Source organism: Sapajus apella, unplaced genomic scaffold (genome assembly GCF_009761245.1).
Source record: "Sapajus apella isolate SASKATOON/1434 unplaced genomic scaffold, GSC_monkey_1.0 scaffold66, whole genome shotgun sequence".
In the NCBI taxonomy this organism is placed as follows: Eukaryota; Metazoa; Chordata; class Mammalia; order Primates; family Cebidae; genus Sapajus; species Sapajus apella.
The window spans coordinates 11,557,506-11,697,778 of NW_022437006.1; the positions used below are offsets into that span (position 1 = coordinate 11,557,506).

Here is a 140,273-nt window from a genome sequence, read left to right on the forward strand (position 1 = left end):
GGTGAGAGCCTCTCTGTTGTGCTCAAGGATGCTTGCCTTGGGTGGTCAGTGCCTTGTACATAGAAGGCCCTCAGGAAACGTTTCCTGCATTAATAATAAACAGGTTTCCCCCGCTCCTGCTATGGCTCTTTCCTACCTCCCTCTTAGCTTCCCCAGATCTGTCTTTCCCTCCTGGGGCCTGTCCACCCAGTTCTTGACCAATTCCCATTCCTCATGCTGTCTCAGTCCATCTCTTGTCCATTTCTTCCTCCTCCAGGAAGTGTCATGATATGTGGCCACTCCAGTCTCTCTAGGGTGCCATTCATGGACCCCCTGGTCTGGACTAAGCACAGGTGACAACCTTTATTTTATTTTATTTTATTTTTTTGAGACAGAGTCTTGCTATGTCACCAGACTGGAGTGCAGTGGCGAGATGTTAGCTCACGGCAACCTCTGCCTCCTGGGTTCAAGCAGTTCCCCTGCCTCAGCCTCCCAAGTAGCTGGGACTATAGGCATGTGCCACTATACCCAGCTAATTTTTTGTATTTTATAGAGATGGGATTTCACCGTGTTGGCCAGGATGGTCTCCATCTACTGACCTTGTGATCCGCCCACCTCAGCCTCCCAACATGCTGGGATTACAAGTGTGAACCACTGGGCCCGGCAGACAACCTTATTTCTAGTCTTTTACTTCACCCAGTGCCCATGCAGCTGGACTAGAGGGGGACCCACATGCACTGATGAAAGCTCCATGGTGACTTTCTCATTCATTAAAGCCAGTTCTCAAACTCAAATCTAAAGGGCAAATATTGATGAACGCCTCTGCCAGGCTTTTCCCTCGGGGAGGAGCTAATGCCCTCCCCTCCTGCCCTCAAGCCTTATTCTTCTCTCACTCCTCACAGTGCTGCAACCTGCCTTTCTCCAGCCTCTGGCAGCTTCCAAGAAGTCAAGGAAGTCAATCAGCCCCATTTGCCTCCATGCCCGAGTCTCTGTGGAGGTGAACTGCAGCCTTTCTCCACCCCACCCTCCCATCCAGCAACGGCTCCCTCGGAAAAAAGGGAAAGAGAACCAGAGCAGGTTCCTGTGATGGAGGTTGCTGGAGAACACCAGGAGACAGTGGCAGGCCTGGGCCCAGCTCCCTCACGCTGCTCTCCCCAGGCAGCTGTGACTGTGATCCCCCTCCCCTTCCCCGACCCCCCAGGCCACCTGCCTCTGATGCTTTTTTAGCTCCTGAGCTCAAAGACCTGCTGTTTCATCCTGTCCTCCGCACAGACCTCTAGGCTGTCAGTGGGCAGGCAGAGGAAGTGAGGTCTCAGCGAGAAGCCAGACTGAGCGGTTTCACTCTAGCCCTGAGAATTCAGGAGAACCCCTTCTAAAGGGGCAGAAGGTAGCCCTAGCCCTGGGGAGCAGCATTTGGGGGTCGAAGGTGACCCCTGAATTTGAGTCCTTCCTGCAACCTCAAAGCTAGAATGTATGGTGATGGGGCCAGCTCCTCCCTGGAGCCAGCCACCTGCTGCTGCTGTCTAGGACAGCCCTTTCTGCTCTGTGGTCTATAAGCCTGACCTCAGGAGGAAGGCAAAGCTGCAGGAGGTGGGCCTGGGTGGGTAGGATGGGGAGAGGAAAGGAATCTACCTCTGTGTCAGGCACAGCCTCCGGTTGCCACAGCCAGAGCCCTCAGCTGTGAACTCCACAAGGGCTGGGGGTGGGCAAGGGGACCACATAAGTCCTGGGGGGAATCTTGTGGAACTCACTGCCTATGTACACAAGCTACTAGCCCAACCTGCAAAGCTGTCTGAAGGCACAAGGTTGGGGAAGGCTGCCCCCTAGAGCCAGGTTCAAAGAATTCTTTATGGACATTCGGCCGTGCTTTTCTTTGTGTATTGAATGAATATTTATCGAGTTCCTACCTAGGCACCTGGTATTATACTAAGCACTGGGAATACAGAAGTGATCAAGGCAGGCATAAAGTGAGTAACTATTAGTTTGCCCTATGTTGAGGGGCTTTCTGGAATGTGGAACTTTTTGTGGTAAAACTGGAAAAGTTCCTGGTAAATCAGGACGAGTAAATCACCCTGAGATAAGCCCCTGCCTTCCTGGAGATTATATTCCAATAGAGACAGCAGGAGTAGGGGTGGAAAGGATAAATACAAGTTCTTGTCATGGTAAGTGCTGTGGAGGAAACAAAACAGAGCAAAGAGCCCTCTGAGGAGGTAATTTTTTTTTTTTAAGGGAGTCTTGCTTTGTCACCAAGGCTGGAGTGCAGTGGCGACAAAGCAAGACTCCTGCCCTCTGCACAGACCTCTAGGCTGTCAGTGGGCAGGCAGAGGAAGTGAGATCTCAGCAAGAAGCCAGACTCCTCTCTGAGATTGCAGTGAGCTATCTCAGCTCACTGCAGCCTCCGCCTCCCAGGTTCAAGCGATTCTCCTGCCTCAGCCTCTGGAGTAGCTGGGATTACAGACACACGCCACCACGCCCAGCTAATTTTTGTATTTTTAGTAGAGATGGGGTTTTACCATGTTGGCCCGGCTGGTCTTGAACTCCTGACCTCAGGTGATCCTCCCACCTTGGCCTCCCAAAGTGCTGGGATTATAGGGGTGAGCCACGGCACCCAGCCGAGGAGGTAACATTTGAGCTGAGATTTGAATGATGAGAGATCAATCTTATAAACACTCAGAGAAGAGTTTTCCGGGCACAAAGCATAAAAAACCTGGAACACGAACATGTGTGGCACGTTTGAGAAAAAGAAAGAAGGCCAATGTGTCTGAAGTGAAATGAGCAAGGGTGAGTAAGGCTGGTTGGAATTGACAAAACCCTTATCAAAGATTTGGAGGCTATTGGAGTGATTGAAGCAGGGGAGTACCGTATTCTGGTTGTTATTTTTATCTATTTATTTAAAAATTTTTTTTCTTCTTGAGACGGAGTCTCATTCTGTCACCCAGGCTAGAGTGCAGTGGTGTGATCTCGGCTCACTGCAACCTCCACTTCCCAGGTTCAAGTGATTCTCCTGTCTCAGCCTCCTGAGTAGCTGGGATTGCAGGCGTGTGCCACCACACCTGGCTAATTTTTGTATTTTTAGTAGAGATGGGTTTTCACCATGTTGGCTAGACTGGCCTCGAGCTCCTGACCTCAAGTGATTCACCCACCTTGGCCTACCAAAGTGCTGGGATTACAGCTGTGAGCCACTGCACCCAGCCATGGTTATTATTTTTAAAAGATTGCCCCAGCTTCTGGGTAGAGAGTAGATTAGAGGGGAAAGAATGAACAGAGGAGGACCAGTTAGGAGGCTGCTGCAGGTACGCAGGTGGAGATGATGGTGGCTGGACTAGGGTGGCAGAGGGAATGGAGAGAGGACAAGGCAAACCCAACTGTATTTTATAATGAATGCATTTGATGTAGGAGCGAAGAACAGGGGGGACTCAGAGATAACACCTAGGTTTGGGTCTGAGCCACAGTAAACAAGGACATGCCCCAGGGACATCAGAGGTCTCTCTGCATGGGGATTAAGAAGAGAGGAGGAAGCCCTGACATGTCCAATAAATTCATTCATCTGGAAGATGGCTCAGTAGGTGTATCCCTGATCTAGCATTGTGGGAGAAGATATGTTTGGAATGTGCCTTTTTCGGGGAGTGAGAAAGGAATGTCAGCAGGCAGGATGTCTGCAGATGGGGAGTTAGAAATCTGTCTTAGTATTGGTGGGACCCAGTTCAAAAGAGACTTCAGAGGGATTGATGCTTTAGACGGGTCATCTATATAGGACCTGTTTAGATGACCATCATGGAATGAGGGATGATGTAAGAGGGTAATATGGTTACCTGTAACAAACAACTGAGCTGTAACAAAGCCACTGAGATTTCTCACTCATCTTGTATAGTCCAGTGAGGGTCTAGGGACCAGGGGTAGCTCTGCTCCATTTGTTCATTCAAGGCTCTAGGTCCTTTCCATTATGTGGTATTGCTATATATGGCCTCTAAAATCATCACAGAATGGGAAGAGGGAATGCAGGGTGTATGGGAGATTTTTTAATAAGTCCAGCCTAGAAATGGCACACATTGCTTCTGCCTTCATTCCAGTGTTCAGAAATTGATCCCATGACATCCGCTTAACTACAAGAAGCTGGGAAGTGTAATTCTAATTCAGGAGGTCCTGTGCCCAGAAAGAGACATATAAATGTTGGCGTGTGTTGCCGATTCACTAGAAGTTTCTGCCACAGGCAGGGAGAATGGCTGTGCATCTTGTAGAGGTCGAAGTGGTGTCCATCCTGGACTGGGATGGGAGTGTGCTCTCTGAGAATGCCTTGAAGGAAGCTGATATGAGAAGGCGTGTGTGTGTGTGGTGCACACCCGTGTGCTTTGTGGCTCAACAATCATTCCATTCTTTCCCATCCTCAAGGTCTTTCACTGGATAAGATCTTAATTCCTTTGTACCTTATCACCGAAATAATCTTGTGAATGTTTTGTCCTCTACTGTTTTCCCCCATCAAATCTAACTGGATATTACGGTCTAATCTTCCTAAGACTTGGCTTATTTCATGTAATCCCTGTTCAATAATAACAATAACAATATCAACAACAGCAGCAGTAATTTGTTGAATTACTATACTGAGCACTTTGACTGTAGTATCTCATTATCTCAACCTTTGCAACGAGCCTGTGATGTATCAGCATCATTCCCTGTGTACAGGTGGAGCGGCAGGAGTCCTGAGAGGTTCTAGCTGTTTAACACAGTAGCCACTAGTCATGTGCAGCTATTTAAGTTAATTAAATTAAATTTAGATTAATTTAAATTAAATGCATTAACTTTAAACTAATTTAAATGAAATACAATAAAAAATTCAGTTCTGCCATCACACTAGTCACATATCAAGTATTCAATAGCCACCTGTGATTAGTGGCCACCATTGTGGAGGGTACAGATGTGGACTGTTTTCTTCCAGGCAGAAAGCCGATTGGATTGGGCAGCTGTGCGTTAGGGCAACTTGCCCAGGGTCACAGCAAATGGTGAAGCCGGGCCTCTCGCCCTACCTGAGTCTGCCACTCTGCAGTAGCTCTTTTTTGCTTCCACAATTTTAAAAACGCTGGAGCCTGGCCTTAGCCTTCTACAACCTGGGCCAGTACTACTATTACATAATTATTTCTCTTTCTTTTCTTGCACAATCTCACCTTCCAGCACAGCAAGCTTGCTCACTGCTCTCCCACACTCCTAATGTGTCCACTCATAATATTTGTGCTCTCCTCCTCTGTCTGCTCAGCTAATGAATTCTCCCCTGACCTTTAGGTTCAGATAGCCAAAATAGCTCTTGAAGCAGTTTTGTCTCTTCCATTCTCACTGCTTCCGCCTGAACCAACTCTGAAGCCTCTCATTGTCTCTTGCCATGGCAACCTTCTGCTGCTACTAATTCTACTTCCTGACATTTATTGAGAACCTACCGTGTGCTAGGCACTCTTCCAAGCAGTCCTCACAACACTTGGAAGTAGGTATTACTGCAGACTCCATTTTAAAGACATGGTAATTAAAGCACTGTGGAGTGAAATTTGTCCAACTCATCTCTCTGCTTCTAGTCTTTCACAGGCAGTTCGCCTTCACTCTATTACTCTTGCCATAGTTCTAAAACACAGAATTGTAACTTCTCTCCCCCCAGCCCCAGGGGCAGGGGAACAGCCTTCTTAACAGAGTATGCAAGGCCCTTTATGTCCAGAACCTTTCTAACCTCCAAATCCGCTACTCTACCTTCAAACTTGACATTCCAGGCACAAACGACTTACAGTCTCCCAAAGCCGCCACGTTATTTCTTCCCTCTGGGCCATCACACATGCAGTTCCCACTGCCTGGAACGCCCCGTCCATCCCGGCCAGCTCTGAAGCCATCCATGGCAATGCACTCCCGACCACCCGGCTTGCTCCCTCCTCCACAGGAAGAGCACTTACTCCCCACCAGCAGCTCCTAAAGGAGAGCCGGTGCTGAGCTCACAGCCTTAACATCACTTCTCATTAAAATACACACTCCAAGATTCAAATTTTAATAGGCAGGGGTGGGGTTGGTTTTTTTATTTTTTATTTTTAAAGAAGCTCCTAGGTTATTCTAGAGTGAGGTAAATGTACTTAACACTGCTTTACATCCCTTGTTTGGCAATTCAGCACACCCTGTCTAGATTCCTCGTGTATAATTGCTTTTGTTCTTATTTTATTCTTACCTTCATTCACTCACACTCATCTATTCAACAAACATTTATTTATTTATTTATTTAATTTATTTATTTATTTATTTTTTTGAGACAGAGTTTCGCTGTTGTTGCCCAGACTGGAGTGCAATGGCACGATCTCGGCTCACCGCAACCTCCGCCTCCTGGGTTCAAGCAATTCTCCTGCCTCAGCCTCCCAAGTAGTTGGGACTACAGGCACGCACCATCGTGCCCAGCTAATTTTTGTATTTTTAGTAGAGACGAGGTTTCACCTTGTTGACCAGGATGGTCTCGATCTCTTGACCTCGTGATCCACCCGCCTCAGCCTCCCAAAGTGCTGGGATTACAGGCTTGAGCCACCGCGCCCGGCCTCAACAAACATTTATTAAGTGGTTATTATATGCCAGACACCCTTTTAGGTGTTGGTGTGAACAAAACTGGCAATGTCCCTGCTCATGAAGTTTATGTTCCAGAGGGGGTGTGGTGGGTGGGATAACGGCCCCCAAAGATGTCCACAACCTCATCCCAGCACCTGTGAATATGTCATCTTCCATGGCAAAGGGATTTATTTTGTTGACGTGATGAAGTTCAGGATCTTGAGATGGGAGGTTATCCTGGACTATCCCTCAATCACAGGGGTCCTTACAAGGGAAAAGCAGGAAGAGGGAGTTAAGGGACGTGGGTAGCCTTTGCTCTAGAAGCTGGAAAAAGTGGCTGAGCACGGTGGGCTCATTGCCTGTAATCCCAGCACTTTGGGAGGCCGAGGTGGGCAGATCACCTGAGGTCAGAAGTTTGAGACCAGCCTGGCCAACATGGCAAAACCCTATCTTTACTAAAAATACAAAAATTAGCCGGACATGTGGTGGAAGCCTGTAATCCCAACTCCTCGGGAGGCTGAGGCAGAAGAACTGCCAGAACCCAGGAAGGCGGAGATTGCAGTGAGCTGAGATCACACTACTGCACTCCAGCCTGGGTGAGAGTGAGACTCCGACTCAAAACAAACAAACAAAACAAAACAAAGAAGCTGGAAAAGGCAACGAAACTGATTTTCCCCTGGAGCCTCCAGAAGCAAGGCAGCCCTGATGTCCCCTTGATTTTAGCCCAGTGAGACCATTATTTGGTCTCCTGACCTACAAAACTGTAAAATAATAAGTTTGTGTTGTTAAGTCAGTACATTTGTGGTAATTTGTTACAGCAGCAAAAACAAAAACAACAACAACGACAAACGTAATGCAAGGGGTATTGGTTGTGTTTTGTGGAGGTTTGTGATGGGCCTCCCCATGTGGATCTCAGTGCTTGTGGCAGAGCCTTGTTATTGTGCTGGGATTTTTCCTTCCAGCTCCCGGCTGGAAGCTGGGCTCCCATGGGAGCTCAGTGCACTCCTGCTACAAATCTGTCTCTACCTTAGAGTGGTATGATTCTGAGGGTCAGGATGATGTTCCAAAAGGGCTTGGGAGGATGAGGCTTGTGAGGATAAACGGAAAGGCGAGGTCAGTTGCAGTGGCTCAGGCCTGTAACTCCAGCACTTTGGGAGGCCAAGGTGGGAAGATAGCTTGAGGCCAGGAATTGGAGACCAGCCTGGGCAGCATAGTGAGACCCCATCTCTACAAAAAATAAATAACAAAAAATATTAGCCACACGTGGTGGCACACACCTGGTCGCTTGGAAGGCTGAAGAGAGAGCATTGCTTAAACCCAGGTGTTGGAGGACGCAGAGCTATGATGGCCCCACTACACTCCAACCTGGGCAACAGAGAGACTCTAGAAAAAAAGGCCAAACGCAGTGGTTCATGAGTGTAATCCCTGCACTTTGGGAGGCCAAGGCAGGCGGATTGCCTGAGGTCAGGAGTTCAAGACCAGTCTGGCCAACATGGTGAAACCCTGTCTCTACTAAAAATACAAAAAAAATTAGCCAGGCTTGGTGGTGGTGCCTGTAATCCCAGCTACTCCGGAGGCTGAGGCAGGGGAATTGTTTGAACCAGGAAAGTGGAGGTTGCAGTGAGCCAAGATAACAGCATTGCACACCACTGCACTCCAGCCTGGGCGAAAGAGCAAGGGTGTCTCAAAAATACAGATTTTAAAATGTAGGGATTTGTGGGGAGCTGTGCGGGATAGAGTGTTTGCAGTCTGGTGATGGTCACAGGGGTTCTCAGACTTTAGTGTGTGGAGGAATCTTCTGAGACATGATGGGAAGGAACCTGGTTGATAGAGGGATGAGTGGAAGGAATTCTATTCACTTATTTATTAAGTTTTACATATTGGCCGGGCGCGGTGGCTCATGTCTGTAATCACAGCACTTTGGGAGGCCGAGTCGGGTGGATTACCTGAGGTCAGGAGTTCTAGGCCAGTCTGACCAAAATGCTGAAAGCCCGCGTCTCTAAAAAATAAGAGATTAAAAAAATTTAAAAAGGAAAACAAAAAAAAGTTGTACATATTAATTTTTAACCAGAAAATTTAAATGTAAACGAGAATACGCGTTTTGTTCAGAGGTAAAGATCTTTCATCCCCGCGGCTGGCTTGTATAAAGGCATATTCCCAGGCCCTTCCAAGGCCCAACTATGCTGACACGGCGGGTCTGGGGAGGAGCCCAGGAATCCGCCTTTTTAACAGGCATCCCCCAAACGGCCCGACAGCTTCGCAAAGCGGCGGTGGCGTCTGCGGTTCCGGGCGCGGGCGGCCTCCGGCCGGGGAGGGCGCTGTGCCGGCGGCGCGGGGGGCGGGCCGGGGGCGGAGCGCGGGGCGCCGGCAGCTCCGGCGGCTCCGGCGGCTCCGGCTGGCGGCTCCGGGTCCTGCACCTGTGACTCTCGGCCGCGCTCCTCCCCTCGGCCCGCTCGGCGCTGCAGCCCCATGGCCCCGTCCCGGCTGCAGCTCGGCCTCCGCGCCGCCTACTCCGGCATCAGCTCCGTGGCCGGCTTCTCCATCTTCATCGTCTGGACGGTGGTCTACAGACAGCCGGGGACCGCGGCCATGGGAGGGCTCGCAGGTACCCCGGGCGCGGGGCGGCGTGGGGCGGGTGCGCGGCCGCGGGGCGGGCGTTGCCAGCTGCTCCAGGATGCTCCTCCCGAGCGGCGCTTCCCCGGGGAGCGGGTGGGGTGTTGACTCGAAAATGACGGTTGGCGGCCGAGGCCCCGCGCGGGCCCGGGCTCCTGGGCATTCCTGGGTGCCGACGGCCCGCCGCTGCCTGGGGCACAGACCCGCCGCGCGCGGGGGTTATCGGTCCCGGCACATTGCCTGTCGCCCTCCACCCAGTTGCCCCACGACAGTGTCCCCTCCGCGCACCCGCGACGCTGGCCCCCTCCTTCCCCCAAACGCACACACGCGCGCGCAGATCCCTGCCCCGCCGGGCAGAGAAGGAAGAAGTGGGAAAGGAAGAGGGCTAGGGGTGGCTGAGGAAGCGCATCTGCCTCCTTCCAGTGCGGACCCCATACCCCGGAGAGCCCTCTACTGAGACCCACCGGGAGGACCGCGCTGGGGATCTCGTAGAAACTGGACATTCTCTTTCCACCCACGTCGGTTCCTTTTTGCCACCCGTCTTCTGTGGCTCCTCAACGAAGATCTGCCAAACCCCGCAGCCCAGCCGCCCCTTCTGTGCCTCAGGGAGTGAGGGGCAGCATCGGCGCGGTAACAGAGGCTCTGGGCTGACCAGTGCTCCTTGCTGTGCACCTTTGGGCATGCAGTTTAACCTCTCTGTGCCATAGAATTGGTATGAAGATGAAAAATATTCTATTTTCTAACATTTTTAGATGCTTTATATGTGTCAGGTACTATCTTAAGCAACCTGCTTCCCTTATTTCATTTAATCCTTACATTAGTCTCACGAAGTAGGCATTATTATTGTGTCCATTTTACAGACAAGGAAACTGAGGTCTGAAGTTAAATAAATTGCTTCCCCAATATTACACAGCTAAATGAAATAATATGTGTGGGAAAGGACTTTGGGAAGAAAATACGTGTAAGGATAATACTTTTACACATGATGATCATATTCCATTACTAAAATCCTCTGCCAAGAGAACTCTAAATGGAATAACTAAAAATAACTAATTTACTCACTGCCCCCAGGCTTGCTGAGAGCCATCCCTGGGTAGAGTCACAGCATGAGGCGGGGTTTCTTCCTTAGAAGACGGGCATACATAGCCCCACCCTACACAACGACAGCAAAGCGCTGGGTCACCACGAAGGAGGGCAGGCACCCTGGCTGGGGTGTTCCCTGCCTGCCCAGCTGCCTCACCACCTGTGGGCTCCTGAGGACACCTGGCCCATCTCCCTGCCACTTTTTTGTTTCTTATTGGCCCTGTTGCTTTCCCCTCTGGAAGGTGGTGTCACAGCCCCACCCATTGCCTTGCTAAGACCCAAAGCAAGAGATAGGATGAGGAGGGAGGGCCAGCCCTGGGATCCCAGCTGGGTGTGTTGAGTCCGGCCTGGTGAAAGTGGAGGTGAGCCCTACCTGGCCGTTTGACCCCCACCTGGGCAAGTTTCCTCATCTATTAGGAGTGGGAGGAGATGTCCCTGGATGATGTGTGACTTCCATCCAGATCTGAATCTTGCAGTTTTGCCCACTCCCTGAATCTTCCATCTCCAACTGCCTACTAGAGGACTGTGGAAAAGGCCTTTCCTACACTCTAGGGAGTTGCCGGGGGTTTCCTTCTGACCCACCTCTACCCTCTCTCCCTCCCCACAGGCTTCCCTTGGCCTCTGAGGCAGGCCAGCTGTGGAGCTGCCTTCAGAGAGAGGCGCTAGGGCCACAGCCAGCTGAAGTAGGGTCCTGGCATCTCCCTGATGGTCTGATCTTTGACAGTGGCCGTGGAAGAGCCAAAACTGCTTGTTAGTGGTGGTGGATGATAGTGGCAGGCAGAGGGTTGCCAAGCCTGGGCCTCCCACCTTCCCCACCATGAGTGGGTTCCCAGAGGGTCTGTGACGAGTCAGCCTTCTTCCTCTTTTGGCAGTAAAGTGTCAGCAGATTTAGTAACTTGTGAGCACCCTACTTCTGACTCAGCATTTTATAGCTCAGAATCTGCTGAGTCACCCAAGGGCAGCCCCAGAGTGTTCCTTCTCCCCTGGGTTGGACCAGGCATAGACTGATTGGGCATGCCAGTTTCTGAAGCAGGGTCATGGAGCCCACTGGGTCTGGTGCACAGAGTGTTCATGAGTGGGGACACCCTCTCCCATCCTGATGAGTATCCTGGAAGAAGTGGCTTTGGAGAAGGGCAGTCGCAGAAGCAAGGCTGGTTTTCCTGGGGAGGTGGGCAGGTGTGGGTTGGATCTACCTGGTGTGACTTTGCTGTGGGAACCCTGGGGTAACACACAGACTCTTGCTCTAGGTTTAGTAGACTAAGGAAAGAGAAAAAGAAAAGTTGCTCCAGGAGTCTAAACAGCTCTATATTTTTCCCACGTGAGGTGTGAGCAAGAGCTCTGGGGCCCCAGGACTGTCTTCCTTCTAGGCAGGAGCAGAGGGCCTGACCTCAGCCCAGTGTTCCTCTTGTCTGCGTTTACCCTGTAGGATCTCCTGGGTATCTCCTGTCTCCTCACCTCCAGCGCAGCCGCTGGGGTTGCTTTCACCGCCCTACCCTGTGCCTTCCTTGCCCTTAGCTTACTTATCGGCTGTGAGCCCAGAGGCCGAGCAAGGGCTCTGCTCCTTGAAACAGGTGGGGTGGAACAATGGTGTGGTCTGGTGAGCTTGTGGCCAGGTGGAGCTGGGGACCTGTTCGTTCCACCCTGAGTTTTGCAAACCAGGATTCCTAGAATACCCAAGTATGCTAGGGAAGGATACTAGGGAGGGACATTGCCTCCTGCCTGATGTTTGGAAGGGGACCAGGGAGGAGGCTCTACCTCCTTCAGTGACCCCTTTGGGTAAGGCTAGTGGACAGCTCCCTTCCCAGGAGGGTGGTGGGAACCAGGGCGGGTGGGATCAGGTCTGCCTCCAAAGTTGGTGTGTGTTTTTCTGGAGGGGAGGCCTCTGTGCAGGGCCTGGAGCAGGGCTGAGGAAAGGTGAGAGGTGGGTAAAGTATGCCTGCTTATTAACAAACAACAGGGTCTGAAACACCCCAATGCCTGTCTTCCTCTCCCTCCTGCCCTTAGCCCTCTTTGGTATGTGCATGTATATGGGGGTGGGAGTTTTGGGGAACCACTCGATCGTGACCAGTGGACTAAGATGGCATCTTCATGGGCCCCTATTTCAGCATTTCCTAACCCAGAAACTGCTGAGTCACAGAGGATTTGTTCTGACCTTATTTTTCTCCTAAGCTGGCTTCTAGAATCTTTGAGTAGGAAAGGATCTTAGAGCTCAACTTCCCCAATCCCTCTGTGGCACGAGGAGACAGGCAAGCAGACCTGTTCCAGACAGGTGCCCATCAGACTATTCCTTGAGTGTGCTCAGTGACAGCAAGCCTTGTTCCCAGGGCCCTTTAAGAAACCAAACAGCTCCCTCAAATGAAAACATGGGATGCCTGTGAGGAGTGGGAGGGACTTCTGGGGAAGGTGGCTGGTATAAAATCCAGATCTTGTAGGCTGTAAGAGGAAGCGGTGGGATGATTGTCCTGTCCACCTCTGACCCGCTCCAGCATCCAGACTAGCACCACCCTGATCTCAGTGGGTGGGGGACCCAGGCCTCCAACCCCTGAAGAAGAGTGGAGGTGGGCAGGGGCACAGCTAGGAGAGTGTTTGGGGGATCAAACAGTGGCAGGGGCTGGGGGAAGCGGGGGGCTTGGTAGGCCTCCGCCCTCACTAGGGTGGAACCCTGGGCCCACCCATTTTTAGATGTAGAAACACCAAGGCTTTGGGACACAGCAGTGCCAGGCTCCCATTTTCTTTGCTTGGAGTCTCATGGATTTTTGTTCCTCACTGGACTGCCTGGGGACAGCCGAACTGGGACAGCCTCTGAGCTGGACTAGCTTCCCCTTGCCTTTTCCCCCTTTAAAAAAGTTATGAAATATTTTAGACATATAAAAAAGGATGGACGGTTTTACAAATACCCTTATACTCATCACCCAGCTTAAGAAAACAGCATAGATAAAATAGTATACCTTCCCCACCCAGCCTAAGAAACAAAATAGCATAGATTTCCTCAAAGCACTTCCCTGCCCCACCACCCCATCAACTTCCCTTCCTTGTCTCCATTGCCAGAGAGAACCACTTTCCCCAACCAGATGCTTATCCTTCCTATGCACATTTGGTAAGTACTCTGCGTGGTGTGTGTGCAGCCGCCTTTTGGAAAGGCCTCCCAACTCCTAGGATGCGGCAGCCTGAGTGGCCCATACCCTGTAGCTCAGCCGGCTGCGAGCCTGCAGCTGGCTCTGCCTCTTTCCTCATTCTTCCCATGCTGGGACCCGCCACCCTGCCCGGAACCTTGCCAATGGAGTTGATATTTGTTCCACTCTTTGGGCTGCACCAGCAGGCACTGCCTGGCACAGAGGGTTGTTTTGTTTTGTATTGTATTGTATCAGCCGGGTAGCAGCTGGCATCCTAGGGGAAGTGCCCACCCAGGCGCAGAGGCCAGGCCCAGGAAAAGCTGGGGCAGGCGGGGGGATGGGGGGCGTGGCGTGCTGTGCCGTTGCCACAAAATGGAGGGAATGGCATGAGGTCTGGCCAAGAACAAGAAGGCCACTCAGGGGCTGGGTGGCCCTGGGGTCTTCATGACTGGATCTCCCCATCCTGCAAGACCAACTCGGGCAGTTTGGAAAGAGCCCTGCCACTCAAGAGCTCGGCTGCAGGCCTTGTGACCGGGTGGAGGAGGAGCATGGGGCAGGAGCAATGGCTTCCCTGCTCTGTGGCTCTCAGGGTAGACTGGCAAGTCCCCAGAAAGCAGGCTGGGCTGTAAAGGCTCAGACTTTCTGGTTCTCAGGATCCCTTTATTCTTTTGAAAAGTAGTGAAACTCCACGCAAATTTTATATATGTGAGTTATAGCTATTGATATATACCATATTAGAAGTTAAAAGGGAACATTTTCAGCATTTTAAAGTAATACTAAAATAACATGAATTAACATTTTTGTGAGAGATACTCATGTTTTCCAAAACAAACAAAAAAATGAGAGAGAAGGGTAGAGTTTTGTATTTCTGCAGATTCCTCTAATGTTGGGCTTACTAGCAGGCAGCTCAGTCTCTTACCTGCTTCTGATACCACAGCCACCGAAAAGGAAAACTCCATTCTAGGAGGGAGTGAGTGACTAGACCATATTCTTGGAATACTTGGTCTTCTTATGAAAATAGGCCTGGCCTAGTGGACCTGCAGGGCCCTGGAGCACCTGGGGGATGGGCCCTGATGTGTCTCTCCTGCAGGGGTGCTGGCGCTGTGGGTCCTGGTGACGCACGTGATGTACATGCAGGATTACTGGAGGACCTGGCTCAAGGGGCTGCGCGGCTTCTTCTTCGTGGGCGTCCTCTTCTCAGCCGTCTCCATTGCTGCCTTCTGCACCTTCCTTGTGCTGGCCATCACCCGGCACCAGAGTGAGGGCGGGTCCCAGGGAAAGAGGGCATGGGATGGACAGCGGTGGTGGGGGGGGATTTAAGCACCAGACCCTGGGATTCCCATCCTGGTTCCACAGGTTACTTCCAAAGGGACTGGGTGGATCACTTAACCTCCCTGGGCTCAGGTTTTGTTATGGTTCAAGTAGGTAACACAAGTCCCTACCTCCCAAGTTGGGTGGATTCAATGAAACTGATGTGAAGTCTTGAGCTGTGCATAGCCCATGCGAGCACTTGTGATATTGGTACCCATTAGTCTCTGCCTTGCTCTGGGATGGGAGCGCCCTCTGGTGGCTATGGCAGGAAGTAAGCAGAGGCCGTTCTTCCTGGAGTCTGATGCTAAAGCAGGTTGGAAGTGTCCTAGGGTACTTGTCACAAAAGCAGAGTGGATGATACAGACCTGTGATTGGCCAGCCCTGCCCTTCCCTAATCCCCATGGCCTCCTGCCTGAAAATCCTAGAGTGCTCTAAAACGGTCCCCAACCCCCAGGCCATGGAACAGTAGTGGTCCGTGGCCTGTTAGGAACCAGGCCGCACAGCAGGCGAGGGGTGAGCAACCCTTCGCACCCGAGCTCTGCCTCTTGTCAGGTCAGCGGCGCGTATTAGATTCTCATAGAAGCGCGGACCCTGTGGTGAACTTCGCATGCAAGGGATCTAGATTGTGTGCTCCTGATGATCTAATGTCTGATCTAAGGTGAAACAGTTTCATCCTAAAACCATCCCCTCCAATTTTTCATGGAAAAATTGTGTTCTATGAAACCAGTCCCTGTTGCCAAAAAGATTGGGGACTGCGGCTCTAAACCTTTATTACACCGTCTTTCTGTAGGGTCAGTTCAGCTGCCGGGAGGTTGCAGGGATGTTGAGTGGGGAGGGTGGCCCTGGACTTGTGACTGGTGCAGGGGCCGAGGGCAGGGCCTGCTCAAGTCACTGTCGGTGCTTCTTCCCTGCAGGCCTCACAGACCCCACCAGCTACTACCTCTCCAGCGTCTGGAGCTTCATTTCCTTCAAGTGGGCCTTCCTGCTCAGCCTCTACGCCCACCGCTACCGGGCTGACTTTGCTGACATCAGCATCCTCAGTGATTTCTGACCCAGGGGGTGAGGTCTCTGCACCCTGAGGGGCTTAGGACCTGGACTCAGCCTCTGAGACGTTGGGAGGGGCTACTCCCACCCTCTGGGGGCCCCAGAACTGTGGCAGAGAATACACAGCAGGACCAGCGTGGTCTCCTAGGAAGCTGTCCCACCCATCCCCTTTGGGGGAGACCTGGGTGTGGTAGAGAGGGGATCCTGCCATGTTGCTCCTCATCGGCCTGGACAGAGGGCAGCTTTAGACCTTTTCAAATGGATCTGTTTTCTTTTTTCTTTTTTTTTTTTTTTTTTGAGATGGAGTCTCACTCTGTCAACAGGCTGGAGCGCAGCAGCGCAATCTCAGCATCTCGGCTCACTGCAACCTCCACCTTCTGGGTTCAAGCAGTTCTCTCAGCCTCCCGAGTAGCTGGGATTACAGGCGCCCACCACTATGCCCGGCTACTTTTTGTATTTTTAGTAGAGATGGGGTTTTACCATGTTGGCCAGGCTGGTCTTAAACTCCTGACTTCAGGTGATCCACCTGCCTCAGCCCCCCTAAAGTGCTGGGAGTATAGGCATGAGCCACCGTGCCCAGCCTGGATCTATTTTCTTAGCATGCAGTGAAGAATCTTTGTATGTAAGGCCAGGACAACAAAGTCAAGAGGTCAAGGGGTAGAGCCATGAGGCCTGGACCTATGCTGCAGGCAGGGGCTTTTGTCCCTGCTGCCCTAGGCACTCTCTCCCCAAGGCCAGGGTGGGGACCTGGGGAGGTCAGGTCAGGAATCCCTAGCAGAGACCGCTGAAGCCCCCATCCCATCACTGCTGCGAGCTGGTCTCCCATGAGTGTGCTAGAGCCAGATAGCCATGGCCCCCCACCCATCTCTCACTCACATACACAGGCATCCACACACCCCAGAGAATGACTTCTCAAATCAGGCCAGACTCAGGGTCACAGGGAATGTGCTCCTACCCCTGGAAGTGCTTTGGGGAAGGGGGCAACATGGTAGAGGCTGGAAGGAGCCCCCAAACCTGTGCCCATGCCCCTCCAGCCCTGCGTTTCCACTCTGCCTTCTCAGAGTACCCTCACTGCACGCAGACCATTGGCCAGGAGAGACCTCTCCCACTCCAGCCCCTCCACTGCCCTTCAACTAGAGCTTTCACCTTTTTACATCTCTCTTCTGAAGGACACACATCTGCTTTTCTGCCCATACACTGGCCCAAGGGCTGACCTCACTCAGGAGGGAAGGGGCAGTTGTCACAAGGATGATTTGATGTTAGGCTGCCATTTTACATGGTCTCCCCCTTCCCACCTGATGTGTCCTGCCCCTCAGCTCTTTGCCTTATCTGTGTCACTGTCACTTTAGCAAAAATACAGCGGCCATTTGTATCAGACAGCCTCTGGTGGTTACTTGGGAGGTGGGAATCTTGCGGGGACAGGTGGACATCAGGAGGACTGGGCAGGGAAGGAGTGATAGTGGCAGTTCTCTGGCTACCTGATTAAGCCATTTCCCTAGTTAAATTGTGCCCTGGAGGGCAGGGGACAGGGTCAGTGTCTCTGGGGCCAGAGGCCCTCTCTCTCTGGGCCTTCTGGCATGGGGTAACCACCAGCTCTGCTCTCCTTCTCCAGCTCTTCTCTCTCCAGCACACCCCACCACGGCAAGAATGCCCACGGGCACAGCTACAACCACCCTTGCAGGATTTGGTGTCCACACTTGAGAGTCCAGGCCAGATGGGAAAGGGATTAGCATCTCTTCCCTCACGCCCTGCCTGGCTGCCGGGAGCTTGGGCCAGGTCTATCTAAGGTAATGAGGTGCTCCTCTTCCTGCTGGAAAAACCAGGCCGCCTCAGAACCACAAAGTCAGGTGCTGCCAGCCTGGCGCCTTCCTTTATGCTTAGGCTGGGCGAGCTTGTCCAGGCCTGTGCCTCGCCCCTTCTCTCTTCTAGGTTCAGTGTATGCTTAATCAGGCATGGTGCATCAGAGCAGGAAGGAACCGTCAACAGTGTATACTTCTGGAGGCTTCTACTGATAAATAGAAGCCCCAGAAGATGATTTGACTTACCTGAGCTCCCAGCTGGGACTTAAACCCAAATGTGTCTGAGTCACAGCTCTTTGGGGATGCTGTGGTGAGCTGGGGCTGAGCTCCTGTATTCCCCCCCCCCCACCCCACCCCCAGTCCCGCCACATCAGGCTGGGCTCTGTGGACTCAGCCCAGGGCTGCCTCCTCCTTGCCACCCCAAAGTGGAACAGCCAAGGTGTGTTCAGAATGGGTTCTTCCTACAGGGCAGGAAGGGCAAAGAATTAGAGGGGGTGCAGCCCAGACCACCCTGGGCCCTCCTCCGGCACTGAGGCACTGACTCAGACCCACACTGTGCTGTGCCCTGCACACCCACCCGACCGCGTGCTGCTCACTTCTGGGGGGGGCCCTTTCACAGGCACTTTTAAAGCAAATAAAACATTTATTGTTCAGATTTTTTTCCATTTTTTTCCTTTTTACAAAAACATGCATACATACACAGGGTATGGTGGGTCCTAGGAAAGACACTCACACACACGCCTCACTCGCACACGTTCACACACCCTCCTCACTCACGCACACGCTCACACACATTTTCCTTCTTGGTCCCAGGCCTGGACCCCCAAAAGCCTTGAAGACTTTGCCAGAGCAGGCTCCCCTCCTCCATGTCTGTAATCTTCTCTCCCACTGCTTCCCCCTCAGCCAGGCTAGTCCTGTATGGGGCAGGAGTCAGAGTGGTGCGGGGGATGCCCCAGAAACAGAGAAGGCTCCTGGAGGGGGAGTGGCTGAGGGGTCCTGGGGGTAAGCTGTGCTTCTGGGGGAGATGAAGGGTTTGGCACCATTGGATCAGGAAGCGCAAGACTCCCAGAGCACCCGTCCGCTACACCAGGGCATCAACAGGAGGTCCACGTAGGAGGCCTCTGGCAGGGGCAGGACAGATGGAGGGCTGCCGGTCTCGGCTATCAGGGAGCTTCACCTCAGTGCCCGGTGGCCAGGGGAAGCTTCCAGAGTCATCTGAGGAAGCAGGTGAGAGGGACTCCCACTGCACTCAGGTATATGGGACCTCTTGGCTCCCCACTCCCCTCCCAGCCCCTAGAGCCTAGGAAGGGCCACCCGGTCTGAGGCCAAGTTCACATTTCTGTGTGGAGCCTGGGGCTGTGTGCAAAGTCTGGGGTCTGCAGAGCCAGGAATAGTGGTTAAGGGTGAGTCCGACGGAGCCGGAGCCAGTTCTCCTCTGTGCAGTCCTGAGGAATGGGGGCCACAGCCAGGGCCCAGACCCCGGAGGGTAGAATCTGTTCTTGAGAGCACTTCGGGGGCTCACCGCCCAGCCTGCCTCCTCTCAGGGTCCTCTCCAGTCCCCATTCTAGACGCAGGGATTTTGCAGGCTCCCTGGATGACTGTCAAAGCAGGCAGGTTATTCTCTGGTCCCAACTACCTGCCCACAGGATCTCCAAAGACCCAGGAACTGCCACAGGTTAGAAGAGAACAAGGTCCCAAGGGCATGATGGGCAGGCAGATGGTTCCAGAGCCTTAGAGATTCATAGGTTCTTCCTCCTCCACCAGCTGCTCCGAGGGCCTGCGGGGAAGGACAAGGGTGGGATGCTGGAGCGCCAGGGCTGCAGGAAGGGCCTTAGCCCAGCTTCCTCAGCCCTGGTCAGGAAGCCTGGGAGGGTTGGGATGGCTGTATAGGGGATCTGGGGTCTTCAAGCAGGGAGGAATGACTCGGAGAGGCCGTGGGCCCGGGGCCAGGGTCTGGCATTACCTGTCTTCAGCCAGGATGCCCACAGAGAGGGATGCCAGTGCGGTCACTGCCTCTACTTCTTCTTTGTCAGCTCCTGGCACCCTAGGCACCCAGGAGTCTGGACAGGAAGCCAGGCGCTGCATGCATCCCCAGTATTTACCTGAGGTCAGACACCGGGTCAGAAAGGGTTGGAGAAAGCAGGCCCCTCCACACTGCATCCTAGACCAGATACTGAGGTTGGTGTCTCAGGCCCAGGGCCCTAGAGTAGCGGGCCTGTCCTCCACTTGGGGTTGGCTCTCCCACCTGCCCCTCTCCTCACTTTGCCTGACAGGGTGAGGAGAGTGAGTTCAGCATGGCTGTGACGGTGCTGAGGTGCCCAGCCTTTCTCTCATCCCCTGTGGCTGCAAGGCCACCTCTGACTCATTCCCACTTCTGACTCTCAGGTGTGGGGCTCCTGAGAGCTCCAGGAGTGCCTGCTTGCCTGCAGACAGGGTCTGTGTGACAGTGACCTCCTGGAACCCCATGCCCAGGCCTCCCACTCATGCAGCCCCCACCAGTGCCCAGCCCAGCACTCAGGAAAGGAGGTAGGAAGAACACCACGTGAGAGAGCTGACTGTCACCATGGCCGCTCTGCATGCATGCCCAGGCCAGAAGAATGCTGCTTTTGCCTGCTGCTGTGAGGAACCATGTCCTGGAACCTGGCTGAGTGTGAGGGCACCCCCCATAAGAGGAATCTGTGGTGCTTTTACCATTACGTAAAGACATAATGGCTCCCCTATCCAGCTCTAGATGTGGGAATCTATTTTATTCATTTTGTATCCCCAGTATAGATTATGGGTCTTTACATAAGATCCTCAATAGACGTTGAATTGAAGTTGAAAATTTAAACTACTCTACAAATGTAGGGGTTATCCCAAGACCCAGCCCCCCAAGCTGGCAGAGTTCCTGAGATCCTCATGGCCAGGACTGAGGGGAGGGATGGGAACCAGGCCTTTTGGCAAACAAGGCCATGAGCGTTGCTGTTGACCTGGCTCTGGTCTAGGGCTGTAGCTAGCGATGGAGGCCAGTCCCTTCCTTGAGGGGCCACGGTCTGGTGGGCCCTTCTGGCTCCATTGGGAGGGCTCAGAGGATACCCCCTCATTGAGGGGTGCCCACCTGGGTCACTCACAGGAATCTTACTCCAGGCCAACAGCAGGTCACCTGGCTGGCATGAAAAGCCCTAGGACTCTGGCCACTGGGGGGCAGGGTACCACCAAGATCCTTCAGTCTGAGCTTAGTGAATGTCCCATTGCCAGACTTACTGTGCACCCGGATCACGGCCTCCAGAGAGCGGATGGCATTGAGGTTGGGTTTCTGTTTCCAGCCTTCTTCTGAAACGGGATCCACCTACAGAAAACAGTACATCAGCCACGAGTCTCTCAGGGACCCACAGGCCCAGCTCATTCCCACCCCAGGGGCTCTGGCTTTCTGGGCACAAGCACGCTTGACCTAGGTCGGGAGATGCTCCCTGGACCCAACTTGGAACGGAAGCTTCTGCTTCACCTACCTTGTTTCAGGCCTGTCCACTCTGACCCTGTTCCATCCCCTGTCCCATCCCATCTGCCTGCTCTTTGGGTAGTCCTGGGAGAGCTGGGCTTACCTGCCTGACAGAAGCATGGAGTGGGGAGGGAGCCAGCTCACCTTGTTGCCCAGAAGAGCAGCCACACAGGCCTCAGAGGCATCACAGATGGCTGTGAGGTCATGGCCACCCTCCAAGGCCAGCACCACTGCACCTCCTGCCAGGCTCATCAGCTGCTGTGTCATGTACCCAAAACCTAGAGGTTGGGTGGGGGGAAACAGGAGGGGCGGGAGTGGAGAGGTGGCCCCATTCTCTACCCCTGTGGCTTCCCTGCTTGCTTCCTCCCTAATAATGACTCACGTGTATCAATCACTATTTCCAAAGTGCTTTCACATTGAATCTCATGCAAAACCTACTAGCATGCTTCACTCAAGGCTCAGGGAGGTTAAGGGCCTTGGGAAAGGTCCCACAGCTAGTAAGTGGCAGCAAGGCAGGACTTCAGCTTGAGCCATTGACTCTAGCCTCTGTCTTTTTCACTGAGCCACACCCTCTCCTCTTTCTGTCCTCTGGGTCCTGTGGCCCAGTGGGCTGAGTGGGCGCCTTCTATTCTGAGAGTGCTGCTCCTCCCTCCCCTTCCTCTGGAGGAGCTGCCAGCCCACCTAGAATCAACTCAGCTGGGGTGGGGAGTCCCATGGCTGAGCTTCCTGCCTATTGGACTTAAGTCTCCATAGGTAGGACCTGGTCAAGCCTTCCTTGGTGAACCGGCCTGGTCCTGAGAAAGGGCCTGGGCTGTGCTTGGCTGGGAGATCCCAGGGAATTTCAGGACCAGCTGCCATAATTCAGTCCTCAGGCTGAAAGTCCTGGGCTGGCCACTGCCACCTTCCCCTTTCGACTTGGGAATGCCTCCCCCCACCCCCCGACTGCCTGGCTCTCGGTTCCTATACCTCCCCCTCAGCTGAGCCTCCCTTACATTTGGCAGAAACATGGTAGCCACCCAGCGGGGCTGGGTGGCCCTCAGCAGCATCAAACCCAGCAGACACCAGGACCAGGTCTGGAGAGAACTCTCGGGCGATGGGCATCACAACTATCCTGTGAGGTCACAAGAAGTGGCAGTCATCGTACTGTGCAGGGTTGCCAGGGCCGGTCCTGCCAACTTTGCTGTGGGGGCATCCTGTTCTTAGGACTCCAAGGCTCCTAATGCCCAGCACAACTGGCAGACTTCTCTGACCTCCCTGACCTTGGCACACACAGCCTGAGGATTCAGCCCCCTAAGGGTCTTAACTGGCAAGAGGCAGAAAGGAGCCAAGGATGGGCACCAGAGGGAATGGAAGAGGAGTGTGTGTGTGCACGCAAGCATCTGTGGGGTGCAGTGGGCAGAGCCACAGGGAAAGAGTAATCTCAGCCTGTGGAGATGGGCCCTGGTCACTAAGCTTCGTGGACGGGAAATGCTCAGCCCTTTGGACTGAGTTGACCACACCCAGGTACTTGCTGCCTGAGAGCTGAGTGGAGGCGAGGCAACTAGGTCCTCTGAGGTCCTGGGCCGCCTGGCTACATTCTCTCATCCTGTCCCTCTTCCAGGTCCCCACAGCTGCCTCCACCTATCCCTAACCCAACTCTGGGGCCTGCCTGGATGCTCTTGAAAGCCCTGAGCTCTGAGAAGACTCCAGGAACTCCGACCCAGCGCTCTGGCAGAATTAGCTGTCATAGAGACAACTCCAGAAAAGCGTTTCAAGATCCATTTCCAGAGTTCTCTTTCCCCAAATGGAGTGCAGAGACCCCAGTATGCAATATATGAAGGCTCCTGAACAGATCCTGAAGCCCCTCTTCCAGAATAGTTTTTCTTGAGTTACTCTCCCAATATGGACATTATACACTTTCTCTCCTTCTCCACAATTTAAGTTTCTGCTCTCCTGCTCAAAGCCCATCTCCTGTAGGCAGCCTTCTCTGACTAAATGTGCCAGCTCTGCTCACTCCACTGCCCATCTGCCAGCAATCAGTTTGACACTGGCTCTTGGTAATGTATGCCTTTGCAAAGCGCCCTTTGACTTTTGCGTTCTTCTCTGTGTGTCCTATTCCCACTGGTGTTCACCTACCATGTCTGGGAACTGGTAGGGACACGCTGACAATCCAACTGGCCACCTCCACCCCGGTGATCTTGGGATAAGGGACAGGAGAGGGTGGCCTTGCCCTTCTGGGCCCCCAGAGCACGTACCTGAAAGCAGCCAGGTACTCAGGATCCCCCATGGGGGGGTCCAGGCCTCCAGCCCAGGCCACATTGACATTGAAGCCCTCACCGCTGCCAGCCCCTACCTGGAAAACAGAAGGCAAGAGAGACATGAGGACAGTGGAGTCCCAGAAGGGGAATGCCAGCATGTCAGAGCTGCCAGCCCAGCTCATCCAGCCTCCTCATTTCCAGGTGGGGAAGCTGAGGATCAGAGAGCCTCGGCAATCTGCCCAGGATCACATAGCTCATCGTGACAGAGGCAGAGTAAGTGCCAGGAGGAGAGTCGATGAGGCTGGAAGATGTGGCCCTGATATGCAGTTACCTCATCCACAGCCCCGCTCCCCGGGAAGAAGTTGCCATTGTCATGGCGATGCAGGGAGATGTAGAGCACACTGGGGTCTTGGTAGAAGGTCTGCTGGGTGCCGTTGCCGTGGTGCACGTCCTGTGTAGGGAGATGGGCGGTGATTACGGAAGGTCTGAAGGTAGAGAGAGGGAGGCCAGGACAAATTAGAAGGGTTTCAAGGTCAGTGGCCATTCTGAGGTCAGGACCCTAGACTGGGGATCAGGAACCTGGGGTTCCTAGAGCCACATGGTTGAGTGGTCCCACATAATCCACTGCCTGGCTCTGGAACTCGGTCTCTCTGTGACGGACGAGGCTGGCTGTAATATGAGATCCTGAAGGAGAAGAAGTGTCCCAATCTGAGGCCAGCCCACCTGAGAGAGTAACTGTGTGGACATGGGGTTAGTGGCATGGAGAGGGGAGGGTCCAGGGTTACACACATCAGGAACCACTCTGTCTTGCATAAAGTCATGAAGTGATGAGGTGATCAGAAACCAAGCTCGGTTACAGAGGGGCTGGTACATGAGCTCTCCTAGGGAGAACTGGGCCCTACACTCAACTCACAGGACCATGTGGGGACTCAAGTGTGCAAAGGTCCTCCACCATTCTCAACTTCTGCTTAGAAACATCTCTTTTACAGCTGTCAGTGCAGAGGGGAAATAGTCTAGCAGTTAAACGCAAGCACTCCAGAGCTAACCAGCCTGGGTTCCAATCCATCTTACGACTTACGAACAACTGTGTGTGAGTTACTTAATCTCTCTGTGCTCACTTTCACCTGTAAAGTGGGTTATAGTCAGGATTAAATCCATCATGTGTAAAACCATCAGTGTCTGGATGTGATTAGTGGTGTACTGATGTTATCTGTTCTTATTCTTATCATCACTACCTGTACAGGAAATGCAGAAATTACTAGATCTGCCAAAAGAAGCCAACAGAATTCAAAAGACAACACTCAAATGAGAGCTCCTACCCATTGTGGGGGTTTGTGATGGCTGAATGCATTCCCACACACCATCCCTTGTGGACCTCCCAACTGTGATGAGGGTATTGTCTTCACCCAAACTTTACATAAGGGAAAACTGAGGCTCAGGGAGGCTAATGCAGAACTAAGACATGAAGCCACATCTCTAACATCAGGCTCAGAGCTTTTTCCCCGGGGCTCTCAGATCAGATCGGAGGGTGCCAGGAACAGGCACCTACCCAGTCTACAATGAGGATCTTGCTGGCCTTGTTCTGCTGTTGCAGCTGCCGGCAGGCGATGGCCACTGAGTTGAAGAAGCAGAAGCCCCTGGGAGGAGAGACAGGTCCTGCCAGCCCATTCTCTCCACATTCCCTCACCTCCCAGGCCCCTGGGTTGACCCACCCTGAGAAAGCTCGGGGAAGAGAGAGAATGTCCCTAAAGGAAGGCCCTGTGGGCGTGCCCCCCACCTCATCCCGTCCAGGTCTTCCCCTAGCCTTACATGGCTGTTGAATGATCTGCATGGTGTCCTGGGGGCCGCACCACGGCAAAACCATTCTGGAAAAAGAAAGTATGTGTGCCAACCAACAGACAGCCCTGACCCACAGCTGCATGAACGTGCCCCAAGAGTTCAAATCTCAACCTGGTCCCCAGAGCCCTCAATTTCCCCTCCAAATGCCTGTGGCAATCTCTAAGAGGAACACGATGCCTTGGGTCCTGGGCCTGGATTCCCCACTACCCCACCCTGCTGCCTCCTTTGTGGTGTGTCCACCTTCATCCCAAACCTCCTACCTTCAGCTCATGGGAAGCCACTTTGAAGGCGAGGTCGGTGACACTGCCAGCAGCCCAGCGGGCTGCATTGGAGGAATGCAGCTCATTCCAGATGGTGTCAGTGTCCACCTGCGGGAGCCAGAGTCAGGGCCCGTATCATCCAAGGCTTCACACAGGAGCCAGGGCCCAAGGGGGTCCCCACCCCACGGCCAGGACCCCAGGGGCAGGGAGCTGGACAGACAGCGCTGCCTCCCCAGTGCCCCACCGCCCAAAGGCAAGGCCTCCTGTGTCCCCCAATCCCAGCATGACTTCTTCCCAGCTTAAGTCCCAGCACCAGCCCATTATCTGGCCAGCACTCTGCTGGCAGCATCACGCCTGCCTCCCCGGTCAGGGGAGGGGGCATGGCGTTACCTGGGCGGGACTTGGGGTTTGGGCCGGGAGGGGGTTTTAAGCCCCAGCTGACTCTGCTCAGGCCCTGCGGGACGGTCGGAGCTGGAGGGGCCGTCTGCACCACTGTCTTCCACTCAGGGCCCCTAGCCCAGGCTGGGAGGCCCCCCAAACCCAGTCCCTGGGCCTCAAGGCTAGGGAGGGGCCGGGGGGCATGATGGGGAGATGGGGAGGGCGAGGCAGACCAAGAGAGGCGAGGAAGGCAGAGAGAGTCGCAAGAGGCTGGAGAAAGAGAGAGAGAGAGAAAGACAGAGAGGGAGAGGAGGGAGGAGAAAACAGAAGCAACAACAGTTGGAAAAACCAGAAAGTGGCAAGAAATGGGAAGTCGTGAATAGGGAACTGACTGCTCCCAAACGTCACCCACCAGCTACAGCTCCCACTCTCCCTCCGGAATCAGGCCTCCATCCCCTGCCTCTATACACCTTGCTTGAGAAACTACTGCAGGGACAGTGTCAGGCGAGGGGAGCTGAGCCAGGCGGGCGGGACGCCCCTTCACGAAGGGGGGAGGACTGAGGAAGCAAAGCTCGGGAGTCTGGGGCAATGTCCCAGAGTAGGGAAGTGCCGGATGGCCGAGGACGCTGGAAGCGCCACCGTGACCTCACGCCAGGCAGCCCAAAATCTGCGGACCAGGCTGCGGTTCCCTAACTTGACCCTTCACAGCAGACAGAGCCGCCTGGGGGCCAACACCCAACCATGGGGGGCTCTGAAGGGAGAGATGAACCTATCCCCCAGCCTTGGCCCTGCTCCTGGAGCCTCGCTCAACAGCTACCAAACACCTTCTAGGGGCAAGGCTTAGGCTAGGCTCCGCATTTGGGGGACACTGTGAGCTGAGACACGCCTGTCCAAAAGGAGGTTCCCACTGCAGAGAGCACCTCAGGAAGACCCTGGCCCACGCTGTCTGGCAGAACCACAACAAGCAGGGGTTCTGTAGGGGCTGGGCCTGGGAGAACCACGGGGAGGAGAGCTGAGAGCCCTGGCAACGCCCCTGAGACCCCTGGGCACACTTACCCCAACCCCACCACAGGGCAGCATCACAAACATCCGCTGTGCCAGGAGCCCTGCGGGGAGAGCCCAGCCCACATCAATGTGAACGCTCTCAGCCTTTGGCCCAACCGGGAGCAGGGAGCCTGGATAGCAGGGCCAGGTGGGTATTGCGGGAGGGATTATGGAAGGGAGTGGGGACGTCCAGGGCTGGGGAGGAGGCAAGCTGGGCAGAGCCAAGACAGGAGCCCATGGGAGCTGGGTGAGGTGAGCGGGCACAGGAGACCCAGGGCTCAGGGCCACTAGGCCCTTACCTGCCAGCTTCCCGTTGTCCAGTTTCAGGCGGCTGAGCGGGTTGGTGCCATAGAGGAGCACGTGCCGCTCAGAGTGGACCGACTGCAGCTCTTCCAGGGAGGCCTTCCGGCCTCGGAGACACTGAGAAGGGGCCCACAGAGCTCTGTGCCCATATTCACCCCTTCCCTCCTATCACCACCACCCCATCTGCCCCTCATCTCACATGGACCCCAGGACCCCCAACCCCAGCCCTCCCACAACTCCTCCCTGTACCCATTCCTGGGCCCCCACCCGCACCTCCTCACCTCACACTGGCTCCGGAGCCCGCGCTCCTGCAGCCGGGACCAGATGCTCTGGATGCGGCCGGCGTGCTCTGGGTGCCTGCTGTTGTCTCCACAGGAGCACTGGTGCTTCAGCATGACCGAGTCATAGACCAGCCCTGCGGGAGCAAGGGTCAGAGTGGGGACCTGGGGAGTCCCACGACCTTGGCTGCAGAGACAGCACCACCACAGCAGGCACCCACACAGAGCCAGGCGGGCACACACCCCTCACACCCACACAGGCGTGCATTTCATCCTGCCCCCAGCCCCAGTGCCAGCCCCAGCACCTCAAACCTGTCCACACGCGCCCAGACACTTCCCCAGGTGGCGGCAGCCAACACACCAACACAGCTCCAGCCAACACGGCTGCTGGAGCCACGGCCTTCCCACGTGCGAACGCAACTGCTCCATGGCCCAGCACCAAGCCCTCAAGTGCGCAGAGCTAAACATAAGGCCTAACGTACAGCGTCTCACACGGGTGTCATGAACCCAAAGAGGCTACCAAGGGGCAGCAGGAGGGGAAAGAATTCCTAGGAAACCCCCAAACCAGGAACTAAGAAGCCCATAATGACACTGGACCATGGGATAGACAAATCCAGCTTTGGAGAAGTGACTATTTCAGTCTGCCATGGGAAGTTTTCAGAGGAGGGCCCTGTGCATAGTGGGTGGGAGGGTCAATTTCTGTGCATCTACGATACCAAGCACCTTCAAACTGCTCACCGCATGTGACCCAGGAACCCTACTCTTTTTTAGTGAACCTTGGGAAATAATCCCAAGCATGAGGGAATATTGATGCATAAGGAAAATAATAAGCTATAATCTAAATGTCTAATGATAAGGAATCCCTCAGTAAAAATGAAATGCAATAATGAAATACTATGAGACGCTCAGTTTTAAAGATTAATTATGCCAAGAAGGGTTCATACTATGTTAACTACATAAAGCAGATATAAAATGTAGTTCATGTGTTTATGGCATCTGTACATATACCTATGGCCAGAACAAAGACTGAACTGAAATACAGAATTTCAGAGGGGTTACTTCTGGGTTGTGGGGCACTGGTTGGTGATTTTTCTATTCTTCTTATGTTTTTCTGTACTCTTCAAAATGTCTAAAATATTTCTGAGCTCTTTTTACAAGCAGAGCAACAGTAATAAACATCATTTTTTAAAAGGGCTGAGTGCATCGGCAGAAGCCTGGAATTCTTATCCTGGCTTGGCTACCGCTTGCTATTTCACCACAAGCTTGTCACCTTAGATTTCCTGAGCCTTGGTCCTCATCAGCCAAACGTAATAACCAGCTGTTCCAGGGCTCCATGGGCACTATGTGGGCCTGACAAGGCTAAGCGCTCTGTGGCCTCTAAAAACATGCTGAGTGACACCACCATACCCAGATGGACTCATGCCACCAGGCCCCTCCCTCCACCCACCAATCTCCTCCCGGTCTCACCTGTGGTGAAAGGCAGGGTCCTGGCAGGGGTCTCTGAGCTGGAGAGGACTCGGGCCTGGCTGGCGGGCTCCGAGGTTGACAGTGAGGCAGGTGCGGCTGGGGAAGACTGAGCCCGGGACAGGGGCCGGTGCCCGCTCTGGGCCAGGGGAAGCAGCACAGTGTCCCCGGTGCTGCCCCGGGGGAGCCGCCCAGCCAGTCGCTGCTGTTCCCAGAGCAACACCTGGGGGGAAGACAGGGCCTTGGTCTCCAGTGTCTCAGGGTCCTGATCTCTCTACATCTGCCAAAGGTTTTGGGGACCCCCAAATTGGCCCCTTTCCTAGAGAGATTCCAGAATAAACCTAGACCTGCCGGCCAGTGGGGCTCTGGCCTTTGACTATCCCTGTCCCCAGCAGCCCCCTCAAAGGCTTGCACCCCAGACTGACCACCCATTCCATCAGAGCTCCCCAGACCCTTGGGACTCCAAAGCCAGAAACCAGGGGAGGGGTGTTGGATCTTGCTCTGACCAGGATGTCCCCATCTCCTGGACTGTGTAACCATCCAAGAACATGTATGTGGCCTGTCACCATGTGTTACAGAGTGAATTATGTCCCCCACCATCAAATTTATATGTTAAGTCCCAACCCCCAGTACCTCTGAACATGACCTTATTCAGAGATAAGGTCTTTACAAACAGAAGTAATCAAATTAAAATGAGGTCGTTAGGGTGGGCCTTAACCCAGCATGACTGTGGTCCTTATAGGAAGAGGAAATCTGAACAGACACACACACAGAGGGAAACCATGTGAAGCCACAGGAAGAAGATGCCCATCCACAAGCCAAGGAGAGAGACCTGGAACAGCCCCTGCCCTCACACTCCCAGAAGGAACCGACTCCACCAACACCTTGATTTCAACTTCCAGACTCCAGACCTGTGAGCCGGTGAATGTCTGTTGCCTAAGGCACCCAGCCTATAACACGTATCCCAACAGCTCTCAAAAGCTAATGCACTGGGTCTTGACTCCCACAGTGAGTGCATTCTGCTGGACATGCTGGAGCCTGGCTCATCCCACCTCCTGCCCTAGCCACCTTTCTGGATAGAGGGGAGACATGCCAGGACAGGACCGTGTGTGGTTGCAGGAAAGGCCAGACTCCCTGCTGGAAAAGGGACATGGCCACACCTGAGACTGGCAAGCTGTTGTGTGTATGAGCATGTCTGGGTGTGTGAGTGTGCATGTGTGGTGTGCCTACACCTTGGTGTGGATCCAGCACCCAGGATCTTATAGGCAACCGTGGGTCCTAGAGCTGCCACCTGCCCTGATGTCATATCTCCCTCCCTACCCCATCTTATGCCAGGCCCCAGAGTCTTCTGAGGACATTTTCTGAGGGGCGGGTGGGCACTGCCATACCTGGGGGTGCTGCTGAAGAGGTGCGGGGCCTCTGGCCTCGGGCTGTCCGTGGCTCAACTCCCTGCGCTCCAGGCCATCATCCACCACCTGGCCTGGTCCCCCACCATCTGTCTCCAGGTCTTCAGCCGAGGGTATCTGCCGCAGCCGGGGCTTCTCACTCGGCTTGGCTGACCTCTGGGGAGGGGAGACACCTGGCTGAGAAGCCACGGTAAAGCGAGGGGCATGGGGTGGGAGGCAGTGGGCTGGACCAGGCAGCCAGTCATCTTGCTGGGACTCCAGCTGCCATGCAGCTCTGGGCCCCCAGAAGCCACATCCCCCCCACTCTTTTGCCCTCTAGATCCCTGCCCTTTCTAAGTACCCCTCTTCTTTTGGCCCCCAAGGCCCCAGTTAAGTACCCCTTCAATACCTCCACTACCCAATTCCTCTCACCTTGATCACCTGGATGTGAGTTTTGAGCTGCTCCAGGTGGGGCTGCATGGGGCCCGGCGGTGGGGGAGCAGTGGCACTGGGGGGCAGGGGCTCTGAGCGAGTCCGGCTCAGTGGCCAGTGGAGGCCTGACCCAGAGAGCCGCTCGGTGGTCATTAAGGACTGGGCAAAGTGGAAGGGCAGGGGCCCAAGCCCGGGCACTGCAAAAAATCAGGGGGTGGAATAAGGAGGGAACCACAGGGAGCAATGCAAGGAAGCAAGGGTATAGGGTGGGGGTCCAGGGGGCTGCAGGGTGATGCGCAGGATGGGGGACAGAGGTGGGGAGGAAGGATGGGCCCATCCCAAGCTTGGCACTTAGCAGGGTGCAGGGACCCAGGCCCTTCCCTGGAGAAGCAGCAGACTCACCAGTCAGCAGCGGGGCGTGAGAGCCTGAGGGGTCCAGAAGGAGAATAGGCTGCAGGCGAGAGTGCAAGGTGCCCCCAGCCTCGGGCTCCAGGCCATGGGGCAGGAAGAGGGGAGTGTGAGGGCTCCCCAGGATCGGCCCCCGAGGGCCCAGAGTTGGATGGGTCCTGCGGTCACTATCAGCCTAGGGGAGAGGCGGGAGAAGTCACGGGGAAGAAGATTCCAGCAGAGAACAAAAGGTGATGGGATGAGGCAGCAGGAAAAGGGAGTGAAAGAAGCTGGGGGGGCTTGGAGTGGGGGTGGGCACCCCAGCCACTCACCCTGGCAGGGGCGGGCAGCCCCAGCGTGATAGCGGGCAGCAAGGACACTGTCGGCAAGGCGAATGGGGCCAGAGAAGTCTCCTGCAGCCGCAGCCGCTGGCCCAAGAGCGCCTGCCATGGGAGCAGGGCGAGGGTCACCGGTCCCAGACCTCTACCCTGGTGCGCCTTCCCCAGAACACCCAGGAGGCTCTGGCAGGGGCTGCCCAGACCCTCTAGCCCCAGCCAGGGCAGGGCCACTAGCTAGAAGAAGACTGGGCCTCAGAACTGCCCCAGGAGAGCCCAGTCTCGGCAAGGCCTTACCTCCGAGCCCAGGATGGGGTTGGGGCCGTGCTCGCTGTCATTGGGGGAGCTGCACCCTGACGCGGGCGTGCTGCTACTACTTGGGGAAGAGTCTGAGGGTTGGGGAGAGAGGGAAGTGCAGTCAGAGGCCAGGGTGGGCAGGAGGGTACAGCCAGGCCGCCTGGTGCAGGAGACCCTGGGGCAGCCCCTTCCTTAACGGGCACCTCTGCTTCCTGCTTTTTTTCCTTTTGAGACGGAGTCTCGCTCTGTCACCCAGGCTGGAGTGCAATGCTGCCATCTTGGCTCACTGCAACCTCCGCCTCACAAGTTCAAGCGATTCTCCTGCCTCAGCCTCCAAAGTAGCTGGGACTGCAGGCATGTACCAACATGCCCGGCTAATTTTTGTATTTTTAGTAGAGACATGTTGGCCAGGTTGGTCTCAAACTCCTGACCTAGGTGATCTGCCCACCTTGGCCTCCCAAAGTGCTGGGATTACAAGCATGAGCTACCGTGCGTGGCCTCCTGCTTTCTTACCATAAGAGCAGGAAGAAGGCAGGCCACCTTTGGCCTACAGCACCTTTGCACAATTTTTTTTAAAGGTTGTCTCCTTTTCTGGGAGATGTCAGCTAATAGAGCAGGGGCTGGGTTTCAGCCCCAATTCCCTGCCTTCGGCAAGTATGTGAGACACCCCCATACAACCACACATGGCAGTCTTAGGGAGGGGAGACCCCTGTCTGGGTGGGCCTGACCCAAAGGGACAAGACCAGCCAGGTTTGAGGATGGCAACTACACCCGCTTGGCTGGCCCTCACCTCCGAGGGTCTCTGCAGGTCGTCGCCGGAGGCTGGGGGGCGCACTCTCCTTTCGAAGCAGTGGATTCTTCCTCCGCTCCAGGGACTTCTTGGGCTTATAGCGCAGCTTCAGGTTGGGCTCAGAGACTGTGGGGAGCACCAGCGTCACTCAGGCCCCCACCAACCTCTTTTTCCCACCCTTTAGTCCCTCAGTCCCAGTCATCTCTATGGGTCCAGGAAAGAGAAGGGAGAGCCAGAGAGAAGATCCTAGCCTACCGACGATCCCCTGGCCCAGCCCAGCCTGCCCACCCCTGCACACTCCTGCCCATGTCCAGGGCCCTTCCCTGTTCCTTTGTCTGGAAGGTCCCGCCTGTCTGTCCAGCTCACCTGTCTTGCGCAGGGGGAAGTGCTCTGGGGGGTCACTGGGCAGGCTGGGAACAGGAGGCAAAAAGCTGCTGAGCATGGAGCGGGCAGCTCCTTCCGTCTCCAGGGGCTCCAGGGTTCTGCAGAATGAGTGCCAAGGCTGCTTCAGAGGGATGGGGACACTGCACAGGCATCACCCTGAGCATGGGCCCTGGGACCTGTGGAGGAGGCTGCAGCAGGCAGGGCTGGGCAGTGTGGGGCAGGCAGGATGAGGACCATCTCCAGGTGGCAGCAGTGGGCCACCTGTCCTCTCCAGCAGCCACCGTGCAGAGCTCTGACCTAGGCATAGAAGCCAGGTGCTTGGGTGAGGGGACCACTAGAGGCTCTGTCACCTGCACTAGGAACCTGCTCGGGGAACCAGGACATTTTTGTGCTCAGGGAAAATATAACAAGAGAAGAGGCTCATATGTGCAAGAAACAAAGCCAGTAGGGTGTGTGTGTGTGTGCGTGCGTGCGTGCGTGCGTGCGTGTGTGTGTGTGTGTGTGTGTGAAGGGCCTTGGGCAGGATTGGGAGAAAATTTAAAGAGAGAAGAGGGCAGGTATCAGTTGAGAGAGGGGCTTGGGGGCATTATGCTTAGAGGAAGGGTAAGGACTGGGAGTGGCAGCTGGAGAGGAAGGGGGCAAGTGTGTGTGCTCATGGCTAACACGTGGGGGGCATGTGGGGACAGGAGGGAGCAGGTGAGGAGGGCGTTACCTGTAGGCAATGCTGGGGCTGTTGGGATGGACTGTTCTCTCTAGGGCTGCCTGCTGTTTTTTCAGAATCACCTCTGCCAGCTTCTGCTTGACCACGCTACTGGCTACAGCACCTGTTGGGGCACAGACATGAGGGGGCTGCAGGTGGGTGGACAAACAGCCTCGTGGCACTCCCTGGCATGGCTCTGTCCCCATCCTCAGTAGGAGGCATCCCAGGGACTCCCCAGACAAGAGCCAAGCCCAAGGCCCTACCCCTCCCTGGAGCCTCCAGACACTCCCCCACCCCCACACCCCACACGCATTCACAGGCAGAGCCAGGCAAGCAGAGGGAAAGGCTCAGCTCAGGCCCAGCTGGCTGCACCCCTCCCATCTCAGCGCTCACAGGCCACACAGGCAGCCACAGGCACCCGGCTGGTGGGGCTGGGCTGGGCTTGGCTGGGGCAGCCTCATCCTTACTTCGTTTGCTCTTGTCCTTGTGCAGAAGCTGCCGCAGCTCTTGTTCCTGGGGTCCCACCTGCAACTCGGGCATCGGCGTGTCCATGGAGAGCTGTGGGCAGGACCAGAGGCCCAGGAAGGGACAAGGACTTGAGGACTGAAACTGTAGGGAACTGGAGGCAGGGAGGCTGGGGACCAAGCTCAAGGTGGCCCCACATGTGGGGAGCTCCATCTTTACCCTCATGGGCTCCACCGAGCGCTGCTGCTGCAGGCCTGCTAGGAAGAGGTGGTGGTGCAGGCGCTGGGGACGCTGCAGGGCCAGCAATGTGGGCTCTGGTGGGGGCTCCACTGGGGGCCGCTGGCCCACCCGCAGGTCCATGGGCTGGGACTGAGGGCCTGATGTGTCTGCACAGGGCCTGGGGCAGCCTGGGGACAGAGAGAGGGGCAGGTGAAGTTGGAAACTTTGTCCTCAGAGGCATGACTACAGCCTGACCACCTCCCTCGGGCTCACTTGAGAATGGCAAAACCCTCTCGTGAGGTTTTCCCTCACTTAGTCCTTGTCATAGTCCTGCAAGGCAGGTATTATCAATTCTACTTTGCTAGTGAGAGAAAAGGTCACATGAACTGTCCGATTACACTGTCTCGCTGGTGGTGTTTGAATAGAGGCTTCCGACTCCATGCACAATGCTCTTCCACTAGACATGCTCCTCCTCGGGCAGGGGGCTGAGGGCTAAGGGGACCTATGATGAGCTCAGGCCCTATGGTGGGACATCTTGGCCCTGCCTTCTCCCTCCCTTCATCTCTCCCTGGAATCAAAGGATTTGCCCAGCTGCTCTCCATTGAGTTGGGCTCAAAGGAGGTGATCGAGCAGGCAAACAGGCCCACTTTGTTCCGCCTCCAGCTCCAAGCCTCACAGGCCCTCTGGATCGCCACCCTCCCATCGCAACCCCAGTCATGGGATACAGTGATGCTTCAAGCCTACAGCCAGCCCTGACCGCCACCCTGGGCCTGCAGAACCCTGTGCCCAGGGCAGGTTCCTTAGCTCACAGGCCCTGTGTGCCCTTGGGCCTGCTCCTGGGTGCCTCTGTGGCAGCTCTGGGCCTGGCATGGTCAGGATGGCAGGCACGGCTGCCTCTTCTCAATTGTCCTCTGCACCCACGCCAGGAGCACCCTGCCAAGGCTGTGGGTGCAGGGGCTATTTATAACTGGCCACCAGACTAGGGTCCATGCCAGCATAGCCAGCTGGGCCAGGCTGGGCTGAGCAGCCAGAGAGGCTGAGACACACAGAGATGGAGCTGTTGCAGTGGGCTCATCCTTGAGAAGGGGGAGTGGGTGGGGGTGGGAGCAGGCCGGCCCCATGGGAGGGCACACAAGTGGAGAAACCTTCCTGGAGAGGCCTCCTTCAGCAATTCCAATGCTGGGCATCTCCCAGTGGGACAGCCACAGACTATCCTCAGGGTTTGGGGCTGAGGACAGCTGGAAAGGCCTGTGGCAAAACACTAGTCTAGGAGTCAGAAATCTCGGCCTACAGGCCCAAGCCAGCCACTCCTAGCCACAATCTTTACATCCACAGCACTTTTGCATGAACATCTACAAAGCCCTCTCAGCTCATCAACCCATTGGCCTGGGGGGGTAGACATTACTATCTTGTTATTCTAAATAAGGAAACTGAGGCTCAGGGCGGAAGGGCCCTGTCCAAAGGAACCCAGCTAGGGGCAGAGTTAGCATGGGTTCTGGTCCTACCAAGGCAGGTACTCCAGTTTCCCACCAACTTTCAGGAATTCACCTCCCCTCGAGGGGCTCTCACTAGGCAAAGAAGACGGGTTTGCAGTAGGCTGTCACTAGTAGGCATTCACTCTAACATTCCCTGACTGTGACATGGAGGACATGAGAAAGGAGCCCAGCAAGGAGGTGCCCGCCATGCCCCCTGAATATCAAGTGCCCCAGAGGGACGGCTGATGCCTGTGCACCCAGATGCTGCCTGCAGTAGACAATGCACCACCCGGTGTTTACGCTGCCTCCCAAGAAATCTGGATTCTCATTCGGGCTGAGTCTGGGTCTCCAATACCAATACATTCCTGCCCCAGGAAAGGTCTCAGTCCTTCCATGTTCTGTGTCCTGGCTTCCTGGGGTGACTCCCCTGATGATGCAAGAGGGGCTTAGGGAAACCAAGGCCGGCCACCTAGACTCAAGACCAGTGGCTTCAGCCACACACAGACTGTAAGCAGTCCCCCCAGCAGGGGCCCCTCCCCTCACTCTCTGCATGACCACTGCCTCCACAGCAGAAGAGAGTATAGGATGGGCTCCACCTGGAGCCCTGGAAATACTTCTCAGGGTGCTTTAGCATTTGTGAGGCTCCACAGTCTGGTCCTAACTCGGTTTCTCTCAATTTGGTCTGCATCTGAACATGAACCCTCCACCTTGGCCATCACAAATCCAGGTCTCTTCTCTCTGAGCTTTTGCTCAGTGTCCCCCTGTCTGTGCTGTCCTCATCCCTACCTTCTGCTTTTCCAATTTTAGTATATGTGCTGCCGAAGCGAGCACCCTTCTGCTTTTCCAAATCCTACTCTTTGCTCAAAGCCCAGCTGGAGTCCTCCCTCATCCTTGGACCCAGCCAGTGCCTAGCATTCCTCCCTCTTTTGGACTTCAATCACGTGGCAGTTCCACGCCGGGATTAGCACCCTGTGGGCAGGTACCATGTCTGAGCCACAAACGTGGAATCAACGAATAAATCTGTGTCCCTCCTAAAATGTCCAGGAAAGTACCCTGGCACAGAGACAGGGCTCATTAATGATTCTTGAACAAATGGATAAACTCCTGAATCCATGTCCTTTCACAGGGCACTGGTCACATTATTGCATTCTACTATTTTTTTCTCCTTGTATTTGTGTGACCTTCCTCCCTAACCTGCCTGTTAGCTTTTAAACAGCCAGGACTGAAGCAACGAGGATGACTGGGCTCCATTTCTCCCTGCTATATGGAATTAGTACACGTCAGGCTATATATCTTGCACTCAGTAGACCCTCATTTGATATTGGCTGCGCTGAAGGAAGGGCAGACTGCATCTAGTGCAGACCTGGCCCCATGGGCATGTCCTAAACCAAAGCAGTGGCAGGAAGTCCAGTCCTTCCCCAGGGCAGCCCAGCAGCAGAGGAGGCCCAGGCAGGCAGTGGGAGGAGGCACGGATGCAAGAGAACCCTTCCTCTCCAGCAGAGCAGTCCTGCAGGGGCTGCCATGCCCACCTTGCAGGGCTGGTGTGAGGACCGAATGAGTCCACACACAAGAACACACCTTGCCTGGTGCCTGACGTGGGGCAGGGGTCTAAGTATAAATATTAGCTTATTACTTTCCTTCCTGTTTCACTGCACCCAGCAAGGACGAGAAGGGCATCCTGGCATCCTGTCTGTCCTTTTCCTGTTGTGTTTCCCAGCACTGCACCCAGCCGGTATGCAGAGCTGCCTCTCTCACCCCAGCTCCTCACCCTTCCCTGGAGCCCCTACCTCCTGGCTCTCTGTGGATCAGCCAGCGACCCTGCTTTTCTGACCCCTCAGCTTCTCTTCTTCTTACTGCCCTTCCACCCCTCATCTTCCACTCCCCACCATGGGCTCCCCCAGGCCTGACTCTTACCTGTGCCAGTGGGGCTGCGACAGTGGGCACCCGGGCTCACCTGGGTCCCATCTGTAGAGAGAAGAGAGACGGAGTGAAGGAGCTGCAGCAAGGGGTGAGGAGAAGGAGCAGGAAGGAGAGAGGGTCAAGCCAGGCCTGCTCCCTGCCACTCCAAGCTTGAGCATGCCAAAGCCTGGGACCTCCACCAGAAGCTAACCGAAATGAGAAAACTCCACCCCATCCAGCTCCTCCAGTCCCCCTGCTGGCGAAGAGGGCTCCCCAGCTCCCTCTTCCTCAGGCAACCTTCTGAGTGACTTGAGCTCAGGCCACAGCAAGAACCTAAGGAGGCCTCAGCTCACCCAGCAGTGCCCTCAGCCCTCCCTTCTGTGGTCAGATACGATCTTCCCTGGGCAGCCAAACCAAGCTCCTATTGCCCAAGGGAAAGAAGAGGGCCGGTGAGGCGGGGCCAGAGGTGGGAGAGCCCAGCTGGGGGGAGCAGACCTGGAGAGGGGGAGCCCGGCCTGCTCAGAGCCTCCCAGGTGGGAGTGAAAGGAGCAGGTGGGGACACAGAGGTTTCCACAGGGGGGAGGGACTGGGTCATGGCCCAGAGGTCAGGTCAGATCTGGTGGGAACTGTGAACTGTGAAGTGGTAAGGTCAGGAGTGCATGGCCCAAGGACCCTGCAGTGCAGACCCTTTTCCTCCTACTGCCCCATCCTATGTCCTGCTGCCTCTGTTTCCTCAGAGAAGGGACCGACTCAGCCTCTTTCCCAGATAATCTGAGACAGAAATCTTTTCTTTAGGAAATGGCTACCTCTCTCGAGGCTCCTAAGCCCAGCAAGCAAACCTATAGTAGGGCCCAAAGCTGGTCAGCAGCAGAAAGCCCCCAGGGGAGGTGGAGGCCGGCTGGGGTTGGAGAAGGCAGGGATGAGCCCTGAGGCCACCAGTCCACGGCAGACACCTTTCCCTCTTGCTGTCCAGCTCAGGGTCAAGGAGACAGGAGGCCAGGAGACCCAGAGGCTGCCTGGAGCGGGTACTGGGTGGACACAGAAGCCCTCTGCCAGTCAGACTTGGGGAAGAAGGGGTATTTTTGAGAAACTTTTGGGGTGATCCTTTGGCTCTGTGTCTCAGAGGCAGCCACCATTCCTCTTCAGAGCTGAGAAAGGAGAACTCCCTGCAGGCAGGCGCTGCTGGGGAGGGGCAGCCTAGGCACAGGGAGACTCCCGCTGACTGCCCTCCATGCTTTGGATGACAAAGCTTGGTCAGAAGATGCCGCTCTACCGATTAAAATTCTGCCCATCCTTTGAGGTCCAGACCAAGTCTATCTCCTTGGGAAGCTCCCCCTAATCTCCCCCCTCCTCTTTTTCCACAGCACTCACTATGGGTCTGCCACCTTGGCCCTTCATTTATCATGATCTCTGTGGTGACATGTGGAAGCCGTGCCTATCTGCACCACACCTTGCTGGCACATGGCAGTCTCTGTTAGTAACTTGCAAATCAAATACAATGACTCTCTCTTGACCGCCTGCCTGAGCCACAGCATGCATATTTCTCAAGGTGGTGGGCCCCAGAGGCAAACTCTCCTCCCCGTAACAAGATAACCGCCAATCCCAGGCTTTCTTAGTACCTCATTTTTCTACAGGACCTGGTCCCCTCAGAGGTTTCTGTACTGGACTCCAGGATGCACTCCCAGTCCCTTGCCACCTGGGAATTCTCTCCCACCTCCCCAGTCCCTGCCCAAGGGCTGGTCAGCAGCAATCATGCTTGGGAGCAGAGCCAGGTTCTCTGCACCTCGCTCTCCTGGTAACCACAGATTCTGGACACCATGCACTCTCTGGATGGGAGAAAAATTAATGGCCCTGAACTCTGTGGTGTTGGCCACCAGGCCCCAAAGGGATGTTTTGTGGTGATAACCCATAATATAAAGTCTGTTCAGAAAAGCCGTGTGCAAGACTGCGTACATGTTGGCAATGGGGGCTGCTTCCAATAGCAATTCCTAGTAAAAGTTCTGCTTTTCCCCCACTCCCTGGCCCTGTGCTAAGGGCCATCAAGCTCAGAAGAGCATAGAGCAACAGAGATAAGACCTGGGAACAGCTCTCTTTGTGTCCCAGAGAGAGGAATGGTATCTAATGGCGCCCTGTCAGTAGATGAACTGAAGCCAGAGCATGAACAGCCTGCATCCCAGTTCTGGCTTGAGTGTAGGAACCTCTTTTCTCATCACTGTCTCTCTCAGAGGGCTGTAACTACTAATTTGGGATCAGACTGAAAAAAAAAAATGAGGAGTAAATGGACCCAAGGGACCAGGAATACTGTCTAGGGCGGGACCCTTCTCCACATGGCTCTCAGCCAGGTTGGTAAGCTCTCTGTTTTGGAATCCTAGCTACTCCCCTTTTCTATCTTCTTTGGAGGCAACTGCAGCAGACTTGAGAAACAGTTTACTTGGCACTGGGGCACGTGGGCCTACCAGGTCACCTTCTGAAACCAGAATACTTGATATTACCCAGAAACCTATGAGCCCCTGCACCAACGAGTGCACCCCAGCCCTCAGCAACCTCCAGAGTAGACACAAACACAATTCTAAGCACCTGGAACAAACTGGCTTCCCTACTGCTCCTACCTCACTGCCTCGGTCTTCCCTGCCCAGCAGGTATGACTTTGCCTTCTAAATCTGCACAAGGTGGACGAAAACCTGAGCCTTGCAAACCACCTGCTCTCCCAGGAACTTCATGTCTTCGGTGGGGCAGAGGGCTTCCCCAGGAGCACTGCCACCTAGAACCCCCTTCCCAATGTCTCCAATGTCTTTTTTATATTTATTTATTTTTGAGGCATGGTCTTGCTCTAATGCCTAGCCTGGAGTGCAGTGGTATGAACATGGCTCACTGCAGTGTTGACCTCCTGAACTCAGGCGATTCTCCTGCCTCAGCCTCCTGAGTAGCTGGGACTACAGTATGCACCACTACGCCTGGCTAAATTGTTTTGTTTTGGTTTGGTTTGGTTTTTCTGGGTCTTTTTGCAGAGACAAAGTCTTCCCCTGTTGCCCAGGCTGGTCTCTAACTCCTGGGCTCAAGTGATCGTCCCCACTTACCTTCACTGTCTTTGTTAAGGCTGTTCCCACCTCTCTGGACTCTTGACTAGCAAAAAGGAAGGAGCAGGAAGACCTAGGCCCCAGCAGCAAGAGGAAAGCAGGCAATGGCAGGAGGCCACAGTCTTAGGTTCGGGGCTAACTCCCTTCACACCCGAGGTTGCTGTCTCTGGTTCTCTTTCCCTGACATAGACTAGAAAAAGCTTGACTCTCCATGGGGCTGGCAGAGAAGATGAAAGCTGGCAGTGAAATGGCTTCAGGAAGATCCAAGAATAAATAAACAGGAGAAAGAACAATGTGGTTGCCAGGACTCCCTGACACAGAGTGGGGGCTGAGTACAGAGGATCAGCTCTTCTTCCAGGCTTTAGAGATCGTTCAGATCAACACTCTCACTTGACAGAGGAGGAAAGAGCAAGAAGGGGCTAGGTCACAGCCACCCAGCCAGCCAAGCCAGACCAATACAGGGAAAACACAAAGGTCGACCCCAAGTGCAGGTAGTACTTCCATGGAAAGTCATTGATCTAAGGGTTGAAAAGATGGAAAGATGAATGAAACCTGGTTCTTATTTTCAAGGAGTTTAGAATACCACCTAGAGTCTTAAACACAATTGAACACATACAATACTTGCAGATACTAAAAAAATTCAGAGAGCCCAAAAGTTGTTAGGATGAGTTTCTCATTTATCCCAGACTCCCCAGAACTTCCTGGAAGTCCCCCTTTCTAACAGCTTCTGGTCTCTCCCTTCCAGAAATTCTCTATACTGCTCATTGATTGGCACTGCTCAGATTTATCCAGAACCCAGCAGCAAGCTGAGAGTGGGCTGGAAGCCCCTGCCACATGAAGTCTAGCAGGCCACAAACTGTGAGGGAATTGAAGGTCTAAAGCACCGAAAACACTGGCTTTGCGGTCAGATGGGGTTAAGCTCCAACTCGCTCAGTGACTGGCAGGGAAAGCCAGAAACACAAGTTAACCTGCCTCGGCTGCCCCATCTGTAATCAGGAGCTAAGAATACCTACTTCAGGCCGGGCGTGGCTTATACCTGTAATCCCAGAACGTTGGGAGGCCAAGGCGGGCAGATCACTTAAGGTCAGGAGTTCGAGTTTGAGACCAGCCTGGCCATCATGGTGAAATCCCATCTCTACTAAAAATACAAAAATTAGTCAGGCATGGTGGCTGGTGCATGTCATCCCAGCTACTTGGGAGACTGAGGCATGAGAATCGCTTGAACCCAGGAGGTGAAGGTTGCAGTGAGCTGAGATCGCACCACTGCACTCCAGCCTGAGAGACGGAGAGAGAATGTCTCAAAAAAATCAAAAGAATATCTACTTCAAAAAAGTCACCTGAGATCAGCAACGCGGTGTGATGCACCCAGCACATGGTGGGTGCTCCCTCAGTGGTGGCGATTAGTAGTTCGCCTCCTGCACTTGTCTGCAGCCTCCTTTCTGGCATTAACATTTCAGTGTCTGCTCCCAACTCTCTTCCCTCCTCTACCACAAACCATTTTCTCCTGGATGCATGCCCCTGCCCCATCCCATCTCTCTCAGCCTGTCTCACTTTTTTTTTTTTTTTTTTTTTTGAGATAGAGTCTTGTTCTGTCACCCAGGCTGGAATGCAGTGGTGCAATCTCAGCTCACTGCAACCTCTGTCTTCTGGGTTCAAGCAATTCTCCTGACTCAGCCTCCCGAAGAGCTGGGATTACAGACGCTCGCCACCACACCTGGCTAAGTTTTGTATTTTTAGGAGAGATGGGGTTTCACCATTTTGGCCAGGCTGGTCTGGAACTCCTGACCTCAAGTGATCTGCCCGCCTCAGCCTCCAAAAGCCCTGGGATTATAGGCGTGAGCCACCGCGCCAGGCTCCCTGCCCTGTATCTTATCCTCAGTCTCTCCTAGCTATGTCTCTTCCCTTTCTCTTCCACCTGAACTTCTCTAAGTGAACAACTTATTATGCGCCAGAAGTTGTTCTAAGTGCCTTATATTTGCTAACTTATCTAGTCCCCATGACAAACCTCTGAGGTCTTTACTGTTTTATTCTCATTAGATAAATGAGTTGACCGAGGCCCAGCAGTATTAGATAACTTGTCTGAGGTCACAGACAAGTGGCAGAAGTTGAGCTGAGACTTGAGCACAGGCAATTGGGCTTCAGAATCCATGTTCTCAACCAACACACTCCACCCCTTCTCCCCAGCATTCCCACTCGCCACAGGCCAGCCGGCACAGGACACTTGCAGGACCTAGACGAACATGCAGAAAGATGGGAAAAAATCACACAGCCCCAAAGGGACCCATGCCAGCAGCAATCCCCAGCCCTGCGCAGGTGAGAGGGCAGAAGCTACATCATCTTTGGGTGCCCGTGAAGACAGTCCCAAAGAATCATTTGGAGCAACTGTTGACTTTGTAGAAACCAAGCAAAGATTTGGGACTATATGCTTGGAACAGGGGGCTGGCAATGGGTTGGGGTCTTAGAGGAGCCTCAGTGCCATCTCCCCTGCTCTCAGCGCCCTACCATATCCCTTCTCTAGAAGGTCTGAAGTCCCTCTAGGATTCTCTCATTTATGTCCCAAAGTAAGCTGCACCATTCCTCTGTATAGACAGAGGAGCCAGCTGCCCATCAGGACAGAGGCTCAGCTGCCAGGTGAGCCAGCCGTAATGTCTGCCTACCCAGACGAAGGCCTCCGTCAGTCCAAGGCAAGGGGACAGGGAAGCTCTGCAGGCTCAGCAGCTGTGCACCAAGCAGGAGGCTGGATGTAAGGACGGCAAGGCCAGCCTCCTGCCTCCGCAATGAGCGTGCCCCTTTCTCCGCTACCTCGGGGCAGCTGGGGCCCTGAGGCAGCTATTTTTAGCTCTTGACACCTGGGTATTTTGTAGCCGCAGGATGTCCGGTTTGGAGTCTCTTTCTGGGAATCCCACATGCGACTGTTGTAAACAGCCCCACGCAGCGGTGGCCTGAGCTGGGAGCCAGCGTCACCCCTCCCACCTCTACTTCTGCTGTTTGAGATGAATCAAACAGGAAGCAGATGTAACCATGGCAGCGGCAGCTCGAGCTCCCTGGGGGTGGGAAAGCATCCTCCCTGGTTTGTTGTGCCCACCCCAGATCCCCTGCTCTACCCCGTGTCCTCTCCTCAAGGATGGAGACCTGGCAGAACCTGAGGCCAGGGAGCTGAGCCATTCTGAGTTGCATATGGCTGTTGGTTTCTGGGCCTGGCACTCTCTGGGAACACTTGCTGTTCTCTGACAGAGAAAAACAGGGGTCCTCCCAGCCTTGTCCACCTCCTAGGACCTCTCAGGCCACCACTCAGCCTGCCCTGCAAGTCCATAGTGAAAGGGAGGGCATAGCTACTTCCTAGGGTGGCAGGCCTGGAGCGCCTGCATCTACTTCCTGTTACCCACAGCCTTCGGCTTACAGCTGGTCCTGCCCCTGCACTGCCCTGCCCACTTAGGGAATTCCTGAGCCAGTGAGCTCCCCTAGTCCACACTACCCTAGAATGATTTCTAAGTTCCGAAAAGCCCTCAAAGACATAAGTTCCACACTCATCCTCACTCCTCTGCTCCAGTATCTCCAATCCCTGAGATAGGAAGTTCACCATGATGTCTAACCACCATCTTTCCTATCATAAGCAAAACATCCTGAGCAGGCAAAATTTGAGGCCCTATCTGTAACATGGGGATAAGTCTGCCAGCCTCTGCCTTCATCTCTCCCCTTCTCCTCTACCCTTCTGGCGCCCCACTTAGACCAGCTGCTCCCTCTCAGCAGCCAGTGTGAGCCAGTCTTTCTCAAAGGCCAGTGTTTGTCCCAGCAGGAAGCACAGTCACCGCCCCAGGCTGCCTCTAGGGGCGGCTCCTTCTCCCCTCTGAAGTGTCACACTCATTCCCTTGCTCTCCTTGTCACCCCCAGCTCCTGGGCCCTCCTCAGCCAGACCCTGCCCCTCTGTGTGCCCAGCTCCTGCTTTGCCCACTGGTTCTGCCGCTGCCAGCTGCAGGCCGAGCAAGGAGATGTGCCTTCCTCACTCTTCTCACCTGTGCCACCCACAAGGCCACGCGGCCCACTCCCAAGATTGCCAGGGAAATGTTTAAGTTACAGTATCAACAACAGTAATAGTATTCTAATTATTAATTAATATTAATAATGATCAACAATTACGTGTTAATGCTTACTGTGTGCTGGCTATTGTCTTAAGCATTTTTGGCAGGGGGCAATCTCCTCCCATTAACCCATTAACCTTTTTTTTTTTTTTGAGACCAAGTTTTTCTCTTTGCTGGAGTGCCGTGGCTGGATCTCAGCTCACTGTAACCTCCGCCTCCTGGGTTCAAGTGATTCTCTTGCCTCAGCCTCCCAAGTAGCTGGGGTTACAGGCACCCACCACCATGCCTGGCTAATTTTTGAATTTTTTTTAGTAGATATGGAGTTTTACCATGTTGGCCAGGCTGGTCTTGAACTCCTGACCGCAAGTGATCCACCCATCATGGCCTCCCAAAGTGCTGGGATTACAGGCGTGAGCCACCACGCCCCGCCCCACTAAGCATTTTAATTGTACTACTTCAAGTAGTCCTGACAACTCTGTAAGGTAGATACTGTTTTATTTATTTATTTATTTATTTGAGACAGAGTTTTACTCTGTCACCCAGACTGGAGTGCAGTGGCATGATCTCGGCTGACTGCAACCTCTGCTTCCCAGATTCAAGCGATCCTCCTGCTCAGCCTCCCAAGTAGCTGGGATTACAGGCACGTGCCACCACTCCCAGATAATTTTTGTATTTTTGGTAGAGACAGGGTCTCACTATGTTGGCCAAGCTGGTCTCAAACTCCTGACCTCACTCAATCCACCCACCTTGGCCTCCCAAAGTGCTGGGATTATGGGCGTGAGCCACCAGGCCCAGCCTAGATACTATTATTATTCTCATTTTGCAGTGAGGAGACTGAGATTTGGAGAGGTTCAGAAACTTGCTGAGGTCATATAGATGGTAAGTGTAGCTGCTGGGACTCCAGAAGCTAAGCTTAGCATCAGTACACCGGTGTGGACTGTTAACTCAGCCTGCCTCCTAGTAGGGGGTGGGGTGAGGCCACCGAGGGGGCAAGGGGATGTAAGACACAGTGCGGTCCTAGGGTATGCTCCCAGTGCCAGTCTGTTCCCACAAAGCGTGCTGTGCTCCGCCCCTGCCATCCTCACTTTCTTTTTCATCTTCTATTTTCCTTGCTTTTTAAATGTACATTTTACCATTTTAAAGTGTACCGTTTAAACACTTTATAGCGTTTCCTGTTAGCTGCCTCCAGCAGGGTATAACTAAACAAGCAAACCTCCCAGGGCCGCCACGGAGGATCAAACGCTGCGTGAGCTCTCTGGAAACTGTCAAGCCCTCTACAAAATGCGGGTTGCATAACCAGAGCAAGTCACCCTCAGAGTGGGTACAAAGGGGAAAATTCTCTTGGGAGGAAAAGGTCTCTCTCTTTCTTTCTTTGTCTCTCATTCCTGGGCCTCACCCACAGGCAGGCCTTGGGAAGGTGGAAGGGCTAGAAGCACCCACAAGTGCAATAGGGAGCATCTGCCTTCAGGGCAGCTTCCTAGAGACTAGGAACACAGCCACATGGCTATCAGCATCCCTGGATCTGGGGCAGAGGAAGGCGGAAGCCACAACGGAGACCCTGGTCTGCACTCAGTAAGAACCAGGCAAACCAAACTAAGGCATCTCGTATGTGAATAGCCACAAGCTGTGAATGCTGACACTCACAGGGATGCCACAGTAACATTCGTGAAAGTAAATATCCTAGAGGTCCCATCCCGGTGGTGCCCTAGAATCCCCCTCGTTTTGCCTATTATTTTTGAAGACCGCAGGAGTCTAGTTGGTAGATTCTCCAGGCGACCTGATCCCCTTTTGCAGCCTTGGTTGAGTCTTGGTTGAAGGGGTTTTTCCAGATCACAAATCCAGCCAGGGTGCTTCCACAGCATTCAGAGGGCACTCAACATACAGATGAATGGTCCTGGGCACTGATTTGGACAAACCAGCCGTAAGGACAATTTCTGGCCAACTGGGAATTCAGTAAGATGAAAATTTACCATAATGGAAGGTGGAAATCACTGACTGAAAAAGCAGCATATGCAGAGTAATCTCATTTTGGTAAAAATTACAACACATAAGACACATAAGGAAATGGAAAGGTGTGCAGTGATCTCTCACTGACGGGTCTGTGATGTTTTTTATTTTTTAGTTTTTGCTGGTCTGTCCTGTCTGAGTATCCACAATGCACATGGACTGCCTCTGTAATAATAAAGCAGCATATACATGTACATAGACACACATAACGATGGTACAGCCCTTGGCTGCAAAGTTAAAGTGTGACCTCGGGTTCCCGTGAGAATTAGTCCACAGGGCTTTCATCGCCCCCGTGTCTTCCTGAACCATCTATACTCTGAGGTTCCATGTTTTCTACAACCTAGTGTGTCCTCTGCCTCTCCAGAATCCCATCAAGGGCCCAGCACAGGGCTGGGCACAAAGTCAGGACTTACTTAATGAATGCCTTCTGGCTGAATAATGATCATTTCCTGAAAGAAATGCCTCATGCCTCTTCCAGAGCCGCTGTGCTGGGAATACTCACTGCTGACATCACTGACCTGCCCACCCCTCCTCTGCCTCATGTTCTTCATAAGAGCAACAAGGAAGGGCTAAAATAAAGGTCACGCCAGCAGATGCTGGCAAGGTACTCCACTCCACATTAGGGCCATTCATCAGGGGCAGGGCCATCAGGGGCAGCCCCTCCCAGACCCTCCTCAAGCTGGCACAGCAGCCCCTCTCCAGGGCCAGCTGGCTTCAAGGCCCTGAGGTCCCTCCTCCCCCTGCCTCACTGGGTAAGACTGGGGGAGGTGAAGTGAAGGAGAGAAGCAGGGGTCCACCCTATGACTTCTGGCTACAGGCTCTGGCTGTTCCAGGCCCTGATGGGTGGAGGAATCTGGAACAGGGATTTGGCCTGGTTTTTTCTGTGAACTGAGGCTAGGCCCAGTTTCTGTTCTTCATGCTGCAATGTTCCCTATGCCTGACCTTCAGAAAATATGAACAATAACATTAATAATAATGACAAATATTCAGTGAGCACTGACTTCATACCAGGCACGGAGTTAACTTTATTTACATTATCTCCTTTCATCTTTATAGCAACTCCATAAAGTTGAAACTGTAATTATTTTTACATTACAGATGAAGAAGCGGAGGCACAGAGCGAAATGTGCCCATGATCACACTTGCAGGAGAAACCGAGCGAAGGCCATCCCATTCCTCCCTCTGCGTCCTTACAGGAAGCTCTCCTGCCAGGCTTTGCCAGGGACACAGTAGGGTCTAAGACGATAATTAACATCTGTAGAGTGCTCTAAGCACCAAGTGTTTACATATGCATAGAGAAACGCCCCGCTTAAAACTAGGAAATCGAGTCTCAGAGCCATCAGCATCCTTGCTCAAGATCCCGCACCTTTCGGCTGGGATTCAAACCAGGTCTCTAGCGTCAGAATGGCACATTTCTTCCCCATTATCACACGATACCCCTTGCTCACTCTCAAGGTGGCCTGGAAGGGACAGTCACACCTCCTTTAGTGCTGGAAGCCGGGGGAGAAGCCTGCGCTCAGCCCCTCGCCCCGTGGGGGTGGGGTGCTGCGCCAGCACCTCCTCAGCGTCTCCGCCGTGACTCACTCCCGGGACCCAGGGGAAGCACAGCCCTGTGCTGCGGGCAAACATCGTCCGCCGCCCGCCCCGCCTCCAGCTCCCCGCCTCCACATTTGCTAACCGAAACAAGGCTGCAGCTATTTTTAACCCTCCAGCTCCCCCTTGCCTGGGGCTCCCCCTTCACCTCTCCACCCCCCGCCCCAGCCGGGTGCCACCAGCCTGTCATTCTGAGAGCAGTTCTATAACCTGAACGCGCCCGGGAGGGCGCAGCGGACGCCCCGGACGTGCAGGTTTGTGGGGCAAGCAAAACAAGACGGTTACAGCCCAATTGCCGAATTCCCCCACCCCGGACTCTTTCCGAACCTGTAACTCTCAGACTGCCCCGCTGCTCCTGCCATTCTCGGGGCTGGGGTGGAGGGGAATGGGACTTCTGGGCTGGGGTCACCTCAGGGGTCACAGCACGGCTCCTTGGAACAGGCCCTGCAGGGAGGAAGCTGAACTGAAGGGGAATGGAGTTCCCCTAAGGATCCCCAGGGTGAAGCTGACCCTATAGGCCTAAAGCTTCTGACCACTAGGGTGTCCAATCCCTGTAGCCAACATGGAGGAAAAAGGAAGTGGTGTGAAGACAGGGTGAGGATGGTGAGCTTAGCCCAGGGCCCTCCTTGCGAGAAGTCCCCTCCCCATCCTGCTGTGGGGGCTGTGGAGCTTGGGCAGGGAAGGTCTTGGAGTCAGGGAGAACACTGAGCAGCCTCTAGAGAGAGACCCAGGGTGGAAAGACAGCCTTGGCAGTGTGCAGGTGGGAAAGCCCACCTGGTATGAGGGCTCCTCTGACACTCACGTCTTTAAGGAAAGGGCCAAGGCCAGGGAATACCTTCCTGCAGCCTTAAGCTCTGAGTCCGCAGAAAAACCTTTCTGGGAGAAGAGGCTGCAGGTGAGAGGGGCTGAAGCCTGCTGGCCTAGAGCCGGAACCTGAAGCTCAAGTTGCTAATGTGAAAGTTAACCTCCTGAGAGAGGGGTGAAGCCGTAGGGCTGCAGGTGGACCAGATAGGGGCATTTCCTCCCAGCTGACGTAGAGCCGGTGGCTTGAATCAGTTCCATCTGGCCCTCTGGTCTCAGAGTCTCCCTCAGTTTGAGTAGGAGATTCCAAGTGCCCAGGAGAGACTCTGGAGAGCCCAGCCAAAGGGCCACATGGGCTCAGGTCTTCCTGGTGTACCTCTCGTGTCCCAGCCTCCACTCTCCCTTAAGCCCTGTCCTCTCTGGTCCCAACCCCAGCCTGCCCTTCTGGTTCTCTCCTCTTTTCCAGGGCCCAGGTCCTCTGTAGGCCTTGACCCTCTCTCATTGGTGATTCCTGAGCCAAGTAAATAAATCCCAGTGGCCACAGAGGGAGCAGGCTAGACCAGAGGGGAGGGACTTGGCACAGAGGTTCCCCAATTGGGGAGATGACGGAGAAGGGAAAGAGGTGGGAGGAAGGTGAAACAGGAGAGTTCCTGGGGAGAGGAGGCTCCTGCCTCCTTCTCAACATTCAGTATGGCCACAGGGCTATGGACTCAGCCCCATGGAGGAAAAAGCATGCTCCCCAACCAAGGGAGCAGCCTTGATCTTGGCCTTGTGCAGCTCCCCGTTCTGTTCTCCCTTCTGCCAACCTTCTACTCGATGGAAGGAGACTGCTGGTTTCCATGCCAAGTGAGAGGCTGGCAATTCAGCTCCAACCCTCCGCCATTGCTTAGCCCAGGACCTCCACCTGGATCCAGGTAGTTCCCAAGCACGGCTCCAGAGGCTCGAACGGCTCCCTTCCAGCCTGGGGAGGCGAGAGCCGGCATCCATGTCACCTTCTTAGGCAGGCCTCCCCTGGCCACCCTATCAAAGGAAGTCCCACCTTGTTATTCTCTATTGCCGTGCCCCATTCATTTCCTTCTTAGGGCTTATCGCAGTGTGGAACTAGTCACACATACTCATTCCTTTACTTGCTTACTTGTTCGGTTTGTCTTCTCCACGAGAGTGGAAGTTCCCTGAGGTCAGATGTTGTGCCTTGCCTATGTGTTCACTGCATATCTGTACCCAGTACCTGGAACATTGTAAAGCTCAGCTAGGATCCAGTGAATGGATGAATTGCTGAATGACTGGCTCAGTAACATGGTTCCCTGGTTGCCAACATTGACCTTTAGGGTTGACACTCAACAGTTCCAGGATTTCTCCAAAAAGGAGAAAGCAGAATGTGGCAGGAAGAGCCAGATCAGGAAATAGGAAAGCCAAGACCCCAGGGGAAAGATCAGCCCCCATTAGCACCAGCCCAATTGGGTCCACGACAGGTCTTAGACGCCTTGAGTTTTCTCTTGGTCCTTCCTCTTAATGGCCCTGTCACCTTAGAAAACCCACGTATCTTCTGTGGGTCTCAGTTTCCTCAAAAGAAAAAATGAAGAGGTTGGCCCAAGGCAGTGGTCCTCAAATACAGCTTTGTCCCAGAATCGCCTGAAGCACCTGTTAAAATCCAGATTCCGACCAGTCAATCTGGAATGGGCCTGAGGATCTTTATTATTTTTTTAATTTTGAGACAGAGTCTCACTCTGTCGCCCAGGCTGGAGTGTGGTGGCACGATCTCAGCTCACTGCAACCTCCACCTCCTGGGCTCAAGTGATTCTCCTGCCTCTGCCTCCCAAGTAGCTGGGACTACAGGCCTGCGCCACCCGCCTGAATAAATTTGTATTTTTAGTAGAGATGGGGTTTCACCTTGTTAGCCAGGCTCCTGACCTCAAGTGATCTGCCTGCGTCAGCCTCCCAAAGTCACCACGTCCAGCCAGGATCTTTTTTTTTTTTTTTTTTAAGACAGAGTCTTGCTCTGTTACCCAGGCTGGAGTGCAATGGTACGATCTCAGCTCACTGCAACCCTTGCCTCCTGGGTTTAAGCAGTTCTCTCTCAGCCTCCCAAATAGCTGGGATTACAGGAGCACGCCACCATGCCCGGCTAATTTTTTGTATTTTTAGTAGAGATGGAGTTTCACCATGTTGGCCAGGCTTGGTCTCTTAACTCGTGACCTCAGGTGATCCACTCGCCTCGGCTTCCCAAAGTGCTGGGATTACAGGTGTGAGCCACCTCTCCTGGCCCAGGATCTTTATTTTTAACACATTCCCCAGGTGACTCTGAAGCAAATGGTCCAGGAACCCAAATTTGAGAATCCCAAATGAAATGGTGTTTTATAAGCAGACATCTGGACTTCTATTAGAAAGCCACTCCTGGCCAGGCACAGTGGCTCACACCTGTAATCCCAGCACTTTGGGAGGCCGAGGTGGGCGGATCACCTGAGGTCAGGAGTTCGAGACCAGCCTGACCAACATGGAGAAACCCCATCTCTACTAAAAATACAAAATTACCCGGGCATGGTGGCACATGCCTGTAATCCCAGCTACTCGGGAGGCTGAGGCAGGAGAATCGCTTGAACCTGGGAGAGGGAGGTTGCGGTAAGCCGAGATCATGCCACTGCACTTGAGCCTGGGCAAAAAGAACGAAATTCCATCCCAAAAAAAAAAAAAAAAAAAAAAAGCCACTCCTGCACAGGTATATACTCCCCAAAAACATGTCCACATATTCCATATACCCCACACAGGGCCATAACCTGCAAAGGTGCATACCATACGGATGATGCACGTCTGTTTTATATGTGTGCATACTCCCAAAACACCCAACACAGAGCCACCACACAGAACACAAATTGCCCAGAGCCACCACATCAACATACACAGGGGTAGGACAGCCAGTACACACACAGATACCCACCGCACACCCAATGTGTGCTCACACACATCTCATGCAGACCCACACTAAACAGACACTGTCCTGAATTTATTTTGCCTCTGGGAACTGGTCCAGGACCAAAGGAGCTATGCTCTGCTAATGAAAACATCCCTCCCACCTCTGCCACCCCCACCCCTGCCCCTTGCCCCAGGCAGCATGCTATCCACCTCTCCCTGGCAGGGGGAGGGAGACTGGAGGAGGGCAGTGGAGATGGGCTGGGAGGAGACAAAGGCCAGGCTAGCCCCTCAAGCTGCTCAGAGCCCTTCCTGAAGTCCAGCCCCCCCCTTTCCCTCCCTCTCCCCCCCAGAAGATGCCAAAGGGCCTCCACCCAGCCCCCAAGTCCATGCTCACTCAGGCCACTTGCCTAGATTCCCAGGCCCTGCTCCTAGGGAGCCAGAAGGGTTAGGGAGGTGGCTAGTATTAGGGACTCCTCCTAATACTCAGGCCTCTAAGGAAAGGGCTGTCTGGGGGCACCTTCCTGTAGCCCTAAGGCCTGGGGCCTCCAGGGAAGGTTACCACAGAAACAGGGGGAAAATATTACAAGGAAACACAATACCCGGCAGGGTCACCTGCTGACCGGGCTTCCTGCTGGGTTGCCCACCCCCAGCTCACTGCTCTCACAGCCTCCTTCTCCAGCCTCAGCCTGGGCCTCCTCACCAAGGCTCTCCTTCCTGCCTCCCCAGGACTGGGAGAAGCAGCCTTAAGCAGAAACTCTGCCCCTCTGTGGTTCCAAACAACATCAGGGATGGCCCAGAGCTGAGCCCCCCACTCCTAATCCTTACCAACCCCTCCTCACCACCACCACAGGAAATCAAAGCTTCCTGCCCCAGAGGAAGTGCCCCATCTAGTGAACAAATCCAACACAAACGCAGGGTCCTGGGAGCCTCCAGGAGGACAAATGCCCTCCCCCTAGCCCCAGGCCTTTTTCGGGCCCTGCTTGCAGCAATCACCCACACCCCACTGGAGGCCCCAGTCCCAAGTCTAACTGAGGGGCAGGCCAGGGAGAGCCAAGCTGTGGAGGGAGGGAGAGCAGAATGGGAACTGGCAGACTGAGAAGGCCTGGTTCTCAGCCTGGTTCTCGCCCCGCTCCTCCTGCTGTTTCCTAGCTGGGTGACCCTGGGCCTTGCTTTAGCTCATCTTCTCTCAGGCCCCTGCCAACTTCAAAATTACCAGCCCTTAATGAAAGGCCAGGAGAAAGAAGGCAAGCAGGAGGTGGGGTTCCACAGGCTTCTGTCTTCCAAGTTCTTGGGCAAGTATGCCCACAGCTACCAGAGGGTCCCCACTCCCTACCCCCTCACACATGCATTCTCACTTGCCCAGGGGTTTTGCATCAGAATTGAGAAAGTTCCAGCTTCCATGCCCAGAAGCCACTAAGGACTAAAGCTGAGGTCCATTATCCCTAAGCAAACTGGAGGGGGTGGATAATAACACTGGACCTTGATTCTCCTCTCCATAACCAACCTCTCCTGCTCTTCTCTGGGAAGCATGCTTGGAATCTTCTCCCCATTTTATTGATGGGGAAACTGAACTTCAATGTCAAAGTGGAGTGAACAGCTTAGACATGCAAACTTCTCTGCCCCAAAACCAAGTATAAGACCCGGTGGCCACAGAGACACCCACCCAATGAGGGACACAGAGGCCTCTGGAGAACACCATTCCAGGTGCAACACCAGGAGGCAGCTCTGAGCTTGCCTCTCAGCATAGTCCTGCTGAGCAAGGAGGGACATCAGGGGACTAAAGGCAGAAGACCAGTCCCAATAGGTCCAAGACGTGGTGCCAGTCTAGGTTCACTGGGCTGGGTACCACTCAGTGGGATACTCTGTGCCTTAGTTTCCCTCAGAAGTGACTGCAGAGGAGAAGAAAATGATTTAATAACTCATGGATGGCAGCAGTCTAGAAGCCTATGGAGTCCTGGGAGGAGGAAAGGGCCGCAAAAGCGCCCCATTAGAGGGCAAGGACCTGAGTCACAGTCTCCTTCCAGCCCTATGGGTGAACGGGGGTCTTGAGGAAGGTCCCACAGGTCCAGATGCAAGTCCAGGGAACAAACAGGCTGAGAAGTCATCTTGAGCTCCCAGCAGGGCCGCTGAGGACCGATGCCCCATTCTCACTCTAGAAAGCGGCAGGCAGAGCTGGGCCTCAGGCAGATGCTGCCTAGGGGAGTGGGCAGGGAGTGTTGGCAGCAAGACAGCCAGTGTCCAGATGCAGGGGAGGCCTTTGGGTGTGCGGGACAGCCAGCGGGGAGGAAGAGTGAGGAGCAGCCGCGGCTGGGGAGGTCAGAACCAAACGGGCAGCCACAGCGGGAAGCAATGGGGGTGGGGTCATTGGTGGCCTGCAGGCCACAGAGGGCTCTCTCCCAGCCCACAGGCCTACAAAGTCTGGTCGTGGGAACCCAGCCCATCCGCCAGATTTGCTGCCTGCTCTCACACTCCCCAACACCAACAGACCCCAGGGTACACATCCTGACCCCCCACCCCTCACACAGCCTGCGGCGCCCCCCTTCCCGCGTCTCTGCCAGCATTGCCCTCCACAGCTCTCTAGGGCACAGGTGTCTCTTTACCCTGATGGGAGAGCAACGACGGGGGGCGATCCTCGGAGAAACCTCCCAGCCAGGGATCCCTCCAAGGGACCTCTTTCCCCGCCGAAGGATCTGAATAGGGCCCTGCCCGGCACCACGGGATGGGGGCGCTGATGTCCAGCCCCACAAAGCCCAGCCCCAAATCAGTGGGTCCTGCCCTTTGCCCTCGCGCTTCCAAACCTTCCGCCCCGGAGCACCGCCCCCTCGCCGGGCCACCGCGGCCGTCCCTCCCTTCCCGGTCCCTGGGCTCGTCCTCCCCGGGAACGGGGGTGATGGGATGTCGGGCCCGCGCACCGGCGGCCGGGGCCTCCAACTCCCTCCCTTGGGCCTGTCGCTGCCCCGGGGCGGGCGGATGCGGGCGCCCCGCGGGAGGCCCGAGCCCTCTGGCGCCCGGAACCAGCTCCGACCCGGAGCCTGCCAGAGCCCGGGAGAGCCGGGCGGGACGGGCGCGGTCCGGGGGCGCACGCCGGGCTGGGCCCGCGGGGCCGGCTGGAGCCCAAGCCGGAGCCGGAGCCGGAGCCGGGGCCGGAGGCCGAGCCTGGGCGGGCGGCGCTGGGTGCCGCGCGCAGGGCGGGGCGGGGAGCGGCCGCCCAGTACTCACCAGCGCTGGGGCTTTGCATCCAGGGGCCGGGGCCCTTAGAGCGGGGGGCTCATGGCGGGGCGGGGGGCTGGGGCGCCGGCCTCACATCCCCCCAGTCGCCGGAGGCTGCAGAGCGACTGTGAGACGGCGAGAGGAAGGGAGGGGGCCGGGAGGGGGAGGGCCCTGGCAGCCCGGCCGGCCGGGTAGGATGACAATGGAAGGAAATGCTTTATCTGAGTCTGAGAGCGGGCCAAGGGGGAGGGGAGGGAGGGGGCAGGCGTTCGCGGCCCTGGGACACACCACCCCGGCAGACACTGCACCGCGCGGCAAACAGGCGGGCCGCAGACGCCGCGCGCGGCCGGATCGCGGCGGGGCGCGGCGCACGGCCCGGGAGGCAGCGCCGAACCCGGAACGCCGGCCGCGGCCCCGAGCCCGAGCTGCCGCGAGGCGCTCCGAGCCGCGCACAATTCCCGGAAACCCAGCTACCTGGGCGCACGCACCCTCGCATACACAGCGCACACGAGCTCGCATCCATGTTTACACGGGGCAGAATCATTCACACAGCACACACTGGGGCTTCGGGGTGAACCCGGTGCACACATTACATACCCGTACAGCCCACAAGCACGCAGCCACACGCGGGCAGAGTGGGACACGCGTGGAGTCCCATGCCCCATGCAAGGAATCCCAGACGTACACCCCCCACCACCCACACACACACATAAGCACGACTTGCCTCAGGAAAGTTCCAGGATCTGATTTGAATCAGTGCCCAGCCCTCCCCCACTGGCACCCCCCCACACACACCATGCCTGCTGAGGGGAACGGAAGGGTCCAGCCTGTTCCTATTAAAAGAAAAAGGGTGTGGGGGTGGTGCGGATTTGAAAGTTTTCTTTTTTTAAAGAAATTTCTCAAGGGATTTCCTTCCCTCCTCTCCTCTTCCTCTCTTCCTCCCATTTCTCTCCCTCCACAACCCCCCTCTTTCCCCCTCCCGGTCCCTATGAGTCAAACTTCAGCAATGTGCCCAGTGTCCCCCAGTGCATTACAGCGGATCACAGAAATGTTCCAGTCTGTGAGTCGGAATGCAGCCGCCTCCAGCCCTCCCTCAGCTAATAAACTCAGCTCGGGCGGACTTTAGGCACTGGCCCTCCCTGCCTCTTCCCTCCAACCCCGCTTTTAGCTGGAGAGAAGGTCAGATTCAGGGGTCAGGGGCTGAGGACCTCGCCATTGTGCTTCCTGGCCTAGCCGGTCAGCCATGTCTGCCTCCAGCAATCTGGAGCTGCCCATAGGGAGGGGAGAGGTCTGCCACCCAGGAACAGGGGGCTCCCTGCAGTGTGAGGCGCCACCACCTCAAGGCAGGGAGCAGCTTCCCCTGACCCCATCCTAACTCCTGCAATCCTAAGAAACCCCAAGAATCCAGAGAAGAAGAAACTGAGGCAGCCCCAGAGGTGGAGTCATGTGTGACTGGAGGCAAGAGCCCACAGTGGCCTAGGACATGTGGCCTAGGCCTTGGTCATGCTGGTGGTGAACTTCAAACCATAGATTCTGTTCCCTCAGGCACAGCTCAGGACTCCCTATCTGTTGCTACGGGCATATTCAGCATGGGACTTCTTCAGCCCCTTCCCTTGTCCCAGTACTCCCTCAGCAGGCAGATGCAGCCCCCCTGCACTTGTTAACTTATCTTCCCAAACTCCCTTCCTGGCATTCAAGCTCTCCTACAAGCTGGCACCACACTCCACACACATCCCTGCTTGGTGCCTCCTGGTCCTTAGGGCTCAGTAGTGTTAGCTGCTGTTATTACGATCATGATTTCCACCAGACTGGGCTGCTAGCTGCTTCCCATCATGGCCTCATGCATCCCCACTCCCTTGCCTTCTCTCATCATGCTCCCTGCAAAATAAATGTATTCCCCAGCCCCTTTCTCCTTCTGTTGAAATCTTTCCAGTCCTCAAGACCCACAGGCTGTACCACTTTCTTTGGGAGGCTGTCCGGGATTCCCATAGTCAAGAGGGCTTCTTCCCTGAACTGTGTGGTCTTTATACATTGACCTTCACCCACCTAGCCTACTTGTCTCAACTCTCTTCCTTCCAAGAGCATTCAAGAGTGGATATCCCTGTGTCCAGCTACTGCCTTAGTCGTGGATGCATGTCTTGTAGTGCCTTGCACAGAATTCAAACTTGATGTGAGTTATTTGTTGAATTGGGACAGATGTTCATGACTTTCAAGAAACCTCCAGCTAGACACCTACAATACACTCTTTCACCCCATGACTACCCATGCTGACTCTCCAGGACACATGCTATTCCATCTGAGGTATGTCATCCCCAGCCCTCAATTCCAAGCCAGATCACCCTCCTTCCAAATGCCTCTTCGGTGTCCACAGACTCCAAAAAAACTGCTTGGTTACTGCAGACCCCCAGCCACACCCCTGCTATCTCCCTCGTCTAGGTCCACAGTTGCTCCCCACCCCCAACACACACATACCCGTAGCTCTTCTGTAGCTGTTTCTGTACTAAAGCCAGGCCCTTTTATGCTCATTTCTACTATGTGCATTGCGTATGCATTTATTTGTGAGTCTTCATTCTCTTTTTAACCTCGTCACTGAGTTTTCAGTGATCTGAATAAAGAGGCTGTCTCACTGCCTGTCTGTCCACACAGTGCCCAACATGTGGCTTTCTACACGCACCAGGACTCATTGCCTCCAACATATAGTCCAAGGGAAAGACAGCATGTGCAACCTGCATCTGGGAGAGCTGGACTGTGTCTCTCCTTCCCCTGCCAGATTTACTTACCAGACCCCGCCTCATGGCAAAGTCCTAAGCTCGTTTCTAAGTCACATGTGGCCTACCAGGATAAATTAGAGAGTCTCCAAGAACCTTAGAGACATGAGACAGAGAAATGCAAGCTACTTCTGTCTCCTCTAGACTGGTTACCATGGGAGCGTTTTTTTAAAAGTTTCTTGAGTCCAAGTCTCTCATAGCTTGCTCAGCTCAACACCTAGCAGAAGAGACTGGCCCCAAAGGACCTGCCTTGGCTTCCTGAGCCTTCCCTAGAGTCTCTGGCCAGCACAAAGCCTGAGGGCACCTCTATCTGCTTCCCTTTGGGGCTTTGGGCCTACTTGATCTCTTTCTCCTTCTCTCCTTCTTTCCTTAGTTAGCTACTGTTTACTGTTTACTGTGTAGCAGTCCTTGCTATCCCCTGGATAAACATTAGATCATTTATTTTTAACAATAATCCTTGTTATGCTCATGAGTAAAGCATGGCCTTTATGGCTAAGAAACCTGACCAGAGTTTCACAACTAGTAAGTAACAGGGTCATTCACTCATTCAACAAATATTATTGGGTCCCTACTCTGTGCCAGGATTTAAAGCCCCAGAAAGTTATCCAAACTTTCAGATATCCTCCGTTCTCAACTTTCTAGATGTGGGGGCCACAGCCACAATTCCTTCCCCAGCCTGTGCTTATCATCACACACTTCCCTCAAAGCCAACCAGAAAGTGCTCCTTCCCCAAGGCCTCAGTGAGATCTCAGTGGCCGCCCATTGCATTGGGTTAGTTTGGATCTTGCATTTCAGTTTCTGGATCTGGAATCAAATGCCAATTCATAGGGTCTGGGACTTGCAGATTAGTAGGGGAGATTAGGTCCCCAACTCCAAATAAAGGGTTTCATGGGACCAGACATAAGACATATAAGAAGTAGAAAAGGAAAGAAGGAAGGAGGGAAGAGAAGAAGGGAGGGAGGGAGGGAGGGAGGGTGGGACGGAGGGAGGACTGGAAGAAAAAGAAGTAAGGAAAGATAATTTAGGATTTACTGAGCATGTTCTATATATCGCATGCTGTTCAAAGTCCTTTGGCTGAAATCTCATTATTATCCCCATTGTTTTCATGAGCAAAGTAAAACTCAGAAAGACAAAATGATGTGCCCAAGGCCACAGAGCCAGTAAGTTACTTAATCCCATGTATGTCTGATTCACAGCCTGTGCAATTTCCTAGCAGATCAAAACAATGAAGAAGTCATTGCAAGGTCTCCTGTTCCAATGTGGCCTACCTCCTTTATTGATATACATGCCATTCCAGACGCCAAGTTTCTGACCCCAGCCATGTGGTCTCGTCCTTGTTTCCCACCTTTCTCTGTTGCCCGGCACAGGCAGAATCAGAGGAGCTGTATATGTATTCTGTATTCTGGGTAGGGCTGCGGGGTGTGGCTTTGGGGTACAGGCAGGCAGACCCCTACCTAGGATTTCAGGGTCTTCGGGAAGAGGTGCCAGATCCTTCTGGGCCAGTATTGGATGGCTAGATCAAGAAGAGGCTGCAGCGTGGCTACAAGTACCAGGGGCTCAGGTTGGGAGAGCAGATGGCCGCAGGGACTGGGGCAGGTGAAGAGAAGTAAGCCGGTCCCTTCCCCATACCCCCACCTCCCTACAGAGTCAACAAAGGTGATGTGGTTTCCCCTGTGGTCTGTTGCCCTGACACCTGCAGTTCTGAATATATGCGTATGTGTCTATGTGCCAACTGTGTGGTGGGGGACACAAGGAGAAAGCACTGGGACAGGATGGGGAGGGGCAGGAAGCCAGACAGTCTCCTCAAGCCCAAGACAAAGAAGGTACCACAAGTACAAAAGATGACAATGGTCACCGCCTTGACAATGCCAGGTCCCCAGCCAGGAGCATCAGGAAAGAGCTGGAATGGAGACAGTGTGGGGGTCAGAAGCCTGGGCCGGGAGTCAGGGAACTTGAGTTTTAGGCCCAGCTCTGCCATTCACTTCCTGGGTCACACCTTGCTAAGTCTCAGTTTCCTGCTTTGTAAATAGCAATATCTTGGCTACTTACCTTACAGCGCTGGTCTGAAATCAGATGAGTAATACATGAAAAGATTTGTACCACTATGAGTTTTAGAATTATTGTTCTGATGTCCTAACAAATATTACGGTTGCTTACTTCAGCTCCTGGATACACAACACACCCACAGTGTGGAGATAAGAACATTAAAAACAAAACAAAGCCCCTGCCCTTCTATTGGCCACAGAGCCTTGAGGAAACAAAACAAACACATAAAATACTTGAAACCCTCTTGCAACGCCAGCTATTTAAAAAATCTCACTGTGTGATCTTGGCCAAGTCACAACCACCCCGGGCCTCAGTTTTCTCATCTATCGAATGAGGAAGCTGCTTTGAATCATCTCTCTTTATTTTTCTGAGTCTTAAGCAGTTTTCTGATTCTGTTATTCCAAGTGCAAATGAGTGTGTCACAAAGATTGAAGACCGGAGGACATCAGGGCAGAGCACAGCCTGAATGAAGCTGGCAAGTGTCGGTCAAACTGGGTTTTGAAAGAGCCCAGAGATGTGAATCAGAGTGGGGAGAGAAGAAGGGGTGACATTCCAGGTAGGGAGAATGGCATGTGCAAGGGCGAGGCAAGGAAGCAGAGGGTGGCAAACAGATTAGCCAGGCTCAGGAATGAGGTTGGCAGGATTGGAGGGGCTGGGGAGGAAGTCAGGAAAGGAAAAGTAGAAGGGGGCAGGCCCCAGGGCTGAGTGGCTAAGACGTGAAAGTGGGGGAGGAATATGGGTGGGGAGAGACTCTCTCAGCCCCAGAGTTCGGTGCCAAAGCCTGTGGAGCCAAACTCCACCCAAGAGAGAGGGAAAGCAAGATCCCCTTGCCAAGAGGCCCCACCCACCAGGGAAGGCCCTTCCCTCCCTACGCTCCTCCATCAGCGTCACTCCCAACCCTGAGGTAAGCAAGGCCTCCCCTTAGGCCAGAACCTTGTCCGTGGCAGAAACCTACAGATGGGCAGCCACCACATCCTTCTGTAACAATAATGGCAGGAGCAAAATAATAATGATAGTGATGAAATAAACTACCCATCACCTGCTCACTGATAAAACCACTCAGCAGCAAAACCTCATGATGTACCCATTCCATTTACTAGAATATTTGCTCCCAAAGACTGCAAGTTTTTTTTTTTTTTCAAGATGGGGTTTCACCAGGTTGGTCAGGCTGATCTTGAACTCCCAACCTCAGGTGATCTGCCTGCCTTGGCCTCCAAAGTGCTTGGATTACAGGTGTGAACCACCACGCCCGGCTGACTGTAAGTGTTTATAAGATTATCTAGTCTCTAGGATCCCCTAAACCTGACACTATATCAAAACCACTTAGGCTGGGCACTGTGGCTCACACTTGTAATCCCAGCACTTTGGGAGGCCAAGGCAGGTGGATCATCTGAGGTCAGGAGCTCGAGACCAGCCTGGCCAGCATAGGGAAATCCTGTCTATGCTAAAAATACAAATATTAGCCGGGCATAGTGGCACATGCCAGTAATCCCAGTTACGAGGGAGGTCGAGGCAGGAGAATCGCTTGAGCCCAGGAGGCAGAGTTGCAGAGCTGAGACTGTGCCATGCGCTACAGCCTGGGTGACATTGCGAGACTTTGTCTAAAAACGAAACAAACAAACAAACAAAACCGCTTAAGAGAACTTGTGAAAAAAAGATTCCTGGGTCCCATCAAAGACCCCGTCAGACTCTGAGGAGGTTGGATAGTGCCCAAGAACCTGTAGCACCACAGGTAATTCTAAAGTGTGGTTAAGTTTGGGACTTCCCAGTCTAATGCAAACCATTTCTTTTACAGATGAGGAAATGGAGGACATGAGGAGGGTGTAACTTGCCAGAGATGACATGGTTAATCAGAGCTGGGGCAGGCTGAGAACTCAGGCCCCCGGGCTTCTAGGTCAGTGCTCCTTCCACAGCCTGTGCTGCCCAGCCCGGAGATGCCTGTGCCAGCAGAGATTATGGTCAGGGAGGCAGCCACCGGGCCATACTCTAATCATGAGTGAGAAGAAATTTGTCTGAGTTGCAAAATGCCTTTCTGCAGCCAGCTCACTATTACTTGCTCCAGTGGGCCCCTGCAGGGATGCTGTGGTCCTCCCCCTGGCACGCTTGGGCTTCGGCCTTGCCATATGCTCCAGCACAACCCTCTGGTTGCCCCAGAGGCTATATTGGCTGGCGGGCAGGATCCCACTTTACTACAAATCCCGGTGCTTCCTCTTTGGAGGCACATACCTCTGACTCCAGAATCTCCAGGAGAGACCTCTAAGAAGGTCTTGGCCTGAAGACACTCTTTTAGGGTGGGTTTGGATTATGTGCCTGTGAGTCAGGAGACTAAAGGCAGGAGAGAGAGCAATGAGCTGAGGGTGGCTAAGCTGGGAGGTGAACAAGGGTGTCCTGGCTAAGACCTTGAAAAACTCCACCCATGATGATCACCATTATACTCCTCTTCATCAACACACATTTGTTGAGCATCTACTCTGTGCCAGGCACCATGCCAGGCTCTCAGGCACAGAGGCAAACAAACAAAAAAGCCACAGTCCCTATCACTGAGGAATTCATGACCTCCTGGGGAGCAGCATGCAGTCTAAGAACAGAACCTGGAGTGGAGAAAACTGTCAGGTGAGGGACTCCAATAACACATGCTGCAAAGGAGAGGGTGGGTTCAGAGTCACCAGAGATCCAAGCTGGGAGAGACCTACTGAATCCTGGATCACTGTGGGTGGGGAAGATGGCTCTGCCCTCACCTGCTACTCTCCTCTGCTCAGGGTCTAAGGAAACCCAAAACAGTGATTCTAGAAGTCTCTGCCTCATCTGATCCCTCACTCCAGCTTGGCCTAAATGGGTAGGAATGGGAAGAAAGAGGAGGCAGAGACAATGTGCAAACATTTCCCTTGGGCAGACCCTGAGACCTGGGCTCCAGGGCTCCCTGCACTGAGCTTTTAAGAGATCATTTAGGCTGGTATGGTGGCTCACACGTGTAAACCCAGCACTTTGGGAGGCTGAGGCGGGCAGATCACCTGAGGTCAGGAGTTTGAGACCAGACCAGCCAACATGGTGAAACCCTGTCTCTACTAAAAACACAAAAATTAACCAGGCGTGGTGGTGGGTGCCTGTAGTCCCAGCTACTCGGGAGGCTGAGGCCAGAGAATTGCTTGAACCCAGGAGGTGGAGGTTGCAGTGAGCTGAGATCCTGCCACTGCACTCCAGCCTGGGCGACAGAGCAAGACTCTACCTCAAAAAGAAAAAAAGAAGAGATCATTTAAAAGCACCTAGAGGAATGGACAGAGTGAGGAGGTGTTGTACTGTGGTTAAGAGCAAGGATTTAGTGTCTAGCTGGTTTGGCTGGAGCTTGTTGCTTCCCCATTGCTTGACCTAAGGTGTACTATTTAACCCTGAGGAGCCTTGGTTTCCCATCTGCAGATTAGGGTGCCTGCCATGTTAGGGTTGTTGGGAGGACTGATGAGCTCAGGACATGAAGTACTTACTACAGCACCTGTTACACACTGGGCCGTTAGGGACAGAGCTCCAATGCTCACATCAGTAATAGAAGAAAGACAGTGTCCTATCTCTTCATCTCCCTAAGTCTGTTTTCCTTTATAATTTGAGGTCTCAAAGTGAGTACAGAGCTGATTTATACAAATGAATCCAATAGGGATATCGTCCAACTGACCTTTCCAGGGTGTATGGGGTATCTTGGCCAGGCTACAGAAATGGACAAAAGGTGTAACCTTCCTGATCCTCCTGAAATCCTTACATGTTGTCTTGAAGTTGAGGGGTGCCTGGACCAGACTGTGGGGAATGTCACAGGGACTGCAGAAAAGGCCTGGCCTCCCCTCCCTAAACACTGCACATCTGGAGCGATCTGCCCAGCTGGCTGCATCCCTGGGGCAATGGCCACAGCTGCTATTTGAGGGAGGAGATATCCAGCTCCTTAGCCAGGGCCTGGGGGCAGGGTGGGGCTATAAATAACAAAGAGGACCAGGGGGGCAAAGTTGACCTTTGGGGGGCAGGAGCTGGTGACTTCCCCCTCCTTGCTTGGGTCCAGAGCCAGAGTTTTAGCAAAACAGGAAGAGGCAGCAGCAGCTTCTGGGAAAGTGGGAGTGGCTCTCCTTCCCCCACTTGCCTGGGGCCTTCGGATCCCAGCCAGGACCTAGGAGAGGTGGAGTCATCTAGGCAAGGAGAGGGAGGGGCAGACCCACGCAGACCGGGCCCCAGCTTCAGTGCCCTCGAATGGTGCAGCTGGGGCACAGGAAAAGGAGAATGAGACAGAGAAGGGTAGCCCAGTGGAGTATGTCTGCCACCCCTGGTTCCCTCCTGTTCCCTTTTGTTCCCCAAGAAGCATAGGTATTAGAAATGGAGCTCAAAACGTGCCTGTGACCCAGATGGTGTACATGAAGGCCCAAGATCAAGTTAAGCACACCTCCATCTCTCATCCCCTCCCAGCCTATGGGTGAGCTGAGCCTAAGCCCATGTGGGTGGGAGGGAGGGCTCTAGACAGGAGGAAGGACACCTCTGGGCTTCTGGAAACAGATCCAGGACCTGACCTATGTGGAATGATGGAAAAATCTTCCAATGAACTATCAAGGTGAAGCAATCCAATGCTCTGTGTGGTCCTGGGTGAGTTTTTCTAGAATAATGGGGCATTTATAGGGCCAAGCCCAGGAGAGCTTAAGCATCAGTCCAGAGACCCTCATGAAGTCAAAGACTGAAGAAATTACCCGGGAAATGTTGCCTGACTTTGCTTTGCCTGAGTGAGGCTGCCCATCGAGAATCTGTCCTTTGGTGTCTTTCTGGAGACACCTGGTTGGAGCTCTGGCTGGCCCACACCTCCAGTCGGGTCTATACCTGTGTCTATACCTGCCCTTGTCTCCTGAGCCTGGAGCTCCACATTTCACCTGCTGGGAGGGTCTAGACCAGCACTGTCCAATGGAAACAGAATGTGAGTCGCATAAGTAATTTATTTTCTATCAGCCGCATCAAAAAAAAAAAGTAAAAATAGGTGAAATTCATTTTAGCAGTATATTTGTGTAACTTAATATAGTAAAACTGAAACATTATTCCAGCATGCAATCAAAATAAAAATTTATTAATGAAGTCTTTTACATTTTTCTCATACTGTTCGAAAGCCAGTGTATATTTTACACTTAATAGCACATTTCAATTCTGACTGACCACATTTCATGTGCTTAGTAGCCACATGTGGCCACTGGCTACTGTATTGACAGCACAAGTTTAGACTTAGAGCTTCGCTTCGCCTCTCCTTTACTGCTTCCAGTCTCTTGCTGGGAAGAGGCTCAAGAGGTGAAGGAAAAAGCTGGTGAGATCAGTGTTATGGGTTAATTTGCTCTAGGAGGGTGGCCACTCTCTTTGGCTTTCAAGCATCTATCTCTAGACCTGGATCAGTTCTAGTGTCCAGGCAGGCAAGGAAACTGAGGCACAGAGCAGCACCTTGCCTGACAATTGGCCTTCTCCTGCCCTTTCCAGCGCTCTTTCTCTGAGCAGAAGGTTGATAGAATCAGATTTCCTCTTCGGTCGTATTAGCCTCTACCTTCCTCTTTCCTCTTCCAAAAGCAACTCCAAACCCAAAGGTATTTGGGTGGCCAAGTTAGGGAACGTGAGAGGAGAAGCAAATTTGAAGGAAAATGCAGAATGGAACTTTGCACAGGTGGAGTTTGAGGTGCCGGTGGGTGGGATGTGCAAGGGACGGTGTCGAGGAGACAGTTGGTGGTATTTGGAGCTCAGGGAAGAATATGGAGGCCATCAGTGAGAGAGAAAATTGCAGGAGTGAATGACACCACAAGAGCAGGGGAGGAGAGAGGAGAGAAGGGGAGGTCAGGGAAGATGGCTCAATACAGAAACCTGAGAAAACAAAGATTTCAGATGGGCGAGGCGTGGAAGCTGGAGGAGGCCAAGAGGAAGCAGTCACAGACTTCAGTGAAGCAAGAGGAAGTGCATCAGAATCCCAAGTGGGAGAGAGTGTCAGGAAGGAGAGACTTGCACTCAGTTGTAGTTGACGACGCTATAAAATCATTCTTATAAGGAGAGCTCACACAAACTGTTAAGAAGCACTAGAACAGTAGAGACTGAAGTTCAAAGCCCAGAAACAGACTCTTCTGTTTAGAAGAAACACAGCGAACAAGTAAAAGTAGGAGTATGTTCAACCTGATCATCATCAAAGTAATGCCAATTAAAATGAGACAAAGGTAGGTGCCTTTTTGAAACATTAGTGAGAGCTTGGTGAAGTGTGTGTGCTGTCGGTAGTGGCGTAACCTCTTTTGAAATCAGTTTGGCAATTTATAGTAAGAGCTATAACGTGCTGTTACCCTTTGGCTCAATAACCACACCCAGTGTATCCTAAACTAGATTTCTACAGCCAAAATTGTGGGAGGATGAGCAGAATATGTGCCTAGTGATGTCCCCCATCACACTGCCTATAATAGGGAACATTGGAAACAATCTGAACACCTACGATTGGAAAATTATGGAGGTAAGCTATGATACTGTGTTTCCATTTAATAGAAAACTATGAAGCTGTTAAGATGTTTATATGCAACATAGTATCACAAGAGGATATAGATTGGTGCACACCCTATGATTGCAACTGTATTAAAAAACATACAGGCGACTGTGTGCAGTGGCTCATGCTTATATCCCAGAACTTTGGGAGGCCGAGGTGGGCCGATCGCCTGAGGTCAGGAGTTTGAGACCAGCCTGATGAACATGGAGAAACCCCATCTCTACTAAAAATACAAAAATTAGTTGGGCGTGGTGGTGCACGCCTGTAATCCCAACTACTCGGGAGGCTGAGGCAGGAGAATCGCTTGAACCCGAGAGGTGGAGGTTGCGGTGAGCTGAGATCGCACCATTGCACTCCAGCCTCGGCAACAAGAGTGAGACTCCGTCTCAAAAACAACAACAACAGCAACAACAACAAACAACCATGCAGGCATGGAGGAGAAGTGAAGAGGAAATGTGTGCCGTAGGTAATGTATGCGCGGTGGAGTGAGTATACATGGTTTTGGTATCATTTAATGAGTCTTAACATTGCGGAGAGTGGGAATGCGGGCTGACCAGAAGTTGAGATTAGGGTCTCAGCTATGGAGAGGCCGCTGACAACCTTACAGAGGCCATGAATGCATTTATCTGGCAACTAAATGGACTGAGCTCCGTCCACAAGGCAGGTGCGGTCACTGTGGGTATCAGCTCAGCACTGTTCTGGTAGGAAAAAGCCCACTGCGAGGGACGATGGCTTGTTCTCACAGATTGCCTCCCGTCCACCGGAGGCTCCTGGAGCTCCATAGTCTCCTCAACTACTGCTGAGGAGCAGGCCGTGGCAGGCGCCTGGGGGGACAGCCCCCCGAGGACAGGGCCGACTGGGGAGGTACAGAGCCTCTGCAGTAGTGGCCACAGTGAGGTGAGGAGCTCGGCAGGGATGAGGGCCTCTCTGCTCTGGGGTGGGGGTTGGCGGGCTGTGGTCAGCCACCTGCTGTTTCATATCACCCCGAAGGTGACATGAGAAGCAGGGGCCATCAACTCCGCCGCCCCCCGGGAACTCTACCCGGGCCCTCACCTACAGGCGCCATTGGGCCTCCTGCTTCTCCCCCCTCCGCTCTCTTCCCACAACAACACACTGTGGCCTTGAAATAACACATCTTTCTTTACGCCATCATTTCCACAGAATTTGCCTATGATTCATTTGTTGTCAAGAGGCATTAAAACCTCCAGCTCCCAGGCACCCTCGTGTTCCTCCTCCTAGGTCCCACCACTCCCCTTCCCACAGTGTCCTGCCCAGCCCTGACCCCGTTTTCCTGAGCCCTGGCATCCCAAACTCAGCGCCTCCACCCCCACAACCACCTCCACCCCTATCCTCCCCACCTGGCCCCTTAGGGACCAGAGAGAAGGGGCTGGGGCAGGTCCAGATGGCACCCACCCACCTCCCCAGCCCAGCCCCACTGGAGGAAGGCTCTGCTGGGAAGGCTTCTAGCCTTAGGGCTGGAGATGAAGCTGTGGAAAGGGAAGAAGACCCTATTTTCCTAGCAACAGGAGACAGTGGAACCCTCAGCCCCAGAAGCTGCCCCTTTCTGTGACTCCCCAACCCCCTCGCTTGGGCATGCTGGATTTTCCTCGTACCTCTAGGCCTGGTCCCTGGGTCCCTCCCACTCACTGTTTCTGACTAGGCACAGGGGTATAGAGTTTCCACTGTGTGTGTGTGTGTGTGTGTGTGTGTGTGTGCGCGCGTGTGTCTCGAGGGAGTAGGAAGAGTGGTTTTCTCACACCCTCATTACCCAGTAAAGCTTTAGGGTTCCCCTCCCGGACCCTCCCCAGGACCGTCTAGGTGTGTCAGGGAGCTAGAAGGTGGGGGTGGCAGGAGAGGAAGAGGGCGAGGGTGAGGGGGCTGGGGGGCTGCTGGGGTGAGGGAGCTGCTGTGGTTGGGTTATCTGATGTGAGGAGCCAGGTGTGCAGCTTCGAGGCTCTGGGGGTGGGGGAAGAGCAGCCTGAGAGAGAAGCAGCAACAGCAGAAGCAGCCTGGAGCCAGCGAGGTAGAGACAGGAAAGACAGAGGTGGGAGAAGAGCCTTAGTGAACCCAGGAAGGCTTCTCCCCAGAGGAGGAGCACGTTTCTCCTCAAGCTCTGGAGGCAGGCAGGCTGGTGGGCGGGGGTGTCCCCAGCCTCTGCAGCGGCCCACCCCCCAGCTCCCCAGCTCCCAGGGATGCATGCAGCTTCCCCTCAACACTGCAGGGCTGGTGGGCTCAAAGGTCCAGCCTTATCCCTGAATCAGAGCAGTTGGAGACAGTTGAGGCTCTATAATCTCGGTTGGGGGTTAACGGGTGGAGGAGGCTTTGCAGAAGGAGATAATGGGGCGGACCTCAGGTCCTCCGCACTACCCACCATCACACCACCGTGGAGCCGGGGGAGTGAGCGGCTGTTGGCACCATGGGCCGGGCCAGGAGTGTGTCTGCCATCCTTGGAGCTGGGTTGGGGGCCAGCTTGGCCTTTCACAAGAGGGGTCCACTGCTTCTACGCCATTTACCCCTCTATCCATCCCTGACTCGAAATGTGTTGGAGGAGCAGCTTGTAAGGAAGACGATATCCGTTTAGAGATTATCTCTTTTTATTTTTATTTTTTTTATTTATTTTTTTGAGACGGAGTTTTGCTCTTGTTGCCCAGGCTGGAGTGCAATGGCACAATCTCGGCTCACTGCAACCTCCACCTCCCAGGTTCAAGTGATTCTACTGCCTCAGCCTCCCAAGTAGCTGGGATTACAGGCATACACCACCATGCCCAGCTAAGTTTTTGTATTCTTAGTAGAGATGGGGTTTCTCCATGTTGGCTGGGCTGGTTTCAAACTCCTGACCTCAGGTGATCCACCTGCCTCAGCCTCCCAAAGTGCTGGGTTTACAGGTGTTGGTCAGGCTGGTCTTGAACTCCTGACCTCAGGTGATCTGTCCATATTGGCCTCCCAAAATGCTGGGATTACAGATGTGAGCCACCACGCCTGGCAGTAGAGGTTATCTGTTTAGAGGAGACGGTCCCCAGAGGATGATGAAAATTACAGTAATAAAGGCTAACATTTACTGAGCACCGAACTCTGTGCCAAGAGCAATTCTAAATGCTACATAGTAGTAGCTCATTTGGTCCTTACAGCACCTATGAAGTAAGTACCACTACTCTCTTCACTTTACAGAAGAGAGAGAAATGGCCAGCAAGTCCCACAGCGACTCAGGGGATGCCAGGGTTCAAATCTTGCTCCTGCTAGATGCCACTTCTGCTGCTCTTCACTGCTAACCTAGACACGGCCGGGCCCTGCGGCGTGCTGCGAGCCTGCCTTCCATTATCTTCACCAGCTCTACACTGTCATTCACAGATGAGAAAGCCGAGGCTCAGAGAGCGCACACATTTCCCCCAAGGCTACACAGTCAGAAAGAGGCACTATCAGGATTCCGATGACCTGCTGTTAAAGTTCATCTCTTATTCACTCATTGCTTCCCTCAAGGCTGAGGAGTGGGGTGGAGGGGAGACCAAGAGAGCTACCGAGCTCAATCTGCCTCCATGGCCTTCCCAGCCCAGAGCTCTGCCAGCAGTGGTAGGAGGGGTGCGGTAAGTATTTGCTGATGAAAGAACAACCGAAGGACAAAATAATGAACTGTCATCTTCCACGGCAAAGGATTGCAGAAGCCGCTGATATCCTGCCCACCGCCCTCCCCATCCACTCTTCTACCACCTCCAGTCCTTCCTGTGAATGCAGGGGAGGCAGGAGCCTCTTGGGGTGGGGTCCCTATCAGGGAGGAAGTGCAGCTGGCTTCTCTCCCACCCCCTTTATCACTTCTCCCCATCCCTACTTTATCACCCAGGGCCTCCACAATCCCCTCCCTGTCCCTCTCCGGGGGCTCCTGGGTAGGAGAGGGAAAGACATGTAAATCAGAGGGTCTGGGGGAAGCGGAGGAAGCAGAAAGGATACCAGGAGCATTTCCCTGACACACTTAAGCTGCAGCTCACAGTCCTTGCCACGCTGGGCCAGTGGCATAAGGAAGCAAGCCCTTTCTGATAGGCTGCTTGATCTATCTGGCCAGCCTAGTAGGCAAATGGGGAAATGGTAGCCAGGAGCTGACAGGGTTGAGGCACCTGCCCTCACTTTGGCCCTGGCCACATGTCAGCTGCCACAGATGTTCACAGGTGTCTGCAGGATTGCTTTGTTTTTGTTGTTTTTTGAGACGGGATCTCCCTCTATTGCCCAGGCTGGAGTGCAGTGGTGCGATCATGGCTCATTGCAACCTCAATGTCCTGGGCTCAGGCAATCCTCCCACCTTGGCCCCACCAGGCAGCTAGGACTACAGGCACATGCCACCAGGCCTGGCTAATTTATTTTTAAAATTTGTTTGTAGAGATGCCTTCTCACTATGTTGCCCAGGCTGGTCTTGAATCTTGAACTCCTGCCTTCAAGTGATCCTCCCACTCCGGCCTCCTAAAGTGTTGGGATTACAGGCATGAGCCACCACGCCCAGCCAGGATTTGGGATTTTCTCAGGGTGGCACAGGCCTTCCCAGAGGCCCAGTAGGCTTCTGTGTGCAAGTGAAGAGTACAGCGGGGAGACCCTACAGAGTGAAATAAGGACTGTCAACCAGGCTATGTGTGACTTCTCCATTCAGCACCAAGGTCTGGAGGTCTAAGGGGAGCCCTGCCCAACACCCCCAGAGCTCACGGGAGCTTCTTCCTGCCTTCCTCCTCTCAGCAACCAGTATCTAGGAGGCCATGCCTTCCTTCCCAGAGTACACCTCGGACAGAATTTGCAGAACAATCCAGCTTGAAATCTAATACTCAATCCACCCCTCTGTGCATCCCCTGGATCAAATAACCCTGGATCTGTGACCCTTGGCTCAGATCTGTCTAATTCTTAAAGAGTCTGTCCAGACTTGGAGTGAGGCTGTTGAGTCCTGAGGAGGGAGGGGCTGCGGCAGCATTGACAAGTTCCCCACATTCCTGTGGTACCTGAGTCTTTCCAATGACTCCCTTCACCTAAGGCTCAATTTCTCATTACCCACCCCTTTCCCTTCCTTATCAGTGACTTCTTGAACAACTGAACCAAGGAATTTCTGGTTCATGCACTAATATTAACCTGCAAAAGGACACAGTCTTTGGCTCTGTCTCGGTCAACTCTGAATATGCTCTGCAGACCTAGGGTTTGCAAGATGCAAGAGCAGGAGGGATGGCCACACTACTGGATGACAAAATGAGAATTCAAAACATTCGAGCAGGCCAGTATGGGATAATTAAATCAGATAAATATAAAGAGGGACAAATGCTATATTCTGCATTTAGTCAAAAAGCAAATTGGTGGCCAGGCACGGGGCTCACACCTGTAACCCCAACATTTTGAGAGGCCAAGGCTTGAGGGGAAGTGGGGGGGTTGCTTCAAGTCAGGAGTTCAAGACTAGCCTAGGCAACATAGTGCGACCCCCCATCTTTACAAATCACAAAATAGATTACCTGGGTGTGCCAGTGGTCCCAGCTGCTCAGGAGGCTGAGAGGAGAGGATCGCTTGAGCCCAGGAGCTTGAGGCTGCAGTGAGCTATGATCATACACTCTGGCCCTGGCCACAGACTGAGACCTCCTCTCTCTCTCTCTCTCTCTCTCTCTCTCTCTCACACACACACACACACACACACACACACATACACACACACACACACACATCAAAATCGGCCGAGTACAGAGTGAGGGAGATGTGGCAGACACTTTAGGGAGAGGAGTTAGTATGAAGTTTCTGAAGCCAAATGGAATTAACTTCACGGGTTCTGAAGTTGAAAGAAAGGTTTTTAAATTTGCATAAGTCTGTTTGCGTTTCATTTTCTAGCAGGGACATTATTAGCCTTTTTGACTTTCATTTTCTCACAAATGTACAGTGGAGTTTTCTGGGGGGCTTCTTGACACATGATATCACAACAGGTTGAATGCAGAAACCAATGAGAATCTGGTTGCCTTCTCTTCAACCAGACATTAAAGAGATTTGCAAAACTGTGAAACAATACTGTGGTGTCATTAAATTAGTTTTACTTTGGAAAATAGTTTTTTGTTTTTTTTTTTTTTGAGATGGAGTTTCATTCTTGTTACCCAGGCTGGAGTGCAATGGCATGATCTCGGCTCACCGCAACCTCCACCTCCTGGGTTCAGGCAATTCTCCTGCCTCAACCTCCTGAGTAGCTGGGATTACAGGCACGCACCACCATGCCCAGCTAATGTTTTGTATTTTTAGTAGAGACGGGGTTTCACCATGTTGACCAGGATGGTCTCGATCTCTTGACCTCGTGATCCACCCGCCTCGGCCTCCCAAAGTGCTGGGATTACAGGCTTGAGCCACCGCGCCCGGCTGGAAAATAGTTATTTTAAAGAAAAATTGTGTCATTTATCTTAACCTTTTTTTTTTTTTTTTGAGACAGAGTTTTGCTCTGTCACCCAGGTTGGAGTGCAGTGGCACAGTCTCAGCTCACTACAGTCTCTGCCTCTTGGATTCAAGTGATTCTCCTGCCTCAGCCTCCTAAGTAGCTGAGATTGTAAGCATGCGCCACCATACCTGGCTAATTTTGTATTTCTGTAGAGACGGGGTTTTTCCACGTTGGTCAGGCTGGTCTTGAACTCCTGATCTCAGGTGATCTGCTCACCTTGGCCTCCCAAAGTGCTGGGATTACAGGTGTGAGCCACCCCACCCAGCCTATCTTAACTTTTAATAGATTCATTATTGCCGCATTTAAAGAATAAATACACTTTAAAATTTTCTGTTTTAATTTCTAATTAGTACACAATTAGCACCTATTGATAGATCTAACCCACATACACAAAAGTTCTTTGGGGTCCTTATTTTTAAGAAAGTAAAGGGATGCCAGGACCAAAATGTTTGAGAAACTCTGGTCTGGAGGCAGGCCACAGAGGTGCATGCTCAAAAACTGCACACAGCCAGATGTGGTGCTGGGCTGAGTTTCAATGCCTGGAACAAAGACAAGTGACACTGAAGAGATTATGGTGGGATTTACATCTCATCAGAGAAGCAGGGTTTCAACAAATATGGGGATAAATGAATAGATCAAACCTGATTCTTGAAACTTGTTTTGATTCCCTTTTCTCTGGGCATATGTCACCCCTTGCTAGAGAATACTGACATCAATTATAGTCAGTAATACACATGTAGTGAAATCCAGGTGTTGGCGATTGTTGAAGGGGTGACATTGACAAAGAAAGACCATGACTGAAAGAAGTTGGGGACAGTAGTCACTAGAGTTCCATGAATTTCAGATTCATTTTCTTACCTTCCCACCTCTTTCCCTTACTTTTCTTCCCAGGCAGCTTTCAGTTGGAGCCAATTTGCTTTATTAAGTGCCACACCTGTCCCCCTGGTGGCCAGGTGGTACAATGACACCTCTCAGCTCTGGTAGCTATCACAGAGCAGGAGTCCCTGGCACCAGAGGCTGAGATCTGGAAGAGGGGCCCAAAAAAACCCAGCGTGGAGTGAATCTAGAAAGCCCATCAGGGATGGGTGGTCGGAACGTGGAGCAATGTCACATCCTTCAACAAAACTTATTTGGCCATCTCAGCAGCCCAATAGTGATACTGATGATTGGTAACTATGTGCCAGGTACTGTTATAAACACTTTACACGGATTCTATCACACAATCACAAATCTATGAGGTAAGTACTATTATTGTTGCCATTTTGTGGATGAAGAAACTGAGGCTCAAAAACATTACGTAACTTGCCTAAGGTCATACAAGTAGCAAATGGCAGAGCCAGTCGGCTGTTTACTTGTTAACTGTGACTTGTGCCTTTTTTTTTTTTTTTTGAGATGGAGTTTTGCTCTTGTTACCCGGCTGGAGTGCAATGGTGCGATCTCGGCTCACCGCAACCTCCGCCTCCGGGGTTCAGGCAATTCTCCTGCCCCAGCCTCCCGAGTAGCTGGGATTACAGGCATGCGCCACCATGCCCAGCTAATGTTTTGTATTTTCAGTAGAGACGGGGGTTTCACCATGTTGACCAGGATGGTCTCGATCTCTTGACCTCGTGATCCACCCACCTCGGCCTCCCAAAGTGCTGGGATTACAGGCGTGAGCCACCGTGCCCGGCCTGACTTGTGACTTTTTAACACTTGGCAGCTTCCACCTGGTGCACCTTGTACTCATCTGTCTGTAGGGCTCTTTCCCCACTGCACTGTGTCTTTCTTGGGGGTAGTGACTGTCTTGTTCAACTCCCCCAAGAAAGTTAGAAACATTGGAAGGACTACACAGCTTGGCTGGACCTCACAAGGAACCTGCAGCCTTGCTCACTCTCAGCACGGACTGTGCTCAGAGGCCCCAGGCACAAGATCTCGACCCTGGGAGGCCCTTTGCTGAGGTGTGAAAGTGTCCGATACTCCCTGTTGCCTGAGAGGTGGCCTGGGAAGTCAGAGAGCTGGTCCCTAACCCCATGCCACTCGCATGAGGAGAGGTAAGCACCACCAGGTGCCCTCAGTAGCAGAGACTCAGAGTCTTGCTGAATCTCAGTCACATCATGGAGTTAGAGAAAGGGTGCAAGGGGGATGTTGGGTATTTGGGGGCTAGGGGGCAGGGAGGCCAGGCAAGTAGCTCAAACCTATCCCCATAGGGCAGTAGCACCACCTAGTGGTGAAGCTCAAGATGACTTAGGAAAAATACCTGGCTAATACATAGCAGAGGGGAGGCTGGGAATACCCTCGTGGGAGAGAACACTCTCCTTGAAGAGAGCCACAGGGAAGGGCCTGGAACTCTTCCAGCGTCTCCCCAAGTCAGAGCAGCTCACTCCAGAAGCTCTCACCAGGTTGTACAAAATGTGAAGAAAACACCCCCTATGGACATGTCCTGTGGGCCCCAGGCTGAAAGGAGCCGCCTAGCTGAGGTCATGTCAATGAGCTCACACGTTCTTCAGGAAACAGCTAGTATCCAATGACTGCCTGATGCAGAAATATACAAGCGTCTTCCTCGCTTCATCTTGGGGTAAGCCAAAAGGACATCTCAGCTTCAGAGATCCCCACACGGGTTGATGGAGACTTTCGTTGAGACTGCATTACAGCCAACTTCTCCTACTGCTGATTCTACTCTTTTCCATCCACCAGGGCTGAGAATCCTGAGACTGCTCCCCAACAAACACCCTGTACTTCAACCTGCATTTCAGAGTCTAGGTCCCTGGAACCCAACTTACGACACCATCCTGTATATCATCTATGACATGTGTGCGTACAGAGATTCGGAGCAGCTGTCTAGAGCAGCGAGCTCTCAGATTCTCCCTGCCAGCCACAGCCTGCACACCCTGCTGTGCTTCTGGGTCTCGAGGAGTACAGACTCGCCGTCAGCCTCATGGGCTCCCTGCGCACAATGAGAACTAGTTGCCTATAGGATGTCAGCAGCATGAGCCATCTCCTTGGCCACGCTGGAGGTGTCAGATAACATCCAACCTTCTTGCCGTCTGCAGGGGCCATGGGGCAGGCAGACCAACCGACCCACACTGCACAGGCAGCCTGCGAGGAGTCTGGTAGAAGCTGGGGAAACTGAAGGGCTCTGGCCACCCCCAGCAGGCCCTGTTTGCTTTCTCCAGGGCTGAAGGAACCAATACTTCCTAGCACACCAGTGACCCACTTATACCACATGATGCTTTGAGCCTATCAGCCCCATGGCCTGTGCAGTGTTTTTGCTGCTTTATGTCTCTTTTAAGGAGCAGACTCGTTCACACTGCCCCAGGTGCAGCACAACCCCCTATAAGGGGAAGATGTTCAGGTTAGTGGCCATCCTGCCCAAAAGATCAACTGAAGCATAATGGGCCAGCATCCTCATGGAGTCATTCACTGTTAGTACCAGATAAGAATGCATTGTGTAGACCAGTGCTGCCCCATAGACTATTCTGTGATGATGAAAATTTCATGCCTTTAATCCCAGCACTTTGGAAGGCTTAGGCAGGCAGATCACTTAAAGTCAGGAGTTCGAGACCAGCATGGACAATATGGTGAAACCCTGTCTATACTAAAAATACAAAAATTAGCCATGCATGGTGGCGGGTGCCTGTAATCCCATATACTCCAGAGGCTGAGGCAGGAAGATGGTTTGAACCTGGGAGGCGGAGGTTGCAGTAAGCCGAGATCATGCCACTGCATTCCAGCCTGAGTGACAGAGCAAGACTCCGTCGCAAAAAGAAAGAAAGAGAGAGAGAGAGAGAGAGAGAGAGAGAGAAAGAAAGAAAGAAAGAAGGAAGGAAGGAAGGAAGGAAGGAAGGAAGGAAGGAAGGAAGGAAGGAAGGAAGGAAAGAAAGAAAGAAAGAAAGAAAGAAAGAAAGAAAGAAAGAAAGAAGAAGGAAAATGTTCTGTGTCTGCACTGTCCGTTATGGTAGCCCCGAGGTTATCAAACACTGAAACTGCAGCTTGTACAGTTGAGAAGCTACATGTTTACTTTTATTTCATTTAAATAGTCACACATAACTAGTGGCTGCTTTATTGAACAGTGCAGGTATAGAACCAAAGCTTGGAATGTGAAAGCTTAAAATCACTTGATCCTAATTATGCAATATTCCTGGGGTATATTCCCCTTGGTTTACCTGGAAAAGTTTATTATAACACAGCCTTGGAAATTCTGTGTTCTGCTTGGTCAGCTATAAAAACGCTGCATAAACTTCCCCTAACAGTGTATCAGAACTCCATTCTCCACATTTCTCCCGCCAGAGACATGCCCATTTATGCAGCTGTTGATTTCCTTTCTCTAAGTCTCTTCATGTTTCACAAAATATCCCTCAAGTTCTAATGCCAGCTCCCCTCTCTCCATCCCATTTCACTGCAACACGTTTTAGCCTTTGGTCGGAAATATTTTCAGATGTTTCTGAAAAATTTGAGTGAATCACACCCCCAGGTCAACTTATCCTAAATCAATACATCAGTTGGCATGGTTTCCTTATTTTCAGATCCCAGTGCTGTGTCCTTGGTTGGTTATTCTTGTTTACTGTGCCTAGCAACGCTACCCTTCATCATAAACCCCACTTCTTTGGGAAGCAGAGCAGAGTGCATTGGCTCCTTAGGAGTGCTCTTTCTTTCTCTCTCTCTCTCTTTCTTTCTTTCTTTTTCTTTCTTTCTTTTTTATGGAGTCTCACACTGTCACTCAGGCTGTGTGGAGTGTAGCGGCATGATCTTAGCTCACTGCAACTTCTGCCTCCCGGGTTCAAGCAGTTCTCCTGCCTCAGCCTCCCGAGTAGCTGGGACTACAGGCTCGTGCCATTACGCCCAGCTAATTTTTGTATTTTTTTGGGAGAGACGGGGTTTCACAATGTTGGCCAGGATGGTCTCAATCTCTTGACCTTGTGATCTGCCCACCTTGGCCTCCCAAAGTGCTGGGATTACAGGTGTGAGCCACGGCGCCCAGCCAGCAGGAGTCCTGTTTCTGCACAGCAGTCATTTGTAATCCTCCAGGTCACTGGCACAGCCACCATCTCTAATAGCAGACACATTTTTGCCAATAGCTGCTCGGTCTTCATTTTTGAGGTTCTCATGCAGCTGTCACATATTGACTGCACACTTCCTGGGAGCAGAGCACAGTTTGATCCAGCACCCCTAATTTTCCTGGCTCAGGGACTGCTTTGGGATGGGGAACCTCTTTTATCTCCTCTCTAGGAGAGAGCTAGCAAGATCATCAGTCACCTGTCAGGTCCCCCAACTCAGTAGGAAGCAGGACAATGCAGTAGTTAATTTGTGGTTTCTGAAGCTAGATGCCGAAGGTTCAAGTCCCATCTCTTGCCAGTGTGGCTTTGGGCAAGTTAATCCCCTCTGTCAAATGGGGGGTAATAATGGTTCATCTCCCATAGGATTCTTTTTTATTTATTTATTTATTTATTTATTTTTTGAGACGGAGTTTTGCTGTTGTTGCCCAGGCTGGAGTGCAATGGCACGATCTCGGCTCACAGCAACCTCCGCCTCCTGGGTTCAAGCAATTCTCCGGCCTCAGCCTCCCGAGTAGCTGGGACTACAGGCATGCACCATCATGCCCAGCTAATTTTTGTATTTTTAGTAGAGACAGGGTTTCACCTTGTTGACCAGGATGGTCTCGATCTCTTGACCTCGTGATCCACCCGCCTCGGCCTCCCAAAGTGCTGGGATTAGAGGCTTGAGCCACCGCGCCCGGCTCCCATAGGATTCTTATAAGGATAAGGCAGATTGGTTTGCATAAAGCATTTATTTACAGCAGTACTTGCAACAAAGTAAGTGCTATATGAGTCCTTTTTATTACCATAAGCAAAGCTTTCTACATTAGTTGACCTCACAAAGTTCTGGCAAACTTTTGATCTCTTTGGAAATTATTCAGCAGGCACTCTTTATATCCTCCTTTCACTGCCGTATCTCTAGCTGTCACCAAATCTGCCGCATGTTCCTGCCTTCTCTGTTGGCCTCACTTGGACTCTCCTGCACGCTTTCAGTTAGCCAGCGGAGGATTTTCCTGTCTCTGGAAATCTCGTAGGAAATCTTTTTTTTTTTTTTTTTTTTTTTGAGACGGAGTTTCGCTCTTGTTACCCAGGCTGGAGTGCAATGGCGCAATCTCGGCTCACCGCAACCTCCGTCTCCTGGGTTCAGGCAATTCTCCTGCCTCAGCCTCCTGAGTAGCTGGGATTACAGGCACGAGCCACCATGCCCAGCTGCTTTTTGTATTTTTAGTAGAGACGGGGTTTCACCATGTTGACCAGGATGGTCTTGATCTCTTGACCTTGTGATCCACCCACCTCGGCCTCCCAAAGTGCTGGGATTACAGGCTTGAGCCACCGCGCCCGGCCCTGGAAATCTTACGTGTTGGTGCACACTCTCCTTCAGTTATAATGATATACCTTAAAGGTTTTACATTTATAAATGTCTATTTTCACACTCTGATTCTAAAATAGAATCGAAGGTGACTTTCCTCCCAGTTCCTCCCCATGAAAACTCGTTTTTCCCTCTTTTCTTTTCCTCCCAGCTCCTAGACTTCCTTTGCGGAGCGGCCTAGGTTGTGGGCCCCAGGGCTGGGTAACTGATATTCCCAGGAGTACCCTGGAGAAGGCAGGGCCAGAGGAAGAGCCGGGAAGGTGGCAAATTCCAAAGACAAATGCACGTTATAGATAAGGCAACAGCATGACACGAGGCTGAGGCGGAGGGCCAGGGCCACGCTGTGGTGGGGCGGGGTCTGATTCACACTGAGAGTCTCCTTCCTTCTCCTTCTGATGAGTTGGTGGAGTTACAAGTCAGGGAAGGAAGGAAGGGGTCCCAGACCCAGACTTGCTCTGTCTGAAATCCAGGGCTTCCCCAGGGACTGGGTCAGTCACTTGGGGAATGAGAACAGGGGTCTGGGCTCAAACGTGGTGTAGTGAAATGGACACCAGACGATGAGTCCAGTCTGGTTCTGTCTTGGTCCACTTCTAACTAGTTATGTACTCGCCGGTGAGTCACGCTCTCCTCTGTCAGTTTTTCTTAACGAGGAGATTGAGTGGTTTAGCAACCTTCAAGTGTTTTCTCCCACTGAAGAGCAAGCTGGCCTAATGTGTTCTACAGCTAAAATCAAACAAGGGTCTCTCTTTTGTAAAATAACAACAACAATATTAATTAGTGTACAGAAGTTTCACAATGTAAGTTCTCCCCCCAGGAATATTTCCAAATCAGTGCTACCTGCTCCCCTGTATATTAGAATATAGTACAAATGGAGTCTGATTCTGAAAGCAACTCATATCTAATAAATTTAAGATTAGGCGATATACATGCTCTTCTGCAATAAGGAACGTGGCTTTCAGATGTTTTTCCACCTGAAGAATTCTGAGAGACACAGGGCCAGGTGGACACCGAGGCTCTTGCAGTGTAAAGCCTGATTCCTCCCTGGGTTTTCAGGGAACAACGGATGCAGGTGGAAGGACACGGCTTCCAGGAGTTGGGCAGTCATGTTCCCACTGACTTTTACATTCCTGGTGACACAGCAAACGCAGCCATGTTCCCCAAACTCAAGCACTGATCTGAAGAAGCCTCTGTGATCCACCTGAAAGCACGCCCTTCTCTGGTCCCGAAGCTGATTCTCCCAAGGGCCCCACCCACTTCGCTGGGCTGGCTGCAGAGGAGAGCACGCACTGGAAGTGGAATCACTGCGCCCCCGCCTCACAGCCTTCTTTTGACTTTTGGGTGGTGAAGCGAGAATATGAAGGGAGCCTGCCCTACATCACGGAACCCCCAAACGCTTTCTCTGACTAGCCGCCAGAGGCTGCCCTACTCTCCCTTCCCATAGCCTGGGGTGTGGGAGCACTAGCTCCTGGTCCTGGGGGCTGACAGCAGCCTTGGAACCACATCCAGGCAGCATGGACAGCATGATTCACCCACTGGGGTCTGACAGCTCTTCTCCTACTTCCCACTCTGCCAGATGGAGAAGATGCGTGCGGCTCACTGCTTCTCCAGACCGGGAGTGGGGAGGGGGTGAGGAGAACAGCCAAGGAAGAGGGGAGGGCTGGCTCTCCTGGTGGGAGGTAAGGCACTGGCAGGGGGAGGACGAGGATGGCAGGTGCTTTTCTGCAAGCCGGGGACAATTCAGTCCTGCTACATGGATCCGTGGAAGGAGGACTTCCACCTCAACCAACCCCTTAGATCCAGGCCGAGGAAACGTGGCTTAGTGAAAGGGACAGTTGTGGCCACCATCACTATTCCTCTGTGAGGCTGCTTTTGTCTGTTTTTCCTCCTTGGGTCTCTCAGCTGGTGGGTTTGTGCCTGGGGCTCCAGTAACGGGAAGAAAGCCCACCTCACCACAGCTACTGCCCGTGAGAGTATAACCAGGGCAATGGGACGACAGTGGGCATTGAAGGTTACGGTGGGTGGGAGCTGTGGGTCGATTATTTATCATGAGTAGGCAGAAGAGGGAGATCCCACTAGGCTCTGGACGCGGGGGCCTGGAGTGGAGGAAGGTGCAGGTGTCTGTGTCCCTGAGGAATGCATGCATTTCTCCTGCCTGTTCCCTTGACACCAGTCAGTAGCCACTTATGCAGGGGTGAGGGCGTCTCTGGGCAAGGCCCTGCCTCCAGCCTCTGCCCTCTGCCGCCACTTGAGTTTCTTTGTCAAATAGACAACAACTGCTCATGGCTGAGGTCTCAAGGGACCAGTGAAAGGCCTGTAGGAAAGGGGTTGGGTTGGACAGGAGAGAGAATGGGCCGGGTGGACAGAGGCGGTACCCGAGGTGGGGCTGAACCCCAGACGGGGGTGAGGAGCACTGCTGAGGAGTTGCCAGTCCCGGGCCCAGCACATGGCCCTGGAGGAGCGGCTCCACCCAGGCACCACCATGGGCTGCCCTAGTCAGGAGATCTCACTGCCAAACACCTCCAGCACAAGGGGCGTGAGCTTCATGCTGCACTCGGGCTGGAAGGAAAGGCAGCGGTACTGCTTGGAGTGCTCCTCGTTGAGGCTGCGCAGGTCGGCCAGCTTCTGGATCATCTTGGCGTAGAGCAGGTGGCTGCCTGGGGGCGGGTGGCGGCAGCGGATATAGGTCTGTAGCGTGTTGGACAGCCTGTCCTGGATGGCCTCAATCAGCGCAGCGTCCTGCACCCCAGGACGATCTGTGGGCACAAGGTAGAGGAGAAGGCATAGCAGGTCTGAGCTGGGCCCTTCACTGCTCAGTCCTGCCACCCCGCACCCACACAGACATGCAATGGCAGCTCCCTCTAGGCCACCCCTCTGTGGCTGCTGACCGGTGATACCACCGCCTGGCCCCAAAGCCCTTCAGCAGCTTCTCCTTGCATTTAGGATCTAGTCCCAGGTCCTTTCATGGGCCCACCTGGTCCTGGCCCTGCCTGGCCTCGTTCCCTGTCCATGCTCCATCCACCCTCAGCCTCCTGATGTACCGTGCTCTCTGGCCACCAGCCTTCACATCTGCTTGGAACTCTGCTCTGTTATCTTTGCCGGACTCCTACTAATCCTTCAGGTAACAGCTTAAAAGGTCTTCCTCCAAAAGGCCATTCCTGGCCACACTACCTCCATGGCCCAGATCACGTCAGCTTCCCTCCTTCTGGTCTACCCTTCTGTAGTATCACTTCCTTTATTTGAAAAATCCATGCCATGTTAGGAATTAGTTGTTAAATAGCATTTGTTTAATGTTTCCTCCTAAGCTTCATGGGAGAGGGGCCTGTGTCCTGTTTGCTGCTGAATCCCAGTACCTAGCACAGAGCCTGGTACCTAATGGGTGCTCAATAAACTGTTGCTAAGTGGATGAATGAATGAGTGAGTGAAGGCTGGCTGGGCAGGGGTAGTGGAGTCCCCCTCCATTCTTGAGCCTCCAGTCCAGGAAAGCATCCCTGGGCAGAGGCCACTAGCTTGTCCCCTGAACACAGCACAGGCTGAGGCAGGGCCGCCCCTCATTGGACCTCGTCACCAACATAACGTCCCCAAGGTTACAATAACTTCCTCTTCAGCCTTTTCTCCCTCTTCTCACCTCTAATAAGCAGAAGAGATCAAGGGTCACAGCACACTGCCTCCAAAATCAATCAGGAAAACTGTCTAGGCAGAACCATCTATCAGACTCCAGGGTTTTGTACCCTGCCCCTGAGAAACCTCAGATAACAGCAATGTTGAGCCCGGTTCACACAAGAGTAGAGCCTGAGTATCGGGAACACGCAGGCTCATCTGTGGCTTGTGGAACCCTGCTTATCTAGTTCCTCAGAATCTCCCCTATGAATCCCCCCTAGTTCCTCAGAATCCTACCTGCAAACTCTGTAAGGCAAAGCCAAGGGCAGCGAGGGGCTCCTCAACATCCACACACCACAGGGGTGCTGGAAACCAGCAAAATAGGCCTTTCCCTCTCTGCTCTCCTTTTGCTACTTCTCCCTTCAGGTGGCCCAGCTGGCCCTCAGCAGTCCCTCACACTCCCCACTCCCCAGGTCCCCGAGCTCCTCCCTGCGGGGCCCCATACCTGGGGAAACGATGCAGATGGCCATGAGCAGGACATGCTCCTCCTCATGCAAGTTCAGCTTCTTCAGCCCTACCTGGAACTTGAGGAGGGGCTCAATCAGCTCCAGGTTGTATCCTGCTGTGAGACAAAATGGCCAGGTACTATGGGCAGAGCTGAGGAGCCATCCACCCACCTCCAACCCGGATGGCCCCGACCCTTGCCCTTCTCTCCCTTCAGCTCCCTCCCATGTGTCTGATTGGAGCCCAAACCCCAGGACGGGTGGAGCCACAGTCTGGGAGCTGGAAGAGGCAGAGGTGCAGTCCAGGCATACCTTTGGTCACGTCGCTGACACGGTACTTGTAGTCTTGTTTGCCGCAGGTCCAGGACATGTCGTCTGTGGTGAAGGACTCATTGGAGCGCAGCATGATGACCTCAATGGCGCTTGACTTCAGCAGCACGATCTGGTCCTCAGAGGTGAGATCTCTGCAGGGGAGGGAGGGAGGGAGGGAGGTCAGGTTACCAGTCAAGACCGTGAAGCCAAACAAATCAGTCTAGTGTTTTGACAGGCATATGCCTGCTGGGCAACCAACATGTGCCCTGGGTCTTTCATCAAGGAGATGGCAGCCGGGCTGGAAGGGACAGGAGTGTTCCTTGAGAGAGAACAGTTCAACACTGTGATCGTGTGCCGGGGCCAGAAGTGAAGTAGCTCAGTCACTAAGACAGGGAAAACCCAGAGACTAAGCAGCCAGAGCTATGAGGCAAAGGAAGATGGAGCCCAGGGAAGCTCCCAGTGTTGAGGCATGCATATGGCAGTCTGCAAAAGGTAGGGCCACGGTATCTTCAACAACAACAGCCAAGTTTTTTTTTTTTTTTTTTTTTAAATGTGTGCCATTGCTTTTTTTTTGAGGCAGAGTCTCCCGCTGTCACCCAGGCTGGAGTGCAGTGGCGCGATCTCAGCTCACTACAACCTCCGCCTCCTGAGTTCAAGCGATTCTCCTGCCTCAGCCTCCCGAGTAGCTGGGACTACAGGTGCCTGCCACCACGCCCAGCTAATTTTTGTATTTTTAGTGGAGATGGGGTTTCACCATATTGGCCGGGCTGGTCTCAAACTCCTGACCTTGTGATCCGCCTGCCTCATCCTCCCAAAGTGCTGGGATTACAGACGCAAGCCACCGTGCCCGGCAACACCCAAGTTTTCTTTTCCTCTCCTTCCTCCTGTCCTCCAGTCCTTCTCAGTTGTAAATTTAGCCAACTCTATCTCCAGAATGTCTCTGGAGCCCGTGATCTTACTCCCACTCCTACTAAGAGTGCTCTAGTTCAGAGCTCCAGCGTCTTTTCCAATAGTCTCTTCCAGGAATCCTAGGCTTGTGTCTCTCCAGTCTCTCATTCATCTTTCTTATCACTGCTGCAGATCAATGTCCTCTTGTGCTCAGAAATCCTCACTGACTCTCAAACACCCCAGGAACAAGTCCAGACTCCCTAACTTGACTCCAGCCTCTCATTCCAACTCCCTTTCCCATTGTAAACTCCACCACCCTTCCATTCTAGCAACATCGTGCCACGCCACATTGAGATGCTGTGTGTTCTCATTGCGCCTTTTTTTTTTTTTTTTGAAGACAGGATCTCACTCTGTTGCTGAGGCTAGAGTGCACTGTTATGATCATAGCATTCTATAGCCTCAAACTCCTGGGCTCAAGTGATTCTCCTACCTCAGTCTTCTGAATAGCTAAGACTACAAGCATGCAACACCATGCTCAGCTAATTTTCTTTTATTGTTATTATTTTTAGAGACAGGATCCTGCTCTGTCACACAAGCTGGAGTGAAATGGAATGATTACGGCTCACTGTAGCCTCAAACTCCTGGGCTCAAGCAATCCTCCTGCCTCAGCCTTCTAAGTAGCTGGGACTACAGGCGTGCACCACCACACCTAGCTAATTTTTAAATTGTTTTTGTAGAGATAGTGTCTCACTATGTGGCCCAGGGTGGTCTCAAACTCCTGACCTCAAGTGATCCTCCCATCTTAACCTCCCAAAGCACTGGGATTCTAGGTGTGAGCCACTGCACCCAGCCCTCACCACGTCTTTGAGCAAACTACAGCGCCAGCCAGGAATACCTTTCTAATGCTCCATCTTGTCTTTCTAGTCCTAAATCCACTGTGTTCTCCCTTGGAGGCCCCCACCCTCCAACTTCAGCACAGTTAGGGCCATGGTGTTGTGACGCATTCAACATTTCTGGTCCTCTTATTTTGCCCTTCTCCCCCAGCTCTGCCCTTTACATGCTTGATTTCTACTCTCTCTCTGTCTCTCTCTGTTTGGTTTTTTTTGTTTGTTTGTTTTTGTTTTTTTTTTTTTGAGACAAAGTCTTGCTCTGTTGCCCAGGCTGGAGTGTAGTGGTGCAATCTCAGCTCACCACAACCTCCCGTTCCCAGGTTCAAGCAATTATCCTTCCCCAGCCTCCTGAGTAGCTGAGACTACAGGCACATACCACCGCACCTGGCTAATTTTTTCTATTTTTAGTAGAGATGGGGTTTCACCATGTTGGCCAGGCTTGTCTCGAACTCCTGATCTCAGGTGATCTGCCCACCTTGGTCTCCCAAAGCGCTGGGATCATGTATGAGCCACTGCACCCAGCCACTTGTATTCTGCTCTTATTGGTAAGTTACCTGGGGGCCAGCACCTCCTCCTAAATACCTTACTGTTGCCCACACACTGATCGTTGAGCCCTGAGCACAACAAGAGGATCAATAGATATGCACTGATGAGTTGAGAGGCCAGTGACTGGTTCCACTATTCTGAGTCACGACTGGGCTTGTCTGAACAATGGCAAGGAAAAGCCAGGGCCCACAAATAACTTGCTTCTGGCTTTTACTCCCTTTCTCCTCCTGACTGTCTACTTCCTCTTGGATATCCTGTAGATAGGCTGTCATCCCCTCGATGGCTGCTGTCTTTATATATAAAGACGGGAAGCAGCTATTAACTGATGAGAGTGTTGTATCAGTGAGTGATAGATGATGGAGAATGAGCAGGCTTGCATGATCAGGATGGCCAGCAAAAGATCTGTATTGAAAAAAATCACCAAGTGCTAGAGTTGGAGGGCCCCTCTTAGAAACTCTTAGAGATAGCTCCCACATAATCTCTGCAGGACGCTCCTAGGGTCAGGGTGCTCAGGGCCTCTGGACACGGCCATGGGGTTGTTAGGCCGTGCTGTTGATGGCCTCTTTTCCTAGTAGCTACCACCCACGTGATGGTATACTCTTTGTCATTTACAGTTTTGTACTCTCAAGAAACACAGAACCAGACTTCTCCATTAGCCATGGGACTTCCTTTGAACCATAGCTAATGGAGTTATAAAAAGGAAAATCACCACGTCTTCCTTCAGATAGTCTAATGACACAGTGTCTAAGCATCTGACCATCCTTGTCACTTTGCTCAATATGCTCAATCCACATTTAAAAACAAAAGTGAACACCATCCCTGTTTTTGTTTTGACTCATACAAGTAAAATATGCTTATTAGCAAATCTTTGGAAAATACATAAAAATGTAAAAGCAAATTAAAATTGCTCATAACCACACTTCACATTTTCGTGTATTTCCTTCCTTTTTTCTTATTTATATATTTATTTACTTTGAGACATAGTTTCGCTCTGTTGCCCAGGCTGGAGTGCAGTGGCACACTCTTGGCTTACTGCAACCTCCCCCTCCCGAGTTCAGGCGATTCTCCTGCCTCAGACTCCCAAGTAGCTGGGATTATAGGCAAATGCCACCACGCCCGGCTAATATTTAGTAAAACAGGGTTTCGACACGTTGGTCAGGCTGGTCTTGAATTCCTGACCTCGAGTGATCCGCCTACCTTGGCTTCCCAAAGTTCTGGCAATACAGGTGTGAGCCACCATGCTGGGCCTTTCTATTTTTCTACACACACACACACACACGCACACGCACACGCACACGCACATGCACACATACACACACACACGCATATACATAGAGAGAGTATATATTTAACATAATTGAGTTTATACTAATTCTGTATCATACTCCCTATAGCACTCAAAATTCTTTAGCCCAGTTCTTAGAGGGTTGCATACTGTTACATCACAGCAATATACTCTAAGTTATTAAGCCAGTCTCCCATTTACCTGTTTTTGGACATTTTGGTTGCTTCACATTTTTGCTATCATAGGTAATTCTGGGAGGAATATCTTTATACATAGCCTTTTGTTCAATGTCCCACTCAAACAGATAGCCAGCAATGAACACACTTTTTATGGGTGCAGGCCAGAGGGACTTCAGTGGGATCACAACTTACGTGATTTAGACATACTGCTGCTAGGAGCACAAACCTAAAATGACCCCAAATGATGGCCCACAGTTTGGAAATACAGGGCCTTTCTAAGTGTAGCTCACAGCCAGGACCAGGGATGCTGGGGGGGTGGGAGTAGAGGTGGAATTACAGGGGGAATCATAAGAGAGCTTGTTGAGCGATGACAGGCACCAGCACAGCTCCGTTCCTCCTCTCTCACCTGTGTGACATTTATACCCTCCTCTGTCTTCATGCTGGCAGCCGCTTCCGGGCATCCGAGATGCGCCTGGAATTGTGTTGCTGTTTTGTCTTTCCCACCCCACAGGCAGAGCCCGGCCCCTCCCCTCCCGCATTCCCACAGTACCTCCAGCAGGCTTGTAGCAGGGCTCCTATGTCCTTGCAGTAATTGTTTATATGTCTATCTTTTTCATCAGACACCAAACCCCTGGATGCCAGGGACTATGTTCTCAACAACTTTTATCCCTCACAGTTTATGTAAGAAAGTGATTCGTTGGATGAATGAAGAAACGAATGTGGAGAAAAGGCACAGCATGAAGGAAGCATGATAACCCCCAGGCCTTTGAAGAGCCCTGGGAATGGAGAGGGCAATGATGATGGAGGCATTTAGCAGAAGAGGGCAGTGCTGCAGCTGATGTGGCCTGTTCTCCTGTGTACTTGACAGTGAAGCCTGGGAGTCCTAGGTCTGGGATCTGAGGCTGCTCCTGGCCATTTAGATGCTGCTGCTGACAGCACCTCTTCCATGCATTTCATTTGCAGTGCCAGCAAGGAGGGAGATTTGTGGGGTGAGACAGAGAGGCTAAGGGAGGAGAGGTGGGAGGAGAGAGCAGGCTGAGGCCACACTGCAGCACAGCTCACACCCAGAACAACCCGTCCAGCCCCACCCCACGTTGGTCTCACGCTCATGCTGGAGACTCACCCTGTGCCCCCACACACCCACACAGGAGTCTCATCCTGCCTTCCCTACACCCTCCGCCCCTGCCTACAGGCAGCAAGATCAAAGCCACCAGGAACACAGCCAATCTTCTTCTATGTCTGGAAAAACAGAACCCCTAAGTGTGGAAAGCAGCAGAACCAGAGAGCTGCTGGGCTGGCCCACGCTGGGTCCAGTTGGAGCCTGGGTTTGGGCTCCAGTCCAGGCTCAGCATCACCTCTGTTCAGTCACAGAGAGTCCACACCAGTGTCCCTGTACCTCTTTTAGCAAAGCTTTCTCCATTTTCATTGGAATACCTTCTGCTCTGGGACTTCTCAAGTCATACTGAAGACAGAGAAGCCAACCCTAGCATGTTCAGGATCAGCTGAACCCGTTTTGCATCAGTGGCTGGGCAGCTCCCGTACCTGCCCATATGTACCTCACCTTAGCCAATAGTTGCAAGGACAGACCAGGGGACATAGGAAAATGTGATGAAAGGAAGAGGGCAGACTTCAACTCAACCTCAGGAGAGAAACTGAGAGTAGTGCCATTTGTGTCAGGATACTTGTGGGAGGGCAAGGGTTAGGGGCCTTGAGCATGGGAGAAAAGTGGAGGCTGGGGTTCCTTAGTGAAAGGGGCAGCATTGGAGTAACCTGGTTTAACGAGTAACTTTCTCTTTAGCACAGCTTTCTCATGTGTGCAATCTCAGCCACCATTGGAATCACTGAACCTTGGTATCTGGGAAGAGCCGTGGGGGTCCTCTGTCCAACTCCCCACTGGAGCAGGGAAGGATGAAGTCTGTGTAGATGAGGACTGCTGCCTGGCATGGGGATAGAAGCTGAGTGCTTCCATGTCTTTTCCCTAGCTGTTTACCCAAAACAAGACTTTGGAATATGTGGAGTTTGCAAACAGTAACGTGGTGAAGCACGGAGGAGGGAGTTGGAACTTGTGCTCAACGGAATGTGTTGTCAGTTCCAAGGAAAGGCTCTGAGGGTAAACCCCAGGCCCACAGCCATGCCGGGCTCACACGAGATCTGCCGCTGCTCCTGCCTGCCTGCCTGCCTATCACTACAACCAAAATGTGCAGCGCAGTAGGAGTGTCTCAGCACTGCCTGACAGTTTATTCTTCTTCACCATTTTCACACTAATTCCAGGGGAAGAGCATGGAAAAGTTTCTGGTATTTGGGTTGGTGAGAGGCGTAAAATAACACAGAGCCAGTTTTCTCAGGGCAGAAACAAACTGGAAAGTTCTGGGTTTAACTCTGTGAATTTACCATTATCTCACTGGCAAGGCAGTAATTTAGGCAGTAACTGATGGCTTTTCTACACAGCTAAGAGGTCCATCAACCAATAAATGACACCTCATATCTGCTTCCACCCAGAGCTAGCAATGTTAACTCATTTTCCAGCTCCCCGTATTCCAGCACTGAATCCGAGCATCAGTATCTAGGAAGCGGTCTTTCCCTTTTGCCAGAACTACAGGTGTTTCCACTACTTGAAATGATAACAACATTGCTTGAGATTGATTTACTCCTCTTTCTCAACCATATTGTTTATGTATTTTACGGCAATATACCAAATGAACTTTTGGGAATAATGAAGATACAAATATGCATAAATATAGCCATTTCCCAGCATATCTACTAAATGTGTCAATACTCTGTCGTTTTAAGAATATTGGCTGGGCGTGGTGGCTCATGCCTGTAATCCCAGCACTTTGGGAGGCTGAGGCCGGAGGATCACCTGAGGTCAGAAGTTTGACACCACCCTCACCAATGTGGTGAAACCCCATCTCTACTACTAAAAATACAAAACTAGCTAGATGTGATGGCATATGCCTGTAATCCCAGCTACTTGGGAGGCTGAGGCAGGAGAATTACTTGAACATGGGAGGCAGAGGTTGCAGTGAGCCGAGATTGTGCCATTGCACTCCAGCCTGGGCGACAAGAGCAAAACTCCGTTTCAAAAAAAAAAAAAAAATTAACACTGCATGAGTATTTAAATGTAAGTATTACACACACTATTAGTATTAAAACAATAAAACATAGGAATGAATGAATACAATTTATGAGTGAAATGATAAAGGAGGATCCCTTCTCCAGTAGAACTCCTTATACTTATCTATTTTGGCAAAAATATTTCGTATGGTTAGGAAATGGTCTTTATCTTTTTTCTTTTCTGAGACAGGGTCTTGCTCTAGGAGTGCAGTGAGGGCAGTGGTGCAATCTTGGCTCACTGCAGCCTTGACCTCCTGGACTCAAGTGATCCAACCTCAGCTTCCCTAGTAGCTAGGACTACAGGGAAGTCCTAGCTTTTTATAAATTAGTAGCTAATTTATAAAAATTTTTTGTAGAGAAGAGATCTCACTATGTTGCTCAGGCTGGTCTGGAACTCTTAGGCTGAAGCAATCCTCCTACCTCAGCCTCTCGAAGTGTTGGAATTATAGGCATGAGCCACTGTGCCAAGCCAGGAAATGGTCTTTAAATGCACATTTTGGTGAAGGATGCCAGGGTCATATATGCCAGGAAACCTCTCTCCAGGATTCCTAGACTGTCTCATAAGTCTACATGGCCAAGCCCTTTTACTCTCTATTACTTCATTCTGGTCTCAGAGTTGGGGTGTGGAGGAATCATATTGATGAATTTAAAGAGATAATATGAGGATTGTAGTCAAGCCAGCTGGAGTGAACACAGCAGTGAACCGGGAGTTCTATGCCTGGCTCTGACATGCTGGCTGCAACACCAGGAAGGGATACTGGCTGGCCATTGGACCTCTCTGGGCTTTCACAGCATCATCCAGAAAGTGCGGGGATGGACTAGCTCTCCAGTGCTGGCCTGCAGAGTAACACAGGACAGGCTGCACTTCCTAAAAACAGATTCCTGGGCCTACGCCAGAGATTCTGATTTAGCGGGTCTAGGGTAGCCCTGAAACTCTATTTTTAAAGAAGCAGTGGAGGCTGGGCGCGGTGGCTTATGCCTGTAATCCCAGCACTTCGGGAGGTCAAGGTAGGTGGATCATTTGAGGTCAGGAGTTTGAGACTAGCCTGGCCAACATGGTGAAACCCTGTCTCTACTAAAAATACAAAAATTAGCCAGGCGTGGTGGCGGGTCCCAGCTACTTGCGAGGCTGAGGCAAGATAATTGCTTGAACCTGGGATGTGGATGTTGCAGTGAGCCGAGATCACGCCACTGCACTCCAGCCTGGGTGACAGAGTGAGACTCCGGTTAAAAAAATACAAAATAAAGAAACAAACGGTGGATGGTTGATCTTCAACCCTTCCTCTAGCTCAGTCTAGGACTCTGACTCTGTTCCCCAGACATTGCAGAGGTTTCTCACCTGAATCCTGGGATCATCTTAGCAAAGCCAATGACCTTTTGGATGCTGTAACTGACCAGGTCAGCCAGATGGGGCAGCATGGAGAGCTGGGATAGGTCCAGGGTCACAGAACCATCATCTGAATCTTCTTCACTCAGATCCAGGTTGGAGAAGCTGGATGATTCCATCATGTCTGGGGGACATGAGGGAAGAGAAGGAGCTATTTAAGGATACCTGGACCAGGCCCTCTCCTGCCAGCCCCTGCAAAGACCCAGTGTGCCCTGGCAGCAAAGCCAGCTGGGAATCCCACAGTGACTCCAGAGGTTACCCTTCAGCCCCAGGCTTCCCTGTGGGATTCTCTCTGTCTCTTTCAGCAGGATGAGGCAGTAAAATCAAAGAGACAGAGACACTCAGAGCAATGAGACTTCCTCAAGCAGACCATGTGCTGTTCCTGCAGATCTCAATCAAAAATGAATTTGGGACCCATCAACCCATGGAAAAAAATGTTCAACCTTGCTAATGATCAAAGAACTGCAATGTAGAATGTCTATACTTTTCACCTATAAACTAGAAACAAAAATGTTTAAATATTGATGCCAGTATTTGTAAAGATGCAGGAAATTAGGCAATACCTGTGAGGGCTGGGGTGCCAAAGGAGATGTGCATTACTGCAGGTAATCTAGAAAACTATTTGACATTAGTCAAACAATTATGTGTACTCTTTGACCAGTAATCCCACTTCCTGGAATTCATTGTAAGGGAAAATTTCAGATAGTGTAAATATTTAGCTACAAGTATACTGTTACCTTACTGAAAAGCTGGGAAATAATCCAGATATCCATTGGTAGGGGATTTAGGTACATTACTGTATTCCAGAGTATGCAGCCTTTAAAAATTATATTCTGAGGCTGGGCGTGGTGGCTCACACCTGTAATCCCAGCACTTTGGGAGGCCGAGGTGGGCAGATCACGAGGTCAGGAGATTGAGACCATCCTGGCCAACAGGTGAAACTCCATCTCTACTAAAGACACAAAAATTAGCTGGATGTGGTGGTGTGTGCCTGTAGTCCCAGCTACTTAGGAGGCTGAGGCAGGAGAATTGCTTGAACCCAGGAGGTGGAGGTTTTAGTGAGCCGAGACTGTACCACTGCACTCCAATCTGGGCAACAAAGCGAGACTCCATCTCAAACAAACAAAAAAAAAATACAAAAATCACAAAAACATGATGCCTCCCAGACTGTCTGCTGAGGACATGTCCTCCAGGGCCAGAGTGGTCCCCAGGGCTCAGGTGAAGGGTGGGCTGCATTGGGACCAACATGTTCTCCTTTCCACTCCAAATTTCACCTTCTAAAGGGCCCAGGATCAAAATATCACTTAAAGGAAGACAGTTACCTCCAGGGAGGGGGCCACGGGCTGAAGCCTGGCTTAGAGAAAAGAGCATTGGCCCAGGATTCTGCACAGCTAGAATCCCAGCTTGGCCTCTTGCCCAGTGTGGGCCCTTGGGCAAGTCACCCCTTCTGTAACAGAGGGCCTGTTTTGAGGACACTGAATGGTACACAGTATGTATGTAAGTTTCCATTAGGGAGCTTTCCGCCTCCTTCCATCCAGCAGCCCCAGGGCAGGTGGGGTGGACTCCTCACCCCTGCCCACTTACTTATGGAGGACTGAAGTCCTGCTTACCTGGAGACGTGATACAGTGATCTGAGCAGCAGGAGGAGGAGTCCCCGGAGAAGCTAGGAGTCTGTCTCGAGTTGGGCCTAGAAGGATAGCTCCCTCCACCATCATTCATACGAATCGGAGGCTGGAAGGGAAAGATGGGGTCTCAGACCCACATTTTGGGGTCGCCTTCCTACCTTGGCACTGATCTCTGACAGGAATGGCTTTGAGGAAGGTCTCCAGAGGTGAGGCCTCCCAGTGCCTGGGAGCAGAGCAGCCTCTATCCCTACCCCAGTTCTGTTCAGGATGTTCCCTGCCCTCTGTCCATACTCCCTGGGCCCCAGCTCCTCTAGTGCTTCTCCTCTGGACTGGCTCATTCTCCCAGCACGCAGACGTACCCGGAACTGGCAGAAGTCAGAGTAGGTGGGATCATAGGTCTTATGGTGGGCATCCAGCAGGACGGCAATGATGCGCTGCTGCTCCTCGGACAGCTTGGGCCGCAGACTGTCCTTCAAGGCCTCCTCCTCCTTCCGCTTCAGGATCATCTCCCGCTTCCTCTGCACCTCCTCATCTGTCAGGATAACTGTGGGGCGGGAGGGGAGTCAGGAGGGCCGGCCAGCAGCTCCTCCAGGAAACCTTCCTCCTGCGGTTGTGGGTAAAGGCCCAAGATAGGAGGGGCTTCAACACTCAGGGCTCCCTCGGGGGTCCTCTTGCCATGGGGACTCCTACTCCACTATGTGAAGAAACATTGGGTTTGCTATGGTGAAAAGGAAGGCACATGCAAGAAGAGAAAGAAGATTTGAGAGATGGAATGTTCTGGGCTTCAGGGAGTCGGGGTTCTCAAGAATGAGTTTTGGGACCTTCGGCAAACTTTCTGGGCTTTTGTTCTCTTGTTTGTAAAGTGAGAGGTTTGGATCAAATATGCTCTTCCAAGGTTCCTTTCTTGTACGTTTCCCCATAAGACATGTGTGTGTCTCTGTGTGTTCATGTGCAGGTCAGGGAAGTGATAACACCTGCCTCAAAGGGTCGACCGATGCCTGGCCCAGAGCAGATGCTCACTAAATGCTAGTTCTCTTCTCTCCCCGCCCCCATGTTCCACGGCAGGGAAGGAGACGCCGGGGTGGAGAGAGGGTGCCAGAGTAACTGTGTGGACTCTCACAGTGTTGGACGTGAGGAGATGTGGAGTTGGCTCTGCTACATGGCTATCTCCACATCCAAGTTTCCAGACTTGGGACTCTGGAATATAGAAAGACTAGGCTTCTTCGGTTCTCTGCAAAACCACCCCTCCTCCAGCCCTACAGCTTTGACATTTCTGTCCTTGGAAGTTTGCAAGTCCTCTGGAAGGCCTCAAAGGGTGAGGACTTGCAGCTCTAATCTTGGAAGTTCTCTCCAGCCACTAGTCAGGGCGTCGGGCCATAGAGTGCCCCGACACCACCTTCAGGCTGGCGCAGGGGTCTGCGCCTGCCTCCCTCTGCTGGGACAGCTGCGGGGGTGGCAGGGGGATGCTGGGAGCAGAGGTGCCTGGAACGGCTGCTGGGCAAACAGACCTCCTGGCTGTGGCTTGCTGAGCGCTGACGGCAGGAGTGGGCACCGGGGCCCTCAGCCTGTAGCTACTTGCTTGGTGCTGGTGCTGCCAGGGCATCTGCCCACAGAACCGGGGAGTTTCACAAGAGCAGGGAAAGGAACCAGAAGCCCAGGGTGGGTGAGTTCCAGGCTTCGAGAAAGGTCCATTGGCCCAGGCCCTCAGGTAGGAGGAGGACGAGAGAAGTTGGTGGGGGTGAGGAAGAGCCTATGATGGGTGGGAGTGGGCAGCCAGTGCCACAGGCATGGCAGGAAAGGGAGCGCTACTGCAAGAGATGGAGCTTCCCTCCATGGAGAACCTGGGAGGAGACCACGCCCAGGCGACTGACTCACCTTCCCCAACAGCTGCCAACTCTCCTCCCACTGCAGGTGTCTGCACAGACTCTACCAGGTCAGGCAGGGTGGAAGAGGAAGGGGCAGGGAGCATCCAGGGAAGGCAACGGTGTGAGCCCTCACCTGGGGAGCCCAAGATTAGGTGTCTGGTCTTTCCTGCTCACCTGGAGACCAGAGTTAGGGAGGCCTGTTCCTGCCAGCCATACCATGGTGTCTGCAGGCATGTAGCTCAGCCTGACCGGACTTTGCTAACTTTCCTGTGATTCTGTGATGCCGTTCTCCTGCCCAGATATTCTCCCAGAGCCTACTGCTGACCACGTCCACACTAATGTTGGCTTCTTCCTAACTTCTTGACTTCATTTCTCAGTGCTTCTGGACACAGCCTCTGCTCTGGGCACGCTGGCATTGCTGCTGACCTGAGAACACGACCTGGTCACGCCTGCCCCTGCATTTCCACTTGTGCTGGATGTGCGTCCAGTCGGGTATCCTGTCTCTAATACCTGTATGAATTCTATCAGTTCTTCAGGGCCTACATCATAGCCGTCTTTTTCCATGACGCATTTCTCAATTGCCCTGATCTGCACCGAGCCTCGTCTTTTCTGCACCTGCTGAGCCTCATTTCTTATGTCTGCCACATACTTAGTCTTTCCCACACACACTGGCACCCAATTGTCTTCTGTTCTGTAAGACTCATGGTTAGCGCAGGTTTCAATCCGTACCTATGGAGGCAGCCCAAGAAGTTCAAGGTCTCTCTAGATTACAAGTTACTTAAGGGCAGGGTCCATGCCTTACAATTCTCTCTCTTTCTCTTTTTTTTTTTGAGACAGTCTTGCTCTGTTGCGCAGGTTGGTGTGCAGTGGCACCATCTCGGCTCACTGCAACCTCCACCTCCCGGGTTCTAAGCAATTCTCCTGCCTCAGCCTTGGGAGTAGCTGGGATTACAGGCACGCGCCACCATGCCCAGCTAATTATTTTTGTATTTTGAGTAAGAGACAGGGTTTCACAATGTTGGCCAGGCTAATCTCAAACTCCTGACCTCAGGTGATCCACCTGCCTCAGTCTCCCAAAATGCTGGAATTACAGGCATGAGCCACCGTGCCCAGACTTTGTCTTACAATTCTTCTGTTTCCGTCCTAAAGGCTAGCCCAGAGGGGCTACCTAGCCGTGGTGCCTGCTCAGTAGTCTGACACCAAACATCAAGTGCATCCACACAGATCACACCAACTGTGCAAATCCTTTTCCTGGCTCGGGAAAGGCTAGTGAGTACTCCAGTCCTGCTTGTCCCCTGCAAGATAGGGAATGATACCTGGCACACCAGAGAGCTGAGCAGAGCTGACCTCTTTTATTGAAACAATTGTTATGGAAACATTTTCAAGACAGAAAACCTTGTAACGGAACACTTCTAACGTCATATAACCTTTCCTGGATGATTCAGAGGTATCATTCTGAATAATGATAGAACATTGCAGGCCAAGGTTATGGCCTCGGCATTGTCTGAGGCTGTCTGCCCTGCACTGTGCAGCTGGGTGTGCTGGGCTTTGGAGTTCTTGGGCTACTTTTCTTGCTTCCAGGGTCCATCTGTCTGTGAAGCTACACGTTGTCTCTTCTTATTGGTGTCTGCCTCTGGAAGTGTGCCTTTCTCCTGGCTAAGACTTACTTCTGATCTGTTGGGAGCTAGAAGTTCTAGTGATCAAGTCTGTTGTAATAAAAAGAAAATATTCATAACACTGGATCGCATGTGTAGAGTTTTTCTATCTACCAGGCATTATTCTAAGAGCTTTTTGTATATTAACTCACATATTTAGTCCTCATGACAACCCTTTAAAGCAAGTGCTGTTGTTATTCCTATTTATAGATGAGGCCCATAGAGGCTTTATACCTTGCTCAAAGTCACACAGCAAACAGTGGTGAAACTAGTATCTAGACCTGGGCAGTCTGGCTCTGGAGTGGAAGGTCCTAGCCACTGCTCTCTACTGTGTCTGATTACAACTGGTTATAAGCAGACCTTGACTTTCAGCCATGGAGTTTTGACACGCATTGTGTTCCAATCCATCTGAAGAGTGTGAAATAAAATTATGTCACAAAGCTTGCAAATTACCTACTTTAAAGAGACAATGAAGGTTCAAGTTTAAACATTATTCCTCCCAGCCTCTTGCATCAAGTAGTAACCACCATCTTCTATGCAGTTAACAGAGGAAGAAATGCTGAGATCCATCAGTTTCAAACAGGCTCAAGCTTTCTGCAAGGCAACATTGCTTGAGGACTGAGTAAGTCTGAAGTCTTGCACATATGCAAACGTGCTATGATTTATAAAATAATTTGTTTAAAGAGTTTTTTAATTTCACAGGAAATTTCTTATCATTTTTTCAATGAATTGAACCTAAAATGTCATTACTGTCATATAGGAATACACGTTTCAAGGTAAAAAGCCTGGAATAAGAGTAAGCAGGTTCTGAAAGAGTGTTGGGCTCTCTGATGATTAGGCATCTGAAGTGCATGAGCTTTGGCATGTGGACTTTGTAAAACGTACATGGCTGGCTCAGAAGGTTTTTTGACTTCCTTCTAAGTTCCTTGCTGAGTGAAAATAATTTTGCACAGTTATTCCCATGCAAGACATGTTCTCTCCCTGACAAAGTCAAGATCTGCAACATAAACAATTTCAAAACGTTTCAAGATGCCAAGGATGGCCTAAGAACAACCACAGGAAGAGGACATAAAATTTTTCCAAATGAATGGCACAGACATGATCAGGTTTGGGAGAATCTTACTGATCCACAGACCTGTGGAAGATACACCAAGACAAAGAAGAAGGAGCTAATGTTCATTTATTCCACACATTTATTGAGCACCTACTATGTGCCAGGTACTATGCTAACACCAGAAAGGAAAGACATACGTCTGTAAAAACATCAAACAAGTTACCATAATGTGTGGTTCCGTGCAGGACAGGTATAGCATAAGCCAAAAGCAAGAACTCAGTTATAAAATTTCTTGGGTTCCCAGGGTATAAAGTCAACTAAGAATGAAAAAGAGAGAAAATGAGTCTTCGATGGGAACGAAGCTCTCTTCAGCCCATCTCTTAGAGTATGTGGAAGTGCCTGGAAATGCACATTGGAGTGAGTTCTGACCCACTGGGGGCACGAAAGGCTGCCTTGGGTGTGGCCCCCAAGCCTGACCTTCAGAAGCAGACAGACCTAGATTAGAATGAACGCTGATACCATTATCTTATTAACTCAGAGCCATGATATTTTAATTCCTCTGAGCTGCCTTAGCTACTGAAAAAATAAAAGTATTTACATAGTCAGGGAGTGCTGTGAGAATTTCAGAAGAAAATGCATGTGCCTGACATGGGATCCGATACATGGCAGAAGGTCAATACACATGGTTTCTGTCCTCATCCTTTCCCTTCCTGTGCCTCCTCTATGGAAGGCCCACCTCCCCGCCTGGCCAGCAGGAGCCTGGGCTTTCAGCTTCCTTCCTGTGGTTTTACAAATATTGAGACATTCAGTTGTCTCTGGGACGCTATGCCGTGGGGACAAAAGCCAGCCCAGATGAGAAATGAGCAGCTCTCCTAGGGTTCTGAGGCTGAGGGACTTCACGCTGGTGAGGCCTCCTGAAGCTGGGCTAACCTGAGGCTGGGAATGATGCCTCTTCTTGGACGATCTTCCCTTTGGGGCAGTAAAAAGCACCAGGATGTTTCTGTTTTAATTGGATCTCCACTCCACCGGCCCATTTAGAACTCAGTACCGCTCCCTGCACTGGGATGAGGAGAGTGATGTGGGCAAGAAGCTGCCTTAGACATATAGCAGGACCGGGACACAGGGCTCCACAGGGGAGAACTAGCTGGGGTGGGGGTGGCTGAGGCACAGTGCTGATTTAGGGATGGGGTGGATGTTGCTTCTGGGCTGCTAGGTCCCCACCACGTGGTAGGGTGTTCCTGTGCAGGGCCCCCTGATGCATCCCAGGCTGGGGCTGCTCTTCAGCATGGATGCAGTGCTGTTTATGGGAACAGGAAGCAGGTAGGAGGGGACACCAAGTCTGATTCTGGTCCCAGCTTGTCACCAGCTCTCTTTCTGACCCCAGCTGAGATCTTTACCTGTCTGACTCTCAGATGTTCTTCCTATTCTAAGTCAGTAGGACATCCCCCTCCTCCTGAGGTGGGAGAGGGGCCTCTTGGGCCTCACTGAGCTTGGTCCTGAGGGGAGCACCTGTGGCAGTGCCTTATGAGCCGCAGCAGTGGAACCCCATGCCACTCCTGGTTGGCTGGAGCCTTAGAAACCAGGCTCCCTGCCTTGAAGAGGCCGTGTTCTCTGCCGAGATGGGGCTGTGCTGAGTACACCTTGTTGGTGCCCACCCTAGTGCCTCGCCCTGAGCAGGGCCCACTGAGAATGTGTGTGAAGTCCCATAAGGCACCCAAGCCTCCAGCCTCCACTTTCTCACTCTCTCCAGGATAAACACAGGAGCTAGGGTGTGGCAGGGACCGCAGTAGGAGCGACCAGCGTGTCCAGGCCTGCACGCTCCTGTGGGGGTGCGGAGGAACCACAGCCCTGGAAACTCCTTCCAGGGCTGCCAGTGTTGGCTGGGGAGCTGCCGGATCAGGAGGAGGAGTCGTGACCCACAGAAGAGGAGCCTAGGTCAAGGCTCACAGAGGAAGCCCAAGATGAGGGCCTGAGCTCTGCCTGTGTCCCAACAATGGAGAATTATTTTCCCTTTAAGGGAGAAACTCCCCATCCTCTAAGCCCTGTCCTGTGATGTTTCCTCTGTCCCTGACACATCTTCCTGTTACCTGACCTCTCCCCACCCCTCGCCACCCAAAACAGTCCCATAGCCAGGAAAGCCTGCATCTGAGCAACACCCCCAACCCGGACCCTGACTCTTCGGGCCCACAGCTAGCAGCGCCTGGGTTCTATCCTGGGACCAGTGGGGGTCTGGGTACAGACAGCAGACAGGAGTGAGCAAGGGAAGGTGAGCAAGGAATGAGCGTGCAGAGAGCACCCATGCCCAGCTGGCCCCGTGCCCTTGCTCCAGCCCAGAGGCCTGGCTGGCTCTCCCAGCATCTGCTGAATTCAGTGGCTACCCTAGTTACCAAATCACTGTACTACAGCTCCGATGCAAGGTTCAAGTGTTGTTTTCAGTGGTGGGTGAGAACATGTGTGTAAGTCTGCCATGTCGGTCTTCTCCAGCCCCAGAGTGGGAAAGGAAGTCCTATAGAATCACTCCTCTTTCTCCATCTGGATTCAGAGGGTCACCCTAGATCCCAGTGCTTCCCCTTGCACACTCTTTCTTCCTGGTCTCCCCCTGGCACAAGCCCTCAGATCTGCCCAAGGTGCCAGAGAGGCTGGCAGACTGGGGTAGGACAGGATGCGGATCCCAGCTATCGTCTAAATATGAATTCTCCCCATTACTCCTGCCCTTCCCAACCCACAGCAGCCCTCTCTCCTGAAGCCCAGAGAACCTGGGGGTCCTCGAACCTCATTCTGTCCTCTAGATCCAGGGAACAGGGAGCTGCAAGAATAGGATGACATCCTGGAGGAAAACCCTGACCAGGGAGTAGAAGGGGATCTTGAAGGCAGTGTCCTGCCTCTCTTTCCTCTCAGGCCCCACTCTGGAAGGGCCCTTCCAGCACCTCTGACACCAACACACAGGTCCTCAAGAGGCACACAGGGCCGCTGAGTGCATCTGACCCTGGACTTCCAGCTGCCCTGCCACCAGCTGCTGGTCCTACTGAGGCCCTGGCCCCAGATGCTGGCAGCTACAGAGGAAGGGCAGGCAGACCTCTTCCCAAACCTGCAGGAGAGTGGCCAAGGCCTTTCCCTGACTCCAGTTCAGCCCCAAACCCCGGCCAGCCCCTGGACACTCACACTCCTTCATCATGCCGATGTCCACACAGCGTTTGAGCCGGCAGGCCTGGCAGTGGCGCCGGTTGTCCTTGGTGATGCGGCAGTCCCCGTTGAAGGGGCAGGTGAACAGTGCCTTCCGCTTCATGCTTCGCCTGCCAAGAGAGCACACACCCTGCCCTGGGTCACTGACCTTCCAGCTCCTCTCCCTGTGACCACAGAGACCTGTCTTCTGGGCCCCCAGGTCTCCATTTCTCCAACAGAGGACATGGGGCCCACCCCAGCTGCCAGCTACTCTCACCTCTAGACCAGGCACCAAGCAATTCCTCCTTCTACTTTCATTGCCTGCCCAGCTCCCATCGTGGCTTGTACTTACCTTTTTAAATTTTTGTGTCTTTTTTTTTAAGAAAGGGTGTCAATTTATAGCCCAGGCTGGAGTGCAGTGGCATGATCTCGGCTCACTGCAGCCTGGACCTCCCAGGTTCAAGTGATCCCCCTGCTTCAGCCTCCAGTGTAGCTGGGACTACAGGTGCATACCACCATGGCTGGATAATTTTTTTATTTTTTTGTAAAGATAGGGTCTCACTATGTTGCCTTGGCTGGTCTGGAGCTCCTGGGCTGAAGCAATCCCCTCGCCTAGGCTTCCCGCAGTGCTGGGATTACAGGTGTGAGCCCCTGCGCCCCAGCCCTTACACTTACTTTTACTTTGACAGTACTCTCTTCCCCTTCCTCTTTTAAAAATTACACAAGAAATATGCAAGAACATTTCCCTAAAAAAAAACTTTTTAAATATTGAAATCTCCGGAGTAGCCAGCACAGTAACATCTAAGGAGCCGCTGTGAGAAGTAAGGGTGCTAGTCTCAGCATGAAGTCGTCTAGAGGCCAGAGATGTGGGACTGGAACACTGCCTGTTCCAGGGATAGACGTGGACGGGGAAGGGAGAAAAGGCCAAACCATAGCTCCAGACATCCCAGAACCTGCTCAGTCAGAGAAGGGACCAGACAAGCAGGTGGAAATCCTGAGGCCTGGCCTTGGATTTTTGAAAGGCAGAGGAAGCAGGAGCTCTGTAAGAACAGAAAACTAGACTCACGCCTATAATCCTAACACTTTGGGAGGCCAAGGCGGGCAGATTATCTGAGGTCAGGAGTTTGAGACCAGCCTGGCCAACATGGCAAAATCTTGTCTCTACTAAAAATACAAAAATTAGTCGAGCATGGTGGTGCATGCCTGTAGTCCTAGCTACTGGGGGCTGGAGGCTGAGGCAGGAGAATCACTTGAACCCAGGAGGCAGAGTTGCAGTGAGCCGAGATCATGCCACTGCACTCCAGCCTGGGCAACAGAGAAAGACCCTGTCTCAAAACAAAACAAAACAACCCCCAGAAAACTACTGAAGTGTTCTTACCTAGAAAGGTGGTACCCTTGTAGCCTATGTAAGTTGTGTGTGTGTGTGTGTGTGTGTGTGTGTGTGTGTGTGTGTGTGTGTGTGTTTAAGTTTAAGGGGTCATGTTCCTAACTCTAACATTCTCTCCCACTGCCAGACACACCACGTGGACTTTGGGAGGCTGCATAAAGGACACCTCCCTGAGGCATCTCCCTAGAAGCTTCTCATCATCCACATCCTAGAGCCCTGTCCTCCTCCCAGCCCCAGCAGGAGTAGGCCCCACTTTTCTGACATAGCTGGGGGAAGGTGGTGGCAGAATCACTATCTGCATGAGCAGTAGCATCTTCCAAGGAACTGCTGATTGTGGAGATGCCCAAGCCTTCGAAGCCAAAGCCCAGCCCCAAACATTTTCTTCCTGGAGATCAGCTTCTAACATCATCTGCTCAAAGGCCAGGCACTAGTTAGGATTCTTGGTAAAACATGAGTCACTGTTCACGTTCACTAGCACACACACGGGGTTGAGGGCAACTGCACTCATCAACTGACAGGCGAGCTCCAGCAAATGGACAGCTGGAGACCACACGGACTTGGCCCACGGGACAGAGAAGAGACCAGAGTAGGGCTTTGCCGGCAGTCCCAGGCAGCCCAGACTCAGACCCACAGAGGGCCCCAGAGACGGTCAGTGTAGCTCCTTCCATTTATACATGAGACCACTGAGGTTAAGAAACTTACGGGTGAGGATATTCAGCAAGAAGTGTGGCCTCTTAGGTCTGGAAGTCTTAGGGATCTGAGGCTTAGTCTTTAGCTTCCTGGATTGTTTTCAACCCCAGAAACTTAAAGTGCTCAGTGAAGTTGACACCCCAAACAGCCCCGGATGGCTCAAGGCCAAGAATGACCCAGCAGTCAAGGAAGCAGCTGCTGTTGGTTTTGGACCTTGGCTCTGGTACCCTGCTGTGATGGCCCTCATCACCCAAGGGGCCTACCGCAGAGCCGGGGTTGTCAGGATGGAACAGCACCAGGCTATCAGGGGCTCCCAAGCTCCAAGCCCAGTCCTGCCCCTGCAGTAGCCACCCAGAGACAATATGCCAGGTTTTTTCCATCTTCACAGAAACAAAAAGCCTTTTGCCTTTCACCTCTATTTGTTTACTGCTGCTTTCCTGGATGGATAAGAGAATAAACAAGCACCTTGGGAACTGTTAGGGCTCCCCAGAAATGAGATACAATCATCCCCACAGGGCATATCTGTATATTCCCGGACATGAGATCAGTGTCCCTCCCACCAACCTTGTGGTTTTTGAGGCTTCATCCGTCACTACAGAGGCTCAGGCCTCAGAATGCCCGTAATTCTCTAAACCTACTCAAGGACCAGAAGTTTCTATTTCAGAAGAAACTCTCATTTCCTTTTTTTTTTTTTTTTTTTTTTTTTTTTAACAATCAGGCATTTGGCTCTGCATGCTGAGGGGCTGCTCTGTCCTCCCGCTGGCTGTCTTGTCTGGCTTGGAGCTCTTCCTGTTACTCCTGCAAGGCCATGGGCACCAAGACAGCACATCGTCAGCCTAGCCCAGCCACCACCTCCAGTGAGCCAAAGCCTCTCGCCAGACCGGGCCTGAGGCTGAGAACTTCCTGAAGCTTCAGAAGGGAGGTGGCCCTGGGCCTATTGGGGGCCTGTCTGTCCTTCCCCAGGCTCCAGGGAGCCTGTCTTTGACCCTCACTGGGGGGCAGCTCCCCCAGCTGCAGGGTTGCCTGAAAAGAGATTCCACTGCTTCACCCTCTTTCTCTCATCTTTCTCATGTTGCTTTAAATATGAAGCTCCATCTCAGACAGCTCTACACAGGAGGGTTGGAGATTGCTACTCAGCCCCCGCTTGCCTGACAACAGGAATGAGGCTAGGAATAGGAAGAGGAAACAGTGCAGAACTGAGTTAAGAGAAAGTACTGGGACTGCGCACAGTGGCGGGAGCACGCCTGTAATCTCGACAGTTTGGGAGGCTGAGGTGGGAGGATTGCTTAAGCACAGGACTTCGAGACCAGCCTGGCCAACATGGTGAAACCTCATCTCCACGAAAAATACAAAAGTTAGCCAGGCATGGTGGCGTGCGCCTGTGGTCCCAGCTACTCGGGAGGCTGAGGTGGAAGGATCACTTGAGCCGGTGAGGTCAAAGCTGCAGTGAGCCAAGATTGCGCCACTGCACTTCAGTGTGGGTGACTGAGTGAGATCCTATTTCTAAAAATAAAAAATAAAACAGAAAGTACTGAGGGTAAAAAAAAAGTTTGGTACCCTTGCTTCTGCTTAAAAGTTGTCACATGAAGCCCAAGGGCACTGAAAAAGAAGACAGCACCACTATGCTCTGGAGTGTGGGGTCACTGTTCAAGGTACATACAGAAAACTCGCTCACCAGCTCCAACAGCCAGACCCAGGGCTTCCTGGAACTCAGATCCCAGAGCTGGCCTTTCAGGTGTGTCTGGCCCAACATGACTGTTTACTGGCCCACGGATCCTCTTGGCTCAGAGGTCCTGTTCTTCCCTGTCCTCCCGCCTTCTAAGGACACTTCCACATGTGTGGCTGTTATTTACTGTCTGCCCATGAGGAATCAGGGAAGCCAGACTGCCCAGCCCTGGGTCTGTGCTTTGTCCTGAAGGTCCACACCCTACCCTCCCTTCCTCCCAATACTAATTGCCTGTGAGTTGGTTTGGATTTGAGAAACAAGAGCTTCAGGTTTCCATGAGAGCCCATTGCCTCAGCTGCTCTCTGAGCCTGGACCCTGTCATCCTCTGGTTGGTTGGCATTTATACCTCAGCTCAGGAAGGGGGGTAGGGGTGGGGCAACAAAGCTAAATATAGATGCAGTTTCTAGAAAGCCAGGGGTGAGAGAGGACATGGACGGATTCTCATGCCAGAGACCAATTTACCAAAACAGAAAGAGACCAGAACCTCACAAAAGCATCAAGAGCCTGGGGCCAGGGCCTCAGGCCTGGGACAGTAGGGCCTTTCTCCAGCAGGTGGCCTCTGCCAGCAGAGATGCACCTCACATAACCAGGCATGGGATCAACTATCCCCTCTGGGCTCCGTCTCCACAGCACTGAGTGTCACAGGGATCCCAGTGCCTGCTCAGGATACAGGAACTAGCGGGAGCTCCTGATCTGAAAGAGCTATGTGAGACTCTGGGAATGCTAACTAGTTTGATTATGGTGATCATTTCACAACATATATATATAGCAGAACATCGAGTTGTGTACCTGAAATATAGACCATGCCTATTTGTCAATTATGTCCCAGTAAAGCTAAAGGAATAAAAAGACCTATATCACTTGATAGGGGCCTACAGGCATGTGAGAGGCAGCATCAGGGGGTTCTCCTCAGGTGGGTTTTTTTTTTTTTTTTTTTTTTTTTTTTTGAGACGGAGTTTCACTCTTGTTACCCAGGCTGGAGTGCAATGGCGCGATCTCGGCTCACTGCAACCTCCGCCTCCCGGGTTCAGGCAATTCTCCTGCCCCAGCCTCCTGAGTTGCTGGGATTACAGGCACACGCCACCATGCCCAGCTAATTTTTTGTATTTTTAGTAGAGATGGGGTTTCACCATGTTGACCAGGATGGTCTCTATCTCTTGACCTCGTGATCCACCCGCCTCGGCCTCCCACAGTGCTGGGATTACAGGCTTGAGCCACCGCGCCCGGCCTTCAGGTGGGTTTTAAAAAGCATTAAAAGGCAGTTAGCAATGTAGAGAAAGGCACAGACTTTTGTTTGTTTGTTTGGAGGGAAACTGGCAACGTGAATCAAGCATGTTAAATGCACAGGCATTTTAATTCAGTAAAGCCATTTCCAGGTAGTTACCCTGTGGGTAGATCGTCCATGGGCCCAACAGTGGTTACTGCAGCTCTGTCTGAAGAAGCCAAACACTGAACCTGAATGCCCATGATAGAGGACTGGTTTCTTTTCTTTCTTTTTTTTTTTTGTGAGACAGAGTTTCACTCTCACCCAGGCTGGAGTGCAGTGGTGGCGCGATCTCGGCTCACTGCAACCTCCACCTCCCAGGTTCAATAATTCTCCTGCCTCAGACTCCCGAGTAGCTGGGATTACAGGCGCGTGCCACCAAGCCCAACTAATTTTTTGTATTTTTTGTAGAGACAGTATTTCACCATGTTGGCCAGGCTGGTCTCGAACTCCTGACCTCAAGTGATCCACCTGCCTCGGCCCCCCAAAGTCCTGAGATTACTGGCATAGCCACTGCACCCAGCTAGAACTGATTTCTTATGTCATGAAATCTCCATATAATATGCCGTGACTGTGAAAAAGAAAGAGGAAAAATGCTGAAGTGGGAAAGAGCTTGAAGAAGTGCTCTTTAGTAGATAAAACCAAGCTGCAGAATGGTGACGTGTGTGCACACACACATATTCACTTTTACATAAAGAATGTGGAAGCAAACACGATGAGCTGGTCACAGTGACAGCTTCCGGGAGGAGGTAGGGAACCAAGTATTGGGTTGCATAGGTGATTTACTTTTCATTTACATATCCTCTTAAACTGTTGGCTTTTTAAAAAGCCATATATAGATATTACATTTTAAAAATCCATTACCCACTACAACTACCAAAAAAATTAGAAATGAAATACAGTATGTGGTTAGATTGATCTACTTGAGTGTAATGTAATTCTCTTTTTTTTTTTTTTTGAGACGTTCAGCCACCCAGGCTGGAGTGCGATGGTGCATTCTCAGCTCACTGCACCCTCCACCTCTCAGGTTCAAGAAATTCTCCAGCCTCAGCCTCCCAAGTAGCTGGGATTACAGGCATGTGCCAACACGTCCAGCTAATTTTTTTTGTATTTTTAGCAGAGACGGGGTTTCACCATGTTGGCCAGGCTGGTCTCAAACTTCTGACTTCAGGTGATCCATCCGTCTCAGTCTCCTAAAGTGCTGGGATTACAGGTATCAGTCACTGCACCTGGCCTTGAGTTTAATTTTTAAACACAACCTTGGGCAGGTTACTTAGCCTTCCCATGCTTTAGTTTCCACGTCTGTAAAATGGGAACAACATTTCAGAGAGGCTTGCAAGGACTAAATAAAGGAAAAGTGAACAGGACCTGGACAAAAGAAAAGCTAAATAAAGAGAAAGAAAAGAAACTGGCAGAAAGAGGCAGTGGGAGGGAGTGCTGAGAATGGGTGAAACAGATTTTACGCGTTTCACTAAGAATTTGAGACCCCAGAAGCAGACACCATGTCTTGCTCCTGCCTTTTGGGTGCCTAGTACAGGACCCTGCAGGCAGCAGAGGCTGAAACCGTATTGCTGTTTTATATACTGTAGCTCCTGATGTCAAGAGCCACAGCCCCTATGCTAGTTACAGCAACCACTGTCCAGTTCTGTTGAGCACCAGCCAGTTCTACCCAGCCTTGGACTGACATGAAGCTCTCCTTTTGTTCAGGAACCTCTTTTCAGACACCGCTGCAGCACATCACATAGTCACACCTTCCAAGTGCCATGGTAGAAAAAAGAAAAAAAGGTTTGTCTGTCCTCAAAACTAAGACACTAAAAAAGGATAATGATACTAGCTATCACTATTGGAAGCTTTCTAGGTCAGTATTTCTGATACTATCTCCAATGCTTTCGACAACCTTTTGGGTAAGTATTATCCCTGTTTTACAAGAGACACAAAAAGGCACAGGAAAGTTAACTAATTTGCTTTAAGTCACACAGCTAACAAGTGTGGAAGCTGGAATTCGAATCAAAATCTGTTTGACTCCAGGGAATCTGATTGATATGGCTTGGCTCTGGGTCCCCACCCAAATGCCATCTCAAATTGTAATCCCCACGTGTTGAAGGAGGGGCCTGGTGGTACGTGACTGGATCATGGGGACAGATTTCTCCCTTGCTGTTCTTGTGATACTGAGTGAGATCCCACAAGATCTGATGGTTTTAAAGTGTGGCACTTCCCCCTTCATTTCTCTGTCTCTCCCTGGCTGCCATGTAAGATGGGCCTTGCTTCCCCTTCACCTTCTCCCATGATTGTAAGTTTCCTGAGGCCTCCCCATGCATGCTGAACTATGAGTCAGTTAAACCTCTTTTTTTCACTCAGCCTCAGGTAGTTCTTGAAAACAGTGTGAAAATGGACTAATACACTGATCTTTATACATACTACAGTCCTCATCAGGAATCTACCATCTCTCAATCCAAACTAGAGCAGCAGTCAAACACATGCTTCCCCAAAGTCCAGGAGCACTAACCAGAGGCTGTTTGAAGGACTCCTCTAGGGCAAAGAAGCCATTGGGATTCAGGCAGTCTTTAGAGGGATGCTTTGGAAGTGTGGGGTCACATCTGACCATGCTCTCCACTGGCCCTATAAAACCCAAGCACAGGGAAGATCTCAAGTGTGTGCTGACTGCAAAGCAAATGAGCCCTGATTAGAGTGCTGAATTTCAAAAGAAATAAAAGAGTAACAAAAAGGTAATGTTAAATCATATCCTTGCAGCTATCTTTCTTGACAGCGTCAGTGACCTTCCCTCTCCAAATATTCTGGCCTCCTCTACCCAAGCTTCTGAACATTGCTCTTGGACCAGCCATAGATCACCACACTCATTCTCTTTCATCCACAACCTTGAACATCTGTGAATGGAGGTAAGCCGTCAAAGCGGACCTGGACAAAGTCTCTCCAGCAATACTGACTTCTTGGTGACTCATTTACTTGTGCCCATAGACTACCCTGTGTGGCTGTCCCTCCCATTTTCTGTATTTTCTCTCCTTTAAGCAGTTTAGGTTTTAAATTCCTGGACATCTGCCCTATTTCTCTGCTTCCCTTCACATCAGGTTCCTAGAAGAGCTACAAATATCAGCAGGGTGACCTTCCTGAATGTCAGAACGTTCCTCATGTTCCTGGATCCTCACCAGCCTACCTTTTACCCCCTGCACTCCACATGACCCAGAATTAACAAAGTCCTCAAGAACCTCAGAGCTACTAAGCAAAAACGCACTTCTCTTCACTGTCTTTGTTAGCTTGTAGCTTGCAGCACACAGCTGCACAGCGTCCTGATTAAAGCATCCCAACAGGGAGGAAGACAAGATAAGCAGGCAAATAATAACCTGTTTCTCATCCTGCCTTCCAGGATCAGCTCTTAAACCTCACCATCCACCTTCATTCTCTTCATCAAAGGGGTTCCTCTGATTTTCTTCTCTGTCCATTACACCTTTCCCTTTGTATCAGACCCCAGATGAAGCCATCCATGACCATATTCATCCACGACCATATTCATCCACATGCATATACATATATGGATCATCCACTATATATATAATTTGGAATAGATCTATTCCAAATATTTTTCCTCCTCTGGCCCTTACTTATGCCTTAGTTGTTAACATATAGCCAAGAGGTGTCTAACCATCTACAAGCCTGCCCCTGCCAACATTTTATTCACACTGGAAATATCACCTTTCTCTGAGGATGTCCCTGTATTCCAGAATAACAGGAAGCACAAGCAACATGAAATAGCTTTCAGGAGGAATTGACCAGCAATGGCCTCTAATGCCTGACCACAGATCAAGAGAACTGTGGTCCCTCTCTAACCTTCATCACCCTTCAGTTAGATTATGAGTCTTTGACTTGCTGGGATGATAGCAACTTGCTCCTGAAGCAGTTTAGTTAACTATCTTAGAGGCCAAACCAAATACTAAATGGTCAAATGGGATTGGATTACTGGTTTCCGGGGCTTGGAAAACAGCCAGTGACCCAACCTTCAAGCAACGCTGTCTACCAATAACTACCAGATCAAGCAAGCTCCTTGAGAGCAAAGACTCGGCTGCTGTCATTTCTGTGTTCCCAAGGATGCAGAGCCCACCACAGAGAACGTACAGACCCTTGACTTTCTGGGGTCAGAGTTTTACAGACAGATATAAGTGACCAGAGGGTTTTCAAGCAACTATTTGGATCAGATGGAAAACTTCCAAATAAAATTTGGATGAAGCAAAGAAGGAGAAGCAGGCATCAGGGGTGGAAGAAGAGGAGAAATGATGTATGTATAGCTGATTCTCATTATTCACAGTAGTTTTGGTCTATGAAGTCACTGTGGACACTGGATTAGTAAATATTGAACCGTTGCTCTTGGAGGAAGCACAAGGTAAAATTTCTGCAAGCCTCTGGTCACAAAATTTTCATCAACTGATCAACACATAACCTTGGCTTCTGTGATTTCTCTGTTTAAAGATATCTTATTCAATAGATATTGTCAATTTATTAACATCGAACAAACAGGCAGCAGTACTGTTGTCTGCGGGAAGCTTGTCTACACACACAGTTTCTCTGTAAGGCACATCATGGCCTTGCACTTAGGAACACCAGACAATGGTGCAGCCCCACTCTTGGGGACCATTTTAAACAGCAAAGTCAACAACAAAAATCACGAAAAGGCAAAAAACATAGCACTAAATAGATCGTGAAGACCTGGAAGATAAGGTGCCAAGCCGTGTGAACCTTTCACTGCTTTGCACATGTTCATAAATAACCACAAAAGGGCTACAAGTATTGATTTTGGTAAATTTTAGCAAGTGGGGAGATTTACAAATACAGAATCCATGAATAATGAGGATTGACTGTGTGTGTGAACGTGTGTATGCACGTGTGTGTTTGTTTATTTATATATCAGACAAAATTCAGAACCTTGCAGCTGTCTTTCTTGACAGCTTCAGTGACCTTTCCTCTCCAAGTATTCCATCCAAGCTTCTGAACATTACTCTTGGACAATCCATAGATAACCATACTCATTCTCTTTCACCCACAACCTCAAGCAAATGACAGACATGTTGACTCTTTAGAATGTAACAGCCTGGCTTAGTCATCAAGACAGGGACAGTAGAGATCTAAGGTAGACCGAGGACAGGGCAACAAGACAGAAGCAGCCTGCAGCCCACAGTGCCAGGCGTTGCAGGGAGTGGCTGTGGCCATCAGCCAGCAACAGACTCTAAGGGCTCTTGTTGAGGTGGGATGAGGGTGGATTATGGTGGCATCACGTGCCACAAGCAACACAGATGCTCTGTCTGTCTGTGGTGACACAGATTACAAACATACCGTCCTTGTTCATTCTGCAAACTTCCACACTCAGCCTGGGGCATGACAGGACCTGCCCTCCCTCCACCCAGATGCCTCACACGGTCCTGTCCTGAGGATTCCCAGCCTAGTGGTGTGTCCGAGAGCAGCAATCACAGATGCACAGCAGTCAGAGCCACTCCAGTGAGGAACGGCCCTCCAATATGTCACCACCCAACCAGCTGGCACCTAAGAGCCTCATTTCCCAGAGCTGGATCTCAGCAGGAAGGAGACCTAGGAGGAGAGAGTGGGTTTGGGGGTAGAGACTCCATAACCAAATGTTTTGGTTGCAGATTGGCAAGATATGACCTTTGGTGAGAATCTCCATATTGACAGCTCTTAGCCCTATGCCAAATCATAAATGTTCATTCAAGTCTGGTGAGGGAATAAGTAAAAGAAACACAAAGCCAGACATGGTGGTTCATGCTTATAGCACTTTGGGAGCTGAAGGTGAGGATCACCTGAGCCCAGGAGTTCAAGACCAGCCTGGGCCACATAGGGAGGCCCCATTATTTAAAAAAATTTAAACACACACACACACACACACACACACACACACACACACACACACACACACGAGGAAAGTGGCTGGCTGACCAGCTGTGAGGCTGCTTATTTTATGAGAGCATGGCTCCACGAAGGGCAGCATTAGTGGCCCATCAGGCTAAAACATCTCAGCTTTTTTCATCAGACTGAAAAAGCGTTTTTTAAAGCACTTTTTTACATGTTGTCTCATCAATCCTCGGGTTAACGCTATGTAGCAGAGGGGGTGGATATCAATACATGCATGCCATTAGTTGAGTTAACTAAAGCCTAAAGATGTCAAGGACATCCATTTGAGCAAGGACATCCCATAAGTTACTGCCATGGCCAGCATCTGAGGCCACAGCTTTCTGACGGGTTTCATGGTAGGAAGCAGGCCCTGAGGTATGCGTTAGATTCCCCTCTCATTAGCACTCAAGGCAGCCCCCCCACCCCAGTCCCAGGACCCAGCAGGAAAGCGTCCACGTGTCACCTGGGACACAGCCAGGGCTCTTGAAGGCCCACTCTGCAGGATGTGTGGACCTCAAACCTGAGCACTGACAAAAAAGAACTTAGAGCCAGCGATGCTTCTGGTCTGGCTCCCAAGCTGGGGAGTAGGCTGCCTGGAAGCCAAGCGGGCAGCCAGTACCAGGCCAAACAGGCAACTAGCACCCACAGAAACCCCCGCTGCCCAGCAATTGCTCAAGGCCATGAAATTCTGGGCCTGCTGGTTCCTGGGGCAGAGGGCAGGTGAATCTGGAGCTTGTGTTGACACAGAGCCCCCAAGCCCCTGACTGAGAGTCCCACAAAAGCACCTGGACTTGAATTCACTGTGCCCCCCAAGGTGAGGAGAGTGCTCCAGTTTAGACAACAACCAAGCCAACCTCGGCATCCTCGTCTGCACTTGATTTGCGCTTTCCTTGTTTGATGGTTAGAGCCCTGCCATACCCACCTCCAGTGTAGACAGCTAGGCAGAAGCTCTGTTTTGGCTGCCTTCTTTCAGGCTACTCTCTCCAATACATGCCAAATGCTAATTTCTCACAATTCCCAGTTCCTGCTCCAATCCATCCCTTTCCCCCCCCCCCCCCCTGGCCTTGGATGGGAATCTTTGGCTTTCCAATGCTTTTCTCACACCGTTCACACCTGTAAGCCTGAGCTCACGTAAGGGGAGCCTGCTGGTAGAGAAACTAGCCCTGATCAAACAGAAATGCAGGTACATTCCGGACACTGCCTGGGTGTTCCAAGGTTGGCTTTCAGTCCAGGGACAAACAAACCTTGGGTGAAGATATGGGCACAGATCGTGATGACCCAACAAGAGGTGCCATTTCCCTTGTTCCAAGGAACAGTTTGGATTGGATGGGAAGGCAAGCTCTGAAGCCAAGCTCTTGGGCTTTCCCCAAAGGCATGCCTGTCTTTTAGTTGAGGAAGCTGTGGTAATCAACAGGGAGGAGGTTCACTCTGGAAGGACGGACACATGGGTTGGTGCAGGAGGCTGTGGGTCACAGGGGTAATGGAAAGATAGAGATCCACACAGCAACCTCAGGAAAGCGATTTCCAAGTGAGTCAGAGGACACATCTGGAGCTGAGGGGAGAGGGAAGAAGACACCACTCAGGACCTCTTGCTCCTGTGGCTGTGAGCACCGCATGTTTCATGGACATTGGAAGGAAGGAGACTTGGAAAATGCAGGAGCTCCATTCATGGAAGCGCCTTGGTTCCTTTCCCTTCCTTTTCCTTGGGGAGAGCCTGGGAGGAAGCCTCACCTGAAGAAGCCTTTGCAGCCTTCACAGGTCATAGCATTGAAGTGAAAGCCCGTGGCTCGGTCTCCACATACTCCACAGATCCGGGGCACATTCCGGTCAAAGTCTCCAGGGTCAGGCAGGGAAGTGCTGGCCGCCATTGCCTCCATCCCTGTAAGAACAGCAAACAGGCCATGGCCAGAGCCAGAGTCAGTACCAGGGCCAGATGGCATCCTTGGTGCCACCCGCCCCCCAGCGTCATCCCACCGCCCCCACCATCCACCACCAGGGAGCTCAGCAAGTGTGGACGTGTCCCCAGGGCCCAGGCCTGAGCACAGTGCCTTTGGAGCCGTCATATATGGTTCTTCCTACACAGCTGGCTTACAGCACAGCTTGGTATCAGCTGCCTGGTTTCAGATGCTGTATCTGCCAGGCTAATTTGGGTTTGGTGGTTCACCTCTGTATGCCCCCGCTTTCTGCACTGGAAGAGGCACTTTACTTCCAGGGTGTAAGGATCATATGAATGAGCCCAGGCATACCACTGGCACCAGCTCCGCCTCAGACACAGGCCTGAACCAGGTCAGGGGCTTCTATCCTGCCCAACACCTGCTCCAAGGGAAATGAGAGTCCTCCCGCAGCCTCAGTACCTCACATGTGGAGAGAAACCCTCAGGTCTCCACCTCTTGAGGGTGAGAGAAATTGAGGATTTAGGTGCCCAAGCCAGAGCCCTGGTCATTCCAGCCCCAGCTCCTCACAACCATAAAGCTCGGAACTAACAGGCTTATGCCCCTGGTGTTCTGGTACCAAGATGATCAAAATTTCAAGATACTTTCCCCCACTTTTTTTTGGCAATAATACTTAAAACATTATTTTGAATGCCCTTCTGAGTCACGTGAGTCCAACGCAATTAATTGTGTTTTCAGAGGTAGTTTTTATAAATAGGCATTATTATCTAGAGGTGGATTTCACACTTGAGGAAAAGGAGAAGAGACAGAGGGAATGGAAGGAACAGATTTGGGAAGGCCTTCTCAGGAAGCAGGGGCTTGACTCTTCCATTAGCTGAAACTGGGCCCTCGTCTTTGCCTGCTGACTCTGATCTCATCTACGCCAGGCTCAGAGATGACTCTGGGATACCTCAGACTGCCCTAAAATGCTTTCAGACCCTCCTGCCTCCAAGTTCTCCCAATTTTATCTGAATCCTTGCAAGGGTCATTACAGGTTTAAGTTACCCCTTTGACCCAAGGCAAAGAGCCTTTCATGTCAGAAGGAAAATAAGAGAGAATGCCCGGAAAAAGAGGGGACAAGAGACCACTCCACCCCAGGGCATTTCTTCCTGCCCCTGGGTGACAGGGGCAGATTCTGGGGGCTCATGGGTGGCTCTGAGCCACTTTCCAATGACTAGGCCCATAATCCCTGATGCAGGGTTTGGAATATCAAAGCTTATCTTACTTCATCTCCATACTGCTCCGCGGTGGAGGTGCCATTGTCATCACCCCCTTTACAAATGAGGCCCAGAGAAGCCCAAACCTTAAGACATCTCTAGAAACTACTACTGCAAAATGAATTTTAAACATTTCTTAAAATTTTCCCAAAGAGCTTCATGCCAAGGAAAGAAAGTGGTACAGATAGGCAAGAATATAATATTGTCTGTCCCAAAGGGACAGAGGGAATCCCGGTCACAGGCAGACCTCGGAGACTCCCTAACCTCATTTAGCTTTTCTTTTCCCGGAAACCTTAATGTAGTAGGTTGGTGCAAAAGTAATTGTGGTTTTGGGCATCGAAAATAATGGCAAAGACTGCAATTGCTTTCGAACCCTCTTAATAATAATAGTAACCCTATTGCTAATTTGTTTCCCAGCTAGATTTATACTTGCTAAACTCTAATGCATATACAATAATACATTAATGTGTATATTATGTATACATCAGTGTATATATTACATACACATTAATACATACTTTAATGTATATGTTAAAGTTTAGCAACTATATATACATTGAAGTTTAGCAGTATAAATATATACTGTACCTATATATAAAGAGAGAAACACTTTCAAAAAAAAACAAAAATCATTGCAGCAGTAGCAAAAACACAGAATCAACCCAGGTGCCCTCAACTCTGGACTGGATAAAGAAAATGTGGTATATATACCCTGAAATACTGTGCAATCATAAAAAAGAACAAAATCACGTCCTTTACAGCAACATGAATGCAGCTGGAGACCATTATCCTAAGGAAACTAACACAGAAACAGAAAACCAAATAGCACATGTTCTCACTTATAAGTGGGAGCTAAACATCGTGTACATGCGGACATAAAGATGAGAACAATGGATGCTGGGAATGCAAGTGGATGGGAGAAGGGGCTGAAAAATGGCCTACTGGGGACTATGCTTGCTACCTGGAAGACAATTCATTCATACTTAAAACCTCAGTATCATGCTATATACCTTTGTAACAAGCCTGCACAGGTGCTTCCTGAACCTATAAGAAAAGTTCAGAAAAAAATGAACAAAGGAATGATTAACAGAAACCTTTGGAGAGATGAGATTGGGGAAGAGTGTGCAGAGGCATTATGTAGTAGCAGTATTCTATTTCTTCGAGTAGTGAGTATATGTATCTTATTCTTCTCATTATTATCAGAACACTACATCTATGTTTTGTACATCTGTATTTGCATGCCCTTCTGAATGTATCAAATGTTTCATAATTTAAAAACAATTAAAAATAGAAAAAGTGCCTGTGGGTCTATCAGCATTGTCCCCATACCCCATAGAGCATTCCAAGTCCAAGCTGACATCTGCAGGTTTTAGAACATAGCGCACATCTAAGATGTGGCCAGCATCCCGGAGGCCCAAGGCCATTGTGCGGTAATAGAAACCGTCCAGGATGCTTGTGGCTTAACCCTGGGTCTGCTGAGATGCTGCAGTTCCGAGTCATCGTGGTGTTGCTACAGAGTCTGGGTCATCCAGGCTCCCAAGCATCCGGTGGATTTCGTGGAAAACAGAAATCAAATGGTGGGTAGGAAGAAATATCCATTAAATCAGTCCAGCAAGGGTTCAGCATCACACGGGCTCATGTGGAGATGCTATGATGCAAGCGAGTTGGAACAACTTCCTACCACAGTGCAGCAACGGGACAGGCCTGCAGTGGGGTGAGGTACTGTCCTGACATCAGGAAGTCTCCATGCTAGGGATGAAGGCTGGAAAGGCTGGATCGAGCAGCCAGAGACCCACAGTGAACAGGACCATTTCAGGGGAGCTGACACAAGACCCAACCCTGCTTGGGCTTTTTTGCTGCTATCAAGAAACCAACGCCCGGGACCAGAGTCCGCATGTGGAGAGGAAGCTCAAGCCTCTGCGCCCTGAGAGCTGAAAGTCCTGGGAATGACAGGCAGAGACTACAAAGGTCAGGAGAGAGAAAGAGGAGATGGAGGCTGGATGGGTAACATCAGACACACAGGAGAGCCCACCAGGATCGTGGCCGGAGCCAGCGAGCCTCGTCTCCTGAGCCCCTCTCTGAACTCCCACCTGCACCCCACATACCCCTGCATCTCAGCTGCAGACTTTGCTGGCCCAGGACCCACCGTGCAAAATCCTGGGTAGTATCCATTCCTCCCCCTGCCCACCACCTTCTTATAAGCCACCCCTGCCCCTTGAAAGCAGAAAGCCAAGGAAGTTGTGGCTGATGAGGAAACACCTACCTGAAGGAGCAGGGGCAGGTAAGTGGAGCCCCCGGATGCTCTTCTATGAGGTCTCACAGACACTTCAGTCCCAAAGCCTTCTGTAAGGAAGAAGGGGAAATGTTTCATCTAAGGCAGAGCACTGACCGCCTCGACAGTCTCTAAGGAAGTGGGCATGAGAAGCTCTTTCCAGTGACTTTAGTCCCCAGACCAGGGACTGCAAACAGAAGTGGCTGGTTGGGGGCAGGTGTGCCATGTCATCGCTGGCAGGGGTGGGGGGGTGGAGGCTGGGCAGCAGCCAGGATGGCCCTCCCTCAAGGCAGGGAGTAGCAGAAGCCATGGGAAGAGGTGGTATGGAAACAGCCTCCTGCCTAGGCACTTCTTCTCCTCTCACAGCCCAGGGTGTCAGGAAGGAGGAAGGGCTTTTTCCCTAGGGAGACCCACACTCCCACTGCCCCTTCCATCTCCAGGTTGTAGGCAGCTCGGGAAGCAAAGCAACTGGGCCACGTGGCCCAGTATTGAGAGCGGGAAGAAGACAGCTGCCTGAGGCAGGGCGGCTAGGAACCACACAGGAGCTGGGAATGGGGCGGGCTGGGGAAGCAGCCCACAGCCCTGGCCTTCTGGGACAGCTTCAAAGGCAGGTGTCTGAGATCTCCTGTCTGTGGAGACGGGGTGTAGGCGGAGCAGGTGCCGCAGGGGTTAAATACAGCAATGCATTGCTTTCAAACAGGATGTTTTCTGCCACTTTTAGCTCTTCCCCAGACACGCTCAACACCCCCACCTGCAGTAGGGCTGACTTTGGTGCCCAGACTCTGGATCTTAGCAGCTGGCAGGGGGGCCAGCAAGGAGGGACTGGCAGAATTGTACCCTTTCCACTTCCACAGACACCCAGCCCTGCTTGTCCACCTGCAGACATCAACAGACAGACAGACAGACAGACACACACACACACACACACACACACACACACACACACACACACACCTTTCCTTCTCTGATGCCAACAGGAAGTGACCCTGGCAAAGGTCTCTAAGCCAAACCCCAGATGGGGTGTATCTGGACCCCAGCTTTTGTCTTTCTTTGGCAACGTCTGTCTTCCAGTGGCCTAAGCAGGGAAATAGGAGAACTCAAGGGGCTTCCAAGACCTGGGTCCAGTCCTAGAACTGTGAGCCAGCTGAGCCCATTTGCCACTCCTTCCAGCACTGCCAGTTCCCAGGGAGCATCCAAGGAAAACACCAGTGGACAATGGGCTGAGATAACCTAAGCTGGGCTAGCCCACCCCCAAGAAGTGTGGGCAGTGGGAAGTATCTGCTGGGGACAGACATGCTGCCACATACCCCCAAGCCAAGCCCCCCTTTTCCCACTCTGTTCCCACTACCCAAGTTCCACCTAGCTGACCACACTCTGCAGGGTTCCCTCTCAGGCCTTATTGATTCCTCAGGCCTTTCCCGGTGCTCAGGAAGGTGAGGTGGGGGCAAGATGGGGGCAGAAAGGAGCACTGCTTTACTATCCTCAGTCCCTGTGGTTTTCAGAGGTCAGAGGTGACATCTAGGTAGAACACCACCCTGGAACCTAAAAAAACATGTTTCTGGAGTATTTACTACATGCCAGGCCTGCTAAGCTCTGCATACATCATTTCATTTAGTCCTCACAACAGTTCTATGAGGCAGGGAGCAGCCCTACTTTACAGATAAGCAAAGTCAAAGTTCAGAGCACTCTGAGTCACTTGCCCAGGGTCCCACAGCCAGGCAAGGGTGGTGCCTGGGGCCAAACGAGGACAGGCTGATTGCAGTCCCCACCTGGGTCTTTTTCCAATGATAGTCATCAGAGCAGATGCCTCCTGCTCCGTACTGGGCCTGCTCCACGTTTCTCCTGTGTACTCATTCACTTCACTCTCACGGCAGCCTCCTCCAGTGGGCACTGTTATCACCCCTATCTTAAGCGTGGAAACTGAGGCACAGAGAAGGTGATTGTCTTTGGAGCCGGATTTAAATCTAGGTAGTTTAGTTCGGAGTCATTTCTGCAACCCTAAGCCCTGGACACGTTTTATTTCCACTAAGTAGGGAAGAATGCAGAGAACAATCTCCAGGTCGTGAGGGAAGAACCTGGGGATTATTCTTTTCCTTCCAAGGATCCCCAGGCCAAGGGATGGCAGGTCTCAGCCAGGATCCAACCACCTTCCCAGGATTCAGCCCCTCTCAGCTGGGAAAATCCCATTCAATAGATGGGCCTCTCCTCCTCACTCAACTTTCCAGTACTGGACGGTCCTTTTAGGAGAGATATCCTAGACTCAGCCTCTAAGTCCAAGTGCAAGCTTATAGGAAAGTGGGGCAAAGACATAAGGTGGAAAAGAGGACAGGTGGAAAAACTGCTTAATACCTGCCCTCTGCCACGTCACACGCCCATCCCACCAGCAATTCGTGTTCTGAGTACATAGAACATCCCACTGCTTTTGCTGGGACCGTCCCCAGAGCAACCCTCTCCTGACCCTGCTTTAGAAATACCAAACCCCTAGCCCTGAGCCTCAGAGAAGCAGAGGGGGAGGAGCTCAATTCTGTAGAAAGCCCCTGGCTTCCATCCCTCCAGGGCCTGCATCCCACATCAAAACCTCTGCCTGACCCTGACCCCAGTCCTGACCTTGCCTTAGCAAGAAATGAGAAGATAACATATTTCCTTCCAGTCACTGAAGCCACAACCACTGCCTCTCCTACACGTCTGCCTGTCAACCCATACCACAGGCAGCCCCATCTTGCAGCACCTTCTGTTAAATGGGCACCCCCAGGCAGTCTTGCCTATGACAGTCTTGCAGGGTGTCAACTGCCAAGTGTCCTGGGCAGAGCCCTGGAAAGACAAAGATCAAGGTCCCTTGTGGCTCAGTTTAACTCCACATGGACTGCCCACCCCCCAAGGTGGTGAAGCTGTGACCACTAATGTCTTTTCTAGCTCTGAAAGCATGCAACTCCAAGACTGGAATTCCCATCATGAAAAGTACTTTTTTTTCTTTATTTTTAAGACACAAGTTCTCCTCTGTTACCCAGGCTAGAGTGCAGCTGGACAATTACAGCTCACTGCAGCCTCTAATTCCTGGGCTCAAGCAATCTTCCACCTCAGTCTCCCAAGTAGCTGGAGTTACAGGTGTGAGCCATGCCGGGCAAGGAGGCCTTAAATGAGATGAAGCTTTCTCCCTGATCCCTCATTAACCAAATGAACCCCAACGTCCATGCCTCAGTGAGTGAGACTCATTCATCCTCAGATGCCAATGAGCAGGAAGAGCACAAAAGATGTGGCCCCTAATCAACCGCAGTGGGAAGTGGAGCCCAGGAGAGAGGTCCTCTCTCTGCCAGGTTGGGACTGGAATGATCTAAACTGGGCTTTCTAGTTGTTGACATTGTTCCAAAGTTCCCATTCCTTCTAGAAAAAAATGGAAAGCCAAGATACTTCCCCACAGAGGAGGAGACAACTCTTCTTCTTCCTAAAATTGGCACATAGAGTCAGCCACACGTTGGGCTTTTCCAGGAGAAGATATGCCTGCGTGTCTGCCAGCCACAACTGCACAGGTACTTGTGCACACACACACTTGTCATGCTATTTTTCGTTTCATTATTCCCTAAATTCTGCCTCATCGAGTGCTGAGCACTGCATGACCTACCTGACTTTTTATTTGTCATCTCTTTATTCTGGTACATAACTCAGGCATAACAACATTATGGCCAGCTAAGGTGATACCCTCTCTTCCTTCTCCACCATCCCCAACAACCCACTTTCTTTGTCCACAACAATCTCAGGACCTCCCAGAAGATGCTGACCAGGAACAGAGCGATAATAAGGGGAAGGGGACAGGGTTTACTGGATAAATAGAACTTATCCAGACTACTTCCTGCCCCGACTGTCTCCCCCAGCTCCTGCATACACACATAATTTAAACATGGGTAAGAATGGTTGGAAATTATTTTCTACAGATCACAATGTTCACAGCAAAACCCAGTAGATAACTTTCAGCTCAGAAAATCTCAAGATTGGAAGGCAACAGCACCACCTAGTCCAATCATCTTAAATTCCTTCGATAATATTCTAGCCAAACAGTTTTCTAGCCCGTGCTTGAATAATTTTCCTAGTGCAGAGCCACCTGCCACGGTATCCATTCTCTTTGGATGACTCTATGCTTAGAAAGCTCTTTATCATGCACAGATGGAATAGCCCCTGTCTTTCAATGTAGTTTTCAATGGCTGCTCCTAGACAGCTCTTTGCAGCCATATTAGACAAACCTACTAGGCCATTCACACAGGAGCTCTAGAGGAGGATTTAGGGGCCACCATATGGTGCCATATGCACATTGGAAAAAGAGCCCTGGCCAGGCGCAGTGGCTCACACTGTAATCCCAGCACTTTGGGAGGCCGAGGCGGGCAGATCACTTGAGGTCAGGAGTTTGAGACCAGCCTGGCTAACATGGTGAAACACTGCCTCTACTAAAAAAATTACAAAAATTAGCCAGGTGTGGTGGCAGTCACCTGTAGTCCCAGTTGCTCGGGAGGCTAAGGCAGGAGAACTGCTTGAACCTGGGAAGCAGAAGTTGCAGTGAGCAGAAATCGCACCATTGCACTCCAGCCTGGGCGACAAGAGAGAAACTCCGTCTCAAGAAAAAGAAAAATTCAAAAGAAAAAGAATCCTTTTTTCTCAGACACTTAGACTTTTCTAAAACATTAAGCCCTAAGACACTTCACTTCCATCAGTCAGAAAATTATCATAAAAATAGAAAACTCTACAATGCTTATGTTGTGAGTGAGGTTTGAGGGGAGAAGCAGCAGCAGATAGCCTGGGCTACAATTAATTTTGATTTAGACCCCATCAGCTTCCCAGGTTTGATCATGATCCCCACAAGAACAGCGAGTAAGGTGGTAGTGTAGACAGCGTCTGCCTTTGTGCCCTCTTCCGGGAGAGAATGGTGTCCATTCCATGGAAAGAGCCCATGACGCAGTCTGAGTGCTGGGTGTGCGCCCAGCAGGCCTGCCCGCCTCCTCTGTCTGCCACTTGGCTCTTTCCAGAGGAGGCTGGGCCCCAGCAACCCAGCTCTAAGGACCTCTAAGAACATTTAAGAGCCTCACTAGTCATGACCGACTGAACGATGGGAAATTCAGCAGCTGATGACACAGTAGTTGCAGGAAGGAATTTACCCCTGAAGCTGGTTCTTCATTAACTCTTTTGGGACTATGGATCACCTTTGAGAACCTGATAAAAGCCATGGACTGACACCTCCTACAGTATCAGGGTATATTAGTTTGTTTTCAGGCAGCTGATAAAGACACACTCAAGACTGGGAAGAAAGAGAGGTTTAATTGGACTTATAGTTCCACATGGCTGGAAAGGCCTCAGGGCCTTAGAATCATGGCAGGAGGTGAAAGGCACTTCTTACATGGCAGCGTCAAGGGAAAAAAGAGGAAGAAGCAAAAGCAGAAACCCCTGATAAACCCATCAGATCTCATAAGACTTAATCACTATCACTAAAATAGCATAGGAAAGACCAACCTCCATGATTTAATTACCCATCCTGGGTCCCTCCCACAACACATGGGAATTCTGAGAGATACAATTTAAGTTGAGATTTGGTGGGGACACAGCCAAACCATACCACAGGGCTAGGGGTCACTCCATGGAAACCAGGCTACATACTCTCATTCACCAAGCCACTCTGGGGAGCTCTAGCAGTTTCTTGAGCATGGCGAGACTCAGAGTTGGGGGTCCATGAGGCCTCAGGCAGTGGGGCAGGAGATACATGGCTTACTTAGATAGATTTCAATTTTTTATCAATAATTATTCCTGCAAGCTGCTTTTTTCCAGTGGAAACTCTGCCCTCAGCTTTGTCAACAAGATTTCTGGGCTGATTACTGCTCGCCAGGTGACAGGCAGGCTATGCCCGTCACTGCTGGAGAGCGGCTGGTGACACATAGGGGCCTGGCCCATTTAGAAGCTGCAGTCCAATCTTTCTGATTTTACAACTGAAAAAATGGAGACCACGAAAATAAAACAGTGGGTATTTAGAAGCTGGGAAGGGTAGCAGGGAGGGGAAGATGGGGAGAGGTTGGTTAACGAAAACAAAATTAAAGCTAGACAGGAAGAATGGATTCTGGTTTTCTGCAACACCATAGGGAGACTGTGGTTAACTGTCTTTTACTTTATGTTCCCAAAAAGCTAGGAGAGAGGATTTTGAATGATCAAACACAAAGAATGATAGATATTTGAGGCAATAGGTACGCAAATTGCCCTAATTTGATCACTGCACATTGTATACCCATTTTGAAATATCACTCTGTATTCCATATGTACAATTATTATGTGTCAACTACAAATAAAAAGAAAAAAATTCTAAGAAAGTCAATAAAAACAAGGGAAGAGAAGTACACTCCCACTGTGTGGCCTTGGACATGTCACTTCCTCTCTGATGGCCTCAATCTCTTCTCAGTCTCTTCTGAGGCCATGAGAGAGGAAGTGACATGTCCAAGGCCACACAGTAAGGAAGTGTACTTTCTCACCTCTAACCTGGCTGAGTCCAGGACCCCCAGCCGCCTGCCTGAGCAGCTTCCAGGCAAGAGTGTGGTGTGGGGTAGGAATGGGCCATGGAGTGGGGTGTGTACTCTCCCTCTGGGGCTGAGAGTTCCCTGTAGAAGGCCTGATGCAGACTGCGGCAGGACCACTCAGCACTGACTACATCCTTACGATCAATAGAGAGAAACAAAAGTTCGCTAAGGATCACTAACATGCTCCTGCCCAACCAGTTCCTGGCTTCAGCCCCCGTGGCCAGAGAAGTGAACAAGGACTCAAGACAGGGAATACTTTAGAGGGAAGTGGGATATACCTGGCCTGAGCTTTCTCTACTCTGGGTGGGTTTTCTTGGGACACTAACATGGGGGTACTTCCCATGGTTATCTGCTACAGGCAGAAGTTGGTGAGACAAGGAGGCTATTTGTTCAAGTGACTTGGAGACCAAGAAATAGAAACTGGGGCAGCCCCAAAGGGAGAGAGTAGGTCCAATCCTTCTTTGGGGAGACCCAAACTACTGCTAGTGCTAGTGGAGTTGATGGCTAAATGGGATTTTCTCTTTAAAAAAAAGCATCTCAGGACAGCAGAACAGAGCTGCTTCCAAGCAATTCCCAAGCCCAGCTTCCAGCATGCCTGCATGCCTCCTTCCAGGCTAAGCATCTGTCTTAATGCTGGGACCGTCAGCCCAAGTCCACATAGGCCTGAGCTACTCTTGCTCAGGCAAAACTCTTTGAGGCCCAACCACCTACCCCTATCCAGAGTGGCCAGGCTTATTTTCCTTCTGGACCAATGTGATCTCTGAATCACTCAGACTCTGTCAAAGGTAGGACCGCAAGCCCAGGTCCTACCAGCTCTGAGATATTTGGGATCCTTGGGATCAGACCTCTTGCTTTGTCCAGCCACCTGGGCCAGCCTGATACCCCTGGCCACCTGACCACTGTTCAGGTCCCCCCAGAGCCCATTCCTATCTCCTCATCTACAAATAGGAACATGATAATACCTGAGTCTCAGGTCTTGTGTGGGGATCAAATGAGCTGATCTCTGAGTTGCACTCAGAAGGGTGCCCGGCACACCAAAAGCTTTATATCTTAGCTATTATTATTGGAATTGTACCTGGCTTCAGTATAATCACTAGAGAATCTAGGAAAATTGGAAGAGCTTCAGGCCCCAGGGAGGTGCTGTGAACGGCAGGATGCTTGCTCTCAGTCCCAAAACCTCCACCCCAAACAAACATTGCCCAGAAAGCCACAATTTTGCTGAGCTGGGAAGAAAAAATCTGACCACCCCACCCATTGTCTGTGGCTTCTAAAACTCTTCCAAAACTTCTTGGGATGAGGAGAAATGAGTTGTTCTAATCTCTCCCCTAACAAGCAGAGAAGCTGATCTACATATCTGGACTTTTCCCCCATGTAGAAGATAAAGCTTACGGCTCCCAAGTTGTCACCAGTTACCAACCCTTCCACCCATGGTCCTTTCTGTCCCTTTCTCATCCAGTGCCACCTCCCTCCCCCACCTCCCCCATCATCACGTGCTTGTCCTGTACCGTGCATCTGTTCTCACTCTAGTGAGACCTGAAGCTTGACTACCTCCAAGATGCCCCTCTGTCTGTTACCAGGGCAGCGGCACCCCCCTACACTCCCACCCCCACCACCTACAGCAGAAAGCAGAACTCAGGGGAAGGCTGAGGTGGGGAGGGGGAGCCAGGAGGCGGCAGTGAGAACTGCGGAAGCCCTGGCAGAAGTGTGATCCCGCTATGCCCCTTTGCCTAGACAATGGGGTGGGCTTTGGCTCTGGGCCTGGACTCCTGGCTGCCCCGGCTCTTAAAGGCCTGGAAAGGCCATTCATTTATCCTGGGATAGATTCTGAAGCCTTTGTCAGAATCAGGGAAGCATCCCCAGGGTCCTCTGGGATAAGCAGGGCTGGGCTACCTCTCTACCAGGCAGCCTCAGTCCCGTAAAGGGCTGATTTGCCCAAAAGTATCCTCTCCATCTTCTGGGTTACTAGTGAGGGGTGGACACTTCCCCTGTGCAGTATTCATGCAGCTTCTCAAGACCTGGGCCATGTGAGAGGTCCCCACTCACTTTCGAGAGCAGCAGCAGTCACCCCAAGGTGACACCAGCTGCTCCTCAGTTTCTGATTAGTATGACTTCCCCCTAACAAGCTTTTCCAGAGTTGTTTGGTCAGGCTTCTGGCTGTCCTTCTGGGTAGGGTCCCTCTTGGGGACCCCCCTGGAGGGCTAGGGAAGTAGCAGCATTTCTTCTTGGCCTCAAACTGTGGTGGGCATGATTCTGGCTTCTGCTGCCTTATCTGCGATGGAGTCCCTGCCTAGGTTTAAGCACCACATGGCAAGGCTTCTACTGGGAGTGAGAGACACAGTGGTGAGCAAGACATAGACCCTGTCCTCTGGAAGCTTATAGTCTACAGGGTGAGGAACCTCCAATTCAGTATGACACATGCCACCACCCAGGTAAGTGCCAGGTCTAAAGGGAGCATGTGGGACTGCCCCTGCCTCATCTTAGTGAGAGGAGAGAAGAGAGGGCTCTTTGGAGGCAGTCCCCTCTCAGCCTCTCCATGGAGACAGGAAGGAGCAGAGGAGTTTAATGTGGCAGTGGTAAGAGGTGTAAGGAACACTCCGGCAGACAATCCTGCACATGTGAAAGCTGAGAACAAAAGGGAAGAACATGTTTGGGATAGAGAAACTCATTCGATATGGCTGGAGAGGAGAGGGCACCAGGAAGAGACGCACCAGCCGACCGCACTCATGTCAGAGGCCTGAGGAGGGACATTCCACTCTTTCCTCTGCTTCTTCAAGTTAAGCTCTGTGAGTCTTGAATATCAGGAATTTAAAATTATTGTCATGATTTATTGAAACGGAAGACTTTCAGACCCCATTCAGATTCCCATTCCAACCTGAATCCACCTTGAGTATGGTGCAGAAAATCACAACGGGGCCTCTCTCATTGTTTCGTTGAGAGGTCAGCTATGCCCAGGCCTCTCCTGCAGCACAGCTGAAGTCGTGGCTGAGGTACATACAAAGCCACTGTCCCCCACAGCCCTTCAGGGAGATCCTTAACCCTGGGAATAGGACCATCAGTAGTTGAGCTAGAAGGGAGAGGTAAAGGAGAGAGACCTAAAAAATTCAGCCTAGCTGAAGAAAAAAAAAACAAAACTGGTTTTGTGGGAGAAAATCAAAAGAAAGAACAAGTGATTCAGTAAGGGCACATGAAAGGAAGGGAGGTTAGTGAACGACTCAGCTACCATATCACCAGTGCAATCCTTACTTAATTCATCAATCTGTCCAGGGTAGCCAGATATGGTTGCTGGGCACAAAGAGAGGTGAGTTACCCACAGCCACAGGATCCCCAAACCTGCCGCCACCAGTCCACTCAGCCCACTGTGTTCTGGTCAACAAGGTCGCTTGCTCGTTGCCAGGAATTTGTCTAAGGAAAGGCATCGATGCTCACAAACAGCACGCACCATGGATGTGTGTGGAATGTCTCCCATGCATGCAGGCATATGCCAGTGCCTGTATGAGTCTGGCTGTCCAAATTCACTGCTGGCCGACATAACACAAGCCTTCCTTGCCTTGCCCTCAGAGCTGTAATTGAAAATAACCCTCTTGGTTCAATGTTTCAGGCCAAATATCAGAATCTGTCTGGAGGATTCTTCCCCAGGGCCACAAAGTGGTAGGAAACAGCTGCCTCTGTTCTAATCCATGAACCCTCTCGGAGCTATGATTCCGCTTCCCCACAGCCCTACCCATTGGCCATCTCCATCTTCTATGTTTTTCTTTGGTAGCCAGGGGCAAAGACAGAACAGATTTAAACCACAGAGTACTTTCCGTAAGTGCTGGCCCAGGACAGAGGAGGAGCTAAACTTAGAGTCCCTAGAGAAACAAGCTCTTTCCCTAGAGGAGCAACTTCTTTCCCGCCTGCAGGTCAGCTGTCTGCAGCCCCCGAGCTGCCCTGAGCTAGGCCTGCTGCCCACCGGGCCTCTGCACCAGCTGGCAGAAGTTCCACTCCCTTCACTCCACACTCTTTCTGGCAGTGGCAGACATCCTTCAAGAAGGAATTTGATGGACTAGCTCAGAAACTAGGTTCAATTACAGGACTTGTGGGTGAAACCCCTTTTCCTCTGACTAGGCTGGGCCGCACTAGGTCAGCTGGAGTTGCTGCCAGGTGGGCTGCAGATGGGTAGCATCCTAGGGGAGAAGCCAGTGGCCATGGTCCATCTCTGCCCTGGGGGCAGATACCCATTGCTTCCCTTCACTCCTCCACCCTTACTTTTCCCAGAAGTCCCCCTGACCTGAAAAATAATTCTACAGCCAGGCTGGTCAGTAACCCAGGACTGAAGTTTAACAGAGACGCAAATAATTCCCCCAGTGAGCTATTTTCTGGCCAGCTTTCGGAACAATAGCTCAGAGTGACAGGTGGGGTGGGGCCGGGGAGGCTGGCCTCAGGTCACTGTCTAGGGCCACTAACCATTTAGGGCCTTTCCCATGTCCACTGTACACTCTTCCTGGCACCAGAATTTATAGAGGTGGGACCTTAGTCAAGGGCTTAGAGTAACTGTTTGCCACACCTGCCTCCACCTGTGGATCCACATGGGACATGAGGGCGACAGGATAGGGAAGGCCAGCGGGAGCCAGGGGCTTCCATCCTCCGTGGCTACAACTCTGACAGAATACAGAAGAAGAAGAAGACACAGCTACTTTACCAAGCCTACAAAAGGAGGTTCTATATGATTGTTGTGTCTGCTGAGATAAATATTTTAAATGTGTTATAGAAATTGTTACACTCTATACAAATATTAGCTATTGCCTTAGTATTATTTTTTCAGGTATTTAAGAGTAGGAGACGAAGAGGAATAAATTCAGGTAAAAAGGGGAAGGCTGTGAAAAAACACATCAATGACTGATTGCATGGAGGATGATTTCTGCCGGCATGAGGCCCTCACAGCCTGGGGGAGCCCAAGTGCAGCGAGGACTTCATATAAAATGCATGCTGAGCGTCATTCATTCACTGTCTACCAAGCCCATCCCCAGACTTTCTACATTTTTTTTTTTTTTTTGCCTTAAGACCCTATCCTCTGCTAGTTTCCTTTTGATTTTTCTCACATGACTTTTCTTCTAATACTCATGGGGAAATACCTTCCTGAGAAGACAGAGTATGGGAGGGAGAGAAGGAGGGGAGAAAAGAAAGGAGTGGAATGTATTCTTGGAATATCTTTTTTTTTTTTTTTTGAGACAGAGTTTCACTCAAGTTACCCAGGCTGGAGTGCAATGGCGTGATCTCGGCTCACCACAACCTCCGCCTCCTGGGTTCAGGCAATTCTCCTGCCTCAGCCTCCTGAGTAGCTGGGATTACAGGCACGCACCACTATGCCCAGCTAATTTTTTGTATTTTTAGTAGAGACGGGGTTTCACCATGTTGACCAGGATGGTCTCGATCTCTTGACCTCATGATCCACCCGCCTCGGCCTCCCAAAGTGCTGGGATTACAGGCTTGAGCCACCGTGCCCGGCCGGAATATCTTATTCTTAAAGGTTTCTTTCGAACTTACAAGGAAGAAACATTCTGTATTATAAAGCTATTATCATATGCTGGGAGGGGTACCTTCTCTAGTACATTAGTAAGGAATTCTACATGAACAGAGTTTTTCCTATCCCACTCTGTAACAGTCACCTGCTTTTTTTGTTTGTTTGTTTTTGAGGTGGAGTCTCACTCTTGTTGCCCAGGCTGGAGTGCAGTGGCACAATCTCAGCTCACTGCATTCTCCACCTCCTGGGTTCAAGTGATTCTTCTGCCTCAGCCTCCTAAGTAGCTAGGATTACAGGCGCCCACCACCATGCCCAGCTAATTTTTGTATTTTTAGTAGATACAGGGTTTTACAAGGTTGGGTAGGCTGGTCTCAAACTCCTGACCTCAGGTGGCCTCCCAAAGTGCTGGGATTACAGGTGTGAGCTACCGAGCCCAGCCAACAGTCACCTGAGCCTGCGGGGCAGACTTAGCTGTGATGTGTGCTGTTTGCCACCTGTCCTCCCCCATCATCAACAGTGAGTACACATTTTTTTAACTGGCTGTCAGTGTTTTAGAAATCAAGAGGTTACATTTTTTGGGGAAAAAAAAAAAAACCCTGAATGTCCAGCTTTCTATGAGAAAGTCGGGTAATTTGGCCACACTGGGCCACAGCTCCTATGAGAAGCCTGCTGGGCCGAGAGGGGCTGCTCTCGTCAACCAGCGCTCTCTGGTCCATCTCATGGCATCTAAATCCCTCCAGCCTCACTCATAACTAATCTGGCCCTGGCCCCCTGACCAGCCCACGGTGACAGCAGGGCTCACAGTTAGAAGTGCAGGTTCTGGAGGCAGCTGACCTGGGTGCTCCCAACCCTGGATTCTCCCCACCACTAGCTGTGCAACCAGAACCAATGAAAGGCACCCTCTAAGCTTCTGCTTCCTCACCTGTGAAGTGAGAAAAATGCTACCACCTACTGCATAGTCTGTGAGGAGTCCATGAGATAATCCTGTCAAGTGCTCAGCACAGTGCCTGGCATGTCGTACCTGCTCAGTCAGTGTTAGGGCTTATTACTGTGTGCAACTGCTGCAATGACTAAGGGGAGCTCATATGAGTTGCAGCCCAGTTTTTGAAGACGATTTAACAGCACAAAGCAATTGCCCTTCAACCCTCCTTTCTAGCTCAGGGACCCAGTCTACAGACAAAAACCATCTAGTGAGTGTATCTGTGACATGTTAGTTGTTGTGTGGAGCAGGGGCACTTCAGAGATGGGATTCAGACCTGTTCTTGGGGCTCACAGTAGAGCAGGGGGAATGGACAATGAGATACAGCACTGACAGGGGGAGTTACTCACAAAGCTCTCGCCACCAAGCCTGCCCAGGACCATGCAGGAGCTTGGCATTCAGGAGGACCTGGGGGTGGGTCTGACTCTTTTCTCTTTCTCCTTCTAGTCTCCAAACCTTTCAGGGGGCTTTACTAAAAGACACCCAACCACAAATTAGTTCCACTTCATTTCCAGTTTCCCAGGCTGTGCACGTGATTTCAACAAAGCTGGTCTGATCTCAAATGGAGTTCATTATAATGGAATTTTACCTGAGGCAGCCCCTCCCCCACTTCTTAACATCATGGCACCCAAGATATGAGTGTGCTTGCCAAAGAGGCTGGGCAGAAATAACTTCCTGCCCCTGGCAGCAGTCCTGAAATTCAGAGCCGTTTGGAACAAAGAACTCTGCCCCGAAGGTGTTTTCCAGTATCTCCCTGGCCAGCTTGGAACTGCCCCATTCACCCTCGCTCCACCTGCTGCATCTTTTCCAGCCCTCCTCAGACAGGAAGGGGAGGAGGGAAGACTGAGCTGAATGACCAGGACCCCGCAGGGAAAGGCAATGAGCAAGTGAGAAAAAGAACATGCATTTTGGACTTAGGGCTGAATTTAAGTTCTGGGTCTGATTTAGTAGCTCAGTGTCTTTGGAAAAGAAATGTAGCCTCTTAATCTTTGTGAACCTTGGCTTTCTCTTTTAAAATGGGCATAATATTGTCAGCCTCGTAGGATTATTGAGAGGCATAAATGAGAAAATGCATGAAAAACATTTAACATAGTGCCTGGAACATAGTGAGTTATAATAACCATTGGTTATTATGATTGTCAGCAATGGCATAATATAGTAACCTCACAAGGGTCAAAGGTTGTTATAGAAATAGACACTGGGTGGAGTTAGGAGTGGAGGAATGGCTGAAGAAGGTAGAGCCCTGTCCCTGAGCCCAGCACAAGCTTGGTAGCCAAGGTGAGGCCCAAGGCAGAAGCACCTGCCTGCCCGGAGCTGACAGGCACAGACTGGACAGGTAATTACAAAGTTTAGGGCTGGGGTGGCCCATGCAACTGTCCAGCCAGCCACATTCCTTTGTCCCGTGGGTGACTGGATGGTGAGTATCTGGCTGTTTATGTGGCTACCAGGGCACTGAGTGTAGTTAAGTTTTTTCCCTAGTAGTCCGAGGAGGGTGTTTGGCTTTCAAAGGGAAAGGGATTCTCTACGGGCATTTGTCTCCTTTCCCCATGGCATTGCCTCTGTTCGCTCCGCCCCAACCCTCCAGCTACTCCGTGCTTCTCAGGTTAAACAAATCAGAAAGCCAAAGAATGAGGCCTGACTCTGAACAGATAGACAGTAGAGACTACTGAACTTCACCCCATCTCACTGGAGCCCTTAAATGATCAAGAGGCTCAGGACAGACATGAATCTATCACTGCTCCAGCTCCACGTGCTTTGATTAGCTAGCAAACTCATGGTTCTTATACTTCCATGTCCTTTTCTCAAAATTGGTGCCCAAGGAAAATATATATTCCTCCCAATCACTTAGTGAAAATGCAACTTAGTAGGTATTAATTGAGCACCTAGTATGGGCTTGGTGCTGACACCAGGCTCTTGGTTGCACTGAAGAGACCACCTAGTGTTGGGGAAGACGATGAGCCATGGGATCCCTCAAGCACTGCTCATGGAAGTCCAGACAGGAAGGGCTTCAACTGCACCTGGAGGCCCAGCACAGGGCTCTCAGAGTCAGGCTGTAGCACATATGTGGTCACCTGTGCACAATGCAGCAGAAGAGCACACACATGAGTCAGAAGCTGGGTCCCTAGGTCATGAATAATGCAATTATTATAGCTAATCATTATAACTGTAGAAACTCGTCTAATATAACTTTTTCATTTTAGAAATGAAGCTTGTATCAAGTGTTGAAAAGGATGGAGAACAATGCAAACTTTTGTCCACTACTGAAAGGAGTGGTTTTTTCTGGTACAACTACTGTGGAAAGCTGTTTGGCACCCTATAGCAATGCTAAACATAGAATTCCATGGGAGCCAGAAGTTCCAACCCTAGGTATGTGCCCTACAGAAATTCTTGTGAGTTTCTCATGCACCAGAAGACAGGTATAACATGTACACCCCTAGCAGTACTGTCCTATTGTAATAACCCAACTGGAAACAACCCAAATGTCCGTCAGTGAGAAGGAGGATGTACAAATCGTGGTGTATTTTTACAATGGAATGCTACACAGCAGTGCAAACTAATGAACTGCAGTGCTGTGCCTCAACATGGATGAATCTCAGAAAACTCATATTGACTCAAAGAAGTACATCACAGAGAACACACATGTATATGAACTTCAAAGCCATGTAAAATAAAACAATATAGTATTTTGTAAAACACACCTAGATGATAACTTACAAAGAAAAGCAAGAAAACAATTAACCAAAATTTGCTTTGGGGTGGGGAGTGAGGAAGGAGAATGCAAACGGGGAGAGGCAGAGGAGGCTTTTAAGGTGGTGTGAATGTTCCACTCTTAACTTAGGTGGTAGGTACAGAGCATACACATATTTTTTGAGACAGAGTCTCACTCTGCCCCCCAGGCTGGAGTGCAGTGACACGATTTCGGCTCACTGTAACCTCTGCCTCCCAGGTTCAAGTGATTCTCCTACCTCAGCCTCTCGAACAGCTGGGATTACAGGTGCGTGCCAACTTGCCTGGCTAATTTTTGTATTTTTAGTAGAGACAGGGTTTCACCATGTTGGTCAGGCTGGTCTCAAACGCCTGACCTCATGATTCACCCACATCAGCCTCCCAAAGTGCTGGGATTACAGGCGTGAGCCACCATGCACTGTCCAGAGTATATGATTCTTTAAACTATACATAAGTATATTATATGATCTTGTGTGCATGATATATCACAATTTTTAAAAATGAACAAAAAAGAATTGAAGAACCCAAAAGGCAGAGAAGCTAAGTAACTGTTGCAAGCTCATCAGCTAACAAATGACAGAGAAATCAATTTGCCAAATCTGAGTTTAGTCAGGTGCCAGGACAGCCATTCCTGAGTTATAAAAGGCCTCTCGCAAGGATAGGCTTCTGGGCTAGAAGTTTTGAAAAGAACTGCAAGAGTCTCTATTTCCCCACTGTTAAATCCCCAGTGTCTTGAATAGTACCTGGCACACAGTAGGCTCTTGGCTCATATCTACTAATACATGTGACTTTCAAGGGCCTACTGTGTGCCAGGCACTTGGCCTTCACCACCGACTCTTCACACAGCCCTACAAGGGAGCTATTATTATACCCATTTTACAAGTAAGGAAACTGAGACGGGGGAGATTAAGAAACTTGCCCAAGGTCACAAGCTACAAAGTGATCATGCCAAGCTTTGAACCCAAGAATCTAACTCAGGCCCTGTGTTTCTCCTATTTTGCCAGGCTGCTAGCTTCTAACAGCACTATCTAAAATTTTAGTCATCTACCAGGGAACCCTGGGACCCACAGGGCGTGGGCCAGGCTGAGCATTTTCTCTTCCTTCCACCTGTCTCCAGGCTCTGACAGAGTGGTTTCTATGGCCAGGCCCAGTGTCGGCAAGCAGCGTATAGCAGCGGTTACAGGCTGACTCTGCAGCCATGGGCAGGGGACTGCATCTCTTTAAACCTTGGTTTCTCCACTATGCCTGCTAGAGAGAATAACTGTATCTACCCCTGAGAGAAGCTATGAGGATGAAAGGAGACAAGTAAAGCAGTCGGCACGGGGCCTGGCACAAGGCTATCAGAGGAGGCTAGAGTCCATTTCTCCTTCCAGCTGGGCCAGGTTCAGGAGTCCTTAAGGGATAGCCAGGAGGCGGAAAAGGCAGGCAGGGTGAGAATAGCCCCCCATTGGCCAATGGGACAATTAGCGCACGGTAGGTATTCAATAAAGAGGCTTGTTTGAAAGAGTGCCTCTTATTTGCCTTTCAGACTATGAGAGTTGTATTTGATTCCACACAATTTCTCTGCTCAATCCTACCTCTCTTGGGTTCTTGTTTGTGGTTATTAACCTGAGAAGGTGCCTGAGACTACCAGAGAGGCAACAAGATCTAAAGTGCTGGCAGAGGAAGCCTCCTTCTGAGAGGCCACTGTTCCCAGAGTAACCTTTGGGCAGTCCAAGCCTGCTCTCAGGTCAACTTGTTCAAACTAGTTAGTACATCTAACCTTGCTGCTCACAAACATTTACTACAGGCCTATAATGTGCAAGGCAGGGCACTAAGTGCCCTGGAGAGTTCCAGGCAGGTTAAAAGCACGGGCTTCTGCAAACCTAAGAGGGAGTCCTGGCTCTCCTCCTCACAGGCTATGACAGCTTGGCATGTTGATTACCCTCACAGAGACTCCGTTTCCTCATTTGTAAAGGGAACATAACTGGTTCCTGTCTCACAAGACCTAGTCATAGGTCTGGGAGGCACGCAGCACAGCCCCTGTTACCAAGTAAGTGCTCAGTAAGTAGCTGAAGCTACAACACCAGTGCCAGCAGGTGGCACACACCGGATGTGTCACCAGCAAAGCCTTGGGCATCATGGGTACTCCACAGTGCCTGAAATGTCCCACCTTGCATAACACCTCCAAGCTTCAGGTCGTCATTAGAAGGCAAGTGAGACGCAGCACCTTCTCAGGAACCAACCTCTGAGTCTGCCCAGACTCCACTTTCCTGCGGGTGCAGCTGCCCACACCCTGCTCAGGACCAGGACTCTCCCCTGTGCAGAATGAGGACTTTGTATGGCATCTGGTTCTGGGAACACTACTTAGTCTATTCCTTGGCACAGGACCTGCAGGGCAGGTTTGCAAAAGCGTGACACACATTCCGACTCACAGCACCGTCGGCTTCTGCCTTACGCTCCAGCCATTCACCGACCAGACACCCCCAACCTCCTCCAGCCAGCCTTGGTGTGGAGGGGGCCTCGCCACATCCTTTCCCCACAAGTCACTTCAAAGACATGACTTCCCAAGATATCTTCACTTGCCCTTTTCATTTGTTGGCAATGAGAATGACTTCCTTCCTGGCAGAATAACCGAGAGTCACACACAGTCATCGTGGCTGCCCTGCTCCCTCCACGCCTATGACCAATCACCCACATGCTGGACCTCTGGGGACTCTCCAGGGAGCCCGCCCTCTGCATCTGGACCATAAGGACCCAGGACACAGAAGACAAGACAGTTTCTCTTCCACATGTCACCACAGTAGGATGCAGACCCTGCCATCAATGCCTGTCACTTGGATTGAGCAAGAACAGCCTGTCCCCACCCTGGACTATTTCCCTAATAGTCAGACCAGACCAAAGAGTTAAACTCTAGAGTCCTTGGGAACTGACTCTGTCTCTTGCTATGCAGCTTCTCCCTGGCTTTGGCCTCCACTTTGCTTATCGTTTCCCCGGAACCTGGTTACAGGTGACCTATGTCCTTTATCGGAGTGGGCAAGTTTTGCCTACCTTTGCCTTCCTGGCTGCTAGCCTGCTTTACAGCCAGACTTTCTGTGGGGTAGTGTGTTCCCCAGGGGTCTGGTAAGCTGGATGGGCAAAATGAGGAGGCTGCAGATATGGAGGAAGAGGGAAGAGGAAATGTGAGGCCCTGTCTTGGCTCCACTATGAACCCCAATTCCCCTGGAGGAAGCTGAAGAGGAGTTGGCAGACCTTCCTGTCCCTGTCGGAGGTAGGGGCGGGGCAGGAAAACCAAAGGTGAGGCCAGTCACAAGTCAAGGGTGAAGGGAAGTCACACAAGTGGTGGGCTGGGTCCCAGGACAGGGTGGGTGGGAGCATTGCTGCCTTCGGGGAAAAGACGGGAATTAGCTGGTAACACCAGGGAGCAAGCTGGGGCATTGGGGCTATCCTCAGAATTAAGCTACCCCTATTTTACTTTGAGCATTAAGCCTCCCCCAACCTCATCGTCCCCTCATCACTGCGATGACCTCTGCTGGGTTTGGAGTGATAATCACTAGGATGATGAACGTTCCATTTTTCCCTGGACAGTTTGGGCTTATGTCCATTGTCCTGGTATAACCATGCATGGCATCCCTTTTCACTCTTGAAAGTATCCCAGTTTGCAAGATACATTACACAGGGACTCTTTCTCACATATCCAGGAGAGCACTGACACAGGAAAAGGTTAGGGACAAATCAGAGAGAAGCAGAACAAGAAGCGAGGCTTGGTGGCCTAGAGTGACAGCCAGGCTGGCTTTAGCCCAGTTGGATCCTCTCAGAACTGGACAACAGTGGAGGGAGAGCCTGAGAACTGCTGCCCACCCTGGGGCTCAAATCATCTTGGAGTCAGGGGCTGGTCTGGTGAGTTCTGCTTCCTGCCATCCCTCAGAGGGCCTGGAGTCATGCTGGGTGCACAAGCAACTCCTAATCAAATCCGGTCAATTCTTTACTTCCCTCTGCCTGCATCCAAAACAGAACTGCATCAGGGACACATGGAAGCTGGAGCCCTGTAATTCCTTATTCAGCAACACACCACACGTCATCCAGGTGGTCCTCCTGTCTCTGGCTCTCTGGCTTCTAGGATCTGACTGCTGCACAGGCAACAGTGAGTTTCTAGCAGAGGTTCCAGATGCCCATTCCACCCAGGACAGAATGAAACAATGGAAACCCCCTTTCCTGTCTTAGATAACCACCTGGTGTAGTAACCACCTGATGTAGCCCACTTGGCCCCAGGCCTTTCTCCATTGACAGCCTGGGCTTTGGACACCTGCTATCTGTTCTAGGGGTAGAGTATAGGGGTCCAGAAGGTCTTCTTGGAGCCTCCACTGGGACTTAGTTACAAAAGAGATCAGGTCCGAGGTCAAATAGGAGAAGACTGAGAAACTATAAACACAAATTATCAGGGCAACCCAAACAGTACCCGACCTTCCATAATAATGTTTATACAAACAAAGTCTTTTGGCCTCTGCTGAAGAGGAGCAAAGGGTTGGGGAAGCTTTCTAACTATCATTTTTTCCCCTCCTTTCTTATCCCAATTTTCTAGTTCCTTCTTTAGCTTGGTAAGGGTCCAAGTCACAGCTGATCAGGACCAGCCAAACCCAAAGCCATGGGAGCCAGCCAGAGCACAGACTGTGAATTCCCCAGCTTTTTGCAGTTTGAGTCAACCCCACAGCCTGGTTGGCCTCGCAGGACTCTTCTCAAATAGGTCCAGAGATGTTAGTGAGTGGGGGCCATGGACTCTGCAGGGAGGGCGACTTCTGCTTAAGGATCTCTAGCACCCAAAACAAAAGCCAGGGAGAAATGCACAGTCTTACCACCTCCTGGTCTGGCTGCATGCCAGCCCTGAAACTGTTTCAGAAAGACCCACAGTTCCCTCCAGCACTTGGACAGTGAAAGGATGACAGAAGGCCTCTCAACACACAACACTCTCAGTTCACAGAATTGAGGCTCCAGTGTTCAGATAACCCATCTCTACCTCAGCAAACCAGCCCACTCCCTAGCCTGGGTTAAAACCTTCTTTGCCAACACCATGGCTTCTCTGGTCCCAGACTTTCCCAATTTCTTCTGCTCACCCACTTCACTAGCAGAGATGGGCTGCTAACAAGACCACTAGGCAGAAATGGAATGAAAGGATGGAAAAGCCTGCCATGCTGAGATCCTAGGAGAAAGATGAGATGTGGATTTGTCACAAAGCCACTATCCCTTCACAGTCACCTCCTGCTGGAATCATCCCATTGCCATTCCATAATCACTGCTGTCTTGGGGTCTGAGCCCTTGCCATGAGGAAGACCACCTTCCAGCAGGGAGCTGGAGCAGAGCCAAACTCTGCCCAGGAGAGCTTCTGCAATGCTCAGAAAATGCCTGCCCAATTGCTTGCCTGGGCTCTGGCCCCTTTGGCTGCAACTGAACCCAGACAGGAGGCTGACTCACTCACCACAGGCATAGTGGAGGAGGAGGAGGAACAGGAGAAGGAGGAGGAGCTGAGAGAAGGGCCTGGGCTAGGGGACCCAAGGCTCCCCTAGCCCAGGCTGGGCCTCTGACTCTGGTCCCTGGGTGAAGAGAAGGAGGGGCACTTGTCCACTGGCCCTGGAGACCACAGGCTGTTCCTGCCTAGATGCTTCTGAATCTTCCCCACCGCCTACAGAAACAGGGCACCTCGCGTCCCAAACAGAAACCACTCCTTGAGCCCCTTCCTCATTTAAGTGCTTGCCCCTGAGTTCTTCTGAACATCTATTGACAGGCTGTTCTGGAAAAACAGGGCCATTTAGGTCTAAAATCATTGGTAGTTCAAAGAAAAATCAAGAAAAAAATTACTTAAAAGACCCAACTCCACCATCGCAGGTGACCATACCTGGGCCCGGTAAGATAAATAAGGCTACACACCCTCCACTCCCGCAGCCCTGAGCACCATCGACAGCCAATCACTCCTTTTCTTGTTCCTCCACTCCATGCCAAGGCGCCCCAACAGAGGAAGGAAACAAATGCTTCTTGTTGCCCAAGTGCTGAGCCCGGTGCTAGCGGAGCATTTCTCCTTTAAGCTGCCTAAGCACTGAGGATGTCGCCGCTCTCCTCCCCAGCCTGGCACGAACTTCGGCTTTCTCAAACCTCAGTGCCCCCTTAGTGTCCCAGCCTCATGGCACAACAGCCAGGATCTCAGTCGCCAAGTTTACCGCTGAGACTTGGACTCTAATGCTCGCACCCGGGCACTCAGGCCCCTGTACCCCTGACGCCCCGAACTCGAGTCCCTATCCTGAGACCCCCTTCCGTGCTGCTCCCCGGTCCGCACCTGGTCCCGCCGGCGGGTGGACAAGCCGTTCCGCGCTCCCGGCGCCCACGGCTCGGCAGCCGCCTTTTGACAAGCACAGACAGCCCAGCACCTGGCCCCGCCCCTCGAGCAGGCCCCGCCCCGGCCCCGCCCCAGCCCTCTGCCCCGCCCACAGGTCCAGTCCTCTCTTGCCTGGAGTTCGGTCTGCCCTGCAACCATCTTGACTTGGAATCATCCACCCCGCTGTCGCCTTAGAGACTCTGCCTCGTGAAACTTTCATCGACCGTCGTCCACAGGGCAAGGCTCGCTTCTGCCCTCTGTGGGACAGAGCTGTCGGTGAATACACAGGTGCAGATCCCCGCTTCAGCCTGCGTTAATCGGGGATGCAGCCCCCCCACCCTTCCTGCCGTGGTGCTACCCAGCCTGCTGC

The 140,273-nt window shown here is 51.8% G+C and overlaps 3 protein-coding genes and 2 long non-coding RNA genes across 10 annotated transcripts; 2 read left to right on the forward strand and 3 right to left on the reverse strand.

Annotated features, from left to right (window-relative positions):
- The first annotated feature begins 1,240 nt into the window (after positions 1-1,240).
- On the forward strand, positions 1,241-17,075 carry SLC48A1 (solute carrier family 48 member 1). Of its 2 annotated transcripts, none has more exons than XM_032248425.1 (3): positions 1,241-2,141; positions 14,434-14,601; positions 15,569-17,075. In XM_032248425.1, the coding sequence occupies exons 1-3, from the start codon at positions 1,970-1,972 to the stop codon at positions 15,703-15,705; spliced, it is 477 nt and encodes a 158-aa protein (XP_032104316.1). In that variant the 5' UTR covers positions 1,241-1,969; the 3' UTR covers positions 15,706-17,075. The 2 variants fall into 2 exon arrangements, with proteins under 2 accessions (XP_032104316.1, XP_032104317.1); XM_032248426.1 differs by lacking the exon at positions 1,241-2,141 and adding an exon at positions 8,866-9,139.
- A 1,045-nt stretch (positions 17,076-18,120) lies between these two features.
- On the reverse strand, positions 18,121-55,675 carry HDAC7 (histone deacetylase 7). Of its 3 annotated transcripts, XM_032248412.1 has the most exons (26): positions 55,233-55,675; positions 37,562-37,612; positions 34,173-34,360; positions 33,956-34,046; positions 33,501-33,612; positions 32,771-32,886; positions 32,405-32,530; positions 31,615-31,706; positions 31,315-31,425; positions 30,998-31,178; positions 30,596-30,792; positions 30,167-30,340; positions 28,782-29,001; positions 27,318-27,451; positions 27,033-27,153; positions 26,746-26,795; positions 25,312-25,419; positions 25,022-25,077; positions 24,762-24,849; positions 23,544-23,663; positions 23,210-23,307; positions 21,968-22,086; positions 21,120-21,253; positions 20,741-20,825; positions 19,461-19,599; positions 18,130-19,274 (listed from the first exon to the last, which is right to left on the reverse strand). In XM_032248412.1, the coding sequence occupies exons 1-26, from the start codon at positions 55,249-55,251 to the stop codon at positions 19,229-19,231; spliced, it is 2,976 nt and encodes a 991-aa protein (XP_032104303.1). In that variant the 5' UTR covers positions 55,252-55,675; the 3' UTR covers positions 18,130-19,228. The 3 variants fall into 3 exon arrangements, with proteins under 3 accessions (XP_032104304.1, XP_032104306.1, XP_032104303.1); XM_032248413.1 differs by lacking the exon at positions 31,315-31,425 and having other exon boundaries at positions 18,121-19,274; positions 55,233-55,369; XM_032248415.1 differs by lacking the exons at positions 34,173-34,360; positions 55,233-55,675 and having other exon boundaries at positions 18,121-19,274; positions 37,562-40,393.
- Positions 30,542-50,873, forward strand: LOC116530359. The gene is made up of 3 exons (XR_004259959.1): positions 30,542-30,552; positions 38,072-38,079; positions 50,759-50,873. It is a non-coding gene; the product is annotated as an uncharacterized LOC116530359 (long non-coding RNA).
- Positions 47,699-50,770, reverse strand: LOC116530358. The gene is made up of 3 exons (XR_004259958.1): positions 50,571-50,770; positions 48,012-48,017; positions 47,699-47,709 (listed from the first exon to the last, which is right to left on the reverse strand). It is a non-coding gene; the product is annotated as an uncharacterized LOC116530358 (long non-coding RNA).
- A 24,429-nt stretch (positions 55,676-80,104) lies between the features above and the next one.
- Positions 80,105-139,955, reverse strand: VDR (vitamin D receptor). Of its 3 annotated transcripts, none has more exons than XM_032248429.1 (10): positions 139,865-139,955; positions 117,804-117,883; positions 114,124-114,271; positions 101,416-101,546; positions 94,039-94,223; positions 93,665-93,785; positions 92,007-92,178; positions 83,766-83,917; positions 83,456-83,569; positions 80,105-82,106 (listed from the first exon to the last, which is right to left on the reverse strand). In XM_032248429.1, exons 3-10 carry the CDS (start codon positions 114,267-114,269, stop codon positions 81,847-81,849), a joined length of 1,281 nt encoding a protein of 426 aa, XP_032104320.1. In that variant the 5' UTR covers positions 114,270-114,271; positions 117,804-117,883; positions 139,865-139,955; the 3' UTR covers positions 80,105-81,846. The 3 variants fall into 3 exon arrangements, with proteins under 3 accessions (XP_032104320.1, XP_032104319.1, XP_032104321.1); XM_032248428.1 differs by having other exon boundaries at positions 83,456-83,572; XM_032248430.1 differs by lacking the exon at positions 139,865-139,955 and adding an exon at positions 139,462-139,820 and having other exon boundaries at positions 83,456-83,572; positions 114,124-114,283; positions 117,815-117,883.
- Positions 139,956-140,273: the final 318 nt, after the last annotated feature.

What these genes read in the sequence shown, in the direction of transcription:
- VDR (XM_032248430.1), bottom strand. Translation starts at nt 139,528, where the DNA reads ATGGAGTGGAGGAACAAGAAAAGGAGTGATTGGCTGTCGATGGTGCTC. An exon ending in GGGCTCCACTTACCTGCCCC is followed by an intron (nt 114,284 to 117,814) that starts TGCTCCTTCAGG and finishes ATGGCCTGTTTG; the next exon opens with CTGTTCTTACAGGGATGGAG. An exon ending in TGTCAGCGACGTGACCAAAG is followed by an intron (nt 83,573 to 83,765) that starts GTATGCCTGGAC and finishes TTTGTCTCACAG; the next exon opens with CAGGATACAACCTGGAGCTG.
- SLC48A1 (XM_032248425.1), top strand. Translation starts at nt 1,970, where the DNA reads ATGTTGAGGGGCTTTCTGGAATGTGGAACTTTTTGTGGTAAAACTGGA. An exon ending in AAATACAAGTTCTTGTCATG is followed by an intron (nt 2,142 to 14,433) that starts GTAAGTGCTGTG and finishes TCTCTCCTGCAG; the next exon opens with GGGTGCTGGCGCTGTGGGTC. An exon ending in GGCCATCACCCGGCACCAGA is followed by an intron (nt 14,602 to 15,568) that starts GTGAGGGCGGGT and finishes TCTTCCCTGCAG; the next exon opens with GCCTCACAGACCCCACCAGC.
- HDAC7 (XM_032248412.1), bottom strand. An exon ending in CTTCCCCCTGCGCAAGACAG is followed by an intron (nt 32,531 to 32,770) that starts GTGAGCTGGACA and finishes TGCTCCCCACAG; the next exon opens with TCTCTGAGCCCAACCTGAAG. An exon ending in CTCACATCCAGGTGATCAAG is followed by an intron (nt 30,341 to 30,595) that starts GTGAGAGGAATT and finishes TCCCCTCCCCAG; the next exon opens with AGGTCAGCCAAGCCGAGTGA.